Raw genomic sequence first — 121,896 nt, 5'->3', positions numbered from 1 at the left:
GATGAGACTACCTAGCATTTACAGTTCATTCACTTCTTGGGGGGGGCTGGGAGGAGGGGAATACATTTAACCAACTCTTCCTTCTTAAATAGTGAGAACTATGTTTTCATAAACAAAGCAGATCAAATCAGTAACTGTCTAAATGACAACGCCATAGTCGGTGTTAGCTGTGACCAACATCTGACTGACTCCACCTCAGCAAAAACTGAAAGACAACCAAATCTTAGCCACTATCCAAACTGTCTACGTGTGTAAAGCATAGAGAATAGTGCTTGTTGACAGGATTACTCAGCAAATAAATTTAAGGCATAACTGGAGGAACAGCAGATGAAGTCTATTCTTCCCTACGATGTAACATTAAGGCCTCTGCCAAGAGAGACTGCTTTCAAATGGGAAGTCTTCTTGCCCCTAATTAACCAAGCGTCCCGAAATTAAGGAGTAAGCTAAAGACTGAAAGCTTTTAAACAGAGAACTACCGACTTTGAAACAATCAAGCTCCACAGTGCGATTCAAAACCATCCAATGTACTCACTCCTTAGACGCTGAAATCAGTGAGGCCAAATCTGCCAGGGCCATGATATGGATAAAATGTTAAATACAGAAGATATCTGAATATGATGCATTACTTTGTTTATACATACGTCTAAATTTTAACAACAGAACCCTTTAAAAAATGAGGAACAAAAAGGTTATGTTCACGCAAAACTCTTTTTTGCGCTTAGTCTGTAAAAAGGTATCAGAACAGTTTAAAACAAATTGGTTCATTCTTTAACACTAGTTTCACTTGATTAAACTGCACAGGTCCTACGGTGTCAATGTTAGAACTGCAGAAACACAACTCCCTCCTCTGATGTCAAAGGGAAGCAGCTCACTCTCCAGAGCCTCTGCAAGGACCAGGGAGAGACACTCCGAGTTCCTCTCACAGCTCCGTCCCACCTAAGGGGGGGGGCGGGTCACTGCCCAGGTGCACTGAGACAAGGGGATGCTCGTATAAGGCCATTTAAGTGGAAACGACAAAGTAGTCTAAATAAAACAAGCCTCGGAGTTTCTTTTAAGTGGTGAAATAGGGGACAAAGGGGTTTTGACATCAATTAAATAAGACTTTAGAACAGTCAAACAAAAGAAAATTGATTTCTCAAAGTCCAATTAAAAAACCATTAGCTCATCTCTCATTTTCAGAAAGATGAATTATGGAAATTCTCTCAAATTTATGCAACAGGCTTAATTTTGAACCTTAGGAATGAAGGAAGGAGTCTCCTTCTCATTCTCTTTCTACATTTTATGTTCTTCAGTTGCTATTCTAAATTCTTTGAATAGCGAAATCAGCCATGAGCTGTGATGATCTGCCTGCATTGAGATACACCTCTACAACTAAAAGTTATGCATACGGCACAGAACTATAAACAAAAAAGGTGAAACAAACTTTATTTATTTTCAGGTAGAAACATGAACCTGATGAATTATTGCAGATTTGAGAAATCAGCACATAAAACAACTGGACAGAGCATTGCCTACAGGTGCTTTGATGTGTGTCGAGACAAAGGCTGAGCTGTTTGTCCCACGTGAGCACTGGGAGGAGGGGAAGAGAAGAGCGGAATAGCAAAAGAAGACACTGAACAAAAACTTAAAACGAGAAAAAGGGGGAAAGACTTTTTCTTTACTCCAACAGGGAATGAAAACTGCTAACTTTGCTTAAAACCGTATACATCAATTCAAAATGCTCTGGCCGTAGAATAATAAATACTGGCCAGCCCAAGCTGCAGAGTTTTTAACCTGCACAAAAGAAACGAATGAGCTCTCCTTGCCTCCATCACAGAGGCGGTGGTTGCCGGAATCACCACGTAAACAGTCCTAGTGCGTCCCTGGTACAAGGCCAGTGATACCCTACAACTCTATTAAAACTAAGCTATAAGAAATGGCTACCTAGTTACAAAGGCTGAATTATATTGACAACATATTTCAATTCCATGAATTTTAAATTATATCTTAATTTGAGAGAGAACAGGGAACAACGAAAGCCCATGGCTGACGAAGATGTACCAACTGTGGGTTTTGTATACAAAAAACCTGTGTGAGCGGCACAGACAGTACACGGATCGGGGCGGGGAAACTCAAGGGAAGTGAAAAGCACACAGAGCTCACCTACTCAACTGTATTTGTCAAATACACGGGAGCTTTAATTTCTGTACTTATGTACAAGAGTTGTCTTTGGAGGAAACAAAACTGCAGACTTAGCTAGATGGATACACACAGCCCAGAATTAAACTGCACAGCGACATTTATTGTTTCAGCCTGGAAAAACATCCCTTTTTTAAATTTCACACAGCAAAGCAAGTTAAAAACTTCACTCGTCAAATAAATGATAATTTAAACAAGAACTTGCTAAAGAAACCTCATCACAACAACGTTTTAGGGCCTGATCACTTTAAGTCCACGGGGCCATTAATGAATAGGAACCAAGTGTCTCTTTGATAATCTGCAAGCCGTTTTCCTACAACAAGAAGGCGTAACACGTTTCCTTGACTCAGGTGATACATTTAGAAGAGAAATCGGGGTGTTTCTCTTTCGCTGTGACAGGCAGACACTGCGCTTCTCGCTGGGATCAGGAGAGATGGAACGACTGCTGCCCCTCCCTCGCTGCCATCAACAGCTTTCCTCGCATGATCTCGATGCTCGAGTAGTCCGGCAACTTAAGATAGTTCACACAGGTCATTACGGAGGGAAGGAAGTCATCCGGGTTCTCTGTGGATTCGAAGGTCTTCCGGACAATTGTCAAAGGTGGATTCAAGCTCCGGAAGCCTGATGAAGAGGGAAGAAAGGAGGACAGAGGAACTTGGCAAGTTGACGGGACGCCCGCCGGCCAGCTCAGGGGAACCCGCCTCTCATCCGTGAGGAGAGTGGGTCTGGAAGCACAAGTACACGTCCCCTCTCTTATCCGCCCGCATCAGAAACACACTACACTGCTCTGCTGCACAGCGTTACCACACACGGAGGTACTCTTTCCTGCTGGGCAATGAACTCTATCCATTCAAGATATATCGAGGGTACGGAACCTGGTACGTGCTTTATTTACCATCAAAAGTCACTGTGTAACATGGAGGCAAACAGTTCTTTATGCTTCCCTTATGCTTTTAAAAGAGCGCCAATTCAACCTGTATTAGGATTCATTTCTGAAAACAACAGACTTTAGAATGCCTTTTCATCTAAGCCATCTAAGGGTTTATAATGTGCGTCTGTTTGAGAATGTGAATTTGATGTAGAGAAGCAGCACTGCATGGACATTAGGTGTCCTACTTCAGTGTGTTGAAGTCGATCCCTATGAACTGTCCTGCCAGTGATATCCCTTAACACACTGCAGAACAAATTGAAAACTTAGAAACATTATGATATTGAAATAACTAAGAGGCACTCAAGGTCAAAGAAAGAATATCCTGCTGTTGGCACTGAAGTTTTGCGTGCGTTCTCTCCCCACCCCCCTCACACACACACACACACACACACACTCACTCATAGCTACAATAAATCAACGGCTGTACCCACCTCCAACAGGCAATCTTGGGCTACCTGTCACAAACTGGAGAAATAACCTCTGCTGCTCATTATCAAAACTACTGAGAATCTCAAACAAGAACTTCACAGCCCGACTACAACAGAAATAAATACACCAAAGTTACTTCATCACATTAAAATACAGTTTTGACTCTCACAATTAGCTAGAGACCATCAAATGTAAATATGACTACATATGAATTCACACTGTAATGCACTCAAATATGTTTCTGTTGTTACAGTTGGAATTCAAGTGGAACGATTACTGTTGTAATAAATAAGACCTGTCTGGGATTGTACAGATATTTCCACTTTACTATACGTAAAAATGGGTAATGGGGTCACAGTGGGATTCCCCACCTTTCCTCCTCCCGCCCATTTTCACAGAAATACTTGGGGCAAAAAACCCAAAAAACGCTTTCGGTCCTACAGTTGCAGTCTTGAGAGAAATGAAGCCCAAATATTAGAAAGCCTCCTTTAATAAGTAAACAAATTTTAAAATGTATATATATGTGTGTGTATCTGAAAACTGGCAGAACCCAGGACTTACCTGTCATGAGTATAACCGTGATCTGGCCTGCAGCATTCCATCAGTGTCTTTGCATCCCAAGTGTCTGCTTTACTGCCACACAGGAGCTGATCCAGCTGTGTGTTTAAACACGGGCAACAGATTACTAAGGACATAGCTGTGTAACTGACTGAAAATGCACACATGTTCCGTTCTGTGGCGTGCCAATAAAAAGGTCTACAGAAGCCCAAAAACTTCAGCTTGGTACTCTTTATACAATGTGCTCTTCTAATATATTTACAGATTCAAGCTCTTCTTCAGCTGACATGAACAGGTGCCCTGCCCATCTGCATGAACTAGGTTCTAGGGAGCCTTTAATCTAAGACAAAACATACCTGAGACCAACCCTTAATTGAAGTTCTCCTAATTCTTCTCGTTTCTTAGAGGCTTTAACTCGATATCTACTTCTAACCAGGGAGATTTTATAAATCCTGGCTTTTAGAAGCACGAGGGCACACCATAACGGAAGCCAAGAGAGAGAACAGTGAGCTGGAGAGAGAAGTGGGAGAGGAGAGCTGAACTGAGACACAGCAAATGGGTAGGTTTTCCCACTTTGTGAAGAAAGGCACTTCTGTGCCATATGGTCGTCTGGGACCAAGCTAGTCATTACAGAACAGATATTAGAAAGCAAAAAATGCCTGTGTGTCCTTGGAAAATCTAACATGAGTTTCCAATTAAACCATCTCTCACCTGGTAGACTGCCCATTTGCAGGATGACTCGTACACTCAGAAAATCCATTTGGAGCATGGGAAATTTGGTATCTACTATGTGTCACTCACTGTCAGGTACTTTATGTATCTTGTTCAGTAAGAGAGAGGTTATCTCAATCTTATGAATGAGCCAGTCAGCTCAGATAGGACAACCTGGGTAAGGTCACACAGCTAAGTAGTGGGGACCAGGATCCAATTCCAAAAGGAACACTTGCTGTTTTCAATTCCAGGTGACACTTAGTGCCTAAAAGTGCCAGGTACACCACATGTTTTAATAAGTAGCAAATCAAAGTGGACATAAAAATAATAATTGAGATGAAAACGCTAAGTCATTTAAAGATTTCCAGATTCAGCCAGTAATAAAGGTGTAGTCTAAAGCTAGTACTCAAAAAAGAAACACAAAGGTTTCCAACCTGGGGGAACCAAACACCTTCCAGACCCTTTCTATGACATCTCACTATCAGTGAGTAGTTTTCTGAGATTCTTGTTGCACTTTAAGTAAAGATGGCTGGAAAAAAATTATGCACATAAACTCATTAACTCCATTCTCACAAGTGTTCTCTGGATTTGGCAACTAGATAATTTGCAACATTTCCTTAAAACTTCAAGGACTAACCTCGCTCATGAAACAATCAACATCTCAGTGAACCCAGAAAGTTTAGCTTAAAAACAACAACAAGTAACCTCCCCAGGGTCACTTTCATTACTATGGACCTATGGCTCTCCCCACCAGCCACAGGTGTACAGAAACCCAAGTCCCACTCTCCACCATGCAGCATCGAGGGTCAGCTGACAAGAATGCTATGCTTGGGACTTCCCTTGTGGCGCAGTGGTTAAGAATCCACCTGCCGATGCAGGGGACACGGGTTCGAGCCCTGGTCTGGGAAGATCCCACATGCCGCGGAGCAACTAAGCCCGTGCGCCACCACTACTGAGCCTGTGTGCCACAACTACTGAAGCCCGCGCTCTGTAACAAGAGAAGCCACTGCCATGAGAAGTCCGCACACCGCAAGGAAGAGTAGCCCCCGCTCGCCACAACTAGAGAAAACCCGTGAGCAGCAACGAAGACCCAACACAGCCAAAAAAAAAACAAAAACAGAAACAAAAAGAAAAACAGAATGCTATGCTTACTCAATCACACACGGATCCCATGCTCTATTATTTATACTATATTTAATATTTATATATGTTATACATTATACTTAATACCATTATATTTAATATTCTTCCTCACTCAGGAAATGATCTTATCTTTCCCAAACATCCACCCCACCACCACACCCAACCATCTACCTTTTTGTTTGCAACAATGGGGTCTTTGACTAAATAGCACAGAGAGACCCCACTAAGATAATTATAGGTACAGAACTAGAGATGACGATTTCTTTTACACACAAGCTACTCACTTCTTCGGGATAGAAGTACTGAAGGTGACTGAGTGGGAAGACTGATTCAAATCCATCTCTGAATGAATCAAACTGCCTGGAAACGCCTTCATTTAGTGCCCAGAATATAACCAGCTGCAAAAAGAAAACTCTTTCAAAACCTGCGACAAGATTTCAAATTTCTTTCCTATTTAATATTTGGCAAACTACAGTGAAACATCCTTCCTGATCACTTAAAAAAAAAAAAAAATGAAGTCTTTAAAATATCTCCCAGTAAATTACGTAAGTAAAAGACAAGTCAGGTCAACTTCTACTTCAGGGTCTGGCCAATAAGAAAATGTAAAAAATGCCATGTGTGTTATAAATTAATATATTTAGTGTGTTTCTAAATTCATTTATCAATACATAAAATCCCTATGAGTTATACTTTACCTTACCAGATGAGAAGCAGATGAAACTTCCGAAGAGAATAAAATGTTATTGAGAATTAAAGATGATGTTTCAAGAGTCACAATTACCAACTGTTAAGTGTTTTTAATTTTTAATGTGCAATTTTTAGTTCTAAATCCTGTTAAGTTCTTAGAGCCCAATCCTTCTGCAGTATGTGCCTCCACTTAGAAAAAGGTACACTCTGGAATGCAGTCACATGAAACTGAAGGGTCACAGAAAGCATCTGTTATTGGTCCAACATCTCCTAGTCATCAATGACTTTGGCTAACCCTTTGGGTTCAGAAATAGGGACCTACTCAGATAAAAATGAAAACAATAGCGTTTTGTTGACAGAAAAACACAAGCATTATTACAAATATTTTCAGAGAACCTAGTTTGGAGTTAACTCATCATTTGCTAGTAAGCTGAAAGATTAGTTTCCTCAAAGTAGGTAGTATGAGAACACAGCCCTACTGACTGTTAAAGGAATTACTTAGGAATCACAGAACTGTTAGGCATACTAAATAATAGAGGTCCTCTGCTATCTTCTCTCAAACTGATGAAGAAACTGGAGCTGAAATTTTTCAGACATTCTATCTAAAATCCCACAGTAAGTTAGTGGAAAAGTCAGGCCCAGGAGGTATAGGTGGTATTTTGTCTGGAAACCAATACTCTTTCCATTCAATGTCAGGAATAAACCAAAAGAAACTTTTCCAAAAGCAGTGATAATAAAGACTTACATAGGTTGAAATCTAAAACATAACTTGTATTCAGTACAAAATTGTTTTCCTTAACTTAACAAATATGGTCAAGGATCATGAAAGGCCTCACCAAACCCATAAATGTGTGCGCGCACGCACGTGTGAACAGCGGTAAAGGCTATTAGGTCAAGTTAGGTGGCTTGATAGAAAGGTAGAAATGCAGTTTAGTGACAACACAAGGGATGGCTGCTTTTCACTGATTTCTGCAAACTAAGAAAATGAGATGTTATTAGATAGTATTCAAGCTTGAAGAGAGAGAGTTCAAGGTTATAGAAGGTACTGCGAGATATGCGACATGTTCTCTCAAGAGCAAACAGAAGCAAAGGTCAGGAGAAGTGGACTTCGTGCAGTGATCCCGGGCGTCAAAGGTCTCACACCAGGCTGTGCAGCAGCTACCGGACACGCACCTGTGCTTCACTCGACCCTCCCTTCCCTCCCCCTCAAAGCAGGCCCCCCGGGCCCAGCCCCACATGGTCACAGCTGGCCTTCGCCCCAGGGGGTGCTGCGAGTACATACTCTTAGATACTCCTCCAAATTGTGGATGGTGACCGGTATATCCTTTCCTCCTTTCTTCAGTTCAATGTTGGGAAACCCTGGCAGAGTGAAATCCAATCCTAGATCTTCAACTGAGCAGCCATTCATAGTCAGGGTTTCTAATGCATACTGTAGACTCTCTTTGGTCTAAAAAAAAGGGGGCGGGGCGTCAAGCCCAGTAATTCAGTTATGTTTGTGTTTATGAAATAAAAGATATGCTAATAAATTTTATGGGTTCTCTTAGCTTATTTTTTCTTTCTTTTTTTGTCATAATCTACACAAAAATAAGTCACTGAGATCACAAAGGAAATAAACACTTCAAAATCCAATTATTTTTATATGAGAAAACAAGATTGCCTGAGCGCTCCTCCACAATGAGATGTCTGTTACTCAATTTGACCATATTCAATCAGATTTCACAGAAAGGCCATAATAATTTGAACAGTGGTCAATTTAAGAGGGTAGGCTCTATAGAGCCAGACAAACTTTTTATAAATTCTAGGCTAATCTTAATGAATCCAATACATGTATATAGCAAATACTGAGTAATACAGTGCAAGCTCTGCAAGCTCAAGTCTAAAGAATACCCAGAGATTCTTCATTTGATTACTGTAGGCCCAGCATTAACAAATTTGTATTCATACAGCAACAGTGTGATGAAAAAAGGTTCTAGCAAATCCCTAAGAAAAGTCAACTCCTACTCTGAAGACAAATGTTAAAAAGTTTGTATTATTCACTTTTTAAAATGTTTAAGATCATGAAAGGCTTATATAAAACATAATTTCTGAATCAAAGACCAACATACAAAACTGCAAATTCTATCTGAAAATGAAGGTTATCCAGTATAGGAGAAAGAAGGTAAATGACTTTCTGAATTAAAGATGCCTCCGAGTATGAAATTCCTAAAGGCTAAACAGTCAAAGTGCAGAAAGTCATTTAAACAAAAAAAAGGCTACGAAGTTCTGGTTAACACTCATTGTTTAAAGAGGAAAGTGAAAGCTGCGTAGGATTACAGATAATTCAAAACACAGAGGAGGGTTAGGGTTAAGGTAAACTACACTGTTGAGAATTTTTACTCCTCTGCAAAAATACCTGTTTACGTCTCTCTCAGTTTCGGGTACATCATTGGATGACACACAAAGAAAGACTTTTCATTTTACATTTGAAATATTCTTCAGCAAAAGGACTTATTAAACTCTCCAAACTCTCCATTTTAACGTTCTCTGATTAGAAAGCTCTCCAAAATGCTATCATTGATAGGAATCTAGAATGTACAATATGTCTTTGAGATGTTTAAAAGGAATTAGCTGTTTGTTTCTCTAGACCTTATAGGTTAAATTGAAAGCTAAGTTTTAGCCCATTTTCCATGTGCCTTTCAAGAATTTAAACTGCCCAGTGGAAACTCAGCCAGGACAACTTGCTCCATCTGAATGCTGTATAAATAATGAGGTGAGGTGTTTGAGAATACCACCAGTCCTCATGTTCCAGTTGCAAGTTTCTGGAGTGTGGTTTCTGTGCTATGGATTTTATATTTTTAAATTGGTAACATCAGGAATAATAAAGATTAGAAGAACAAATCTCAAAAGATTTGAGAAAGAGAACTGTGGCAGCACACTGCACTGGAGACAAGGGTAAGTAAGAGAGCTTGCAAAAGCTGTCAGAGTGTGGGCTCCAGAGCAGATAGCCTGGGTTTCAGTTCCAGCTCCGGTGTTCTAGGTATGTGACCTTGGGCAGGTTACTCAACCACCTGCCTTGGGTTTCTCATGTGTAAAGTAGGGGTAACAGGAATATCTAAATCTCACAGCAGATTAAATGAATGAACACACGTAAGGCTCATGGAAGAGCACCATGAGCTGTACTGTATCTGGAGCGGGTGGGGCTGTTTGTGGTGGTGTTCGCATTATTTTCCTAAGAGATGATCTTAAATAAGATGATAGTAGTTTAAAATTTAAACCTTAAAAGTTGGTAAGCATAAACCTTACTAAAAATCCCAAGACAACAGATTTTATATGGAAAAGAGGGACCTGGCTTCTTTAAACACCAAGTTCTCTTAATAAACATTTACCCCAAAATTACCATTAATAATTATCAATTAATATGGGAGATAAAATTAATTTTCTTACAAATCACCTCCTTCCCCGACAGAAAGTATTCTAAAAACCCCATCTACTATAAGCTCCTCTCCATCTTATTAAGAGATGTGACACTTTTTCTAGCTACATAATCTTAAATCTCTGTTCTTATTTTATGTAATTTATAAAATGGGAGTTGATTTAACACTGGTCCATGTTACCTGCCCCCATACAAGATGTCTGACTCTATGCCACTTTTTAAAAAATACAGCTTTGTCTTCTTCCAATGTCAGACACAGAACCACTGTCATTCTCAAATGATTTAATTTTGTTAATGTATAAAGAATATACATTAATGATTTAAAGATCAAGATTACCCATGAGATCTAACAGAGAAACCTTAACAGATGTTACCAAGAAACAGTGATACCTACCATGACCTTTAAAAATATCTTCCTGAGATCTCTCTAGAAACAGATGAACTGTTCCTAAATTAAGCCATCTTTCTGGAAAATCAATCTGCCCTGTGAATAGCCTTATTGATTCAAATGCTTACTAAAAGAACTCAGTATAATAGAGTATCTGCCCAGATACATAATGGCCATCTAAAATGTAATAAACAAGAGCCCTATGGTTTTAGTTAGGGGTGTATTTTATTTGCTGGTCAAGCTGTCTGTTCAACACCTGCTGTTATTACAGGTCATCTTACCAACTGTAAAATCATATGCTTCAGTTATTATAATAAAAATTTAAACTCTTCCAATATAAAATAATAAATGGACCAAATACAAATCACTTAACAAAGAACTCATCTTTCTACAAGAAGAAACTGATCCACTTGACTGTTTCATTTTCTAAGCCTACCTGGGATTTATCTTGTTCAAGTCTTTTCTTCTGTCTGACAATGTCTTCTAGGTGATACACTGATCTGGCTACAACTGGGTCAATGTCAAACAAATCGTGTGACGTCAGTGAAGTTTCTTGCCGTAGCATCCATTTATAAAAAGGTAAGCCCAGGGGAAGGTCCACCTGAAAGAGAAGGTGCAAACATCACAACAGTCACACCAAGCTTCTAGCACTGCCTCAATTCTTTAAGTGACACTTCAAGAAGTCATTTTAAAAGGTCAAGTAATCCCCAGGGGAAGAAAACATATTTAAAGAACTGTTTCTCTCAGTACATGAAACTGTCCCCATTTAAACTCAATTTGGGGCCGATATTGTTTAAAAAAAAAAATTAGAATACTGAAGATTCCTATTGAAACACTGGCCTTAAAAAAGAAGTTTTCAATGATGGACATACATTCTCCATAAGGACCTCAACACCAAGAGATGTTTAGAGGAGTCTTACTCAATTTTGGACCAAGTGAACTTAATTCCACTTCAGTCTGTATTATTGCATATTCGGAAGGAAGAATGTAAAAGACCAATTAGTTATAACTAAAATGAAAAAATGGAACTTCAAAAATAACTGATTAACAGCACATTCTTTCAACAACAATGAAATTGTAAGCTTGTGAATCTGACATCAGATGAAAACGTCTCACACATACTGACAAAGTATCTCAGAAACTATGAGAAGAAAAAAATGAAGAAAAGTCCAGAAACATTCAAACCTCTCTGTGAATACTAATTTTTTGGGTTATTTTCACTCCTGCACGTTAATGGAAATTTACTGCAGTTTAGCCACATGCTCATGCTTTTCCTACTGAATTAAAAATCTAATTCAAGGGCTTCCCTGGTGGCGCAGTGGTTGAGAGTCCGCCTGCCGATGCAGGGGACACGGGTTCGTGCCCCGGTCCAGGAAGATCCCACATGCCGCGGAACGGCTGGGCCCGTGAGCCATGGCCGCTGAGCCTGCGCATCCGGAGCCTGTGCTCCACAACGGGAGAGGCCACAATGGTGAGAGGCCCGCGTACAGCAAAAAAAAAAAAAAAAAAAAAAAAATCTAATTCAAACACTTAAAAATATATATAATTAAAACCACCCTTAATGTTGCCTGATTCTCTGAACCCTTGCTACTAAAGGAATGGTCCACAGACTGGCACTTGGGTATCACCTGAATGCTGGCAAGAAAATGTGGAAACCTGGGCCTGACCCATGAACTGCTGAATCAAAATTGGCTTTTTAAATAAATTCTCCAAGCAATGCATATGCACATTAAGGTTTGTAAAGCAGTGTTTTAAAATACAGCATTAAATGCAGGGGATTAAGGTACCGTCATAGAACACAGGTACAAAAAAATTGTAGGAAAAAAAGGTAATTCTATACTTACCAATCTGAAATCCATGATAGCCTTGGCCATTAATTTTCCTAAGAAGCGAAACTTCATCTTAACTTTTGCGATATGAGCTGGCTTAGCTGTCCTACCAAAGGGAAGCGCAAACAGGCCTTGGAGGTTTTGAATATACTTGGTCCCTTCTTGGCTTCCTATAAAATGAGTAAATCACCAAACTTTAGATGCTATTTCCCAAAACAAGACAGACCCGGTAATTAAGAACATTTAAGAAATTCAGTATTCTCAAAATCAGATAGCAGATCACAGAATGAAGTCCTCTAGAGCTGGAAGGGCCTCCCTTATTTGATAGATGAGAAAACAAAGGTGAAAAGAAATTAGGTCAGAGAGCCAGGCCCTCTACTATAAGTTAAACATATATAATGAATTGTAAGGGCCCTTTACCTGAACTGAATGACAAATTGACGTAGTCACAGATTGGTATTACCTTTTGGATTGCTAAGAGTTACTTCTTCCCCTCTCCAGAGACCCAAGTCAGCTCTCTGTAGTTCCTGAGATACAAGTGCATAAAACTCCAGTGTAGGCCCCAGACCTGTGCCAACCTACAGAGGAACAGAAGTAGGACAAGTTAAATTTTAGAATCTGTGCTGCCCTTTTTTTTTTAACCTGCCAACCTTTTGGCAATGGATACGAATAGCAACTGTTTACCAGAATGTATTAGAGATTATTTCCTAAACTGTCCTGATTGTCTTCCCTCAGTCCAGGTCACCTGGAACGAGAACCAGCAACCCTTTACTACTTCCTGCTTCCTGTGGCCCCAACATTTTAATTGTATGCTTCAAATTCATATACTAATAAGAGTACCCTTGCAGCTATATACCGTGCCCTCAGGGAACAGACGGCACTGTCTGGAATGGATCTCTTTCCCATTCTCTCTTTGGTGAACTGTTCCCCTGGAACCAGCTCAAAATGTCCACTCCTTAGAAGAAGCCTCTTTATCTGCCCAAGCAGTTACTTTGCTTCTTTTTCAGAACTTACATTTTGGCTACTTAAGTACTCACCACATTAGACTACCATGATTTCATTATATGCTTGCATACCTCACTTAGGGGTAACTTTAATTCATCTTGTATCCATTGTAGTGCCTGGGCAAACACCAGCCATTTAATAGAGGTTTGTTGAATAAAACACAAAAAAAGGAACGTCTGGACCCATGCCAGCACCCACAGTTATTCGTTCATGTTCTACCAAGGTCCTATCAGCTCACACCATAAATTAGATATGCAACTAAAGATAAGTTAATTCCATAGTTTATAAGCTTAATCTAACCACAGTCCCGTCAGGAAGGTTATATTTCACTTACTGATTACTTGTAAATAATGAGTATTATTTCACCATTAACACAGTTACTTTCCCCACTAGCTTAAAGGATTTGATGTAGTCCACAAAATGGTTAACTGTAACTTTCCAAACAGTGACCTCCTTGGGTCTGGTGAAGCTTTCCAGATCCAGCTCCACGTCTCTGTCAGTACTCCACGGCTGTAACTGGCATCAGCATTCACCTCCTGCTGCAACCAAAGCCTGGAGCCACCCGTGATGCTTCCCTTTCTGGCGCCTTAACAACCCATCATTAAACACTGTAAGCCCCACCTTCAGAATATGTTCCAAACTGGTCACCACAGCATCTCTTATCTGGCCCAGTGCTAGAGGCTCCTAAGTGGTCTCTGCAATGGCGCTCTCCACACCTCATGTCCTTCTCTCACAGCATGAGAGTGATCCTCATACAACCTGAGTTCACATCATTCCTCCACACCCTCCAAAGGCTCCCCATCTCGTTCAAGCAAAAGCTCAAATTCTTAGCTCGGCCTGGGTGTCCTATGTGATCCCCTGAGTCCTATTTCTAGCTACTGTCATCCTCCAACAGGCAGGGAATTCTGCCTCAGGACTTTTGCTTCACCTTTCTTTTGCTAAGAGATAGTCTTTCCCCTAGACAGTAATGACTACTGCTCAAATGTCATCTCATTCCACCCTATCCTCTCCCCATGATGCTCTATCTTCTTATTTTGCTTTAGTTCTTCAGCACACATCCTACACATACATATACATGAGTGAATGAGAGTGTGTGTGTGTATCGGCCTCCCCAAACTAAAAGCTGCATGACAGTAAGGACTTTGTGTATTTTGTTCTCCACTCACTCGTGAGCCTAGGAGGAAGTTAGGGAAAGAAGAAAAGACAAAAAACTGCAGTAACACCTGGTATCCACCAGATGGTGCTTTAAAGCCAGTCAATCCTAGCTCCTTTTAGCATAATTATCCCAGGTTAAACAGAAATCATAGATTAGATCAGCCTATTTCCTTCATCCAAATACTGTTACTGCTAACAGTAAAGCAGACTTAACTTAAAATATTAAGTGACATGGGCAAAACTGTATACACTTTCATCCCAGGAAGTCTCTGTGAGGGTGGAAGGACCAGGTCACACCTGCTCTGGCGAGTCAACCCTGCACTGGGCTGGCCAGCAATCCTGTAGGTAGAGCTGACCTTTCCAGTGATCTTCAGCCTACCCAGCCACTCCCTTAAAAAAAAAGGTAGGTACTGTGTTTTGCTTCATTTTTTTTTTTTTTTTTTTGCTTCATTTGTTTTTAAAGGAATGAGGAGATACAAAATTTGCCAGCCCAAAATGTCTCTTTGGCATGCAGATTATTTACAGCTGAAAACAATCAAGGCCCAAAAGACTCAGGAAGAAACTCTGACCTACTCTCTAACTGCCTAAAAGAATTTAGATAAAGGGCCGGTTCCCACAACAGAGCTATCACCAGAGGTATCTGCAAAGAATATGGGCTAGGGATGGTGGGAGGAAAACAGGGCCTAGGGATCAGAGTCCACTCTGTGTCCCATTGTCTCTGCCTGGTCCGGCAAATATTTGTTTACCAAACATTTGCTCCATGTGGACTGCCTTCCTCCCCCCTTTGAAGTCCCAAACCACTACCCCCAACATCCTCTTCTGTTTTTGGCTGAAGACAGTATTTAAGATGAGGGCTTTGGCCATTTTGGTGAGTTACTCAGACTTCCTGTGACCAGCCAGAAGAACCTAGAAGGGTAGAGGAAAACGTCTTCCAAAAGGAAGGAAAAGCATAAAGCTCTAGAAACACAGAAAAACAAAAAAAGTTTGACAACTTGTGTTATTTGAAACTTTCAAAGTCTTTCTCTTTCAAAAGCTAATGCTTATATACTAGCACATACCATGTGACAGACAATGTGTGTTTTACACATTTTAGCATTTAATCACTTAAACAACATAATGAGGTAGGCACAGTCATTATGCCCTTTGTCGGGTTATTACTGGGGAGTTGACATAGCTAGCCCGACTTCACACAGCTAGTAAGTGCCAGCACCAGGCTCCCCAGTCCGTGCTCCTAACCTTGCATCGTCCTGGAGGCATATGCCATGTGACATGTGATAATGGGCTTAAGTGCTTTGCTGAGCCCAGAGACTGGCTTACCAGTCATCTCTATTCAAGAATGGAGTCCATTCTGTTCTGACATTTTGGTCAGGATTCTTCTAGAGCTTGTTAGAAAGGCTTCCTAACAGCCACCAGCTGACTTGTACAGTTGAATCTGGTTGACAACCCGAGGCCCTAAGCATATATAAAGCCAGCACTCCACTCCTTCTTCCTCAATGAAGTCGGCTCACAGAATTTTTTCCAGAGTCATCAGGAAAGACCCATCAGTGAAAATCATAAAATTGTGATTTCTGTATCAGCATTTCAATCCTGACCTGTGGAACAATCAGCGTGATGCTATTCTGAACTTAAGTTTAGGTTTCATGTAAGACGCAACGTGAACAGGGGCATGAAGGATGAGAGAGTAAAGACGTTCATTCCTGACGAGAGAAAAATATGTTGGAGTAAAACAAAGTAGAAAATGCGTGTTTAAATAACCAAGCAGAACAAGCTGGCTACAGCAAAGGTCTTACAGTTTCACGAGTAAGAAATTTGGACATGTAAACATATAAGAGCTGTATCCTCTGAGCAACAGGCATGACCTGGGTAGATTCAAAAGATCCAAATTTCTTATCCCAGCCTCCATTCCATCTGCCTCCCATCCCCTCCAGAGCTACTCCCTTCTGCTATTCACCACCAAGCCTGATCCTCTGTTCAAGCTACATCCTTTGATTCCTTAACTGCCCCCCTCTCTTTCCTGAGACGGGCTCTTCATCTGAAAGGCTCATTCACTTGGTACCTATACCACTCACTTTCCACACCCATTCGCACTTTGTCCTGTGTCTCTCCAACTATGCTGTGATCCTGGGAATGCAGGAACTCTGCCATAACCTGGATCCTGGCACTCTGTATACTTAGTACTTAACTACTTACAATTTTAAATGTGGTGATTAAATATTGTCAACTATTCAAAAGTCTTAATGAGGAGGAGAAAATGCTTAAGAAAACGAGTGAAAAATCAAAGTCATGATTAAAATTACTTGGTTAACTAGATAGCTTTGTAGGTTAAACTGCTACATATACACAGTGCTCACCATGCGCCAGGCACGGTTCTAACTCTTCACCACATGAACTCAGTCACAGCTCTGAGGCTGTACTACAACCCACACTTCACAGATAAGAAAACTGGGAGGCAGAGTTGTTGGCTTTTATAAATAAATAATAAGTAAATGGAGTATTTGGAAATGTCATGTCCATAAGTTTCAGATGTCCAAAAACTTAAGTTTTGTCTTAAAAAAAAAAAAATTAAGATACTTCCCTGCTGGTCCAGCACCATTCAACCCTGAAGTATTTTATATTTTACCCAAGAGAAATGAAAACATATGTCTGCATGAAGACTTGTACACAAATGCTCACAGCAGCATTACTCATAAGAGCTAAGAAAGTGGAAACACCTCAAATGTGCATCAACAACTGATGGTTAGGTAAACATATGATGGTATGTCCTCGTAATGGACTGTTACTATTACTCAGCAATAAAAGGAAACAAACTGATACACGCAACAACATGGATTAGCATTACACTAAGTGAAAGCAGAGTAACACAAATGGCTACGTACTTTATGACTCCATTTATTATGAGACTGTACAAAGACAAAACTGGAGGGACAGAATACACATCAATGGTTGCCAGGGATTGGGGATGAAGGCTGGGGACCGACTGCAAAATGGTCTAAGAGAACTTTTTGTGGTGATGGGATTTTTTCTTTATCTTGATGTGGTTGTGGTTATAGACTGTATACATTTGTCAACACTTAGAAATGTGTATCTTAAAAGTGTGCATTTATGATATATGAGTTGTATCTCAGTAAACCTGATTTTTTAAAAAACGCAGTTCAAACATTTTGAAAGTTATGTTTAAAACCTTTCACTTTATCAACCTAAAGATTACACAAACACTTGCTCTTCTGCCAGGAAAAAAAAAACCCTGTCTTTTATTATGCAATTTAACCTCGAAAAATGGAGAACTTAGAACAAATCATTCAAGAGAAAATAGAGTACATCTCAAGTTTTGAGATAAATTTCCCAATCGTCTTTTAGAATTTCACAGGACCAAGAAACTCTAGTGACATCTTATCAAGAGCACAAGTCAACACAGCCTCATAAGCTCACCTCATTTTCATACTGAATTTCTAACATGGCCCGTGAGCTGCCGAGATCCTGCATCACAGACTCTGCTTGTTTCAGCAGCTCCTCTCTGTTCACAGTACGCTGCAAAGGAAAGTACAAATGTGAGGAAACTTTGATAAACAGGTGGCATTTCTCTCAGTGCAAAAAAAAAAAAAAAAATCAATTCAATCGTTAAAAATTATTTCTTAAAAAAGAAGCACACCTCAGAAAAGGTTTTAAGACATAGCTGCAGTGCTATAAACATCGACAGCATCCTGCTGTACATGAAGAAAAGCTAGATGTGAGTGTAGTTATTAGCTTGAGCCCATGGCAAATTCAGAAAATTCAAGTTGTTGAAGAAAGGAACTCTGTAACCTTCTCAAACATCAATGCAATTAAGAGCTGTGGCTCCCTGAAATCTCGCTGTGTACATTTATAGTTTGGTGATGGAGAAATAGGTGTGGAGGTGACAGGTGAGCTGGAAACCTACTGGCTCTAACCGGCAGAGATCCTACAAGCACCACTGCAAACATCCATTAATGAGATGCACGGGGATGAGAAAGGTCTTGATAGATTTCCAAATTCTACCTACACCTTGTTTATGGAATCCTAACGATACAAATAAAGATAGGATTTAAGAACAATGTTTTTTTGTTTTGCTTCTCATTCCTCCCACTCCCCCCTTTTTAAGCCATTACTAATGGCTTTTGTGAGACTTTTGGAGATAGAAGTTTGTAGGAAGACAGACTTGAATAAGAATCCTCAGCAAGACTTTTTCTTTTGATGAACTTTTTCAGATGAACAAAGAAGTCCTAAGTAAAAGGCAGTGCAGCGTGAGAAGTGCAGGACTAGTCTCAGATGTAAATGGCCCAGGGCAGTGTGGTTTAGAGTTATCACCATGGGGCCAGGATTAGAAGCCAAGAAGATGCAGTCAGCAGCACAAGGCTGACGGGTACAGAGACGTGAACTATGTCAAGGATTTTGTTTGTCTCTTCTAATTGGAGTGATTTGCTAAGAGAATGATGTGGATTTGATTAATTCTACCTATTGCATAAAGGGATCAATTATAAAAGGGAGATATGGTTAGAGTTCTTCATTTAGAAAGAAAAGGAAGGAGGTTTCAGTGAAAGAAGAGAAGATTCTTCCTTGGCACAAGAGTTATGGAGACTAAAAGAGAAAAACAATTGTAGAAATCATTACAGAAACCGGGGTGGGAGGGAAGGACTCTTACTGGAGAATAAAGAAGAATCCCAAGAGATCCCAAGAGACTGATAGGAAAATATGGCTAACACATACGATAAGAAGATAAGCAAAGAGATAACTGTGACTAAGATAAGCCTCTAAACCAATAGGGATAATCAGATGCATCACATTTCTAGTTTTCGCATTATCAGTATGACTTATCTTTAAATATTTTGGGAGAAACTTACTTTTTTTCTATCCAATCTAGGTGCAACTCTGCTATCTTGAGAATCAGACTGGTTGATTTCTGGGTTGGTATCAAGTAACCTTTGCATTGCTCGGTCCCGATCAAATGCAGTTACATAAAAAAGCATTTGCCGGGTATCAAAAGGGAAGAAAAACGGGCTGTAAAAAGATGCGATATAAATTTATTAACTGAATTAGAATCAGAAACCATTAAAAAAACCCTCGCTTAGAAACAACTTTTGATATGATACAGATTAATAATTATAATGTAACCAATAAAAATGGTCTACTCAACTAATTTTGAAGAATTTTCATAGTTCTTGCATGAAATTTCTAAGTGATCAAGTAATAATGCATTAAGTAGCCATTCACTATGGAATCTGAAATTCAACCATTAAAATCAAGTCCATCCAAGATCATCTTTAATCTCCCAATGACCTTCAGTAAGCATAACATGACTAGTGAAGGCGAAATTTTAAAATATAATCACCACCTCACCAGGTTGCCAACCCATCCCATTCCACATACACACAAGTAATGGTTTCACTAAGTTCATGATTTTCCTCTTGGTTTTGGCATTTGTTAAGTCACTCAAAACTGCCAAAGGCAGCTGGTTATTTTTAAAGAATGAACTCTGCAGTACCAAGGCCCTGCTGCCTCTTGACATATGATTTTGGTAGTTCTTGACACAGAACTGTCCAGAGCATTTCCTATGATTATCTAAGCATTCAGCATCTATTCTGTACAATATGGGTAGCCACGCAAGGATGTGGGTAGTGTGACTAAAAAACTCCCGTTTAAAATTTTTCATTTTAATTCACCTAAATGTAAATACAGCTCCATGTGGCTGGTGGCTCCCGTATCCATCAGTGCAGTCCTATAGTCTTCCAAGAATGTAGGTCTGGACCCAAACAGGCTCAGAGAGAGAATCAACCAAACTCCACCTTTGGTGTCCAATTTTATGATGGAAGAGGGCTGAATCCCCTCACTAAAAATCCTTGTGTACTTCCCTATTTCATATATAAAGATACTATCAAGTAGACCTAGTGCCGGCCCCAGCTCATCTAGCCTGTTTGGATGCTGAAGCTACACTATTAAGCAAGCTATGATCAAAAACCACGTTAACTAAACACATTTAAATAGGTTTGCTAAAAACTATGTTTTTGTAACAAGATATATAAAGACCAACACAATGATAACACTCCCAAGCCCACCACTACAGAAGTGATTTTCTTACCAGGTTTTTCCTAGTTCAGTAAGCCATGTTGGGATGTTTCCCGTCATGATTACTAAAGGATCCTGAAGCTGCCTATTTGCTTTTGCTGTCAACTTACTGTTAATAAATTCACTAGTTGGGATAATCTCCTTGCACACTGCGTTCTGTAAAATGTTAAAAAAAAAAGTCTATTATGTAGTAAAACATTAGGATTATATTCACTATCGTTTCCTTTATTCCCAAATGCATATGCAGAGCGCCGAGATTTCCCCTGCTGGTTTCCAACATACAGCTTCTCGTTGGTACGTCCCAACCTGAATGACAGCTTTCACAACGCACAGCTGAGACAGCCCAACCCCACGTGCCACGGACACAGCAGCGAACGCTTCATGCAGGGCCAGCTCCTTCACTCTTCCCTCCACTAGAGAAGTATCAAAGACTAGCATTCAACTTTCACTTGAATTTAATACACATCTTAAATAAATGAACTTTTAGCTAAAGGTACCTAAAGATTTTTTAATAAATTAATGTTCAATTTTTATGTGGTAGCTTAATTTTATAAATTATAGCTAGAGAATATTTACAAGTCTGCCAAGAGAACTAATCCAAGAACATAGGCCGGGGGAAAAGCCAGTGGGGGAGAAGTCCCCACTGCAGAGTATACTGCACTTCACTGGGCTAGGATCCGTGCTGTTCAGCTGAATCACTGTTTCTGTTTCTAGTACAACAGGAAACTGATCAAGCACTAGACAGAAACTAAGAAAAAACATGTAATGGACAACACATCAGGGAAAAGTTCGAAAGTAGGCAACATTACTCACATCATACAAGTAATACCAGTATCGACTGATGGCATGTAAAACTCTTAAAAGAAGAATCACATCTAACGAAGGGTCTTCAAAAGTTATATTTTCAGGTGGTGTGGGTATGAGGTAAACTTCTAAAGGATTTGATACTGACGGGCACACTCCATCTAGAGGGCAAAAGATGAAAGTCTGATCAAAGTGTTGATCAAAGTTAGAAAGGCAGAGTCAATGAACATCTCAACATGCCTAAAAACAGTAACCACGAGTGGTTAAGATTTAACGCTCGGTATCTTACTAGTAGAGTACTGATAGCTTGAACATTTTTCTTCCCTTTTTATCTTACAGATAAATCATCCAGGCTTAGGAAAATTTCACTTTCTCTCCCATACTCATATATTGTAAAGGAGAAAAACTGACTCCTTTGCATTTCTCCTTTATATCAGAAAATAACTAACAATAAAATGGCCAGAGAGGAGTAAAGAAAAGGTGTTTAAATTAAGTTCACTGTTACAGAAATTTCCTGGATTTTTTATATCCGGTTTAAAATGGCCATGTAAGATAAACAAATACTCCCAAGTTATAAATCCGATAAAAATAAGATTTGGTTATTTAATCCAAGACTTAGGACATGATAGACTGTGATAGTTTCCAAGTAGGATCCGCAATTCCTTTGTTCTTAGATCTCATAAAAGTAATAGCATTAAAAAAAAGGAGAGATTGAAACTGTTGCCATTTACTTCTACCAAGCAAATAAATTAAAAACCACAACACTACCTCTGCATAAAAGGGCAACTGTTTTAATACCAAAAACATAGAAAACAAGTATCTCAAACACCCTTTTATATAGAAAAAACTGAGTTTTATGAAAAACAAAGTTGCTACAATGCCCTTACTTCTGTGAACCAGGGAAAATTTCATCAACAACACCAGTGTTTGGAAATCCCTAATAGGGGCTGGTCCCCAAGGAACGCAGCCTATTGGTAAGGCACTGTTACCATCTTATAAAAAAGAAAGGGAGGAAATGAGCAAAGTTAGACTGGAAGGAAATACTACAAAGGAAGGTAAGTCAATTGGGAGATTTTACTACTTTCTGTAGTCATTTTATAACCTAGCAAAACTTTTTATTCCTTCTATAATTGGTGGATCACACTATTATAATGAATAACAATAAAAATTAAGGGTCAACCTGCCAATGTCCAGCCTCTTCTTTAGTGCATATGTTCTACTAATGAAATTTGTTTTTGCTTTCAAAAAAACATGAATTCTTCATGGAAAGGATGGTAAGTTTTCCCCCAAATTCTTTCAAGATAACTTTCCACTTTCTAGACATTAAAGCCAAGGGTTCAATTAAAAGCAGCCAAGCGTTTGTAGTAATTCATATTTTTATAAATTATATTAAAAGATTTTACTACTAGACATAAATCACTACGTCAAAACCTTCAAGACAGGAAGACTACTGCCCCATGGCGATCTCCTCGCCCCTCTAAATATCACTTACCGTTCCACAGCTCATCGTGCTTTTTTGCATTTCTAGGGGAAGTTTTTGTTGGAGCTGTTTGGGCTCTTCCTCTTTTACCACCAACACAATCTTTATTGCTTTCTTCATCCTCTCTCACGGGTTTGTACCTAAAGTAACAAGAGTATGTAAACCCAAAGTAGATTTTAAAATGGCAAATTATTCTGCAAGGCGAAGTGCAAGCCACAGACACCACAGAGTTACCAGAACAACTCTCTGAGGGCTATCCTCTCTCTCCCTAGTTGTGGATTTGGAGAACTGCCAGTGGGACTGCTTCCTAGAAAAGATCACCTAGGAGGGGCCACCTGAGAAACTCCAGGGGGTGGCTCTGAGAAGAATCACCCTGTTTAAATAAGTAGTAGACATTCACCAACAATGCAGGAAGCTGCATCCAAATGCCTCTAAGGGCTCAGAGATGCCAAACTTCATACTACCTAAAGGAACATCATCTTATGGAGACATTTTTGCCTTATTTAAACACTTGAAATGAAGCTACTAGAAAAGTAGGTGCAAATTATGATTTATCACCCAAACACATTTTCAAGTAGGCTTAATGAGGAAGCTAAATACACACACACACACACAAGATGGAACATTTGAAGAGGCTTTTAACAATAAAACATAGAATTTAGAGTCTCCTCTCTCCTTATGCAAGCCAGCCAGTAACAGGAATTCCAAAACACATAAACAGTATCAATGTTGATGAAAAACCAAACAAAATCATTTTCAGACTTGCCATATTGTATGAGTTTTCGTCCAAATACCAGCTCTTCCTAGAGGATTGCTCTCATCATCCGTGGATTCCCGTTCATCTTCGGCCTGTATACTGAACTGCCGTACTGCCTGATACACAGTCATGTTATATGGTAGCAAATGTTCTCCGATGTAAAACTGTAGCCTGTGTCGTACATTTCCTGAATTTAAGAATTGAGCAGCCTAAACAAAGCAAAGAAAATCCATTGAAGCTACAGGCCCTGAACTTTACACATTAAAACTTGGTAAGAACAGCACCTTACCAGAGACTCGTCTATTTCCTCATCAGAGCCATCATCGTCACTGTCTTCATCATCTTCTCTTACTCTTCCATACCCTAAGGACCCAAGAAGTCTGTTAAACTCCTAGCAGTTTCATGTGGCAAAGAAAAGCCTATATATACTGGTTAAACTAACATATTCCTAGAAAAACATGTGTATTACATTTTGATCTACAAAGCAGAAAGATTAAGAAAACTGTCAGATACAAAATGCGATTTCTATTACATTCCACCAGGATAAAGTAACTCATCACCCAATCAACCAAGTAAGTAGTCAATCCCTACAAAATTTAACATTTCTACATACTACATATAAAATAAATGATGAGTACACAAGTTCCTGATGCTAGGTTTTGACAGAAGCAGCAATAGGGAAATACTTTATATATCCCTTAATATTAATTTCAACCCAAATGTACATATAAACACACAATATACATGTACAGAAAGTACCTCTAACTACAAGGTATCTCTCGATAGCTTGCACCAAAGCCAGAGGGTCAATCTTGACAGGTCCACCCTTCCACTGCTTCACATTTGCACAGTCTGGATGTCTTTGTAACTGGCATTTTAACTGATGTGTGTTGAAAAATTTTAAAGCCTGTGATCCTCTGTTGAGAGAAAAGCTCAAGATAATTTGTGAAAAAAAAGTTATTCTATTATTTTCAAAACCAACATACACTAACTAAAATAAAAGCAAGATAATACAAACTCTGCATTTTTCTTGAGACACAAAGTAGCACTTACCAGTTATGTATATACTAAAGCCAGCAATTCCAAGTTATTGGAAAAAACTTTTTATGATAAAATAAGAAATAAAAGAGGATGTGTACGCATGCATATGAAAACGTTAAATCAACTTTCCATCTCTGTCCCACCATGAATCTATGTAAGCGGAAACACCTCACCATCGAGATTTAATTACTTCCGCAGGATAAAAATTCCTGAACCATTTGGGCATGCTCACTTCTGCAATATTTTGCCATTGCCTACTAAATCCTATTTATTTAAAAACAAACAACAAACCCTCTCATTTTTGCTTTCAAAGATTTCAGCTACAAAATTACTTTAAAAACTAACCTTTAAATTTTACTTTGCTATAGTCTTTTGAGTGCAGCAGTTTAATAGCTGTACCAGTCTAGATCTGGTAATGATATTCAACTGCTCATTTCTGAAAAGGTCTGGCAAGAGTAAGACGAGTTTAAAATGCAGTTATCTACAAGGTTCCATAACGCATGCAAACAGGGGTATGGGAAAGAATATTCCATTATATTGATACATACATATGTAAACATACATATTTTACACAAATTTAGATAAAAATGAAAAACACTACGGTTTTCTCAAATATATTTGAAAGTGTCCCTTCATTTCATACAAATCTTCCAGGACAGTTTAATAATCAAAATTAAATACCACTCTCTACATTAAATTTCAAAGCAGAAAAAAACCTAGTCCACACTGATCACTTCATTATTCAATAATGCATACTGTTTTAATTCAGTCAGCATTTTAAATGTCTTTAAAACACACCAGACTGTGTTTTGTAAAACCAAACTACTTTTTAAAATTTTCTAGGCTGCTAGTCATAATATTCCAGGAAGCATGTAACATTCTGTAAGAACACAACAATGAACTTAATGAATTCTTTCTGTAGCACCTCATGAGTCCTGTAAAACTACTATATTATGGAAAAAAATAAACTTATTTGATAAAGCCCATCAAAGTGCAAAGTTTTTGCAAAACCAATTAGATCACATATGAAATCACATTATTGCACAGAAAGTAAACATTTTATTATCCATATCTACAAACTTTTTGGAGAAAAGCTTTATATATTAAAGTACATCAATTTAAGGAAAACTAAGCCTATTACAACTTGCCAGCACAAGTTGGTTTTATATTTTCAAAACATCATGTTTAAGATACGGGGTATGACTTTAGGGATAAAAATTATTTGATTCACACTTTAGAATATTTAATTTCTGCGGTCCTTATAGATGAATGTTCTTTGAGCAGACCAAGATGTCACTAGACCTCTTGCCACCTTACCTCAACAAAATTAAGCATAAAGTCCAATGGCAAGGGCACACCTAGGCAATGATCCTTACCTGCCTCCTGTGCCATTTCCACTCGGAAAGTCATGCACTTTGACTGGAAATTGTTCCATCTGGCTGAGGCAGTTGTTCATCTTGTGAACTAATGCCAACAAAGGTGCATTACCCACTGGCTCTACTCTTCCAATGGGCTCCTCTCCAGGAAGCTGAAGTTATAAATAAACCAATAGGTTAAGCAAGGCCTCATGAAAATGGAACGCTCAGCAAGAAAATTTAATAGGTAGTTTTACAAGAGATCTAATCTATTGTACCTTTTTTGATGGATTTGGTTAGAACAGTGTTTCCAAAGAAATTATTTCAATAAAGACATTCTTTCTGTATAGGCCCACAATCCCATATTCACAATTCCTAAGTCCAAAAGGCTTGAAAACACAACTCATTTAGTGGCAAAACCTGACTCAGACAGACACAAGGCCATTTGGAGTCTTTATTCAACCTTTATTTAGTAGGAATAGTCATATGTTTTGCTACAAAAATATTTAATGTGTACAAAGTACTGTTCAGAATCCACTGGGGATGTATCAGGTAATACATGCTGTATATAATGTATGGTAGAACTCGTGAAACCCACCCAGCCCCAAGGAGTTGCAGATAAGAGATTACAGACCTGTACATAATTTTAAGCATGGTATAAAACTATATCCAATATTGCTACACATCTAATGATTCTCAAATAAACATCAATTCTGCTTTAGGTAGCCGCACAAGTTAAAATAATACAAGCAATGCCTGCAAACACTGAAAAGACGTGGTGACACAGTTTCACACAGGAGACTTGTCCTGAGCCCTATTACACAGCTGAACCAGAGAACCTTCCCTAGGGATGCCTTCTCTTAAGCCATTATGAACAAGTAGAGTGATGTTGAGTCAACAGTGTCCAGGTTACTCTCTTGCTCTCACTCACTGAGGGTGAAGGAAGTGAAGCTGCTCCGTGGCTTCTGGTCTCATAATCCACATTATAAATGGTGATTAAGTACTCTTCAATGATATTGTTAGTTCTGTGTTTTACATACAAAATAGAAATGTATTTGTCTACTCTATCTTATGTCTATAGCGACATTATGTCTACTGTATTTCCCTTAAAAAAATATACTGCAAACTGCAATATGTTTAAAAACAGATATTGAGAATAAAATACATTCACAAGTGAGAGACTACTATTAATGGCTTGCCTGACAGAAAAACAAAGACTCAAGATTCATCAACCACAGAACAGGCCCTTACTTCAAGTCACCATTTTGTTGTTTTACTATTTACCTGATGTATAAAAGACCAACGAATCCAACTGTGTATAATAAGCAAGATAAAAACTTGACCTCAATATCTTGACCAAAAACTACTCAAAATTACTACTGGGATGAAAATATACACACTAGTGAACAATGACGCTTAAAGTAAGACACACAGGCATTATTATTAGATAACTTACTGGAGAAGAAAAAAATACATGAAGGAATCTCTTTAATCTGATCTCTCTGCTCACAGCATCCTTTTCGCTTTTAGATGTCAAATAAAGCAACAGCTGCTTCACAAATCCACTATGTTGGATTTCAAATGATGAAACATCTGACTCTGAGACTATGCTACGGATTTCTACAAGGCACTCAGCTCCACCATCCACCTGAAAGAGTTGAAAACAATATATACTGATTTAGACAGCCTTTACTAAATGCACAATTCACATTTCCCCAAAAGCAACTGGATACTTTCTGAACACCTCTGAAAAAGAAGGCAGGGGCAGAGGGTGCATTCTTGGTAGAGCTTTGAAAAGTAACATCTTACCTACACACACATTCACAAAATGTTACTACTTCATGACAGAAAACCAGTACCCATACTAACATTAAAACAAAAACAAAAACCTTCATATTCAACCAATGGAGTTGTGTTAAAAAATTTAAAAAAGACAAAGGATGAGAATACGAATGGAGGAATAGAGCTACAATACCAAAATGAAAAGAGATATAACAAGAGTCCAAGGTATGGCTTTATATTAGTACATTTAAAGTATGAATGAAACAGACAATTTCTTGGAAAACATGTACTACTCATATTGCTCCAAGTATATCAGAAATGCAAACAGAGTCAGATGAAACACAAAAGGTTTAGTTATTACATCTCTACCCTCTCTGAGTACTCTCATGCCACAGGTAAAGAGGGGTTAAGGAAGGTCTTCTCAATGCTAACACCTGTAGCTGAAGAGGACTGAGAGAAGAGATGTGCTTGAGGGACATTTCTGAAGTCTCTTCATTTGTCAAGAAATAAGGGAGGTGAAGGAAAGAAAGTCAAAGACCAGATGTCTAGCCCATCTAATGATAAAATGATGCACGAAAAGTCAAGGGACAAGTTAAAGAAATGTCAGCACCAAAGGTACACGTCTGGCTAAAAAGCTAGAGTCACCAAGGAAAGGAAGAGCAGGATGGAAGAGACGCCGGAAGAGACAAAAGAGAGCCAGCCAGATGCACCAGTCACAGTACCTGGAGGTTGAGTTGTTCGGTTGCAGCACAAAGTCTCTGAAGGACATTCAATGCAGGGTTGCTTCCATCCATGTTCTCAGAACTGAAATAACGCTCTACAAATTTATGCGCCTGCTCTTTAATCCAACCTTTGATTTTTTCTCTGCCAGAAGGAAAAAGATATTAAAGTCTCAGTGTACACAGAAAGGATTTCAATTATAACTTCTGGTCAAAGGCAAATAGTTGCTACATTTAAAATCCTTTTTGGCCTATGCTTATAGACTAGTAAATTCAGATTCCACATTAACCCAATTAAGTTTCAGTTTGAAAGTGGGCTAAGATATACCTAGAGAAATGCACAGGTACTTAAAATACATTTCAGGTCATTACATGAAGACCAAAGAAACAGTTCTAACTTCTAGGGACGCTACAACCTAAGAGTTTCCTGAGTGTTCACCTGAAAGCAATTTTACATGACTGTTCTCTAAGGTACAGACATATCTGCACTGTCCTTTATTTATGTTCCCTGGAGAGCTGAAGTAAAGAACTATACACAAGCAACATCCACCTGTTAGGTGCACAATTATTTATGACAGCTGAGACCTCGCTGTTTAAATTACAAATTCTGATGGCTTCAGAAATATATTTGCTTAATTATTTTTATTAACTGAAGTTCAGAACCACCAACCAACCAAAGCAATCAACCAAACAAAAAGAACTTCCTTGTTTTCCCAATGGAATTTGATTTTTTAAAATTTCTTATTTGCAGAAGAAGTACTCCTTGCTGGTATGTTACATCCAGAGCCAAAAGACAAAACAATCCTTAGAATTTTAAAGAAATAATTTTTTAAAGCCATAAACTGGTGTGAAATAGTTTAACTGACAGAATTCTAAGTTTCCAAAAAAGGGCTCTGCTCTAAGAGCCTTACCTTCCATTGTAAAGGGTAGAGGAGGGTTATCATAAAAGAGCGCGCATGTATGTGTACAGAAAATACGCCGGCTTTCCTTTTCCAGAACAGAACTAAAGGACAGCTTCAATGGGAAACCTATTTGTTTGGCTCTGAACATACACAACTCCCAAGTAGACACGTTGAAAGGAATTTTAAAATGTGAGACTGGAACGCAGGACAAAGCCAGACACAGTGTTCAAGAATTGAGAATCGGCTCCAACCTTGAGCTATGCCACCTCTGAGCATAAATTAAAGGTCTGTGTCCATGTTTCATTTCCATATAATAAATATGCCGACCGAAAAATGGGAAGTTTTTCTGACCTGAGAACAGAGGTGACACAGAACCCCCCACCTTACCTGTTATTGGATATGGTGTCCTTTGAGGCGGCCCTGGCAAGACCACTAACTCCCGCAGCTCGGGCCGGTTCAATGTTGTTGCTGTGAGACTGTGCGCTTAACCTTCCCCACGTTTTTGGATTCAAGCTTGCCAGGAAAGAAGATTTAGGTGACTGAGTAGTGGTGGGGCTTTTAGCTATGAAAAGAGAATGATGATTAAATCGTTTCAGTGCAATCGATGAAAACCAACTGAATTTTAAGATTCCCACTCTTAATAAATTAGCTAAAAGAACTAAGAACACTGGGAATTCAGGAAACTCAGGCATGCTTCAAAGCTATCAGCAATTTTAATGAAGCATGTATCCTTAACTGCTACCACCTTTCCCTTTACTGCCTCATAGTTTCATCACAAAAATTACCTTGATTGTCTACTTTGTCATCATCTCTTGGAGGTGAATACTTTGGCCTTCTTGATCCTCGTTTTGGCAGTCGTTTTCTCTTTAGAACATCACTTAATCGACTGTCACATGGGAAAACATGGGATAAGTTTAGCACTTACCATGATTTAGTATCATCACTCATTTAAAAGCAAGCTAAAATGGCAGAATATTGTTATAACAGGGTATTTTTCATTTAGTGATTATTTAATGCCAACTCTGCACCGATGTTCTAGAAGTGTACAGACACAGAAAATGATTAGTTCAGAAAATAGCTAGCTATTTGACTATACTGAACTACTAAAAAGAAAACCAGGGACTTCCCTGGTGGTGCAGTGGTTAAGAATCCGCCTGCCAATGCAGGGGACACGGGTTTGAGCCCTAGTCCGGGAAGACCCCACATGCGTGGAGCAACTAAGCCCGTGAGCCACAACTACTGAAGCCCACGTGCCTAGAGCCCGAGCTCTGCAACAAGAGAAGCCACCGCAACGAGAAGCCCACGTGCCACACTGAAGAGTAGCCCCTGCTCGCCGCAACTAGAGAAAGCCTGCGCACAGCAACGAAGACCCAATGCAGCCAAATATAAATAAATAAATTTAATAAAAAATTAATTAAAAAAAGAAAACCAAATAGAGTATCTCATTAATCCTGTGTTAAAGTCCATTATTAAATGCAGTACATACATAAAGCACAGGAAACAAATATGCAACGCATAAACTAGAAAAGGAATATGTTAAATCTGAGTACCTTATTTCTTCCCCAACCTAAATGACAATAAGTAAAATATACATAGCATTGAGTGTTAATATTATCAAAATACTTTCCAATACTACCCAAAGGAATTTCATGGTGTGTAATGGCAATTACATCCTAAATGAATGCACTTATTAAGTACTTTTTAAAAAAATTCAAATTATCTGTAAACAAATGTGGCAAGTGATAGTATGAGTAGCCTATTTTGAATTAGAATATATGAAACAGAACGTATGTAGCCTTTGTGTACTATTTTCACTATCTTTTTTTTTTTCCAAACGAATGTCCAAATTGTAGGTTCTTTTTTTTTTTTTTTTTTTTTTTAATTTTATTTATTTATGGCTGTGTTGGGTCTTCGTTTCTGTGCGAGGGCTTTCTCTAGTTGTGGCAAGCGGGGTCCACTCTTCATTGCGGTGCGCGGGCCTCTCACCATCGCGGCCTCTCTTGTTGCGGAGCACAGGCTCCAGACGCGCAGGCTCAGTAATTGTGGCTCACGGGCCTAGTTGCTCCACGGCATGTGGGATCTTCCCAGACCAGGGCTTGAACCTGTGTCCCCTGCATTGGCAGGCAGATTCTCAACCACTGCGCCACCAGGAAAGCCCTATTTTCACTATCTTTAACAACACTAGAAATAGTTTAAAATATCATTCTTCAAATAAATAACAAAGCTACATAAAGTGGGGAAGATGAAAAACAGTTCTGCTTCAGTTGGTCTATGACCCAAGTAAGAAAAAGTTTGAAAAAAATATTTAAAGTCTTCCAACATCTGACATGTCTACTGAAAACACTTAATAGTGTGATCAATATACCTGACAATCAGGACAAGTGAAGTTTCAAAGAATAAACTTAAAATTAAACAATTCCACCTTTACAAATTTATATAAACTTCTCATTTAAAACCATATTAGAAGAGAAAGGAATCACTTAAAACTCTGCAAGTATTTTAAGAAAAAGGTCCTTTCCTCTTTCTTTAAGAGTATCAACTGTCAGAACCTATAATCATATAGGTTCTTTGCACTGCATATTTGTTTCATATACTTTATGTATGTAGCTCAGAAATACGGCATTTGTCTGAGCTGCAGCATATTTTACCAAGTGCCTGTGCTATAATATAGTATTGGGCTGGCCAGAAAGTTCGTTCGGATTTTTCCGCAACATCTGCAATGACTTAAGGTTACTGCAGCAGCTGGGGGAGGGAGCGGGGCTCGGGAGGAAGCAGAGGGGCAAGCAAGGCTGGGAAGGAAAATGGCAAGATAATGCAACTGGAAAACAGTGGAGGTGGAGGGTCTCTGGCATTCTCAAACTCCTTGGACTGTGCCCACTACATGGTACCACTTATACCCAGCAGCTTCCTAAAATTAACGGTCACTGTGCCAGAAGTCACAGAATTGCCAGAATTCATATTTAAACCAGGGTGGACAACTGCCACCAAGGGGCACCAAAAGCAGCTGGGATTCTGAGTGGGCTAGCTTCACAGGACAATGCTACCTTGCAGTTTATAAGATTAAATTTTTGGACCCCACTTATTAAGTATAATATGTTTTACCAAGATCTCTACTTTTCAGCTTACATCAAAGAAACAAAAACACTTTTAGAGTGTGACTTGTTTCAACACAACAAAATGAAAACCAACACGAGGGTTTGGTAATGTTCTCAGCAGCACAGTACAACAAAGGAATTAAAAAAGAGGTGGAAGCAGAGAACTTAGAACTCTCATTTGCCTTTATTAACAGCAAAAGTTCCCATATGCCAATTAGAGATAAATGGGAAATCAGGATCTTTTTCCTTTACAGTCTAAAAATTCCAATTTTTAATATTTTTCACTATATTTAATATCTGGATATCTTAAAGCTGGTATGTATGCTGCAATATAGTAAATAATCGCAAGATTACGGAATCAGAAATGAGGGCTCAAATCCCGCATCTGTAAAATAAGTACATGACACTATACCAGTCACTTAGCTTCTCTGAGCCTTAGTTCCCTTGTATGGAAACACCATGTATCTCTTGTGGTTCCTAAACATGGCTCAATACAACAGGTTTCTTCCCATTCCCATTAAATATCTAACACAATATACATGGAAAAACAGAAAACGTACACTCTCCATAATATTTTACCATTTACTTCCCTGTGTGAGTCTCAGGTACCAGGGCAGAGTAAAAGGCAAAGAGCACAAAAATCATTGCAAAACTCTGACTTACCCTTGAGGGCTCAGATCTAAAGAATCATCTCTGCTGTGCTGCAAGCTGGGGGACCCCAAGTCAGCTGAGGCGTTAGTGGCAGCCGTGGCTGTTCCACTGCTGACAGACGTCGTGGACCCCAAGGATCCTGACCCATTCGTACATGCCTTTGGTGGACTTGTCAACAATGATTCCGATTCTGCTAAGTGTTTTACTTGATGCATTACACCTTTACAGAGCAGAGATTAAAGAGAGTATGTGTTAATCAGGACCACCTCCCCACCATTATTATAAGATCCCTAAATGCTAACACGGATTCACAAGGAATGAATAAAAAGTACCCGGCAAATAGGAAAATAACTTTAGGTGCCAGAGTCTTCAACTTGACTCCAAAGAAAAGTAGTAGGCAAATTCAAAATTAAAGAAAACATATTTATACTGACTGTCTGCCAATACTCAAAACCCGAATGTAGGATACGTAATAGGGTCACATGTAAATTCCTACTGGAAATTTAAAATACCCTTTATAAAAACAATAAGCAATTACAGAAATGCAGTGCACCTGTGGCTTGATAGCCAGAAGGAAGAAAAAGACCTACAGTCATTAACTTCAAATACTACAATGAGATAAGATCACAGTAACACTACTGCCAAAAAAAGAGAACACCAGCTATTGAAGGATGGTGATTTTCACATCCTTGGAGGTGTATGAGGAGAAATGAACAGTAACTTATAAGGCAGGGTTTATATTTGGGGTTGGACTGTGGGAAGATGTACATGAGAGGAGGGGGGAATATAAAGGTGTGTGTCTGAATATCGGTATGTAAACTATATGCAAATCTGTGTGTCTGAATGTATGTGAGTGCATGTTCACACAATCACATTTTTCTGGGGAAGCGTTCAGAGCTTTCCATCAGATTCTTTTTATTAAAAAAAAAAAGTCTGAATGAATTCAAACTTCAGGCATTCGTTCCACAAGTATTATTTGCAGCAATCATATGCCAGACTGTGTGCTAGGCACTAAGGATATGGCCATGGCTAAGGAAAATGGATTCAGGGCACTTATTAACTGATGAGAAAGATACATTTAACCAGAAACTACAAATAAAGAGTGAACTGCTTATGAAAAAGAAAATACAGTGCTGCTGGAGCATACAGTCGGGAGATGTAACAATCTAGAAGGCAGGCTAGATCTTTAGGAGTAAGTGACATTTAAGTGGAACCTGAAAGAACAGTGAGACAAGCCAGATGCAAAGGGGTAGAACCAATCTACATCCCTCCATAAACTTCATCATGTATATGCTATATAAATATTTGGGGGTGGGAAATTCAACCTGACGGCATAGTTAATTCTACCAAAGTTTTTAAAAAAATCATTGGGAAAAAAAGACCGATTCTGGTATGCTTCCAAATCAGAGAGCACCTAAAAGCAAACAACAACAAAAACAGAATACCAAAAACAAAATACAGAATGCAAAATACAAGATAATCTAAGGCTAAAAATAAGAATACATACCAGGCATTTATGTGAGCACAGAAAACCTGATTTGTCAACCACAGTTATTATCTCTGGGAAATGGAGAGAGTTTGCCTTCTATTTCACATAAATGTGTAGTGCTGGATATTTTTTGAAAACTCACTGCTATTTGAACAGAGCTAATAAGAAACAGTGAAACCTTCTTCCCATTTGATTCAATACTATTACACTAGCATGTCTGTTACATTCTCAAGATGTAAAGAGAAATGAATCCAGCATAAGAAAAGGCGATCAAAAGAATGGAAAACAGATCATATGCATAAAGAACCAGGATTGTTTCTAAGACTGAAGATAAAGTATTACGTGAGGGGAAAACACCATCATTTTCTGCATCCTCACAAGACCAAAGTAACCTAATAGACCAAAAAGACCCATAAAGAGATTTCTGTTGATGAGAAGGAGCTTCTAATATCTTGGCAGGTTTAAAAAGAATAAAACACCCAAATGAGTGATACAGTTTCATCTTTGAGGTCTTCAAGAAAAGAATGGAAAAGTACCATGTCCCCTAGGCTGATTTTGACATTGAAATTCCTCAAATTAGAGGACTACACCAATTGCATTCTGAAGATTATTCCAAGCCTTGAAATATTCCATTATCTACACAGTGAAGTAAAAAAATAATCCCTTTTACAGCTGTTCTGATCTACTAACAGGATTCCTTGGGAAAGTGACCTCTGGCTTTTTCAAAGAATCTTTATGGGCAACTGTATGTTATCAGCATAAAAAGAAAAGTCAATGATTGCTTCTGGGCCATAAACACTCAAATCATTGAAACTTACTAAGTGTTCATCAACAGACAGTGAATCTCACACAATCTTTAACAAAAGATTTATGAAAGACACTCTATATGTATTAAAGCTGTAAGCATGCAAATCTTACATAAAAATAACAGTTTAATTTTTTTTCTATAGAGTATAACTATACTTCTACTGAAATAATGTTTAGACTAAAAGATTAACCATGAATTAACTATCATGAACGGCATTACCTTCTCTTCTGAAATAAACACTAAAAATATCAGGTAACTTCTGCATTAAGATCTCTGCCATCTGAAGTGCTCCAACTACTATCTTCAGGTCTTGGCTTGATAGCATGGAAGCAATATGACTAAAAAAAGAAAGCATTTGTATATAAAACATTTGTCTGAATTTGATAATTACTGCTGGCCATCCTACTTTAAATTTGAGAGCAAAATATTTTAAGTGTCAAACCAATCCACCAGAACAAGAATTTTTCTTAAATGCTCAACTTCTGCATTTAATTTATTCTTTATCAAAGGTGTTTGTGAATACAGAAAGACAACGAAGGGCTCAAAATACTCCAAATAAACTGTTTTGTGCATATTTTTTCTGTACTATTTCTTTAAAGATTTCTGAAGTTACTTGCAGAGACTTGGATTTCTAAAGCGTTTTCACCACTTTCATGAACACACCTTGAAACAGCATGATTTTTCAGGACATCCTTTAGAAGTTCGGCATCCGCGAAATAAATTATCCTAAGAATTGCTCTAAGGCACTTATGTCTGACTGCAGGTCCTGCTGAGGAACTATACACTTCATAAAGAACACCAAATAATGTCTTAATAAAAGACTTAGCCAGTTCCGGATCCTCTTTCATAAGCTGTGCTCGAGCATCATCCTTCTTTAACTCTGAATATCCACCTGTAATAAAAAAAACGTATAATCCTAAAGTTACAGATTTCAGAAACACGATAAAGTAAATAACATAAAGCATTCAAGCTGATGTAATTATCTGAAATGCTATAAAACCTTTTTGGTTATAAAGCAAATTAACTTATCTAATGCAATCAACTGGGGTCTATAAATGGCATTAAGACAAATTTTAGCCAGCTAAAAAACCACCGACCATTCTGGCCAGCTGAAAAGCACAAGGCACCACTACACTGTATCTCTTATTTTTACTAATATATGTTCCACAAAATATTGGAGATGTTTCAGTATTAGCCAGCTAAACCACTAGTAAGAAATAAACAGAGTTGAAAAACTGGACAGTGAGTATGTAGCAAGAAACTGGAAAAACAAGATGACCTGTCACTTTGATTAGAGGGAATAAGGTGCAGGGGAAAGGTAATGGATGAAAAGCGCTAGAACAGGGGTTGGCAAAGTATCGTCCAAAGGCCCAATCCACCCACCACCTATTTTTGTAAATAAATTTTATCGGAACACAACCACATATATTTGTTTACATATTGTATATGGCTGTTTGGGAGCTACAAGAGCAGTGCTGAATACAGAGACTGCATGACCTGCAAATATTTACTATCTGGTCCTTTTCAGAAACAGTATGCTGACCCTTGCACTCTAGCCTAGACCTGCAAAAGCAATGAACTAAATCCCTCAGGAAAGGAACAAATGACAGAAACCTGCAAAGAAAAAAAATCACGATCACCTATTCTTCATTAATTAAGAGAATTTTGGTGGGAAAGTATAAAATAAAAGGTTGGAAAGAACTAATATGATGGGGTGTGAGTGGATCCAAAGGTAAAACAGGGATAAAAGGATCGGATTTAAAAAACTGCATGGGCTGCAGAGAACAAACTGGCGGTTGCCAAAGGGGAGGGGGTGAGGGGAGAAAAGCAGTAAGTGAGGGAGATTAAGGGGAACAAACTTCCAGTTGCAGAATAAATGAGTCACGAGTAAGAAATGTACAGCATGGGGAATACAGTCACTTACTGTTGTATATAATACCTTTGGTGACAAGAGCGTAAGTAGACTTATCATGGTGATCTTTTAGAAACGTATAGAAGTACTGAATCACTATGTTGTGTAACAGGAGCTAACATAGTGTTGCAAGTTCATTATACTTCAAACCCAAACTCAAAGAGATCCGATTTGTGGTTACTGGGGTGGGAGTGGGGGTGGGGGGTGACGGGGGGTGGACTGGATGAAGGCAGTCAAAAGGTATAAGCTTTTCCAGTTACAAGGTAAATTAGTACTAGGGATGTAACGTACATGACAAATACAGTTAACACTGCGGATGTTATATATGAACGTTAAAGGGTTTCTTACCACACACAAAATTTTTTTTCTATTTCTTTAATTTCTATCTATGAGAAGGCTGGATGTTCACTCAACTTATGTGATAATCATTTCATGACATAAGTCAAGCCATTATGTTGTACACCTTAAACTTATACAGTGCTGTTTGTCAATTATCTCTCAATAAAACTGGAAGGTGGTGGTGGGGAAAGGGATGCACAGGACAATTCTGACTAGAGTCCAGGACACTGCAAATCACAGAAGTAGAAAAATCTTGGGGAAGATGCCAGTTAATATTGGCTCATTTGCCAATTAAAGCAACAACAAAAAATTAGTTACTACTATGCAACTGTCTTAAGTTTAATAATAACACTCCATAAAACAATTATTTGTTATTGCAAATACTACTCACAGACAATACAGTGCTACTTTTAACTCAAAAGATACTTACTACTGTTAGTATTGGCTAAGGGGTTAGGTTTTCTCTGAATGGCACGTGCTGTTCCCGTGTCCTCATTGATTTGCTGCATAGAATTAAAATCAATAGTATAAACTCGTCCCAGAGTGGACAAGCTTATCTCATCCTCACCGACCTGATGGGCTGCCTGAGAGCAAAGAGAGAGAAACCTTGAATATAAACATGGAGAAATTTATCAACTTAAGACACAGTGGGAACCCTCAATAAATGCTAACTTACATATTTGTTTCATCAGGTTTTAGATGGTAAAGTAACTGAATATACAAGTTTTAATAGTGTGGATGTGACAAAACTCATTCACTCAACAAACCGTTTTTAATTAAACACAAATATATGTTACAGGACCTATCAGGTCCCCTGAGACAAATACAGGTAAATTCCTGATGAAGGATCCAGTCATGTAGAATCACTGACATGAAGACGACACTATTTGTGTTAAAAAGGCCTTGAAGACATTGCTGACAGAAAAAAAAAATTGTTATCCATAAATCTTAGTATCTAATTCTTAGGTTAAAATGTTATTCACAGCATGGATTCCTAGCAGCCCTCCTCCTTTAAACAAAATGATCCTAGAAAATTATCCTTAGGAAACAAAAAAGACTTTACATTTAAATGATGCCCTAAGATCGAAAGGGACACAATTGGAACTAAAGAAAGTAATCCCCAGGGGTGGCAAGTATTACAAAGTATGTATCTCAAATGAGATAATATGATTAACATTGTTTGCTTGATTTTAGACAACCTAAAGAAATGATAAAATATTCATTCTTATGGAATTCCTTGGTTGAATGGAAGACAGGACTCTCAGGAAATATAAGACAGTTAACTAACAGTGAAAATACAATTATTGGGAAAATGCTAAGAAGAAAAATGTTTAGCGTTAGAGACCACGACCTACTTATAAACTAAGGCTAACAATGCACAAAGACCAGTCACCTTTAACTTCCTCATAACATAACAGCTAGCTCTGAATTTAGATACTTTCATAAGATCTTCCGATCTTGTAACATGTTTTTCACAAACTCATTTTTAGAAACTAACTAGGGGAAAGGACCTTAAAGAAAAAAAAGTCTATTTAAGTGTCATGTCCTAAAAAATTCTAATAACACAGGTTGAAATTAGAAAATATATTAATACTTAAAGTAACTTATATATGAAAACATTAGTAAATCATGCTTGACATCTCAAATAATGCAGTGACCCAACACTTCCTAAACTAGGATAAATATTTTCCTAACCTGAGAAATTTTTGAAATATTTCTGTGCAAACTTAATATGAAGAAGTATGGAAAAAAGAATAAAATCACACATAAAAACCTTCACAGAAAAATCACTAAAGATTTTAGTGTGCTTCTTTCCTTTGTCATTATTCCTCTTTTCTTTTGCCGAGTTCTCAAGAGTCAGTCACATAATTTTTTTGAACATTTTGTTTTCATTTATAGCATATCATATTTTAAGTCATTAAAGTTTATCCCATTAAGGTCTGGATTATATACAAACCTATGTATATTTCACAATTTACTTAATCATTCATCTAAAGCTAGATCTTTAGATTGTTTCCATATTTTTGCTCTTTAAAAATACTGAGAAGCAGCTACTTGTATGTAATCTTTGCTTTTGAGAGATTTCTTCTGGATAGGAGATAAAGGGACTTTTAGAAACATGTAGCCTAACTCCTCCCATGTTTCCTTTCAGAAATGAGGAAACTATGGAACAAAGATCTTAAATTACTTGCTCCAAGTCAATCAGGTAGTGAGCAGCAGAAGCAGGACTAGAACACCATGTTTTCTGACCTGAACAGAAATGAGGACCTTGTTCTCAGGAGACAAAATGAGAAAATCTTGAGTTAATTCAACATTGAGCACATTTAAGTACACACGTCCACCTCCCCACTCCAGCCCTAAACCCACTCTCCACCAAAATAAGACATATTTAAACGGTACGATGAAACTACTACCTCAATGATCCGGCTGTCAATCCTGTTATAGGGATGCCAAAGGCCCCGGTCATCACGCCACTGCCATATCGCACCATCTGTGTTCTGTGCATTTCCCTTCTTCAGCATGGTATCAACTGCAAAAATGCCTTCTTTTGGTAAACATGGCATAAGTTCACTGAAAACGAAAGGTGCAATTATTTTAATAAGTAGCTTCCTGAGCTGTCAGTAAATACCAGGTTTCTAAAGTAAAATACCCTCACATAAACCACAGTTATTATTGGCCCAATCTTTACCAGATCAGAGATGTCAGTTCATACAGTTCTTGAGGACTTCGTGGAACAAGATCAATCTGTTCCTGACAACTTCCATTGGAGGCACCACACAGGAGGAAGTGCAGTGTTTCTGCAATGTCTGTAAAACCAACAACAAAAAGCAAAACCCTATGAAACTACTTGTATTGCCATATTTAAAAGGCAATCACTGCCTAGGGGGGAAACAATTAGAAATATTTTCTTGTACAGCTATATACCACAGAAATAAAAGTGAAAAATCCAAATGAATTGTCATTAAAACCTTAAAGAAATTATAAAGATTTAAACAATTTCTTTCTGAGGACTTAAGTTTGAGTCCTAACCTTCCAGCAAGACACCTAATCACAAGTCCACTGCAGAGACTTCAGGGATCTTGTATTACTTTCTCTGAGGAGCACAGTGCTTTGCAAAAAAGTGTACTAAACATATTTTATCCTCGACTCAAGTATATTTGTATATTTGTCTTCAATTCAAATATACTGAAAACATGTGACCAATAGAATAAAACACAGCAGTTAAAAGCATCTGAAATTACCATATTGTGATCAGGAAAACCTTTACCTTAAATGACAGTAAGCATGCCAACTAAATTTAAAGATCATTAAAATATCCTCTAACACAAGCTTCCATCCCCAGAAGACATCATTTTATGGAAGAATTTGCATGAAAACTAGTTTAGTGTACTGACACTGACAGTGAGCGGAGGAAGCCCCCAGGCTCCAAAGGTTTTGGTCATTCTAACAGCTACAACCTAAAGACAGGTCTGTGTCTCTGTTGGTATCTATAAAATACTACACATATGCAAAATATACATAAACATTTCATTGAAATGTTCTGCCAGTAATCAGTAAGTTCTGTTGTCAAGGAAAGTATTCACCATTAATTTGGGCAGAGGGGTGTGGATAAATCTCTGACTCACTGAAATTTCACAAACAGTGATTAAAATTTTTAAAAAGTTCTTGAAAAAGTCATTTTGCCAACTTTCTTAAGAAATATGAATAGATGGCAATGGTACATTATTAACTTCTTCTTTTTTAAAGAGATCAGAGGATGACAACAAAATGGAAAGAACCAGAGAGGTTCGTGTTACCGAAGTAGAATGATTATGTGGCAAACTTCCTAAAGTATGCAGAAGAGGTGAAAACATTCATCATGCTAAAGAAAAAATTCCAAAATGTTAAAACAAACAAAAGTCAGACAGGAATTTCCCAAACCAGGATATAGGAAAATGCTGTGCCACACCACACGGTAACAAGAGATAAACCTGTGGGCAAACTTCAAGAAATGGGAAAATTCAAGGGGGCCCTAGGGATTTTAATAAGCAAAGTACATTATGACTACACAAAAAGAGTTAAACCTTTCCCAAGCTTATCTAGGCAGAGAGGACTTTGTTCATGGCATAAGCAAAACAGTGTTCTCTGGGATACTAAGTTCAGGAATGACTCAATGCTGTAAGAGGAATCTCTTTAATAAAGCACCTCAGCAACACTATTTTTCTACAAAATTCTGTGCCATGTGCTCAAATTCACAAGTAATGCGAAATATAAAACCGAGTCCCCCCCACCCCCCACCCCCAAAATCCTCTTATACCACTTAATATTCTGTTTGAAGTAGTGGGACAAAGACTGTTTTGTCAGTGAGTGCCATCACTGACTCCCAAGGTAACGCCCTCAGAGATTAGAATTATGGATATGAAATTAGCCACAATGATAGGTGCTTCATAAAAAAGTGATCAACGCTCTACCAGCAATAATCACAACATACGGATGTCTTCTGACATTAACTTGTGAAATCTAAGGTTTAAGAGAGTAATGGGCAATTGCAATAGCAGTGAGATAAAACTTGATACCCTGCACATGTAAGTTTGGGAAAAGCTTAGAAATATTAAAGTAGCAAAGATCAGAGACATTCATCTGTGTAAATAAGTTCCAACACTTTGAGGGAAGAAAGCATTCTGGGATCATAAACCGCTGGAAAATCTAATCTGGGAAAAAAGGACTACCTACAAGCAAAAGAGAAGCAGTTACTGGTAACATAAAACTCAGAATTCTCCTAATGAAGCATCATTACTTAATTGATATTGTACAGAAAGCAATGAATTTGGGTCTTTAGCCCTACACCAAGGGTAACATTTTAATATATTATATACTTTAAAAATTGTATGTAGGCAGCATTACTATATTGTCACAACACAAATTTATTACTTATTAACATTTTTCTTCCTTTACTATCCAGTGCCTGTGATATTAGCCATTTCTACTTGCTTATGTTGACTTTACTTATTAACAGAGATTAAACTCACACACACACACAAACTGTTTTTCCTGTATAAAACAGAATAATAAAATAGCACTTACTTTGCTTCATAAGTTGAACAGCTAAAGTTGGACAGTTGGAACACATCAAAGAAAACATGCGAACCACCATTATAAACATCCCAGAACTTAGAATTGGTGGAGTTACAACCAATAGTTGTTGAACATTTGTTAGCAGATCTTTGGAGGCAACCTGCTGGAGTAAATTCTTCACAAACACAAGAAAGAAAAAACTGTTACTTCGTGAGGCAGCAATTTAACAACTTCATGAAAATACCAACAAAGACTAAACGCTTACCTCCTCATGTTGAAAGTTGTCCACTAGACGTGCAAAACAAAGGCAAGTGCTTTCTACTGACTTTTTGTCCTTTTTAATAAAGGAAAATAAAGTTTGTTAATATAAAACATTTTCACTGTCGTACGTCACTCCCTTATCTTCTTCCTAACCCCAAATTCTTCAAGACTTGCTTAATTAGATATGAGCTTTGAAAATGCTGTGACCCTAATAAGCAAACAATCAGTAATGTCATGATTTCAAAGCAAAGGGAATCATACTGATAGACCCTCTCTCCTCCAAATACAGTGAAAGGGAACAACTTTTGTACTTCTATAATGTCAATACCTAAACAAAAACTATAATAAAGAAACAATAAACATCCTACCATTCTAAAAAGCCTTACAAGTAGAAATGCTTAAAACACGCATTCACTAAAAAGTTGTAAATAGTTAAGTATGTGTGTGAGCCAGAGGTTTACTGATAATAAGAAAAACTTGATATAGATTTGTTCTATCATTATGAAAACAATCTGAATACTATTAGACTGATCTTAATGAGAAAACATTTGGAATAACTCTCATAAGAACAGAAAGAACAATTTAAGGGCATATTTTGATAGACTTCAGTTTTTTCTAATTGATAAATGGGCTTCAGATGTAAAAACTAGGCTTAGGTGTGTAAAAATGAAAGTAATTCTGGTATTATAGAAGTCCTACACCTTTGCTGTCACGATTTAAGTCTAGAAAGAATGCTACAATAATAGGGCCCACTATTTAACTTCTCTGATTCTCGGGCCATACTTCCAAAATAAGGTGAACTCACACCTAACTAGAGAACATTTCTAGCCCCCATAAGGTAAAGGTTATCTCAGCCTGCTAAGTTTTTTAAAATAAATAAAAAATGAATGGCACTACTTGTGTCTTGATCATCTTAGAAGCAAAATCCTCCAGTGATTCAATAATCAATATTATTTTACTATCTTATGTAAACACCTTATTTAATATAGGTATACCTCATTTTATTGTGCTTCACTTAAGTGTACTTCACAGATACTGCATTTTTGACAAACTGAAGGTTTGTGGAAGCCCTGCACCCAGCAAGTCTGTTGGCGCTATTTGTCCAACAGCACTCCCTCACTTCCTGTCTCTGTATTACATTGTGGTAATTCTCCCAACATTTTAAACCTTCCCCCCCTCCACCAGCAAAAAGATTACGAGTCCCTGAAGGATCAAATGATGGTTAGCATTTTTTAACAATGAAGGATTCCTTAATTAAGGTATGTACATTGTTTTTTTTTTTAGACACAATGCTATTGCGCACTTAATAGACTACATCAGCGGTCCCCAACCTTTTTGGCACCAGGGACCAGTTTCATGGAAGACAATTTTTCCACAGATTTGGCAGGGGGGAGTGTTTCGGGATGATTCAAGCTTATTACACTTACTGTGCACTTTATTTCTTTCTATTATTATTACACTGTAATATATAATGAAATCATTATACAACTCACCATAATGCAGAATCAATGGGAGCCCTGAGCTTGTTTTCCTGCAACTATATGGTTCCATCTGGGGGTGATGGGACCGACTCAGCTCCACTTCAGGTCATCAGGCATTGAATTCTCATAAGGAGCTCATGATCTAGATCCCTCGCATGCGCAGTTCACAGTACAGTTCATGGTCCTATGAGAATCTAATGCCACCACTGATCTGACAGGAGGTGGAGCTCAGGCGGTACTGAGAGCGATGGGGAGCGGCTGTAAATACAGATGACGCTTCGCTCACTCGCCCGCTGCTCACCTCCTGCTGTGCAGCCCAGTTCCTAACAGGCCAGAGGCCACCGCTACCGGTCTGTCGCCTGGGGGTTGGGGCGACTATATTATAGTGTAAAAAGAACTTTCATACGCACTGGGAAACCAAAAACTTCTTGTGACTCGCTTTATTGTGATATTTCGCTTTACTACAGTTGTCAGAACTGAACCCACAGTATCTCCGAGGTATGCCTGTATATTTTATGTACCTAATTTTCCCCAAGAAGATTTTAAGCACACTTTGTAAAGGTGACTTAAAGTCAGATCTCTAAAAAGCTCTTTAGCAATAACAACACTTTGAAACATTACAAGAAAATTCAATTTCTCTAAAATCTCGAAGCTTAACTCACGAACTGTCCTCCACCAGGGGCTCTATAAGCTCTACTTCTCATACTGCAACACCAGGCCCACTGATTCCGTCTCCTAATTGCTCCTGTTCTTCTCCAACCCCAGACAGCTGCAGTCTGCATTTCTTATTTCATTTCTATCTGGCACATACATAGTCTCATCTCTCTTCTGATCTTAACCCATACCCTCCTAGTCTTGCCTCCCTAACCCAATACCTTTCAGGAAACGGTGATCTTTCTAAAAGGAAATTCTGATCATATTACACAGGAAACACTCAGTGTTTGCTGAAATGATAAATTTACCCCTAAAGTCAAAATGGTTAAAGATATCATAAACGAAGAAGTACTGTTCATTTGGGTAAATCCACTGAAATTTCATAAAATAACCTAATATACAGTACATGACTAGGTAACAGGAAAAACACAGATCAGAACATTTCCAAGTTACATATCCAGTTGGAAGATTTAAGGCCCTAGTTGAAATTAGCATTTAAAAAAAGTAATAAAAATGTTTTATGATACATAAAATAGGTTTATGTTTTACCTGGTGGGTTAGCCTTTGGGTTAGCAATGGGAGGGAATCTGCCACAAAATGAAATTCATCTGGCGTGATACTCTGGCAGCAATTGGCTGCAATTGCTAGTGCATTCCGTTGGGCATTTATGCTGAAGAACTCTAGATACAGCAAGCAGTCTGCCAAACCACCCTAAAATATAGGAAACTGTTAAAGCCAAGAAATACCCTTTTATCAGCAATTAAAAAAAAAAGCCTACTAAAAGTCTAGCACATCACTTGTAAACAGCATGCGTACCTTATAGAGACGGCAATGTAGGAACTAACACAAATGTGGATCTAAAATCCAACATTAAATGAAATATAGTCCTTCAGTAACAACACTTACCGCCTGTAGAATGGCTTTACTGTGTCTACGTGATAACATCTCCAAGGCTGTCAAGGCCTGCTCTGCCACATCAATACACTGAATAACTTGCAGCTGGGAACATATAAACAGGAAACAAGGTTATCATTCAGTTTTTTACTCGTTGCTCATCTTTGACATGAATAAACAACACTTTCTCTAATTTCCATCAATCTATACTGCCGCTAACCTGAAACCCACCATAGGAAACCAGCAATTTATGCGCTTAAGCCAAACATACTGGCAATACTTTTCTTTTCCTTCCAACTACTTTAAAGATATTGAAAAATGTTTTACATAGAGAATAAACTAAATTCAATTATATAACTTTAAATCTTCATATTTAAAATAAATGGGTTGGTTTATACAACAAATTTTAAAAATCAAGTTTTAAACTTTATACCATATTCCAAAGTTATCAGATAATGCAAATTTTACTGTGCTATGACCTTGAGCAAGGCACTTTGTCTGTCTCAGCCTTCTCAGCTGTAAAATGAGGGTATAAATAGCTATCAACCTCACTGGGATGTTTTCTAGAAATAATGAGATTATTTTTAATCAAGTGCTTTAAGTTCTTCTCTGAAAGATTTTATACTAAGGCAGTAATTCCTATTATTAAAAAATTATAATACTGGGTTGATTTTTACAAATGCTTTATTAGCATCAACTTTAAACTGCCGCTCTGCTAGACATAAAACATTTTTCTGGAACCTTGGCTAAAAAATATACTTTAGTTAGATAATGGATGCTAAAAAATGTCTTTTAATGTGGCCTCACAATTTGATATACTACTTTAGAATTCAACAGTCAAGGGTTCTCAACTTGATTCCCCTATGCTTGCTTTCGAACAAGTTGGGCAAAAGTAGGATTACCTTTTCTAAAAAGACAGGAATTGCATCTACTACAACAGCGGATGATCGAGGAAGTGCTTCCATCATGTATGTTAAGGCTCGACAAGCATGGTTCATCTAGAAAAGAAGTCATTTTTACTCAATAAAAACTCAAAGTTTAAATTTGGAATGGTTTTTAAAAACATAGTACATACTTACAATATCAAAATTATGCTCCATCTGCAGTAATGTTATCTGTTTAAAAAGATTTAACAAAGTATTAGAAGCTATATTCTTAGAAGTCCTAGAAGTATTTCTTCTACTTCAACTGAAATAGAACTGTATGATCCAAGAATTTTACCATACAAAAATAATATCAAGTTAAAACCTAGCATGCATACACAAGAAATGATTATGCTTAGGAGGGCATGACACATACACTGAAGCACTGACTTGGGATAATCATCACCAATGATCCAGGTCAAACGCACAGCCTTCCTGCTGCTTACAGCCAACCCTCCTGGTGCCTCTATTCCCCCATTCAGAAGCCCATTAACATGTCACTGAGGGCTTAACAGGTGTCAATAAGTACTATACTTAAGTAAACAGACCAGCAATGCACTGACATTTGTTAAATTAACAACTATCAGTACAGATTCAATATCATAGCTTCAACTCCTGTAAATTAGCTTCTCTAAAAGTAGAGCGAAGCACCATTTAACTCAGCTGTAAAGTACAGAGTAGTATAGGATTTAAACACGATACTGATCACATCAAAAATGAATTATGTGCTAATTAAAACTCAAAGTAATATTATTTTACAAATGCATGAGTTAGTCTAAACATCTGATTTTATTTTAGTTTTTCTTGTGGGAAAGACTTAAGCAAATTTTAACCATGTTTTTCAAAGGAGGGGATGCAAAACTACTACAGATATACACTCCATCTTCCTGAAGCAGCCAAAGCTACCAAAGAAATTTCCTACCTGGGGAAAGAGACAATCATTCACTGTCTTCTAGTTCAATGGAAATTTTAAATGCATTGAATTTAAGCTGTAAAGTACCTTTCAATTAAATGTACGTCAGATATCCTAATGCAATATTCATTTCATATGAATGTCTTCTCAGCTCTGAATTATGCTTGGTAAAATATATCTATATACCAGAGGTCCTGATAACTGTTTTTGTTAAACACACAACATAAACACACACACACATGCACAAGCGTGCACACTCTGTCTCAAATCACCTACAAATCAGTCACTTATAAAACACCTACTCTAAATTAAAGTGGTTGTTATGCTAACAGAAAGAGTAATAAGTTCTCCAATTCTTTAAGGTGGAATGAACCTTGTAATACCACATTTGGGAAGAACTGCTGTAAACAGATTCTTCACCAAAAATGACTGTTTATGGTCACACAGGTGTATGGTGATTGATGGATATATATTTATAATATTCAACTGTGATGAAAGATAAATCTGGACAATTCATTATTAATAGCATGAGCTGACTTGTGCAGGTCTGCCAAGTACTTAAATCTAATCAGTACCACCAGCAAATTAAGAAAATTGGATTATGCTAATGTTTCTGCCTAGATTTAACAACTTCTTTATTTAACCAATAAAAACTGCAGTTTAACAAAGATAAGTACATGGTAAACCTAGTCCTTTGTTACTATTTATTTTTAAATGAACAAAAACAAACAAGGAAGTTTAATTCAGGTCATAAAAGCCAGCTATTGAAGAAATCAATAATTTGAGCATGAATATAAACATAGGTAAATGTCAGAGTACAAAGGCTAATACTGCTTTCATGAAACATTAAAAAATTAATACGCAAACCTGTAGAGTGGAACTGGTAAGACTTGAGAGCTAGCCTTTGTTACCAGGAGGTCTGCATGGCACAAGGTAAAGAGACTGCTCTATCCTTTATCACTTCCTGCCAGAGCAGAGCCATCCAACAAATAAGAACAGGCCGAATAAAGACTATGTCATCTTGTATTTGACTGGTCTTCACTCAGCTCTCTCCATAATGTGATAATGTGATCAAATGAGACAATCTGATACTCCAATCACAGTTTCATTTTTGTCAACTTTACTAGATGTGTAAACAAAGACTTGAATGATATTTAGCTTCCAAGGTAAAATACACTATGAATGTGTATTCATGCTTATGTTAGTCTTTTGTTACTATTTCATTCAGACTTAATTTTAATCTTAAATTATAGCCAATTTCTTTAATCTGGCATTGAGAAAATTACCAAGCCACTCTTGAAAGATGTATTATGCTCAAGGGCCTACATTTAGTAATGGCAATTTCTCTTCCTGTTGTTTTCACATTAAAAAGCTTAAGCGATTAAGATATTAATAAATTCTAAATATCAACTCACAACTGTGTTGAAAAATCATTAAAAGATTTTAAAAACTGTTTTTCTATTGTTGAGTACTGTTTTGTTTCTTTTGTTTTTGCTTAATATAAAACCTTTTTTTTTAGCTGGAGGATCCATGTGGTGTTCTGGCTTGACTGCTCTGCCATGCACACTGCTATCAAGCATGAAACCTTGATGACCCACAAAGAGAACCCACAAGTGAGCTGCTTGTTATTGTCCTGTGAATCACCAGTTTAAAAGAAAAAAGCATGTAAGTTTTGCATAGTACGTCAAGGTATCACCTGATGGGGCTAACAACTTAAAATTTAAAACCACGTAGCCATTCAAGTATCAAAGATAGCATAACTATTCATCAAGAAATGGTTTAGGGCTTCCCTGGTGGCACAGTGGTTAAGAATCCGCCTAACAATGCAGGGGACACAGGTTCGAGTACTGGTCCGGGAAGATCCCACATGCTGCGGAGCAACTGAGCCCGTGTGCCACAACTACTGAAGCCTGCACACCTAGAGCCCATGCTCTGCAACAGGAGAAGCCACCGCAAGGAGAAGCCCGTGCACTGCAACGAAGAGCAGCCTCTGCTCACCGCAACTAGAGAAAGCCTGCGCACAGCAACGAAGACCCAACGCAGCCAAAAATAAAATTAAAATAAAAAATTTATTAAAAAAATGATTTAGAAACTTTACTCATTCATCATTAACAGTCACGCACAATCTCTATAAAGCATGAAATAAAAGCACTAAGCCACACTCTACTATCTCTTAGTTCTATCCTATTTTAAAATTCTTAACGACAATAATCATGTTATTTAGTAAAAAAAAAAAAGCTGGCAGCATTCAGAGGATGACTGGGATAAAACGAGGGGAAAACTCTCTTACCAAAGCTGGAACAACACTCTTGACAGGAAACCCTCCCAGTGTCTCCTCATTTCCCATGACCAATAATTGACACATCTCAATAACTGCCTGGAGTTGCTGGCTTTCATCGCTTGCTTGTAGTCCTTGCAGAAGCTGCTGGGCCTTAGAACCTTCACATGGAAAAAAAAATCATTATTTTTAAACACTTAATATTATTACTAGGTGTTAAGTGTGACTTTACATGCTGGCTGCTTTTCTTCTTTGGATCCTAATTAAAGGCTAGGTCTAGGACTTCCCTGGTGGCGCAGTGGTTGAGAGTCCGCCTGCCGATGCAGGGGACACAGGTTCATGTCCCGGTCCGGGAAGATCCCACATGCCGCGGAGCGGCTGGGCCCGTGAGCCACGGCTGTTGAGCCTGCGCGTCCGGAGCCTGTGCTCCGCAATGGGAGAGGCCCCAACAGTGAGAAGCCCGCGTACCGCAAAAAAAAAAAAAAAAAAAAAGGCTAGGTCTATACCAGTGTTAAGACAGGCTGCTGATTATTCAAGACGTAATTAAATTAGCTGGATTTACTCTGCCATAAAGTAATGTCACAGTTATTTATATTTTTCTCTTTTAAGTTTTATCTTTTTAAATGAGAAGTTGATTGGTATTTAACAGCTGAAACAAAAATTAATATCCATAAGACTAACATGAACTGCTACCTTTAACGTACATGCTTTCAAAAATATGTATATCTAGTAAGCAGAAAGCCTTCTGCAATAATAAAAACCTGGCAAACAATGATGCCTAGGCATCAAAGGAAATGTTATATACCTCTAAATACCTCCATCAGAATAAATGGAATCCAAGTAACAGCGAAAGGGCAAGGAAATAAAGACAAACAGAACAATGCATCTAACAAAAGGGAATGAAAAGAATGAAATATTTTCTAAAAACAGCAGAAGACTGGCCTTTTCACCTCCTCTCATTTCATGTGCAGATGCTGCTATCACAGTGCTTTAGAGTACTTCTACTTTTAAGGGTCAATTCCATCGCCCAAACATTTGAAAAATGTTAAGGCTCAACTACCACAATAAATAAGTTGTCAATAAACCGAGTAAGACACTCAAAAATAAAGTCTACAAATGTGTTTCAAATTTTCCTGGACACCCTCCTTCTTGTAACCATGATCAACTCCATTAATGCTTATAAACTTATACCTGAGGTTACTTTCAAGTCCTTTCCCTTCTGAGACCTTTTCAGTTTATTGTTTGTATATTTTCCAATAAGTACTGAAATGCTTAGAAATGATAGATGTTAGGAAACTGTCAATGAATGTGGAATTCATATGAACATCAAAAAATTTTTTTCCCAATTAAGCATCAATGATCTTCTGGGAGGGCATAAACCTTTCAAAGGGATACACAATAATCCCGACAATGTCTGTTTTCTCTATTATTTAAGGCTGTGGCTAATGAACTGCATAACTATCACTGCCTAACTCCCTTGACCATAATTAAGAGTCTGTCCAAAGATACACTGCAAGACATTCAAGTTCAAAGGGACAGCATCTTTAAAGTTTTCAAACTAAATACTATCAGTTCCAGTTAGGGCAGGCTTAACATTTTTGTGTTGAAATAATGTGGAAGGAAGAACAAAATGAAGGGAAAGTAACTATGAAAACAAAAGAATCTTCAGCTGCTTCTAGATTTGTTTTTAAAGAATGATATAGTTCAAACAGAGTATACCCTAATAACAACCACCAAAAATAGGAAAAACTGATGCAAGTCGTTGGATGCTCTATCAACACTGAGGCTGGCAGGTCTAAGCACATGGATCATTTCAGCATGCTCAAACAAATCATCATGAATACCACTGGACTTCTGGGATGTTCCTAAAAGGACCTTAGGCCAAATGACAACAAAAAGTCACTGCCATTAATTTCCTCTGACATGTGAAGAGAAACCACCTCATACAGATCAGTCAGTTTTGGTTTTAAGGGTAATTTTATACTCCTGAAAATTACCGAGACCCCTTGTGTGTGGTTTAGATCTACTGTTATTTATAAAATGTGCCTGGTACTAAAAGAGAAACATTTTGAAATACCTGGTTAATTCATTACATATTAATATAAACAAAAACTTGTGAAAAAGATCACAATTTTCCAAAACAACAGCAACAAAATACAGTGGCGAGTAGCACTGTTTTGCTGCTGTTGTTGCAAACGGCCTGAGCGCCAGGCTGAATGAGAGAGCTGCGCGCTCACCCCTGCTCCCTCTTCCAAGCCGAGAAACTAGCTTACCAGAGACGAGTGTGGAAAAACGGGCCTACTCTGCCACAAAGACTATTTAAAAGACATGGACGCGTTAGTAAAGACAAAATTAATGACTTTGTTTTGGAAGCGCATCCTTATGTAAACATGGAGTTTTTTACTAGGATCATGTGACAAGGAAAAATAAAATACCTGCCAGTAGTCTGGTGCCACTGCCTTGACTCTAGTTAAGGCACCAGCAGTTTTACACCCACATAGCTTTTGCACTTTTAGTTCAAACATGAACAAAGTAGAAAAGGAAAGACCTTAGTAGTTATTATCAGTCTTGGCCTTATGAATTCAATGTAAGGATCTCAGGAACTAGCTTGGAATTTACAGGCCACACTCTGAAAACCACTATCATACATCAGGGGTTGGTAGGCAAACATCTTCTATAAAGAGCCAGAGAGTAAATATTTTGGGTTCTGCAGACCACAAGGTCACTGCTGCCACTACTTGAACGACACTGGCACTGTGGCACAAAAGCACACACAGCCAATACATAACCTGAGCATGGCTATATTCCAATTAAACTTCATTTTCAGACACTGAAATTTGAATTTCATTTAATTTTCAAGTCACAAAACAATAATTTTTAAATTTTTTCAGCCATTTAAAAACACTTTTAGTTCACAGGCTATATCAAAATAAAGAGAAGGCCGATTTGGCCCTTGGGCAGTAGTTTGCCAACTGCTGATACAGAGAGAAAGTGAACCCACAGCCTTTCAGGGAATCACAGGAGGCTGATGTGTTCAATTGAATCGACCCCACTGGACATTTGCTGAGTTCTGAAGCTGTGAAGAGGGCTGGGGGTTGAGTCAGAAGCTTTGGTAAGACACAATGAAAACTCCCGCAGTCTCAGGGTGCTCAGAGGACAAAGTCCCCACAGAGGGAGGAGGCCTGACTCATACACAGCCAGTGCCCTACCTTCAAGACATCTGCCACATTGTGAAACTGCATGAAGAACAGAAAGTCTAAGTAGACAGACTTGCAAGGTTCTCAATCAAAAAAAAACCCTGGGAGACAGAGTTCCCTGGTGGTCCAGTGGTTAGGACTCTAAGCTTCCTCTGCCGAGGGCCTGGGTTCAATCCCTGGCTGGGGAACTAAGATCCCACAAGCCGCACAGTGCAGCCAAATTAAAAAAAACAAAACAAACACACAGAAAAACCCTGGTAGGGTTACAACAGAGAAACAGGGATGAGCTAGAGATGAAATGAGTCATAAAAAAATTATAACTCGGTCAAAACAAGCTAAAGCCCTGACTAGAGCAAAGTGATCAGCTTCTGACCCTTTAACACAGAAAAAGAGGAAACACTCACTGGAAACATCCCTTGGGGTCTCTTCAGTTCACATAATCAATTACCAGACATACGGCGAGGCAGAGGAATATGTGACTAACAATCAAAAGGGGAAAAAAGACAACAGAAGCAGACTAACACCCCCAGAATTATAAAGTAAGTGTTCTATAACTATGATTAATAGATTGAAAATATAAGCATGGATGGACAAAATGGGTAAGAATGTAAGGAATTTCAACAGTGGGACTTCCCTGGTGGTGCAAGGTTAAGAATCTACCTGCCAGTGCAGGGGACACAGGTTCAATCCCTGGTCCGGGAAGATCCCACATGCCGCGGAGCAACTAGGCCCGTGCACCACAACTGCTGAGCCTGTGTTCTAGAGAACGCAAGCCACAACTACTGAGCCCACGTGCCACAACTACTGAGCCCGCGCTCCACAACAAGAGAAGCCACCTCAATGAGAAGCCCGTGCACTGCAACAAAGAGTAGCCCCTGCTCACGGCAACTAGAGAAAGCCCGCGTGCAGCAACAAAGACCCAATGCAGCTATAAATGAATGAACGAATGAATGAATGAACGAATGAATGAATAAATAGAAAAAAAAGAATTTCAACAGAGAATTGGAATCTATTTTTTAAAATCAAAGAACTGTCTAGAACTAGAAAACACAGTATCTGAAATTTAAAATTCATTGATGAGTTTAACCAAATACTGAAGAAGACAGCAGAAAAAAGAATTAGTGAATTTGAAATACAGTCAACAGAAAGTTTTCAAACTGGGGGGAAAAGAAATACCTGGGAAAAACAAAAACAAAAATAGAGCTAGAGAGACATGGTAGATCAAATCCAAAGTCTGAACATGTACAATCTTGATACTCCCAGAAGAAAAGGAAGGAGAATATTTGAAGAGATAATGAGATAAGTGAAACAATATATGAAGACATAATGGTCAACAATCTTCCAAAGCTGATGAAAGTTATCAACTCAGAGATTCAAAGGCTCGGTGAAAGCCAAGCAAATTAAAAATGAAAGAAAATGTCACACAGGCCTAATATAGTCAAATTATTAAAAATTAATAATGGTTTGAAAAAGCAAATCTTAAAAGAAGCTGGGAGAAAAGAACTTCCTTGAAAGGGTAACAGTAAGACTTTTAAACAGAAACTATGGAAACCAGAAGAGCATTACAAAGTGCTAATACGAGATTTTACACCTGGGGAAATTACCTTTTAAAAATTAAGGCATAACACATATATATGGAATCTTAAAAAAAAAAATGGTTCTGAAGAACCTAGGGGCAGAACAGAAACAAAGACGCAGACGTAGAGAATGGACTTGGGAGGAAGTGAGAGAGTAGCACTGACATATACACACTACCAAATGTAAAACAGCTAGCTAGTGGGAAGCAGCCGCATAGCACAGGAACATAAGCTCACAGGGACATCAGCTCGGTGCTTTGTGACCACCTAGAGGGGTGGGATAGGGAGGGTGGGAGGGAGGTGCAAGAGGGAGGGGATATGGGGATATATGTATACGCATAGCTGATTCACTCTGTTATATAGCAGAAACTAACGCAACACTGTAAAGCAATTACACTCCAATAAAAATGTTAAAAAAATTTAAGGCAAATCAAGGATTTCTCCAACAAAAGCAGAGAGAAATCATTACTAGCAGTCACTCACTATATAAAAAAAGTTCTTTAGGCTGAAGGGAAACAATCCTGATAGAAGAAAGGGACTTCAGGAAAGAATTAAGAATACTGGAAATGGTATATATGTGGGCAAAAATAAAAGAATATGGATGTTCTAAAACAACAATTGTCTTATTGTGTTTATAGCACATGTGTAAGTAAAACTAAACAACAGCATAAAGGATGGCAGGAGAAAAAGAGTTAAACTGCTGTAAGGTGGTTGCACTGTTTGAGATATGATAACGTATTACTATATGGTAGGCTATATATAATAAGCCAAGGATATGCATTATAATCTCCAAAAGAGGCTGATTTACAACATCTGCCAAAATGTTGTATGCATTTACCCTTTACACAGCAATCTCCCTTCTAAAAATCTATCCTGAAGATAACACAGGTAAAAACAGGAAAGCTGTATTTCACTGCAACACGACGAAGACTGGAAATAACCCAAATGTCCAACAGGAGACTGGCAAAATAAACTGTACATCCACACACTGCAGCACTGTGGCAGCTTTACAAAAGGAATGGGGAATCTCTCTTTCTCTCTCTCTCTCTCTGCGCATGTGCCTGACACGCACAGCAGCTATGAAAAGTGAACACCAAAACATACTGTTAAAAGCAAGGCAAAGTATGTAAAATTTACTGCTCTTATCTAAGAAAGTCAGTGTGTGTGAAGTAGATAATACGGATTTGTTTTTGTTTTCTTAAGTAAATAACAAAAGGACAGGCCACAAACTTACGAAGGTTATTTGTGTGGGAGGAGGAAACAGGCTAAAGGGATAGCAAAAGATAAGACTTTTAAAAATTTGTAGATTTGACTTCAGGAACCATGTAAATATAACAAATTATAAAAGCAAGACTACATTTTAAAGTCAATCCCTAAAAATTAAAAGCAAAATAAAGCAAATGCGCCAAACCAGCCTGGCGGCATGAGTGTAAAGAATTATTTCAAGTGACTCTAAAATACAAAAAAATGACCACAAAGTGAGATATATCCCAAGAACAAAAAAAGAACTGTTACAAAATTAAAACTTTCTCAGTAATACTATTTTTGGTGTTAGGCTGGAATTTTGTACTGTAGGATAAAGCAAATAAATGACTGTGTTATCACTGGGAACTGAAACTCTTGGCACGAGGGAAAGATACAAGATAAATAAAACCCCTGCAGCCCTGAATGTGAATTGGCAGTGTCAGTATGAACTCATGATTTTTAATCTTAAAAGATTAAATACAATTATTTCCTACTTTTTTCCATTAAAAGTGTCTAACAACAATTATCAACCCAGTAGCAAATATGCCAACAGCCCAGACTGTGGAATCTAAATACCATTTCCTATAAAGAAAACCAGGGCTCTCTGAGGCAATGCCTGATTTCAGGTGGGGGCGGGGGGGTAGGGGGTGTTCAACTTGGCTCATCAGAAAGCAAAGAGGGCATCAAAAACTACTGAGATCACATCGGAAAGATCAGATGATGACTAGACAATTTCATCATCAATGAAAATCAATGAAATGGCTAAAACACATCTCAACCCAACTGACAATGATACTTAAAACAAAAACAATAGCACTTTGAAGGATGCAAAACTGGTAAATAAAGGGTAGGAAATATTTTTCCTATACCAACTATTCTCCTGGATAACCAAATAGAAGGGAGAGATATTCTTTATATATTTCAACTAAATTACTTCTTTTACTTCTAATAAATGAAGACTGATCATTAGATATGAAATACTTTCATTTGTAATCCCTGTTGTCTAGACTTTGTGGGCTTCCTAATATTAGAAAACACTACCACTTTTGCATAGTCTTTCCTCACCAGAGGAAGAAAATAAAGAACCAAACTTGAACCTGAAAAAGCCTCTAGATCCAACTACCAGTTTAACAAGAAGTATACTTTTTTTTTTTTTTTAACTTTTCCATTTGAGACAATGGAAATCTGACTGAATGGGTATCTATCAATAAGGATTTACTGGTTTCCTTTTCAGATATAATAATAGTAATGTGGATGTATGCATGCATGTATATGTGTGTTTTAAGGGACATTATCTTGAGCTACATGATGAAATGTTTATAGATAAAATTACATAATGTCTGGGATTCATTTCAAATTAATACACGAGGAGGGATGTTGGTGGATGTAAAGACAGACTGGCCATGAAGCAGGCATTGCTGAAGCTGGGTCATGGGCATGGGGGGGTGTCACTGTTTTCTACTCTGGTTCTAGTCTATCGTTTATATTCATTTCATGTGCAATAGTCAAGCGTTAATGTGGATTTCTGATGTTTAATGCTAATACTCTTGGGTAGCTCTGCAACAATTTTTCTTCCCAGCCTTCCCCCCCAAAATAAATGAAGTGGAAAAATAAATGAAATCAAGTTTCTCTTAAAAAATAAAAAAGCACACACATTAAAAATATGATCTAGAGTTCCAGCAGAGAGCGCGGTGAGAAGAGGATCGCGGCCTTCTAGCCCGGGGCCCTCCAGGCCCTCCGGCCTCGGGTCGGCACGTGAACTGGGGGGCCCCCGGGACAGGCTCAGGCTGTGTCTTGCCGAGCCCCAGAGCCCTCGCAGCAGCCGCCCACTGGCAGGGCCCGAGCCTGGAAGCAGCAACGAACTGCTCCTCCACCCCCACCTCCGCGACCTAATGGCGGCGGCCCCTCGGAGCCCAGATCCCACCCACCGCCGGGTCTCTTGACTCCACGCTGCAGGGGTTAGGCGAAGCCTCCGGCAGGCCACCAGGACGTTGGGCCTTTGGGCATCGGGCGTGGCAGGACGAGAAGAATGGCGGCCACTGGAACGCCGCGGAGGGCCTGGGAAGGGGTGGGGGGGTCTATATGGACGCCAGCTCAGCCACCCTTAGGCCTTGAAGCCCACGCGGATCCGGGACCTGAGGTGACCTCTCTGCCCCAGTTGGACGAGACCTCACCTCGTCCGGACAACGACGGACAAAGGTCTTAACGAGCCTGGAAAGTGAGCGGAACCCCGGTCGACGATGGGTGGAACATTAGCGGATCATTGGGCGGCTGGTCTTCGTTCTACCAAGACCTCGATGTCGGAAGATAGAAATGGTAGAATCACGTACCACATGCGGCCAATAGGAAGTGCCCGCCACCCTTTGGGAAGATTTACTAGCCGTTTATAGAAGGCCTGTGTATATAATATGAAAAAGCTGCTCTCAACTTTCCCCCCAACCTTTCGAAAGAAAACTTTTCGCTACATATAGGCCTTCTGGATGTGAAGAGGTTGCCGACGTATGACAGAGTTAAAGTCCCATGTCTTGTAAATGCCCATTTGTTTCTTTAAAAAAACCGTAGAAAAGAAATGTCTTCTGGAAATGACTTTTCGAAATGGAGTTGTTTGACCACCTCTAGAGGCGACATCAGGAGCCACAGAGGTCCACGTTTGTTCAGTGGGTTAGAGGACATGGAATGGAAGACGTTGAGGAGGAAGAAAAGAAGGTTCTGTGCCAGCCTGGTCACAGTTAGAAGACATGTGCGTATTAGAACCATTGTTTTGTGTGTGCATTTTACTCCTTACTACTGTGTATGTAGTTGACAATAAGTACTTTTTTGAAATATCTAGTCTTTCTAGATGTTCTAAAGTGCCTGATATATGTTCAAAGTAGAGGTAGTAAAAAGACATTTTGTAAATATCTTTTTGTTAAAATTCGTATTTGTTGTTTTGGCGGGGGAGGGGTGGCCAAACCACCTTTTTGAACAGTACGCAGTATGCACTGTGTTTGTTTGTGCACTGGTTCAAGGTTGGGGGGAGGAGAAGGAAGTGCAAAGAGCTCTGTGCCCGTGTGTTTATAGTGAAGCAAGATTAACCATTGTCTTTTTTATGTTCCTGCATTTTGTTTCACTTTGCTGTGTATATAGTGTATACAATGGACAAATGAGTCCTAATTTACAACACCTAGTCTTTCTCGATGTTAAAGAGGTTGCCAGTGTATGACAAAAATAGAGTTAGTAATAATACATTTTGTACATTTTGTGTTAAAAAAATATATGATCTATACTTTGCCATCAGTTAAATCAAAGTTTTTAAAATGTATTTATGTGAGGACTGGAACATTTGAATTCTGGATACTTAGTAAGGATTTTCTTAATATAAACTTTTTTAGACAGTACTGTAGTTATGTCCTTATTTTTACAGATATAAATTTAAATATATGCAAATGGAAAAAGTTAAAAAAATAAACTTGGGAGTGGGGAGAACAACTGAGGATATAAATGAAACAATGGTCAGGTCACGTGGATCGATAATTATTGATGGGTTCATAGTTGTTATTATACTATACTAATACTCTCAACTTTTGTGTATGTTTGATCTTTTTCATAATACAGATAAATCCTGATTACCCTTAGTTTAAATCCCACACTTGCTGCTGGCCTGCAAAGGTCCAACATGACCTGGCAAGCACCTACACCTCTCAGATTTCATCTTCTACCACTCTCCTTTCACTTTCCATAGGCCCCTCCTGCTGTCTCATGAGCATGACAAACTCATTTCCACCTGTGGCCTTGCACTTCCTCTTTCCCTCAGATCCCTGCAGAGCTGGTTTTCTCACTCCATTTTGTTCTCCACAAAATCACCTCAGAAAAGGTTTCTTTAACCAGCCTATCATCACACCAACAAACGTCTTCCTAACTCTGCTTTGTTTTCCTTCACTGCATTGACACGACCTGAAATTTTACTTATAGTAATTGTCTTGTTAATTATTTCCAGGGTCACTCTCTAACAGGGAAGCTTCCACGTGGGAAACAACTCTGCTTATTATCCTATTCATGACTCTGTACAATTCCAGTGCCTAATAAACAACACTGAATAAAAATCCATGCTCAAGGGTTCTCGAGAACTTTGCAGGAGGCTATGTTATTTGAGAGATGAGTATCAGGGCAGCAAAAGCAAAGCAAAACAAAAGAAAAAAAAAATACCAGCTGCCTCAGAATGGGAGAAAATATTTGCAAACGAATCAACGGACAAAGGATTAATCTCCAAAAATATAAACAGCTCATGCAGCTCAATATTAAAAAAAACAAACAACCCAATCCAAAAATGGGCAGAAGACCTAAATAGCCATTTCTCCAAAGAAGACATACAGATGGCCAAGAAGCACATGAAAAGCTGCTCAACATCGCTAATTATTAGAGAAATGCAAATCAAAACTACAATGAGGTATCACCTCACACAGTCAGAATGGGCATCATCAGAAAATCTACAAACAACAAATGCTGGAGAGGGTGTGGAGAAAAGGGAACCCTCTTGCACTGTTGGTGGGAATGTAAATTGATACAGCCACTATGGAGAACAGTATGGAGGTTCCTTAAAAAACGAAAAATAGGGCTTCCCTGGTGGCACAGTGGTTGAGAGTCCGCCTGCCAATGCAGGGGACAAGGGTTCGTGCCTCCGTCCAGGAAGATTCCACATGCCGCGGAGCGGCTGGGCCCGTGAGCCATGGCCGCTGAGCCTGTACGTCCGGAGCCTGTGCTCCGCAGCGGGAGAGGCCACAACAGTGAGAGGCCCGCGTACCACAACAAAAACAAAAACAAAAACGAAAAATAGAATTACCATATGACCCAGTGATCCCACTACTGGGCATATACCCAGAGAAAACCATAATTCAAAGAAACACATGCACCCCGATGTTCACTGCAGCACTATTTACAATAGCCAGGTCATGGAAGCAACCTAAATGCCCATCGACAGACAAATGGATAAAGAAGATGTGGTACATATATACAATGGAATATTACTCAGCCATAAAAAGGAACGAAATTGGGTCATTTGTAGAGACGTGAATGGATCTAGAGACTGTCATACAGAGTGAAGTAAGTCAGAAAGAGAAAAACAAATATCGTGTATTAACGCATATATATGGAACCTAGAAAAATGGTACAGGTACAGATGAACCGGTTTGCAGGGCAGAAATAGAGATACAGATGTAGAGAACAAACGTATGGACACCAAGGTGGGGAAGTGGCGGGGGGGTGGGGGTGGGATGGATTGGGAGATTGGGATTGACGTGTATATACTAATATGTATAGAATGGATAACTAATAAGAACCTGCTGTATAAAAAAACAATCAAATTCAAAAATTAAAAAGAAAATACCAGCTGCTTCTTAAAATCCTCAAGTACAAATACACATAATATGAGTACATGTATACACATTGCATTTTTTTTTTTTTTTTTTTTTTGCGGTACGTGAGCCTCTCACTGTCGTGGCCTCTCCCGTTGCGGAGCACAGTCTCCAGACATGCAGGCTCAGCGGCCATGGCTCACGGGCCTAGCCACTCCGCGGCATGTGGGATCTTCCCGGACCGGGGCACGAACCCGTGTCCCCTGCATCGGCAGACGGACTCTCAACCACTGCGCCACCAGGAAAGCCCCATTGCATTTTTTTTAAACTTAGAATATTTGATGGAAAATTATACAAGTACAAATTTATTTGTAAGGTCAGAGTTAACAACCTTCAGTAACACTTCAGAAATTTAGAAATTAATCAAGACTGAAGTCTGCAAATAGCCTACTGATTCTATGGAAATATTATCGATGAAATAAAAAAGAATGTGTGTGTGTGTATATATATAAAACTGAGTCACTTTGCTGTACAGCAGAAATTAACACAACATTGTAAATCAACTGTACTTCAATTTTTAAAAATGCTTAAATGTAAATTTTATTGCTTAAGGAAGCTAAAGGTAATATTCTATACCAGACAGAATTTAACTGAATTTGTGATTATGCAAAATCATATTCTTAGTTACAAACTGAGACTTAAACAATCACTCTCATATCTACCATATATGATAAGATCTCTGGGTTATATTAATTTGATTAAATGAGTCTAGTTACTGGTAATTCTGCTGAGAAATCTTTCCTCTCAGGCTCATTTTATAATCAACTGCCTAATGGGTTAAATTTTATTACACCATAAAAAACTCAAGACACAAATCTGTGCAAAGCATGCAATCAGATGCTATAATAATATAATCACCTGAGATCCTGTGCTCTTTCTATAGTTCAAAAAAAAACAAAATGAAGGGTCAATCTTGTTGTAAACTTTGGATGGTTTTCTAATGGTTCCAATTCAGTAATCAAAAATAAAAGGAGAAAATCTTGAAGAGTTGCTATTATTTAAGGCAAGAACGTGCAGAAGCTCTGTTTTTTAAAACAGGTTAAAGTTCATGAAAACTTCCTTATGTGAAAACTCTCTTACATGAATAGGTAAACAGTAAAAACAGCACTCAACTAATTACTAAGAGTTTTGAGGGGAGGACAAATTTAAAAGTATTCACTTACTAGCTCCGCTTCCAATTGTTCTATGGAAAAGTTGTGACATCCGAGGACCAAGAGGACCAAACAGGTGCGGAGGAAGACCCCTGGCCTCTAACAGAGCTAAGGAAAAAAGAAGGGCAGGAGGAGTAGTCGAAGTGTTAATACAACTGATCTTATCTAGAAGTTCCGAACAACTGATTCATCACATAATTGATTTAAACAATTACTTTCCATTTTGAACTTTAAGTTACATTAAACTTTTCAAGACCACTTGTATATACTAATGTAATTAATATAAGTTACAACACCCATGTGTCTACTCCAGGGCATCTTAAGGTTTTATGGAGATATTAAATATCCATACCAGCAGGGACTATGTAAATGGTCCAAGAAAAAACCAAAGTAAACATTTATTTTGAAGAAGTTATGTTAAGCACCTTAGCTATTTCACTCTACTATTTCCCAGTCAGATATTGATCATAAGATCCTCTAAAAACATAGGAAAAAAATCATTTTTACCAGTTCCCAAAAGTGAGAAAAACTGTGTTCTAGTCAAAAAGTGACTGCTCTAAGTTCCTTCAGGAACTTAAAAGCAATCTGAAACTGATTCATTAATGTTTCTTGTAAGCCTCACATTGGGGATCTATTCTATAAATCAGCTGTCTGAAGATAATAAAAATACATATCCATGTACTTGTAAATCATGTATACATAATATAAAGCTGCTTTTTAAACGCACTTACAACATTATAATACCTCGAGTTTATGTATACAATCTACATTCATTTTCAAACAGTTGATCAAGAACACAAAAGATCACAGCAAAGAAGCATCCTACTAGATGCAATATGTTATTAGGTACCAGAGCACAATATATTAAGCTACCCCTTGTTCAATATCTTCCTTAATGCATTACTAGCTATACATGCAACCGTAATGAAAAAAAATTTTTAACATAAAAAATAAATGTACTATATAAGATTTTTATCTAGTTAAACAGTAAAGATGAAGAGCCAAACGGATGATCTTCCAATTCCAAATCATCAAATCACTACCACATACAAAGCTTTTTTTGGAGGTATGGGCACTGCTACATTATACTTTTATGAGCTCATCCGAATTAACTTCAACAAAGAACGGTAGTAACAGGCAGCCCATGACAAGAGTTTCTTGTAAGCTCAGTAACTCTCTTTACCTTGCAATCGTCCCATCTCGGAATCATCCGATTCACTCTCCCCAGAAGTGGTCATGCCCACAGCCCCTGCAACAGAACTAGAGGCTTCGAAGAGGGGGGGAAAGGTGACGGTTAGGAGAGGAACATTTAAATTCATTATGTCTGGTTTATCTTAAAAAAGAAAAAGCAGAGTTTTACAGACAACAATGAATAAAGGCAAACGTGCCTGCCCATTGCACACCAGCTGTTATTCTAGACTTCATCATGTAGCTTTTATGGAAAAAAGATGGCTCAACTACATTAGAAACAAGCATAATATACAAGCTTTGCATTTCACTCATACATGGTTTTCACAGTTTCCTCCTGTCTTTGAAACTGTCCCTGAATTGAGTCTTATCCTGAACTCCTCTACCAAAAGTCCATAAAGATAACACTGCTAAAAAACCATTGTGATATTTAATAGATGGGCAATTAGTCACAAACAAAAAGCAAAACTGACATTTGGGGAAAATGTTCCATGTAGATGTGTGCCTTCTTCAGTCCGCTTTATTCCTGGACTGTAGTCTGCATATGATCGTTTGCCGTGTTTTCTTTCATTTCAAGACTGTGCAAAGATTACGCTCTCTGATTTCCAGGACAAAACATTGAAGATACACATTACAACTGACAGAAGACTGCAAAACACTGAAGTACAAAAGAGAGGGCAACTAACATGTCGAAACAAACGCAGAGTGAAGAGTTCAGATTCAGAAGGATTCTACTACCCCAAATGCTAACCTGATCGATCATTCCGTCTAAGTAAATAGTGGCTGATTCTACAATATTATCAATCTGACCAGGAGATGGAAATATATTCCTATAAAACGAGCAGTTTTACTGTCCCCTCCTCTCAGTGTCTGTTGAGTCCTAAAGCATTTTTTGTACATAGACGATTCATCTGTGTATGACCACATCATCCACAATACCTTAAGTCCTGTCCACTTGACAGATGGTGACAGAATGCAAGGCAGGAAGAATATTTTTGTCATTATTAAAAGAGGCACATGGATCACACATGTGAATGTAAAGAGTTTTTCTGAAGAAAGAGATGTAAATACACCAGCCACCAACTCTGTTTTCTTAATACTTTTCTTCACCCCTCATTTAAGTATTCTAACATTTCACCGGGATTTTTTAAAAAGTTGTATTAAAATGTATGGTTTAGAACAGGAATCAGCAAACTGTGGCCCACAGGCCAAATCCAGTCCAGCACACCACTTTGCAAATAAAATTTGGTTAAAACATAAGTAAACTCATTCACTGACATACCTGTGGCTGCTTTTGTGCTACAACCACAGAGTTGTTCCAACAGAGCCTGCATAAAGCCTAAAACATCAATTATCTGGCCCTTCACAGAAAACGTTGGCAACCCCATGGTTTAGAGTTACAGGCTAAGTAGAAATGCTAATATTAAGGAGTAATGGAGTTTAGCAAAATCCACACTTCTGATGGAGAAAAAGGAAATAATAACTGTACTTATATATATATATATATATATAAGGCTACTTGTAGGTAGCACTCATTAAATGCGGACTGTATGGAGAACGTGTCCATGTGTTTGCTCTCAACCATACAGAGGAGTATTACAAGCTCTACCATGCACATGAGGAAACCAAGGCTTTGTGTCTTTGAGTGCTTGCCCAAGGTCGGACAACTGACCACAGGCATGAGACGTGAGCCCAGGCAGTCTGACTTCGCAGGCCGCACTCGTAGGAGCTGCACGCTACCAGCGCCTCGCACTTACCCTCCAGCACTCATTCCTGATTTCAGTGCCGCTGCTTCTTCGCGTTATACAGAAACCACGCCAACCAGCCCTGCTACCGGGTCCCAATTAAGACTGAACTTAGTCAAGTGGCTCTTAAACTTACTTTGAAACTTTTACAAAATGTGGAAAGCAAATACTAAGTTTTGGCAAACAAAATTGTTGGTTTTTCTTTCTTTCCTGCTCCCCCCTCAAAGGCACACTCTGGAACCACACATTTTTTAAGAAAAAAACATCACAAGTTCACTTAAGGTAATGCTGGGTTTTTTTTAAAGCTTATCAGAGGTTCTACTAGTTTTACTTTAAACCAGTCTACAAATCTACAACTTATGATTTTAAAGGTTTAACCTTAAGTGACTTCTTAAACATATTATTCTAAGAACTGACATACTGAATAATAAATACCTCAAATTGCCCTGCCACAAAGACATTAACCAAGACATAAAACTTGTAAAAGCACAGAATTAAAAGAGCTGTGAAGACTATTATAGGGAGGTCCCAACCTTAAGGGAGCCACAGACCCACTACAAGGAGGAGCAGGGATATTCTGGTTTTTAATCAAGTCAAGGGCCTATTTTGACAGAAATCAGTTACTGGACCCAAGGAAAAAGATCCTTTCCAGCTGCCATCCCTTTGATGGCAAGTATTAATAAGCATTTGCTTACCGTAGGTCCCTTTTTTCTAAGTTTTACAAAACTAGATAAACCAAACTAGCTTAGCCTGTGAGTGGCTGTTTGTAAAGTCATGCAGGTAAGGAAATGTAACCCATTAATAGCAGTCAGCGAGAAAGTTGCTTCAATCAAGGCATCAGACCTTGGGCAACACACACAAAATCCATCCCGACACTAATATAAAAGCAAGGCTATCAAACAGAGAAAATCCAATGCCAGATTTTAAGAGGTGTCAATCTTTTTTGTTTGTTTGTTTAAACTGGTATCTCTCCCATCTAGTCTAAGCATATCTTCACAGCACCATGTAAGGCAGTTTCCAACACACAGTTAAAGCTGACAGAATTCACTTTTACTTGACAGGAACTGCTAAGAGTTTACCAAATACCTAAGTATAGGAGGCAACGGGAAGACATTTTTAGTGTCACGAAAACTTTTGAGCTAGGCCAGAAGAATGGTTGTTTGGAATATAATTACACCTTATATGGGCCTTGGCATCAGGTGATATGGTAGCAATCTAATTTTTTTAGTGGTACTAACCAAAAATAATTAGGGAGAGAAAAATTTACAAAACTGAGTTGCTTTCTTTTTACAATCTGACCCTGTTCATTTCTTGTGAAATTAAGACTCCCAATGCAAAATGTAGGTGTCAGAACATTTTTCCTTATGTTGATTGATTTCCAGGTATAAAGAAGACTGCCTGATTCCCCACCTTAGTATCGCTAAGATTTGCAAGACTTTGTCAACAAGACTTTATCAGCACTATAAAGGGGTGCTCAGTTCTAATGAAGTCTAAAACTAAACCCTTCAGCTCTTGGGACAATGTGGGGAACACTTAACTTTCAACTTCAAGAGCTGACATTTCTTCTATGAAGAGCTAGAGGGGTTGCACTCCACATCACAGTAAACTTCAGAGTGACCCAAAGGGACACCATTATCAACAAACTTTCCTAAATGTCAACAACACTGGCAAAGTCACGGTGATATAAGCAAGTATTCCAAAGATGGAGCAATGCTTTAATATCTACATGTGAAAAAAGAAATACACTTATATCAACGAGGCCACTGAAATAAGTCAGGAAGAAATGATCTCTAAAAATAAAGAAACACTGAAAAATGAATATATACATAAGACTGAAGAGATTAATCTCTTTAAATTAGTAAAAACATTATTTCAAAATAAATGTTTCAAATGAAGTGAGTCTTATACCAACTGTGTAAGAACTGTCTGAGAATGGACACTTGCCATAAGATGCTCTAAGTTACCACCATCAGTTTGTACTCTACACGAACTTAGAGGGTTTTATTTTTCTTTAAATTCCAGTTTTACATAATGAGAAACGAAAGCACATTACACTGAAGAACTTAATATAAAGCTAGTAATAAGTAATTTGCCTCTTTCCCCAGAAGCACTTTAGTGAGCTGGCAGAGGAACCCCTGTAGTACGTACAAGGGATCCAGCCTCCAAAAGGTAATAAAGTTAGTGCTGCTCTAATACCAGTGAACGTGCACATGTATCTTTTACAGAAACTCAGAAAGCACCTAGATCACAATGGGATTTGAAATACGGATGACAATGAAACACAGGTGAGCCTTTCGGAGGGCAATCGCATGAACCTAATCCCTTGAAGCTTTATCCTCTTCGGCAAATATACCAGGAAACAGAATTTTACCCACCACCCCCTCATTCTGGCCTCCAATTACACCCCTATGGATTAAACAAACTCGAGTAACCACGGAAGCAGAACACCACAGCTGTTGTAACTGTGCACTTCTTTTCTCTAAGACCTGAATTTGAGAGTCACACATCCTAGTCTGTAACCCTGGCAAGCTTAACCATCATGCATCTCAGTTTTTCTCATTTATAAAATGAGGATAACAGCACCTCACACCTCAGCAGGTTGTTCTGAATATTAAATGAGAATATGTGTAAAGTGCTTAATAGTGTGTCTGCAATGGAGTGTACACTCTGTAAATGTTAGCTATTGTAATTACCATAATGAGTCCACTTGAACAACACACTCAGCACCTCCCTCTCAAAGTGTCATCCATATGGGAATTGCTCCACTTCCATATTCAGACTTGGAATAAACATTAAAACACTGGGAAGCATAGGCTGTGTGTCCTACAGAGCTTCAGTGAGTTGCATGTGCAAGGCACTGTATGTTTCCAAAAATCTACCATTTAACCCTTCAGAAAAACTATTCTGGGAAACAGGCACCACCAGAAGAGATGCCGTAAGTTCGCCATGTAATCTATCATACAAAACCAGGAAAGATAAGTTGGTAAAGATGTTAAGCTGGACAGAAAGCTGAGACAAGAGGCACAGAACATGGACAGCAGTGGGCAAACCAGAACCTTCCTGGTACATGAGGATATACAATCAACCATAGGCATTAAAGAAAACTGGCACCTATTCTGATACTAACAGTAATACATGAAAGAACTCTGTTCAAAAGTAAGAACATGCCTACGCCTAAAGCTATGCATATCATCCAGATTTAAGGGACTCAGACCCATATGTTCATAATGATGACTTATAATATTTTTGTATCTGTTCTTAGTAAGAAATGCTTATAACAAGCTACTATTTAAACCCGTTAGCCACAATCAAGCCGTGGAGTGTCAGCCGCCTTCTGGCACTGGAAATGGGTACATACTTGGGGTGGGGCGGGGGGCCTAATTTTTGCTGGGCTAAGACATCTAGGAGAATAAAGAAACCCGGAAGAAAAGGAATACTAGTCTTAAAGCTGCTTGGATTCAAACTGAATACTAGTTATTTTTTAGGGACTACAACATTCTAAATTAAAATTTAGACTTGTATGAAACAATTTAAGCCACATCTTTACGTTTTTACTATGAATTTAAAGTTTTACAAACAATCAGTAGGCAACTATTATATGTACAGATCAATGTTTAAGAAGCTTAAACAGAAAGGACTTACTGCTTCTTAAAAGGCCTTTGAATGTAATTAGTACAAATTTGGATTTGAAAAAAGATTAAACAACAACAACAACAAATGAATACAAATAATCAAAACACCAAATCTATAAAGCGGAACAAAAGCAAGCAACAAGTGTGATGGCTAACATCTTAAGATGTATCTGTCTCCTCTCTTCCATTATATTTGGTGTACCTAAAAAGTAATTTATCTCCAAATAAATCTGGAAGATACATAAATGCTTTTTAGGCTTAAGAAGTGCCAATCTACCTGCCGCTCCTTGGGGAGTTTCGTCCGTCCGTGCAGCTGAAGAATTCACTGTCTCCTGGTTGCCTTCAGGGTCTGCCATCTTCTCCTGTCGACGAGCTTCAGCTGCTCCTCTTTTGCCCAGGCCAGAGCCTCGCCGACTACAACAGAAAAATGCCAGCATAGGCAGCACTCCCAGTGACCAGGAGCAATGTCCACACAGCACAAAGCTCCAATGCATGGAACACAGAGCTAGTTTCTTCTTTTTACATAAAACTTGTTGTAGAAAATCACTATGGGTAACAACCAAGACTTTGTATATTTAAAACTCATCCAAGCTATATCACATTGACAATACAAGCTTTTGTGTTGCTATGAGCTGTTGTCATCCTTACAAACAGAAGTGATTTTTAAACACTTCAACTACATGGAAAAGTGATTCCTTCTGCAGAGACAATTCAATTCATTTAAAATAGATCCCTAATTCCTGGGTAAACAGTGGACCACTATATGGACTTTCAGACTGATACTTGAAAATGGGGGCAGGACAGGGGGAGAGAAGAAGATGGGAAAAATTCCCATCACCTAAGTCCCAGATTACTTAAATCATCAAAAAATTACTATCCTAATAATGGACAATAGCTCTAGCCTTTAAAATAAAAGAAATGAGTATTTAATATTTATAAATAAATACAGATGACATCTGGGAAGACACTTGTTTCTGATCGAGGCATAGTGTAAGATATGGAAAAAGGAATCATCAGTCATTTATCATGAAGCAGACTATATTTTATTGATGACTTTCTATTTTAATAGCGAAATCAGTAAGCAAATCAGGTAGAGACAGAAGACTTCGAAAATTATAACAACTTAATACTGTTTAAAGGCAGCTCCCCAAATGACCTCAGAAAGTGCAAAAACCTACTACTGAAGAAATGTTTTAGACTAAAGTAAACTACAGTGAAATTAGATGTTGCCTGGTAAAGAACAAGAAGGAACCAGGCATAAGTGACATGTAAATGAAAGCTCTGAATCACCAATGAGTTCTAGAAGAGTTTATTCTCTCAATTATTAAAACTCCTCCTTAAGCAGGGATTTACTTTGCCAACCTTTCATTCACAGGGGAAAAAAGCTCATTCCAAACCCCAATTACCAAGCTACAAATTAGTGGGATTCAAATTAAGTCATTTATTTAACATTTAATTTGCATCAACCATGTGACATACTCTGTGCTGAACATTTGGTTGCTGCCTTCAAGGTGTGTTAGTCTAAAGAGACCAAGCCGCAGCTGTGATCGACTATGAAAGCACTAAGAGGAATCTCAACTAATTCAGAAAAGTTTGAGATGAAGAGCACTGCAGGCAGGCGGCTAGACAGCTTGTGTGTAGCATGTAAGTAACTTCTTGTTCATCAAGACAGTGGGCCTGAGGAGAAGGAGAGAATGCTGCAGAGAAAGATAGGATGCTAGATTACCTGACGCCACATACAGCTTAAAATTAATTTTCAACTACAGTGAATTTGGCTTATATCTAAGGTTATAAACCTTGGGTAAACTGGCTTCAAAGTTTGGCCCAAAACAGGACAAAAGCTCTAAAGAACTAAGAAATTTTCTCAGAGGTCCTCATAAAAGTACTGCCAAAAAACTTCAAAGGCAAATAGGTGTACTAACTCCAGATATTTTAAACAATCCTGACAGAACTAGGAAATAAGTGGAGAAGTAGAGATTAAAGTGGTAAGAGTCCATTTCTTATGACTTATTAGGTAACAAGTCATACTGTTTCCTTGTGTACTGTACTGTACCCACGGCCAAGAGTATAAAGTCGATTACCTCAGAGAAGAACAAAAAGAGGTGCTTAAAGCCTTTCTACTGACCTAAGTTAGAGTAGGGAAAAGGTAAACTAAAATCAGTCACCTGCATCACTGGTTTCTGGCACATTTAGTAGGGAGAACGAAGTACATATAAGAGCAAACTACATATAAAGGATGGAGAAGTCCCATACGGCTGTGATTACCAGCACAAGACCAAAACTGACCAAGCCTGAAAATCTGAGATGAAATTGCAACAAAAAGATTTTTAACTTTAACCTAAGATTCTGAGTCAGTTAATAAAGTATATGAAATAATACACTGTATCATATATCAAAGGTAGATAATTTTCTGAATAAGGGCTCCAAAATAGCAACCGGGAGAAATGGGAATTGGAGATGTGAGAGAACACAAACAAAACCTACATTTTTCTGTGAGGATAGGTATTGGAACACAAAATGAAAATTAAGTACATCTCTCACCCTCACCCATTAAACTCAATAACTTGAGCCAACACTTTTAGAAACTAATTAGGCAATATTACAGCCATTACAACAGGCATCCCTTCTGATCCATTAATCACACTACTGGGAAATTTAGCTACCATTAAAAATAACCCAAATCTGCATAAAGATGCTCATTAGAGATTTCTTTGGCAGACTAGAACTCTGAAAACAACCAGACGTCCAACTATTGGCAATAACTCTGTGCAAATGATGTAACAGCAGAGGAAAAGGTAGAAGACAAAGGTGTTGTCCAAAAAAGGCATGATTAAAACTTAGCAAAAAAAAGGTAAATAAATATCGGGGAAGAATTCACAAAAATATACAACAATACTAGCTATATTAGAATAAATTTCTTTGCTCAACATTCAAGAGAAAATTTTAATAATTTTTTAAAACTTATAAAATTAAGGATTTTGCTAAAAGCTGAACACAGACAACGAACTAATCATAAACTGGCAAAGTCCAGATTATTACCTGGCACTAGCACAGGAGCCCGTGGTCTTTTGGCGTGTGCTCCGCCTCAAACTGGGGAGCTCAGCAGGTGGGGATTCGCTGCGCTTCTTAGTAGATTTTCTTAAACCTATACGTGTGAAATGTAAAAGTAAAATTTTTAAAAGAGCAGTTACCTTAAATTTAAAATGACATAATTCTTCAGATCATCATCCAGTCAAAAGTCCATGGACTCTTCCATGGCCTCTCTAGCGGTCTCCAGGTTTACTTCCATAGTTTGCTTTTACTGCGCCTGCTCATACTGGGGAAGTTCATGTGGTGCTTGGCATCCCTGTTCAGGAGAAATCTTCTCACTCTGGCCTAACCTTGACACAAGCTATCCAACACCATGAATGACAGTCCCTCTCCTCTCAAACCATCCTCTTGAAAAGTTCCTATCACAACTCTACTCTTCCACTACTCTTCTCTACTAACTAAAGCCAAGAGATTTTTTTTTTTGTATATACTATGTATTTCAGGACTTTACTGTATTTTATTTAGCACTTTACTGCATTCTCTTTGCACTGTCCTATTTCACCTAGTTTATATGAGGCTCATCAATAAGGCCATGAGAGAACAAAATGTTTTCTTTCACCAACTCATTGGCAAGAAATATACATTTGAACTGAAGGTTATTCGAATGTCCAATTTACAGAATACTGTATAATTAGGGGGAGAAAGTCAATCAAGCACACTTTACATGTTATTCTGGAATCTAACTAATACCTTTATAGGGATAACAGATTCTGAAAAGGTACAGCAACTGAGAAAAATTTATTGCTATTTTATGAACAATGGGGAAGCCATCAGAGCATCGTCTACTGCCCCCCCCAAAACAACACTGTTACTCTACACCGTACATGACATGACAACATACTGGGTGGTGAGCTCTATCTAAACAAAGACCCCCAGCATTGAGAGGTCTCCAAAGTCAACAGAGCATACTTCCACTGGAACTTTTGGCATCATCTTAAATAGATGTTAACTTTCTCAGAGACCAACTGTATAATAACAGTTCTCCAGATCATTTGTTTCTTCTCAAATTTTAATTTTTTTCCACTTCACTGCTTTAAAAAGTGTAAAGATAAGAAATTCCTTACTCTTGATTTTGTTAAAAACACCACTAAAGGTTCTGGGAAAGAGGTGGTAAAAAGGATTCTAGACATCTTCTTGATCTTTTAGACTCTTCATTTAAAAACTTCAGTTCATCCAACTTGCACTTAAACTATACATGATGAAAGCTGCTAGGTGAAAAGCAAGCTATTAAAAACTCTTTAAACACAAAGCAGAAATTATAAGGACAAAAATCTATGTTCAGACAGGCATTACCATTTAGAAATCTAAACCAGACCTTTTGGGCCCTTCTCCCCCCACCTCTCACCCCAAATAACTTCTGTGAAAGATTATCTGGACTCTTCAAACCAGCATAAAAGGATCAAAGAGTGAAACTTAAAGTGACAAAAGAAGACTGGCCTAAGCGTTTCTTAAATTTCAGTTTTATTTTAAGGTTGATTTTCTATATAGCTGTCACCAGAATTATTTGATGTGATCACAAAGCTATATCTGACATCCTATATACTATTTTATCTTTGCCTAGCTGGATACACACCCCAGACACCTGAAAGATGGACATGGCATGTAGACGGATTATGGAGCTAGCTTAATATATTCAGCTAATAACATCACTATTTTTTAATATTTAAAAAATTTAGAAATTTTCTAATATTTCAGGAAATATTAAATTACACTTACCTATCTGAATTATGTGACTAAGTTGGACTAAAAAATGTACAATTAAGAGGGAAAAAGCCATCAGTGCACATTACATTAAAACTGCAAAAAACATGGGCTTCCCTGGTGGTGCAGTGGTTGAGAGTCCGCCTGCCGATGCAGGGGACACGGGTTCGTGCCCCGGTCCGGGAGGATCCCACATGCCGTGGAGCGGCTGGGCCCGTGAGCCATGGCCGCTGAGCCTGCGTGTCCGGAGCCTGTGCTCCGCAACGGGAGAGGCCACAACAGTGAGAGGCCCGCGTACCGCAAAAAAAAAAAAAAAAAAAACAAAAAAAAAAAAAAAAAAAAAACTGCAAAAAACATAAGGTACTTTCACTTATAAGGCACTTTAAAAACCTCTGTATTATTGTCACTAATATTACTTAGTTCATGTAATACTAAAGTATCTATAAATACCATGATACAGTAATAGAGACACGAGTACAAATTTTCACATCTATTTAGTGACATTCAAAATAATAGTCAACAATGTATTGTGGGCTACTGCTTTATTGCTAATCTGCGGTGACAGTATACTTTTTGACACTTTCACTACTCATGCCCTATTTTAGACTTTGGTGTTCAACTCTCTCTTAAACAACTTCATTCAAATGTAATTTCCATATGATAAAATGTACTCATTTTAAGTGCACGGGGTTCAATGAGTTTGACAAACTTATTCACACATACAACCAACATCACAATCAAGACATAGAACATTTCCATCACTTTAAAAAGTTCCTTTATGGCCCTTGCAATTAATTCCCCCCCCTACACACACTTCAGGTCCCTGGCAATCACTGGTCTTCTTTTCTGCTGCTATTGTCTACTTTGGAGTTTCATATAAATGGAATCATACAGTGTCGTGGGGATGAACTCATGGTGTTGCACGTATTGGTCCATTCCTTTTGACTGCAAAGTGGTATTCCTTTGTGTGGATGTGCTACAATCTCTCTATCCATTCTTGGTGTTAGACTTTAAAAGAACTGTACTAAGTTACAGAGAAGTAGGGCAGAGAAAAACCAAAACAAGAGTGAATAGAAAGCTATTTATAACTGATATCACAATACCATAATGCAAAATGACTGTCAGGCTAATTGACACTAACTCCATCCAGCCTGATAAAGTAAGAGAACCCCCAACATTTTGTTCTCTAAACTTCCTTAGAGGAGAACCACATAAATTCTTCCAAAAGTCTAAAACATGTTTAGAAGATAGAAAGGTCATAAATTCTGGGACAAAGGAAAGCTGAAGCACAAACTTCAGCTTGGTAGATAAAGTATTTCCTAGAAAACCAGGACAGCTTAACCTTCTTTTGGCCATTCAGCAAACTGACAATGCTAGCACATACTATCTTCACAATTTTATTTATTTATTCTTTAATATTTATTTATTTATTTGGCTGCTCTGGGTCTTAGCTGCAGCACGTGGGATCTAGTTCCCTGACCAGGGATCGAACCCAGGCCCCCTGCATCGACAGCACGGAGTCTTAACCACTGGACCACCAGCGAAGTCCCTATTTCACAATTTTAGATCGGCTATGGAGATTTTCAAAAGCACTTTCAGATATAAAGTTGTAATAATTTTCATTTTTCAGACACAAAAATATTAACTGACTTGCTTAAAAGTGCATAACCCAAACAACTACACAATTCTAAGCTCATTTTAAAGCAGAACAGAGAGTACTACATCTTCAATATACTTGTGGCAAGGTGTTAAAATTTTGTTTTACTGGTTCGTTTAGAAAACTTTAAACTCTCTGTATAAAAATAGAGTATTTTTTTTTTGCGGTACTCGGACCTCTCACTGTTGTGGCCTCTCCCATTGCGGAGCACAGGCTCCGGACACGCAGGCTCAGCAGCCATGGCTCACGGGCCCAGCCGCTCCGCGGCATGTGGGATCTTCCCAGACCAGGGCACGAACCCATGTCCCCTGCATCGGCAGGCGGACTCTCAACCACTGCACCACCAGGGAAGCCCCTAAAAATAGAGTATTTTTGTAGAACTGAAATGCTTCCTATCATTCTACTGGTCAAATATGGAGTATTTTAATAAATGGTGGAAACATGGAAAAGTGTAAACCTACAACCTAGTGAAAACCAATTAAAACACATGTGCATGGGAACACACATACCACAAACACATCTCTCTGTCCCAGGCTCTGTAATGCAGCAAAACTGCACTTATCATTTATTTTTATGATGCTACTTTGAGAAGCAACCAGAATATCACTGATCAAATTAATATATTCTTCTCCACAAAGCCTTTGTGTAATAAAGTTAGGTATAAATCTTGTATCAAAGCTCTTATTACAGTTGACCTTTGAACAATGCAGGGTCCACTTATACTCAGATATTTTTCAGTAAACCGTAAATACTACAGTACTACAAGGTCTGTGGTTGGCTGAATCCAAGGATGTGGAGGAACCATGGATAAGGACAGCCAGCTATTAGTTACATGCAGACTAACCCCTCATTGTTCAAGGATCAACTGTATTATCGGTATAAGAATATGTGCACTTGTTCCTACAAATATATTCCTATAATCTTTATTCCTTTGGATAAAGGTGAAACTAGCAGTTAGTATTCTCTTAAAATTCCTAATTGATTTGTCTTCTACAATATAGGTATGTCTTACTCTTTTTTTTTTCTTTCTTTGAAAAAGTATTCCTAAGCAAAACTGATTTACACAAAGTCCAGGGCTTCACCCTTAAAAAAACAAAGAGTCCTTTTTTTAAAGTGTGACATTTTTAAAGTGTGACATTTGAAATGTGAAATAATTAAACCTCTTATATATCCAACTGTAAGCCTGGATTTTTAAAAATATAACAACATTTTAAAAGAATCAACAAATTAAGAGCCTTAGACATTTTACTTTCTGGACCCTTACTAATGTAAAAATAGTTAAGATGTTCGTGGGTACCTTCTACTTATGATATTCTTTTCAACTTGAAATATTAAAACTATTTCTCATTACATTAACATCTCAGTACAAGAGTATTTCTCTTGGAAAAGGTATGGTTTTCACTCTTAACTGTGTCAAATTACTTTAAGAGTAGCAATAGACAACTGGGCAATACATATTCACTATCAGCTTTCATTCTATTTTTAATTCTCACATGATCTGTTACAGGTATGCTAATCTTTGACATGATATACACATATAATCGAACCTACTACACAGTTCTATAGTGAAAATATAGCACTCCTCTCAATAATAAAATATTCTAGCAATGCAATAATTAAACTTTCCAATTTCCTGAAAGATTCCTTCTGCTGTACAAGAATAAACATGAATGTCAATGTATTTCATAAGGTTGTTTGAAAATCAAGCAGAGGAGGAGGGGGAGACTGACCTAACATCTTTATTCAGTGAATAATGACTCCATTCAAATAAATGAACACTTTTATTCTGCAACTTATATAATCATTTTAAAGTGACAGTAAAAGATGATCAAACAGACATCTACTGTATATTATCTAGCAGCCCTTTTTCTGAGCACCTGCCTCTTTTTTTTCTTTCTTTTTAAAAAATTCTCTGCAGAGCTATCTCCTAACCCTTCTCCATGTGGTACTGATGGAACTGTCATCCACAATACACTCCCACTATATGAGTGAGACTCAAACTGTTGTATTTTCATCATCTACAATTACAACTCCTCCACCACTATCCCCTCCCCTTTACCACACTAATTCATTTAAGGACAGGCATATGACCCGAGGAGGTAAGAGACTTTCGTATAGAAATATAAATGATTGGACAGTGTTTTGGGGAAAGAGGGGGAATGAGGGTGTCATAAGTCACAGACTTGGGACTGACAGGACCATCTTCATTTGAGCTCCTGGATCCAGCCAAGCCTGAAGCTAGACAATCTCTTGGCTTTACCAATCATGTGAGCTGATTTCCATTTAATTTTAACTGAATATGCTTCACATATAATCCCAAATCTTCTGATTATGTCATTACTGTATTATAGTTTGTAGTCTAGAGTAGGTATGGACTAAATCCTGCTGGTAGCCTGTTTCTGTACAGCCCACTAGCTAAGAATGCTTTTTATATTTTTAGAGTTGTAATAAAATAATAATATGTGACAAAGACTGTATGTGGTCAGTAGACCCTAAAATATTTACTATATGGGTCTTTACAGAAAATGTTTATTAACCTGGACTTTGAGGAGAAAAAGGAAGGAAAGTATAAGGACTTGCCTGAAGTTTAGGGGAAAAAAACAGTCCCTCTCCAACGCACCCCCCCACCAAAAAAAAACCTCTCCAAAACAAAATCTCTTTGTTTGGAAAAAGAAAAAGAAAAACCAAAAACCAAACAAGACCTAAGCTAAACAATATCTTAGTAATAAAAAAAGTTTCAGGGCTTCCCTGGTGGTGCAGTGGTTGAGAATCTGCCTGCTGATGCAGGGGACACAGGTTCAAGCCCTGGTCTGGGAAGATCCCACATGCCGCGGAGCAACTAGGCCCGTGAGCCACACTACTGGGCCTGCGCTCTGCAACAAGAGAGGCCACGATAGTGAGAGGCCCGCACACCAAGATGAAGAGTGGCCCCCACTTGCCGCAACTGGAGAAAGCCCTCACACAGAAAAGGGGACACAACACAGCTAAAAATAAATAAATAAACAAACCAATGAACCGATATTTAAAAAAAAAACTTTCAGTACTAACTTTTCTAGAATATTACATATCTTGATTTTTTTTTCCTTACTTACAGTTTTTGGCATATTCCTATAGAGAGTAAATACATTCCGTTTTAAAATGGAGTAGACAAACTGTTATGAATAAGAAACACAAACCAGTACCTTAAACAAGGGTAGATATCTAGAAAAGTCGCTACAATTCATTTACATTTACAGATATCAAAAGATGACTATACTGATCTTTTAAACACAAATCCCCTATTTGTTTAATATTAAAAAGATCGGATTTCCCTGGCGGCGCAGTGGTTAAGAATCCGCCTGCCAATGAAGGGGACATGGGTTCGAGCCCTGGTCCAGGAAGATCCCACATGCTGCGGAGCAACTAAGCCCATGCGCCACAACTACTGACCCTGTGCTCTAAAGCTTGAGGGCTGCAACTACTGAGCCCGCGGGCCACAACAACTGAAGCCCGCACGCCTAGAGCCTGTGCTCCGCAACAAGAGAAGCCACCGCAGTGAGAATCCCACGCACTGCAACGAAGAGCAGCCCCCACTCGCCGCAACTAGAGAAAGCCCGCATGCAGCAACGAAGACCTAAAGCAGCCAAAAAGTAAATTAATTAATTTTTTTAAAATGTTAAAAATAAAAAGAGCCTTCGAGTAACTACTTTAAAGGTCCATTTACATATCAAATCTGTTTCAATCGGTTTTCAGAACCACTCCTTTTTCCTGCATAAAAGAAAAAAAAGCACCAAATAACAGGACTATTATACCACATATGAGGAGTTCAATTTAGAATCATGTAATCGGATCATTTTGCTACAGGAAAAATTGGACCCAATAAAGAGAATTAATTAATGATGGGTATATATATATATATACATATATATATGTATATATGTATATATATATGTTTGTTTGTTTGTTTTTTTGCGGTACGCGGGCCTCTCCCTGTTGTGGCCTCTCCCGTTGCGGAGCACAGGCTCCGGACGCGCAGGCTCAGTGGCCATGGCTCACAGGGCCAGCAGCTCCGCAGCATGTGGGATCTTCCCGGACTGGGGCACGAACCGGTGTCCCCTGCATCGGCAGGCGGACTCTCAACCATTGCGCCACCAGGGCAGCCCAATGATGGGTATAATTTCAGTGGCTAACTCAATTCCTTCAGCCACTGCAGAATCATGAGAACCTGGAATACCTTGATATTGCTGTGTATCTATGTTCAAGTACATACATCTCTATCAAAGGCTACTTTTCTAAAATAAATTCACAAAATGAAGAGTAACCTATCATATAAAAGGTATCACAGATGTTTATTTTAAAATCAGTAACAATAAAAGATACGTTGTGCAGATGACAGTGAGCTAAAATCCAAATGGAATTCCCTAAGCCAAATTTTTATTTCCTAGTGAACGCACAGCAATTTTGTTCATTGATTTGGCAATATGAATTAAAAACTTAGAAATGTGCAAATATATTCATCTAACCACTATAATAATGAGAAACTGGAAAAGAGCTAAATGTCCAATAATAAGGAATGGTTGAATAAACATCAGTATGGTGATAAAAACTGGAGGAACACAGTGTTAGTTAATGAGGATGTGAACAAATTGGCATTTTTAAATTTTTTATTTATTTATTTATTTTTGGCTGCATTGGGTCTTTGTTGCTGCGCACGGGCTTTCTCTACCTGCAGCGAGCAGGAGCTACTCTTCATTCCGGTGCACGGGCTTTAGGCGTGCAGGCTTCAGTAGTTGTGGCTCGCAGGCTCTAGAGCGCAGGCTCAGCAGTCGCGGCGCAACTCTCAGTTGGCAATGGGGTAAGAGGTACATCCATATACAGTTATTAAAAAGACATGATTGGACTTCCCTGGTGGCGCAGTGGTTAAGAACCCGCCTGCGAATGCAGGGGACACGAGTTTGATCCCTGGTCTGGGAAGATTCCACATGCCGCAGAGCAACTAAGCCCGTGCGCCACAACTACTGAGCCTGCACTCTAGAGCCCGTGAGCCACACCTACTGAGCCCGCGTGCCACAACTACTGAAGCCCGTGCACCTGGAGCCCGCGCTCCACAACATGAGAAGCCACCGCAATGAGAGACCCACGCACTGCAACAAAGAGTAGCCCCTGCTCCCTGCAACTAGAGAAAGCCCACGCACAGCAATGAAGACCCAACACAGCCATAAAAAAAAAATGACATGATTTATAGCTTATTTTTTGAAAGGAAAAATGTCAGTTAAAATCATTTAGGCAGATAAAGCACTTTGGTTTCTTCATACCTAAAACATGGATACTACCTCATTCTGTGATCATCATGAAATTTAATGTATGTCAACTGTCTAGTATGGAGCCTGGCTTATAATAGGCACTCAAAAAGCAACACCTACTGTCATGCAGAGTGAGCTCCTACTTTTGAAAAAAATATGTGCATATACATAGAAAAGTGTCTGCCTCTGTGTAAAGACAAAAGAATGACCCACATGCATTCACTCTGTCCTCTAGTGAAACTCCACTAAAATAGCATTAAAAGAATCTGAGGCATAAATTCACAAGGATGGGAAGAATGGAAGAGACAACCATTACAACACAACAGAATTTTAGAAGATGAAAAAGCAGGAATTCCAGTGCTAAATACACTGGGAAGACCAGAAGGCTGAAGGTAGAAAACCGAGATAAATTACCAATTAGACTGACACTCAGAATCCCACAAAGGTTTAGGAATTGATGACACCAGGTACTTCTGGGACGACCTCAGAGTTTAAACTGAGGATTGCCTCATAGGCTATTTATGAAGCAGTCAGATCCCCAGATTCCCTCCCCAACTTGTACAGCTGGGTGAATGTCCCTCTCCTGGGGCAGGTAAACATAAAACCTTTATTCCTTAGAAAGTACAAAATAAAGAAATTCTCCATTAAAGTGCACAGTTACAAACAGGCGCATCATGCCAAAAAAGAGAGGGGGGAAGATCAAATATATACAGACAAACTGGATGACATATGGCCTCTTTCCTAGGCCTCTCCTCCCACTTAGTCCCCAGGACTCTGGCAGTTAGGCTTTCACCTCCAGGCAGGAGTCTGAAAGAATCTTCCTTGTGGAATTTTACCAGCCAAAGAAAAAAGATCTGAAAATGATCATCGCCCAATTAGTTCATTAGATAGTGAATCTCAGTCAAGTCTCATCCATGGGCTCAGAGCTTGCAAGTTAGATTTTTTTTTTTTTTTTTTTTTTTTTTTTGCGGTATGTGGGCCTCTCACTGTTGTGGCCTCTCCCGTTGTGGAGCACAGGCTCTGGACGTGCAGGCTCAGTGGCCATGGCTCACAGGCCCAGCCGCTCCGCGGCATGTGGGATCTTTCTGGGCCAGGGCATGAACCCGTGTCCCCTGCATCGGCAGGCGGACTCCCAACCACTGCGCCACCAGGGAAGCCCTTTTTTTTTTTTTTTTTTTTTGCGGTACGCGGGCCTCTCACTGTTGTGGCCTCTCCCGTTGTGGAGCACAGGCTCCGGACGCGCAGTCTCAGCGGCCATGGCTCACAGGCCCAGCTGCTCCGCGGCACGTGGGATCTTCCCGGACCGGGGCACGAACCCGTGTCCCCTGCATCGGCAGGCGGACTCTCAACCACTGCGCCACCAGGGAAGCCCGCAAGTTAGATTTTTGGTTCCCCTACTCGAGTATGAGGAGACACCCAGGAATTACCTGAATTTGAGGAAAGTTCCTAGTATGAAAGTCAAAACCAGAGTAAACACCCCCTCCAAAAAAATTACATAAGAGGACTCTGCAAGAAAAGAAAACTCGCTCTTAATGGGGGGGGGGCGGGATATGCATCTATAATTAAAAACAATATTCATGGCAGGACTATTCACAATAGCCAAGACATGGAAGCAACCCAAGTGCCTGGCAATAAATGACTAGATTAAGATGTGGTGTGTGTGCGTGTATAATTAATAGACACACACACACACTGGAATATTACTTAGCCATAAAAAAAGAATGAACTATTGACATTTGCAGAAACATGGATGGACCTAGAGAATATTATGCTTAGTGACAAAAGTCAGATAGAGAAAGACAAATACAATATTATCACTTATATGTAGAACTAAAAAATAACACAAATGAATGTACATACAAAACAGAAACAGACTCACAGACATAAAAAAACAAACTTGTGGTTACAGTGGCGGGGGGGCAAATTACAGATTACGGGAATGAGATTGACAGATATAGACTACTACATATAAAATACATAAGCAACAAGGATTTACTGCATAGCACAGGGAATTATATCCAATACCGTGTAATAACCCATAATGTAATATAACCTGCAAAAAAAGGGAATCACTATGCTGTACACCTGAAACTAACACAATATTTTAATTCAACTATACTTCAATTAAAGAAAGAAAAAGAGAAGGGGGGAGGAAACCTTTGTTAAAAAAAAAAAAGGAAATGAGAACAAAATAACCTCTTGAAAAGAAAAACAAGATAGCGAACATGAAATAAAAAATCAGTACAAAGGTTGGAAGAAGCTGCAGAAATCTATCAGAAAGTAGAACAAAAAAGGAAAGCAAGAACAAAAAGATAAGACCAGAACCTTCCAAAAGGACAATTACCCAAAATAATAGGTGATCCAGAAAGAGAAAAGAAGCAAAGATCGGGTGACCAACTGTCCTGGTCTGCATGGGATTCTCGTAGTTTTAAGGCTAAAAGTTGGTCTTGGGGAATGCCCCAGATCCAAGGGAAACCAGTACTTCAGATCACCCTAACAAGGAATGAAACAAATGAACAGCTATGCCTATATCACGACATTTCTAAATAACTGAGGCAAAGATCTGTTTTCCAGAAAAACAGGTTATATATACAGATAAGGAATCAGAATGCTTGCAGTACTGAAATCTAAATAACATAATTCTTCAAAATTCTGATGGAGAATAATTTCCAACCCAGAACTGTATTTTCAATCAGTCTGTCAAATAAGTATCAAGGTTGTAGATTTTCACATTCAAAATCTGAAAAAACAAAAAAACTTAAAAAAATCTCATATGTACTTTTTCTTAGAAAGCAAGTGGAAGACATGTTCACCAAAACAAAACAGTAAATCAAGAAAGAAGATGCAGGATCTAGAAGCAGGAAACTAAACAGAAGACTAAAGAAATACCTGAAGCTAAAAGCAATGTAACCAGGCATAAAAGGGCAGCCATCCAGAGGCCTCGTTTCTTCAGGAAAATGAAACAAATCTATGTAGACAGTTTGCAAAAAGATTTAGACAATGCATAACGAGTTTGGAGTTGAGTGATGGAGTCAAAGAAAAGGAAAACAACAAAATAATTATTAAACTCAGTAAAAAAAAAAAAGATTGTAAGAAAAGAAAAGTTCCTACAGACTCAGTGTTAACTGAGCAACGATCATGACTGGGAAAATGTGAAGCATGTACAGTATGCATTTGGTGGGTGAATAGGTGTGGTAAATCTCCCATATAGGCCACACAATAGTGCTCAAAGTGAAAAAATTCAACAAATAGACATATGAACACATATGTCTCACATTTATAGATACGGAAGTGAATACCAAAATGACTGGCTATGCGGAAAGGCAATGTGGCAGGAAGCCTGCTATTTTTTAATAATAAATCTTATATCACTTGACTTTAAACTACACATTAAGTATTGATTAACACGAAGGAAAATTTTTAGCAGGATACACACAGGAAGACAGAGACAGCCCTTAGGGATGGGATTAAGTAATTATTTTTTCTTCTTTGTATGTTTTAACATTTTCTGGATTTTTCATTTTTGATAACACTTTATAATCAGAAGTATCAAAATATTATAGAATACAGAAGCATGAATAAGAAAAAGCAATTTTCATTTAACTGAAATATAAGTTTAGTAAAATGTAATTTGGCTGAATTAATTCTTACTCTGACCTGGTATACAAAAATACATACCATGGTTGTTTAAAATTCACAGCATAAAACAAAGCAAAGCCTTAAAGAGGTCAATAATATTTGTTTCCATTTAATATTCCTTTTTAAAAAATCTGGCAACTCATTTTTGTTAAATTACTATTGGTAATATGTGGTTACAGATTAGTACTATTAAAGTTTTAAGTACTAAATTATTTTAACAGCTGCTTTATAATACAGAAAACTCTTAACACTCAATTCTTTTTCCTTTAAGCTCCTCACCCAATACATCACCAGGCTAAAAGATAATTCAATTTGTAAAAACTCAGTGGGTATGGCCCTCTAAGACCCAACTAGGTAAAACCAAGAGTTTACTTTAAAATTATTCTGTCCTGCTTGACTCATTCTTCTTTCCTCTCTCCGTGCTAGAGGCACAAAGTACCATGTCTCTTAGCAGAATTACCTTTCCAGAATTCGGCATCTGTCTGGTTCTTTTCTAGTTCTAATAATGGCTACAGGCTGCATGCAAGTCACAGAAGAGTATGAAACTCAAGCTGAAAATAAGCTGGTAACTACTGCTGACTATGTTATTAATAATGTGCACATGATGTCTACTTTAAATAATGGAAAGGGAACTGGACCTACAAATAGACATATCGAACTGGAAATACAACACCTTTAAATTTTTCTATAAATACATTCCATAATTAATCGCAGATTCTGATCACAAACTGTTTCTTACATGTCTATGCCATCCATCACCTTCTACCATTAAAACAGTACATACTTTGAAATAGTCAAATTACTTCAAAATTAGCCTAAAGATAGATAGATTAGCAGAACATTATAAGAATATTTTAAAATATTACATCAAAATATCACTGAATATTTTTAAAAATCATTTGTATCATTACCCTGCCCCACTGGTTTTACATTTATGCTACATAAATTTGTTAAGACTGTTTGCTAAGGTTAAACAACGCAAAGCAAGAATAATTTCCTAATGCAGATTAAAAATTGTCACATAACACTATCCTTTCTGGGGTATTCTCAAAACCCAGTTGGGCTTCCCTGGTGGCGCAGTGGTTAAGAATCCGCCTGCCAATGCAGGGGGACATGGGTTTGAGCCCTGGTACGGGAAGATCCCACATGCCGCGGAGCAACTAAGCCCGTGTGCCACAACTACTGAGCCTGCGCTCTAGAGTCCGCGAGCCACAACTACTGAGCCCAAGTGCCACAACTACTGAAGCCAGCGCACCTAGAGCCCCTGCTCTGCAACGAGAGAAGCCACCACAATGAGAAGCCCATGCACTGCAATGAAGAGTAGCCCCTGCTCACTGCAACTAGAGAAAGCCCGCGCACAGCAATGAAGACCCAATGCAGCAAAAAATTTATAAACTTCTACCAATGGACACAAGGTGACCTTTGTCCCACAGCTCTCTTGACCAGCTGCAGTTGGCAAGCCACAGGCTTCAGGTAGCCCATCACAAAGCAGCTGTTTCTCTAGTTCTCCTGCCAGCCCTAGTTCCTCACCAGAAACTTTTTCAACAGATGCCAAATCAGCACACCAGGAAAGGTCTTCCTGCTTCAGTGACCCGATTAAATGTATCATTTCCCAAAGTGTGTTCCATGGACCACTGCTGTCTCCCAAGGTAACAGGTGGTCAAACAGATTTATAAAATAATGGGTTAAACAGAAGTGACCGTAAGAATTCTCACAGCTTTCAATATACTAAAGCATATCCTGAATCTCCTTGAGGGATATCTGACCATGGGGAAATGGGTTTTCACAAAGCATCATGTAAGTACTGTTATTCCTACAATTTGAAAAAAATTTCCTTTACCAGGAAGTTTTACTGACCAATCGTATCTTAGAATGAGCCTATACCTGAGGAAACATATCACCTTCTAATTAACAGGTTCACTGAGTCCTAAAAGTTGAAGAAAACAACCTACTCAATTTGGAATGCTTTCTATCTCACAAAATGTCCACTCCATTTTTTAGTTAACTGACATATTTTTTTTACCCAGAGTTGCTAATCCATTGAATGGATTGTAACCGCTGAATCTAATTCTGCCCCCGGATTAATGTTAAATTAAAAAAAAAATCAAACTAATTCCTAATGCATACAAAAGCTCTTCAAATCTATCACAACAGTTCTCAATTCACATTTTATGTTTATATGGTATTTTAATTTTACAAAGTTGTTTTCACATACATTCTTTCATTTATGCTTCACAAGAATGAATATTATCATTCTGCAAAGATCAGGGATTAGGCTGCTATCATAACTGTAGTTCAATGATTTGCCCAACCCCACAAAACTATCAGAAGACAACAGAACTTTAAATCAGGCTCTTCCAAATCTAAAGACAGCTATACCTTAAACTGATCAATAGCTAGGATTTATATCAATCCTTCATTTTCAAAACGATGCTCCTGAATGCTTTGTCTTAAGATACTCAATTTCAGTTGTGCACCCTAAATTTAGAGATGCATCCTATGTACTATTAGCACGATGCTAGGGCTCCTCACATATTTATTCATTCCTCAAATAGCTACTGTGCCCATTTTACAATGGAAAGGTTGCCAACTTTCTCGTATTCACTAGCAGATAAAATGGCAGAACTAGGATTCCAATCTAGGATTTTTAGCTCTATATTAAGAGCTCTCTCTCCCCAAAATACCACTACTTGAAGCCCAGGGATTCCTCTAAGATACTTCATTTTGCCTCTGTATTCTTAAATAAAATTACCAAGTACTGCCAATCCTCTTGCAGTACTCCTTCTTACATAAACTCTTTCCTAAAGTGACCTATTCAAGCATACCTAAAATTCACCCTGCCCTGTGTGACTCCAGGAAGCCTGCCTGGATTTAGCTCACCCAATCTACTCAATCCTCTGCACCCTATTATCACAACTAATTTCTAGAATCACAGGGCCTGGGTTTGACTCTTGGCGCTATCACCTCTTAGTTCTGTGACCTTGGACAGGTAACCTGACCTCACTGACCCTGAGTTTCTTTACCTGTAAGAAGCGAATAACAGTACCTGCCACACAGGGCTGATGAGGAGTAAATGAGATGATCCATGTCAACTATTTACAAGTTGTCAGGCACTTGTAAGCACTTTAAGTATTTGCTATTATTTTGTTTTGAAATGTTTTTCACTTATTTGTAAAGAAGCAAACACACAGTTAATGGTATAATATGAACCCCTGGGTTCACACAGTATTCACCCCTCAAGATGAATCAATACCAGTAAAGAAGGATCAAATAAAAGTTGATCTCCTCTGGGGTCTTAACATCTCTTAATGACCCAAATAGACTGCAACAGTAAAACACAAACAACTAACATGGATGAAAAATAAGTGACATAGCAAAGAAAACAAAGGCTTCAAAGTCACACATACCCACCCCATCTTCAAATCCTAACTCTGTCACTTATGAGATATGTTACTCTGGCAAGTTATTTCACCTCCTTGGAATAAATTTCCTTAATAACTATCATCAAGCACCAATTTTTTGGAAAAGTAAATGTGACTGCATATGTAAAATACCTGGCACTTTTAGATGTGAAACAAATGCTGGTTCCCTTCTCTTGTTTCAACAGCTTAGGCTATAATTAGAGCTTAGAACTAGGGTAGTGGCAATGAAAATGGTAAAGTGATATTAGTGACCACAGAACACACAGATTTTGTGAAAGGAAGAAAAGCAACTACGAAGTGAGTTTTAAACTAAGTCAGTTTGTGACCATGTGCAGAGTGAGTATGACAGCGTATCTGGACTGGTTTTATTATGGCAGCATCAAAACCCTCGGGGCTTCCTGTTTGAGAGCAACCTCACAACGAAGAAAACCCCACTGATCAGCCACTGGTAGGGTCAGGTTTTCTTTTAAAGATTGCACTAACTGACATGTACAAAAAAAAAGCTGGTCTCTGAGAAGAGTTAAGGACACTCGAGAACACTCAAGAACAATCTGCTCAGGGCTTCCCTGGTGGCACAGTGGTTAACAGTCTGCCTGCCAAAGCAGGGGACACAGGTTCAAGCCCTGGTCCGGGAAGATCCCACATGCTGCGGAGCAACTAAGCCCGTGTGCCACAACTACTGAGCCTGCGCTCTAGAGCCCGCATGCCACAACTACTGAAGCCCGCGTGCCTAGAGCCCGTGCTCCACAATAAGAGAGACCACCGCGATGAGAAGCCCGCACACCACAACAAAGAGTAGCTCCCACTCACCGCAACTAGAGAAAGCCCGTGCACAGGAACAAAGACCCAATGCAGCCAAAAATAAGTAAATAAGACACATAAGGGGCTTCCCTGGTGGCGCAGTGGTTGAGAGTCCGCCTGCCGATGCAGGGGAAACGGGTTCGTGCCCCGGTCTGGGAAGATTCCACATGCCGCGGAGCGGCTGGGCCCGTGAGCCATGGCCGCTGGGCCTGTGCGTCCGGAGCCTGTGCTCCGCAACGGGAGAGGCCGCAACAGTGAGAGGCCCACATACCGCAAAAAAAAAAAAAAAAAAAAAAAAAAAAAGACACATAAATTAAAAAAAAAAAAGAGCAATCTGCTCTCACCTGTGCCAGGACCCTCCTAGAAATAAGAATTGAAAGAGATGAGCTCTTCAAATGAGGTAGCCTCGAGGGGTTAGAGTGAATCCCACGGCCCGTGCTGTAAACTCAACCTGGGCCACTGACTGTGGAGATCACACAGCTGCTACACACAATGGAGACACACAAGCACGCAAATACAGATGCACACATGCTTCTACTTCACTTAAAAGTAGACAGAGGAAGAGGTATAAAAGCAGAGATAAATAATTCCAATTGTCAAAAAAACCTTGTCTGGACCAATGGACAAACAGCTGTCCCTTTTTACCCAACCTTTTATTTCCTTTTGACTTCAGGATACCAATCTTAATCTTCATCCGATATTTATATTCAAATTCAAAAGATTTTATACAGATACTGCATATTTAAAGTAACAAACAGAACAAATTTTGTAATTTAAGAGAAAGAGATGTTACCCTCACAATAACCCTATGATACAGGTTAAACATAAAATTTTACAATAATGTCTACTAGTATTCTTGTCAAAATGTTGCTAATATTGAATCAACTGAAAATAGTTTATAGATTGTAGAATTAAACAAAACAGAGCTAACAGCTCTGATTCAACACTAGGTTAGGCTGGTTCAATATTAAACTTTCACAAGAATACTAGTAGACACTATATAAAATCTTCCAATGACCAAAAAACATTCTAGCCCTATCAAAATGTGGACCTGAAATTTTCTTTGAGGGCTCAAAAGGAGAAAAGATGGTCAAAAACAAGCTTCTCAGTTAAATATTACAAAAATTAAATGCTTTGAAAACCATAGGAAGTGCTGTTTTGTTCTCTGTATTTGCATCGTTTAGATTTCTCAAAGTAGAAAAAAATAAAAGCACTTCATCATTACAGTAATCATGTAATTGAAGAGGGTCACCACGATTTCTAATCAGTTCTAATGAAGTTAACATTTGGCTTCCTGAAGAAGTCTTTTTTGGAAAAAAGAGAAAAGTGCCTCAGGATGCCTTTCTCTTATCTATTGCGTGTTTCTTTGCTTGAATGTATTATTCTCAAACATTAGTTCTTCCTGCTCCGCTATACACTTCAAGGCAATTTCTTTCCCTTTTACCTAGGACCCAGAGCCCAGCACAATGAACGTAAGAGGTATTCATCTTTAGTCTAAGCTCCTTAAAGGCCATAAAATATTACATGTGAATAAAGTTTAATTAATACTAGGGTACATTTATTCTAATAACTTAGCTCAGGGTTTCCACACATCAAGAATGTGTGGAACAGTGGTCTCACACACAGTGTTAGAATTCCTGGTGGCAAAGTGGTTAAGAATCCGCCTGCCAATGCAGGGGACACGGGTTTGAGCCCTGGTCTGGGAAGATCCCACGTGCCACGGAGCAACTAAGCCCGTGGGCCACAATTACTGAGCCTGCGTTCTAGAGCCAGCGAACCACAACTACTGAGACCACGTGCTACAACTACTGAAGCCCGCACGCCTAGAGCTTGTGCTCCGTAACAAGAGAAGCCACTGCAATGAGAAACCTGCGCACCACAACGAAGAGTAGCCCCCACTCGCTGCAACTAGAGAAAGCCCGCGCGCAGCAATGAAGAGACCCAAAGCAGCCCAAAATAAACAAATAAATAAATTTATTAAAAGAGCATTTGATCTCCAACTGTGGTCATGACCAACTCACAACTAGAACACTTTTGTTTCTGGTTATAGGAGAAAAACCAACTTGCTGTCCTACTCTGACGTTAGAAAATAAGTAGCGGGCTTCCCTGGTGGCGCGGTGGTTGAGAGTCCGCCTGCCGATGCAGGGGACGCGGGTTCGTGCCCCGGTCCAGGAAGATCCCACATACCGCGGAGCGGCTGGCCCCGTGAGCCATGGCTGATGAGCCTGCGCGTCCGGAGCCTGTGCTCTGCAACGGGAGAGGCCGCAACAGTGAGAGGCCCGTGTACCGCAAAAAAAAAAAAAAAAAAAAAAAAAGAAAGAAAGTAGCAAATGCTGCAAAGATAAAGATACTAAAACATGACAATTTAGTAATAAGGCGGGAGCATTCCTTATCCATCTCCATAAAACTAAATGTGGTGTATCAATTATTATACACTTTGTGTACAGATACAGGTACAGTAATAAATCTAAAACTGCCTCAGACTGACTACCTTGAAACCTGATCCCTCTTGACAAACCCAGAGAAATTTTCTTTAATTTAAAATTAAAAAAAGATCTTTCGAGTAAACTTACTTGCTAATTTGGCCTGTAATCCAGAAGGTCCAGGTTTTGATGTCTCTGACTTAGAAGACCCTGGAAGAGACAGTTTTGTTTTAGGAAGGCTAACTTTAGGGCTGAAACGAGCAGCCCAATCAAATTTTGAAGAGCCACCAGTTTTACTCTGTTCCTTTTCCCTGCTACTTCTTCTTGGACTGGGACTGGATGCTGAACGGGAACGTCTGGCCTTGTTCTGGTCTTTTCCTTGTTTCACCCTGGCACCTGGTGGAACAGTAGAGGAGGCCGAGGCTACAGCAGAAGACGAGGAGGAAGTAGAGGCAGCAGAAGAAGAATCGGTGATGGTGCTACACCCAGCTTTGGCTGAGGCGGCTGATTTTGAAGCCAGCTTGGTAGGTTTTGCAGATCTCTCTTCGGCACCAGTTGCTTCCGACACAGAACCACTCTTTATACAAGAACTCTCTGTCCTCTTTCTTTTCTGACTCCGTGAACTAGTAGTGGCCCCACTCTTCCTGGTATGAGCCTTGCTTGTTGATGGAGACTGTGCAGATTTCAGTTGTTGCTCCTGGTCTAAATGTCTCTTCTTTGACTTACTGTGTGGCTTACTTGTTTCTGAGGGAGATTCAGTATGCTGAAGTGCTTTGGGTTTTTTTGCAGAGTTAGGAGAATTGGTCCTGTTGTAGTCTGGACTAGCACTGCGTTTCACTCCTCGAGAACTGTCTTTCTTAGGCACCTGCCCCGTTTTCTGCCTTTCTGAAGTATTGGCTCTGTCTGGATCCTCTGGTTGTGGGACTATGACAGCAGATGATGAACTGCAGCTTCTAAGAGGTTAGATAAGACAAGAGTTAATATCAGCCTGCCATCGTTAAACCTGTCGTATAATACTTATTTATTAACTTCTCAAATCTGTGGAAATAAGATTTTTTTTTAAGTGCAAAAGTTTTCCTGGTAAGTCCAGTAACTAAATAAACATAGGCTCGCAAACGGTTCAAAATTGAGGGAAGGGGCCTCCCTGGTGGCGCAGTGGTTGAGAGTCCGCCTGCCGATGCAGGGGATACGGGTTCGTGCCCCGGTCTGGGAGGATCCCATATGCCGCGGAGTGGCTGGGCCCGTGAGCCATGGCTGCTGAGCCTGCGCATCCGGAGCCTGTGCTCCGCAACGGGAGAGGCCACAACAGTGAGAGGCCCGCATACCACAAAAAAAAAAAAAAAAAAAAAAAAAAAAAAAAAAAAAAATTGAGGGAAAAAAAAGGGGGTGGGGCGAGGGCGACACTTTGGATGGTAAAATATTAGAAGATCAGGCTAATTCTTTAGCTCAAAGATTACTGACACTAACTCCCCTAATCATAAAACAGGAATTAGGATTACAAGAAAAAGAATGCTTACTTAATAGTTCAGAACCAGTTGAAACTAGAATACCGATACTCTATTTACAAACACAACTTATTTGTCAAAGCTTAAAATAAATAAGCATTAACATATACACTTTCAAAATGAAGGTTAGAAGGTTTTATATTGTAGTATCAAATATTTACAGTCACATTCCGTTCCAAAGACTCCTATCAATTAGATCTTAAGACATACTGATCTGTGGCTCTGACAATAAAAAAAACTAAGAAAAACTGGATTTAAAATGGCATTTCAGATGCCTATAATGGTTTGTTAGGCAAAAGGAGAAACTCGCAGCTCTCTAATCAAGGAGAATAAAGCCCTATCTGGGGTATGTTGCACTGACATCACTGCAGAGGTGATTCACTATTAATCCTAAAAGTTATACCCGGATAATAATGAAAACATGTATCGTAACATTTTGGCGTAACCTGGTACGTTTTAATATTATGCAATGATTCAAATGCAAATAATTCTGCCTTGAAAAATGTATAAGCAATGTGAAGATTTACCTTTTAGAAAGGTGTCCCCTTGACAGTTCAGAAGTAGTATTAGACTGCACTTTGGGTGCCTTAGAATTAGATTTTCTACTCTCAGGAGGGCTATATCCCTTATGTTTTGCCTGCCCTAAATGTGACCTGTCAGCAGAAAACCAAAACAGAAATCTATCAGGAAAATGAGATGCAAATACAACACTGAAAGTGAAATCTTTTTTCATTAAGAAAAAAAAAAAGCTTCCCAATTCTTCATTATTGACTCTACCCTTTTCCCAAATATTTCTATAATTAAATTATTATTCTATCAAATAATCTGGCCAAAGAAATTACCTTTTAGAACCAACCCCCTCAATACCCAAGAGTTAAGATTTTTTTTATAACCAGCTGAAGTACACCAAAAAACCAAGTCCTAGATAAAAAGGTAAAGAATTTACCACAAAATATTCCAAACACATTCAAAACAATTGCACCGTTGATACATGGTTGGGTTATATTTATAATAAATCAAATCCTTATGCCAGCATTGTTTTAAGAGCAAGTTTGAGGGACATGAAGAAACTGTTTTCAGTTGTTAGATGTTTAACCTCTGGCAAAGGTCACATGAGATTTACACAAGCAAAGGAAGCATGCACGAATATATACTCAGAAAAGTTGGTGTTCCAGAGGTGAGATATTAACAGAACAGATGCAATATAAGTAATTCACGGCCAACATCCATCCTTCATGTAAATAACATAAAAGAGCATATTCTAATAAGAATAATAAAGTTTCATTAATACCAAAGCTGTTTACTTTGTTTAAAAAAATTTTTTTAAAGGCCTTCAATCTGAAAATGATCTCAAAGGAATTTAGAAATGAGTCACTGAACGCCTTACACGATAACTCTAACTGAACATATAAGGATGCCGTACAGTTCTTAACATATCATACGTGTTCCACCATCTCTTCAAAAAGATGATCTAAGGTCTCAGTATCTTTATTGTTTTCTTTCATTATTGCAGAAGAACTCAACACTGGATTCTTGAAAGAAGATATGGCATTAGCTTCTTAATGAAAGTAAATATTTCTTGGGTCCATACTATCATTTTCATTTTTAAGGTTTTAATCCATAAAAGAATAGTACTTTCTAAAGATTTAACTAGATCAACTACTAAAAAACTATAGTAACCTACAGTCTTTTGTGTGTCGTAGTCTTTGCTTTAGTAATGATTTTTCCCCCCACGGTATATGTTATATTTTCTCTGGGTGTATCCAAGCTTAACCTTATAAGAGTTTTATATACTGTGATTTAGTTTTTATTTTTCCTAGATATTCTTACACTGGCAGACTGAAATTTTGCTTTATCCCATGAGTTTCTTGTTTGAGAGATTTAGTTTCTAGGACTTGCTTTTGTTTTCGTTACATTTCTAGTAACAGATATGAGAGTTCTACTTTTTTAAAAAAAAAAGGAATAAGATTGAGTAAATTTGCAAATCATTTCATAGTTATTTTTTAAAAAGGGAGGTAAAATGTTGTTTTCAGGTATACAATTTAATATCCACGGAATAATATTTACAAATTACATCATTCAGGTTCTCTACATGCTTATTTTTGTAAAGTTTGCCACAGATTAATCTTTTAATTGAATCACAATTTCTACTTCATTTCATAATAAAATTTAAAATATTCCTTGCTGTATTCCTTTAAAATTTAAAAGTCATATTAAAAGAAAACTTTATCCATTCAAAGCTAGACAACTTTGTGATAACGTTCAAGTAGTTAAGTAGTTAAATGTCAACCCTTAAAAAAAAACAAAAACAAAAACAGGAAAACAAAGAAAACCACCATAACATATTCCTAAGCCTCTTTGTCGACAGAAATTGACCAACACTAACCTAATGCTGATCCCACTGCAGAGGCAGCACTCCTCCTCTGCTCGACCCAAATAAATTGTCCTCTGGTTTTAAAATACATCTAACTTTGTAGCCACCCAAACCCACTCCTGCATTTTTCATGTCCTTACTAACACTTTCAAGGAACTAAAGAATTTAGCAGGTAAAGTCTCAATATGTATGAAAGGGGGAGGGGAGGGGAGGAAAAAGAACAGAAAGAAAACAGTATCCAGTCATCTGAGAAGGTGAGGCTCACAAAACTGGCTTAAATCCCATACTTATCTGATTCTACCTTTCCTAAAATTATTTTTAAGTGTGATATTCTGAGGCCTTGTCAAAAAATTTTTTTAAATATTATGAAACACTGACCATTTATGTCCTTCTGACTATTGTTTAGCATGATCTTAATATTGATACATTTTCTGTAGAGGGTAGTAAAATACTTCCAGCTTTGTGGGCGGTACTATGTGTCACAAAAGCAGGTATAAACAACACATAAACAAATGGGCACGGCTATGTTCCAACCAAATTTTTATTTACAAAAGCAGGCAGTAGGCTGGATTTGACCCATGGGTTTTCCAACCCAACTTACCACAAGAGGAGTAAGCAACCACATGGTTACCATAAGTAACTATGGGCCCTCCCAAAGTGGGACTCTATTTTATCATGCCCATTTATAAATTATTAATGCTCAGATACTGTAAGGAAATCTCCATAAAATAATAATGCCCAATTAGAACAGCCAATTAGAGTATAACAGCATTCAGCACTAAACGAGTCTTGATGCCTTTTAGCTCATTTTACCAACTCCCTCATTTATCAAACCTTATTGTTTAACATTAATTTTTATTAAAAAACATAATCTCTTTAAGACACGTAAAAGTTATATCCACTGTAAATCAAATTTGCAAGAACAAGACAATAAAATTCACGACAAACTCTTAAGTAGCACCAGAATGAGCCCATTTAGTGAATTACAGCCCAAGACAGTTGGGTGGGTGGATGGAGCGGGGGCACAAGTATATTCAGGAACTTCTACATCAACCTATGGATGTTGCTGGAAAAAAAAGAATCTCATGCTCTGCAAAATCACCCACTAAAAATAACTGGACTAATGGTGAAAATAAGCAGTGAGAGTCCTAACAAAAACGTCATCAATTTTAATAAAAGATTAAACCTTCACTAACATTTGCACCAATAATCCCAGTTGGTCTACTCATTAGAGTCTTATTTTTGTACTTTCTCCTTTAAGTGTAAATTTTTCAAGACATTTTCTTTCAGGACCAGCTTCGACAAAATTAAAAATACAATTCTGGGGGAGACTTCCCTTTTTGTCATTTTCTTTCTTTATAAATACAGAAGTAAATGGTTTTGAGCTTCCTGGGAGTGTTACCAGTGCAAAGTGTGGTGGTTCTGGAAGCCACTGAACTAGCTATTTCTTGCACTAAATGATTTCTTTAACCCATTTCTGCACTATTTCCAGGTCTTTCGTAAGACTTCATAGATTAGCAGTTCATATATTAACACTACAGGAAAAGCTGCCTATGACCTGACATTACTTCCACATCATATTGCCATCATTTTCCTATTTACCAAGTACCTGCAGGCCAACTCACGTTAAAGAAACCCAGGGTGCAACAGAGCATACTATGATCAACTCTGGGTTATAGGCTTTCAACATTAACTTGAAAGCAAGTCTCAAACGCCTCTTGCTGACTTTTAGGCAAATTGTAGTGACTGTCCCTTCTAGATACTTAATTTGGTAGTCTTAAAGATTAGACTTGGTAGTCTTAAAGACTAGAAACCATCTCTAGGCCAGAGGACATCTAAAAGAGGCCAAAACCTTGTAGCAAAAAGTATTCTTATTCTAATCTTAGACAAAATGAGGAAGGTGGCTAGTTACAAGGAGCTAGTTAATTCCCTGTATTACAGTGTCTGGATTTTCTTTGAAATTAATATCTATGCCAGACATACAACTCAAATATATGTATATATTACCAAATATAAATGATTTGGTACTGCATGTGTATACAGACGTACATTTTTATGCTCTTGCATTTTATATACAGAATTATAACATTATAGTTTTGTGTTCCAAAAATTAAATGCTTTATTTATAATGCTATAAAATGCATATTATAAAGAAGCCCCTGATTTTCAATAATCAAAGTGGAAAGTTCACTTAAACCACTTTAAACAAAAAACTCACTAATGCTCTCTGTAAAATGTACTAGTTTCTATTTCAGTCACAAGACAGAAGCTGAGTAGTCTGACCAATGTTCCTATGTTCAATTATGGAGAAATGCTAGCCCAAATAATTCTGTAATTTAGAACTCCTGATTTATCTTAAAAAGCAGTGGTTTCAAAAAAAAAAAACAGTAGTGGTTCCTCCTCTGGGGAGTATTTTGAAACAGTATGTTGGGGAACAGTAGTGCTCTTGGCATTTTTAGCAGGTAAGGACTAGAGGTAGAAGATGTCATGCAATACACAGAACCCATGAGACACAGTGAAAAACTGTCTCATCACCCATATATTTCACATAGCCTTGTTAATATATGAAGACCTTACAAAAAAAACTTAAAACATGGCCATGACATAGGGGAAAAACAGGTTTATAATTTCTCAGTTTAGAGCTGTTTTGCATGGTTCTCTATATACTTAAATTCTGCAGGAATGCATGGGAATCCACAAAAGATTCTATCTGTTTTTTGCAGCTTGACCAAGAGTCATGCATCATTTTGGAAAAGTTTATAATGAAAATGCTGCTTACAGCATTTAAGTCTGTTGTTGCAGCTGTCACATTCAATAAATTCAAATATAGATGCAAGCATCTGAATATAGTGTCATCTTCTGTCAAGTACCCGCATTTACCTACTGAAATAATCTTATTTTGTTATCAACTGTTTTCCTTTTACTTGTTTATTTTCACCTTTGTAAAATGCTTGTACATTACATTCATGTTTCTAAACTGTGGAGGGAGGCTTTTTATATACTTCTTAATTCAAGATACTAAAGGAGCATCAAAATAAAGATGTTTACATTATATGAGACACATTGTAGAGTGGGAGCACTGGACCGAATAGAGTTGAGAACTACTGTACCAAGCTACTCAGTTCACACTTGCACATACTTGGTTTCCCAACTCAAGTATATGCAAGTCACGAAAGGGCACATAAATACTGACAACACACTACACTGTGTCCCGTCCTCAAAGAGGTTAGAATTCATAAAACAAAGAGATCTACCAAGTGCTATAAAGTTCACAACAAAGGGAGAAATTACTCTTAGCGAGAAAATACAGGTTTTATAGACCACGTGGCATTTAAACCACAGCCTGAAGAATGAAAAGCTGAGGAAAAAGAGCGTTCCACTTAAAAGCAGCATAAAAAAGGGCAGAGAGGCGGCAAATTTTAAAACCCACCTGGCACCTGGCAAATGATATGAATTTCCCTAAGCACAGAGACACATTAGGAAACAAGGTTGGAAGGTCAGGCTAGGGCTTAAATGCCTTTTGGAAGGATTTTGTTCTTAATCGTAGCTTGGAGTAAGAGACTAACAACAGGGTTGGAAACATGCAAAGGCCAAACTTTTATATGTTCAACAATCTGGGTATACTGAGAATGGGTGAGTAAACTACAATAACTTTAAGTTACTGTGCAAAGAAAAAGAGGCAGAGGGACTGAAAATCAAAACCATATATATACACTAATATGTATAAAATAGATAACTAATAAGAACCTGCTGTATTTTTTTAATAAATAAAATTCATATTTAAACAAACAAACAAACAAAAACCATGGGAAAAGATGCCCACCCCCCCAAAGGGAATCTCACAGCTCAATTTACTTTTGCCCCCACCTTTCACAAATAAATTAGTTGGGTGAGGGGTATAAACACTGAGATAATAAAAGAAAATTAGTGATTAGTGATAGATTAGTGATACAATACTATCTCATGAACTACACTGGCTTTTACAAATACCTGGATAAAAATGTATTAAGATGACCACAGAGGACTTCCCTGGTGGCGCAGTGGTTAAGAATCCGCCTGCAAATGCAGGGGACACAGGTTCAACCCCTGATCCGGGAAGATCCCACAGGCTGTGAAGCAACTAAGCCTGTGTGCCACAACTACTGAAGCCCACGAGCCCTGGAGCCCACGTGCCGCAACTACTGAGCCCATGTGCTGCAACTGAGCCCACGCGCCACAACTACTGAGCCCATGCACCGCAACTACTGAAGCCCGCACGCTCTAGGGCCTGCATGCCACAACTACTGAGTGCATGTGCTGCAACCACTGAAGCCCACGTGCCTAGAGCCCACGCTCCACAACAAGAGAAGCCACTGCAATGAGAAGCCCGCACACTGCAACAAAGAGTAGCCCCTGATCGCCACAACTAGAGAAAGCCCGTGTGCAGCAACAAAGATCCAACGCAGCCAAAAAAAAGAGTAAAAAAATTAAAAAAAATCCAAAAAAACCCAAAACACAGAATAATTTTAAAGGTGTGATTATGTGATAAGCTTTATACTGATTCTTTAAAGACATTATCTAGCTTAATCCTCAAATGACACCAGAGGCAGGTATATTTCCATTTTAAAGATGTAAGAATGGAGGCTTGCCCAAAATCACCCAGCCCTTGGGCAGGAAAGGTGAGACTGAGCCCAGGTATTCCAAATCCCTAAATTTGAAACCCCACAGTTACATCTAGGGGCTTAGTGGTGAAAGTAAAAGGCCAGCATCTAGTTATTAAATTTTTCCTACCCATGCTGGTATTTCTGTTCCTGATTGTATATGTCAAAATAAACGGCTTAAGGCTTTGGAGATGCTATATGAGAAAAATAGAAGAAAATCACGTTTTCCCTCCTGCTTCAAACGTAAAAGCCTTCCATATATGATATTGAAACTTGCTGTTCAATTACTGAAGAAGCATTTGCATATATTTATTTTTTTAGTCACACTGATACTCCAGGAAAGCATTCTGAGACTGAGAAGGCATTTGTAAAAAGTGGTGTGGAACATCAGATTCCTTCAATACTGAGGGACAGGAGAATCAGAGCAAATCGTCAGGTAAGATATGAAATAATCTATGGCAGCTGATGCCTTATAGGTTTCCAATATGTTTATGAAGTGACTTATGGACAATATTTCACATTTGATGATTAAAGAAAGAAATATATAATGCAGAGAAAATTACACAATATATAAAATATTACTTTGTTGGTCCAAGAAATAATTTAACATGGATACTATTAAGAATCCAATGCACATAACTTCTACCCAGAAAAAAGTAGCCTCTGTTCCTCTTTAGATCAAGACAACCATGCCACTGTTGAACGTAACACTGTCAATCCTGCCTCCCAGCACAAGGCCTGATGGGACAGACCAGCCTTCTGAGCATTACCAAAGCAGCCCAAAAAGTGGAAAAGCATGTGCACACGTGGTTCTTTGGGTGAAAATCAAAGTACCTAATTATGCAGTAAGATTCGCCATTACTGAAATGAGCAAGTGACCAGTTACTGAGCCAACTCCAGTATAAATTGTTTTTTAAAGTGGTTTCAATTTAGTCCTAAGAAACAATGAAGTCATTGTCACATCACACTGTCTCCCCTTAACATTCATTCTCCTCCCAAAGATGAGGAAGCTTGTGCTTCCATCTGACTGGGCAAAGGTCAGGATTAAAAAAGAGACGGAAGGAACACCAAAAAAGGAATATTTGAAAAGGCAGGGCTTCCCTGGTGGTTCAGTGGTTAAGAATCCGCCTGCCAATGCAGGGGACACGAGTTCGAGCCCTGGTCCGGGAAGATCCCACATGCCGCAGAGCAACTAAGCCCGTGTGCCACAACTACTGAGCCTGTGCTCTAGAGCTCATGAGCCACAACTACCGAAGCCCACGCACCTAGAGCCCGTGCTCCACAACAAGAAGCCGCCGCAATGAGAAACCCGCGCACCGCAACGAAGAGTAGCCCCCGCTCACCACAACTAGAGAAAAACCAAACGCAGCAACAAAGACCCAACGCAGCCAAAAATAAATAAATAAATAAAATTTAAAGATCAAAATTACAAGGCACTCATACTGGTTAATTAAGTAGGAGAATGAAGAGAACAACACACAACTGCATGGCCATGCTGCCCTAAGTAGAATTTAGGGAAATAAACGGTTTGTTGCAGACATGGGAGCAAGAACAAAAATTTAAAAATGGTGTTAAAGAGCCTGCGATAGCTACCAGGTGCTTTTTGCAAACATTCCATTTCTCTTCTTTCCAGACACACAGTAGGATGATACCTGCCAAACCACCTGGAAGTTATGGGCAGCCATGTAAGTTGTTCTGGTCAAGGAACATGAGTGGAAATGGATCACTTCTGAGGGAAGCCTTGGACAGCCAGAGAGCAAGTCAGCATATTCTCTTGCCACCACAGCAGTGACACCTGAATACCTGACTGTGCAGACACGGAGCAGAGCCTGCAGGTAGCGCAGGATGGACATGTTTCCTAGTGGTTAGATTGTTAATACTGATATTTAGGAGCTGTTTGTTACTGTAGCACAATCCAGGCACCTTGTCGCATAGCCCATTTAAACCAGGCCCTATTTCAACTGGCCTTCACTCCAGTCAATGACCTTTTCATGACCATTTCAATAAAAGGAAGTCACAGATCTGTGCCTAAAAATGCCAAGGAAGTAAATCTCCTGATTTCAACACTAGTATTTGCTGAATACCTACTACTTGTGAGCAAGGTAACAAGAGACACAGAAAAATGAGAAATCAAATCCACTCTGGAAGTAACTAATGACTCCACATCTCAAGTAGAGACAAATATGGCTGACATGTACCATTTTACAACTGCTTCTTCAGCCTTCAAAGCCCCATCAATGAGGTCATCACTAGAAATGTTTCTCACTTGACTTTAATAACCACTTACATGCCCATTTCCCCTACTGAACTGGAAACTGCTTGTGACAAAGGCTATTCTACTCTAATTTTTATAATTACCATCTAGCATGGTGCTTACTAGCATGGTGTTCTACAAATGGATGAATACAATCTTTTTTTTTTTTTTTTTTTTTTTTTTGCGGTACGCGGGCCTCTCACTGTTGTGGCCCCTCCCGTTGCGGAGCACAAGCTCCGGACGTGCAGGCTCAGCGGCCATGGCTCACGGGCCCAGCCGCTCCGCGGCATGTGGGATCCTCCCAGACCGGGGCACAAACCCATGTCCCCTGCATCGGCAGGCAGACTCTCAACCACTGTGCCACCAGGGAAGCCCCATGAATAAAATCTTGTACTGAGTTTGTACTCCAAGTACATCAAGGCAGGACTCTTTAGCTCTAAAGCCAAAAACAGAGGCTTTATTAAAATAAGGCACACATACCTCCAGAATCCAAAGAGTTAAATAAGCAAGTCTAGAGAAAAGAGTCAGCACAGCTCTGAAGAACTAAGGAATTGAAACTAGTCAGAATTTTAATCACACGTGATTTCTAATATATTTGCTTTTCTCTGACTGTCCATCATCTTCCATAAGGCAGGAGACATGCAGTTGGCAACTTCAGATTCACATCTTCCCTGTGCTACCAGAAAGGGAAAAGCTTTCAGTTTTTTCCAGCATGGATCATAGGACCACCTCAGTCCCATCACTGAGCTCAGAATAAATGAAGACTGCAGATTCTCCCAGCTTTGGCAAAAGGCAATGGGGAGCCAGGAGCAGAGTAAGATCACGGCGGAAAAAATTAACTACCACTCAAAATACGTGGGTGAAGAACTGAGGGAAATCATTACACAAGAAGAGGGGCTAATCTCAGCTGAACAAATTAGAGGTTCAGTTCTCCTGTATCGTGGTTCAAAGGAAGGTTAATAACATGAAAACTTATTAGTACATTTACATCAAGAAGTATTCTCACTCAGATCTCACTCCTTAAACCTATTTTTCTAATGTTTAACATCTCATTACTATAGAAACACCAATAAAATGAAATCAATGCAATTTTTCCAGATCAAATTAGCAGGAAAACGCAAAATGGAGATAACACAAATAGAATGATGAGAAAAAGCACTCTTTTTCCTGACGGTGATAAGTAAATTGGAGAAAAAAATTTATGTGAAATAAGTTGACCATAAAAAACTCGCTTTGACCAAGCAATTTCACTTCTGGGAACATATCTCTTAAGAGATGCCAAAATTGCAAACATTTAAGCGTAAGCGAAAACTTTTCCCACTGCAACCATCTAACTATCCAAAAAATGAAAATTAATAGTGGAAAATGTTGCGTACTGATTCAGCAAATCATGTGACCATCTGTAAACAATTACCAAAAAATCATAATGTAAGAGAAAATGTTTGTTAGGATACTGAGTGAAAAAAGTAGGATCCAAAAGTATTTACAGTGTAATCAGCTACATGCTAAATTGTATTTTGAAGACAGACAGGGACTTCCCTGCAGGGGGCACAGGTTCAATCACTGGTCAGGGAACTCAGATCCTCCCCCCTCCCAAAAAATAACAGATAAAGACAGATAAAAATCAAAATATTAACACAGACAATCTCTGGATGATATTTATTTTCCTTCTGTGTTTTTCTGTATCCCATCCCTTTGAAATAGTTTTTTAAGCAAAACACAAATCTATTTCTTCCTTAGTATAATTAATGCTGGCTTAAAAAATCCCTGCTTTGACAATGGTAACAGAAAGCTATAACTTTTAGATCTCATAAAATTTTATTACTCAGTAATAAATAATTATCAAAACTTTGCAGACAAATTTTGTACTGGGGGTGAGAAGGTGGGGTGGATTGGATTCAAGCATTTCCTCACACCATTAAAAAAACACTGATGGATTACAATAAAATGTAAAAATGGAACCATAACCGAACTGAGAAGAAAATTTTATTCTGGGTATGGAGAAGGCAAAGGAAGAAAAGAAACAAAGAGCTGACAGACTTGACTATCTAATTTAAAATCTACTATAAATTAAAACAAACCAGAACAAGTAATAAAACTAGCAAAAAATACTTGCCCGTGTCAGTAGGTTGATACCCTTCCCATAAAGGGTTCTAATAAAAGAGCAAGCATCTCCAAAATTAAAACAAAGGACACGAATAGACAACTCATAAAATAAATAAAAATGGCCAATATGTGGGGAAGATCTTCACTCTAAAGTAACCAAAGAAATGGTAACTTTAACCAAAGGAACACTTTTTTCCACAAACTCTGATTAAAAATGGTGTGCTGGGGCTTCCCTGGTGGCGCAGTGGTTGAGAGTCCGCCTGCCAATGCAGGGGACAAGGGTTCATGCCCCAGTCCGGGAAGATCCCACATGCTGTGGAGCGGCTGGGCCCGTGAGCCATGGCCGCTGAGCCTGCGCGTCCGGAGCCTGTGCTCTGCAACGGGAGAGGCCACAACAGTGAGAGGCCCATGTACCGCAAAAAAAAAAAATGTTGTGCTGTACTGACTAGGATTTGGCGAAATAGGCATTCTCACAAAGTATTAGTAGGAGTATAAATTGGTTTAATCAAAAAAGGAAAAAAGATAAAGTGGTTCAATCTTTCTGAAACACAATTTAGCATTCTGTTAAGTCTTCAAAATATTCATATCCTTAGGTCCTATGAACCCATTTCAGGAATTTGACTTGATAAAATCAGAATAATACTCAAATGTGACAGGCACAGCAGCAACATATTTTACAGAAAAAAACTGGGGTGGAGGGGGAGAATGGGACTAGAGGCCCTAATTTATATCATGGGCTTTCATATCACGGAAAATCATGGAGTAGAAATACTAACCATCATTATCTTTCGTGGATGGATTGAATTTATCCTAATTCTTTTATTTTCCTGAAGCATCCCAATTTTCTTTTCTCAATATGCTGTGTTTTTATAACAAAAACAATGTAGAAGAAACCTTCACTACAGCAATCTCAACCAAAGTTGCTATAAAATTGAATTCAATCCCACCGCTGACATTTGAGAAAAACAAGAAAAAGCACATGATATAATGAAAATGCTACTGCATGGCAAAGAGGGAGGGAGAGCCTACAAATACCTGTGCTAGAAGTGGGAAAGACTAGATAGCATCCCTGAGAGCAAGCCCACAGAGAAGCAATGGAGGTGAGTGATTTCCTAAAGAAGAAAAAGAGATCAAAAAAGAGGAACAGAGCAACAATAGCCCAAAAAATTATGGAAGAAAGGAAAAGAGAAAAACAATAGAAGAGGAGGAAGATAATCTAGCTCAATTATGGACAGAGATGAAGGATGGGTGAAAAAGAACAGAGGGAATAATAAGGAAAAAATAAATATATCCCAAATATCCAACTTTCTTTTATCTTAAGGGTGAACTAAAACTTTTCTTCTTAAAAAAAAAAAAAAAAAGGGCTTCCCTGGTGGCGCAGTGGTTGAGAGTCCGCCTGCCGATGCAGGGGACACGGGTTCGTGCCCCGGTCCAGGAGGATCCCACATGCCGCGGAGCGGCTGGGCCCGTGAGCCATGGCCACTGAGCCTGCAGGTCGGGAGCCTGTGCTCCACAACGGGAGAGGCCACAACAGTGAGAGGTCCGCGTACCGCAAAAAAAAAAAGAAAAAAAAAGTAAGTGAGCTTGATTTAGGAAAAGGGCAGGAGTGGTCACAGGAAGGAAGCTACACATAGAAGACAACTTAATGCAAGTTTGGGAGGAAACAGTGAATCAAAAATGAATGAATTAAAAAATTCTAGGAGGGGAAAACTGCTCCTTAAATTCTAAACTGAATGAGTTAATACTCTTCAATTGTAAGTACTTCATACCCTCCTCTAAGTCCTTCTTCATCATTTGGATCAAGTGGTTTGTGCAGTAAAAACAGTTTGGCACAATGAAAGGAATCACTGACTTGCAAGTGAAGAGGTCAGGAATCAGGTCCTGACTCTACATACCAGGCATGTAAAGCTGAGCAAACTACCACATTTAGAAAACAGGGGTTACATACTTAGCACACAGAGTTTCTGTGAGTCTCAAATTGAAAGAATATGTATAAAAAATGGCTTAACTAAAAATACTCCACCAGTGCTGTTGTAGTAGGTGCTGTTATTTATTAGCACTGTTTGAATCACTGTATCACTATGAATACATTCACAAGACCAAAGCCACTATTTTTTGGAAACAAAAGCCACAGTAACAGCGCTTTACTTATAGGAAAGCTAAGCAACAGAAGTTAGATTAAAAGAATAAAAATACAGTTGTAATTGCTCTCTCCCAATTAACCCCAATCCACTCACTCCCCAAAATGACTGGGGAGGTTTCTCAGAGGTTAGATAATTGTTAGCATAGCACACTCTCCTGGGGCTTCAAAAATCAGTCTGGGGTTTGATGAAAAGGTCCCTTCCAGCTCTGAGACTGTTATCACAAACAAAAGAATCAAGCTGTTTAAAATGGCAAAATGAAATTCAGATGTGCAAATATCTTCTAATTTGCATTCTTAGCCAAACTGATAAGACTTTTTGGCTAAAGTTCTAAATTTCTATGCCCTGATCATAATTATACTTATCCACATAAAAATAGGGAAAATCTATATATTCAAAGTTATTACAAATTATGGTATTAACCACACACAACTGAACATGAAGACTTTAAAAGTCCTGTTTTTAAACAATTTTTAAAGACACAGGAAACAACACATATGATACTAGGTTTTTAAAAAGTGAATAGGCCCTCTTTTCTGTACTACTTTTGTGGGGAAATGTTTTTTAAAGACATGTAAAAGTTGGAATCATGAGAGCTGAAATGGGGCCACATGACCGAAAAGTAGGAGAGATTAAAGCTATAAAAACCCTAATTATACCTTGCTTTATATTCTTTGGCGTGTTTCTCCATTCAAAACACGCTTTGAAATTTTATTATTTTCCTTCACAATTGAGCATATCATCAATTGTCTTAAAGCACATGAACTTCAGGGAAACATCTGCCATTCTACAAATCTGATTGAGTTCCATCCTGATTACAACTTTTAAGCCAATGCATTTTAATAACTAGTATTAACCATGTCCATCTGTTTTCCACTCATATTTTAAAATACATAATATAATAAAACATTTAAATAATTTTACAACATTATCACTAATGTGTAGAAAAGATAATGGTGCTGAAACGTCACTGTGGATTTAGAAGTAATATACTGTGTGACAGTGCAAAATGTCTGTCGATCATATGCAAGGGTCTAAATATAACCTGAGGATTAATATGTACAAAACTGTAATTGTTCGAAAGGTGTGAGTAACTTAGGTGCACATGCGTGCACATGTATACACACATACATGCCTTAAAAAAAAAGAGCAACTAAGGAGGAATAGGCCAATGTTAACAGTGACTACAAGTGGACTGTGAAACTGTGATGTTTTTCTTCATACTTTTCTGTATTTTCCAAATTCTGTAAAATATGTAACATTTTTATAATGGGGGAGTGATTTCTCTAATCAACAGCATAAATAAAGTTAAGTGTGGCTGTTCCCAAAGAACAATCTAAATGTACAAAAGCAAAAAAATTTAGAACAGAACTCTGTACTAAGCACTGCTCTCAGAGTTTAACATGTTAACAATACTGAAGTTAACTAGCAACCCTATGAAACAGATACCCCCACTGTGTGGACTAAAAAATGGAGGTTTCCTGAATGATATAACAAAGGACACATAGCTATTTAAAGGCAGAGGCAGAAATTGCACACAAAGCTGTCCTAGTCCAAAGTCCAAATGTTTAACCAATTAAATCACCTGACATGAACAAGATGTATTTCAGTATCTTCTTTACATTTGACATTTACCATTTTTTTTATAATTTAGTAGACAATATACATGGTAATATCTCAAAATGTTGCATCAGATAATCTTAGAGTTTAGCCATAATCTATTATAATCTAACCATGATTAGTCCATGGACTGAAAATTAGGCTCAAGTAATTCTGGGTTATTTTATGCATAAAATGACAGTTCTTAGCTAAATCAGACACGAAATCTTGCATTCAAGAGAATGTATCGATTCTTCACAGTACCTCCTATACAACGACTCCAACTAAAAAGATCAGCTCAACACCACACGCTGAGAATCGATGCGCTAACACAAGCCAGACGGCCTTGCCAGTCTGTCAGTGTGCATGTGTTGTCAAAAAGTAAGACGGGAAAAAACTCAAAAAGCTAGCTATCAAAACTCAAGATCTTAAAACAAAGAAGCTTCCTTTCAATAAGGTAAATAAATCAAGTCACAATATACATAAAGGAAGGGATCACAAATGGTTGAAATTACCATTTAAATTACCATTAAATACATACCTTCCTCCTGTCGAGTCGTCTTGTGGTTGGGCCCCGGCAGTGTTCCTCTGTGAACGTCGCAGTGACCCCCCTGGATTGTTATTAGGCCGGTTGGACATTGGCACCTCTCTCTTGAAGGGACATACCCTTTCTAGACACTACCATTCACTAAAAGGGGGAAAAAAAGGAGAAAAAATAAAATGTCAACTATACATAGTACAACACCAAAAACAAATGAGGGGCACCAAAGATGAAGGGGAAATGTTATGTAAACAATTTGATTGTACAGCCTTCACCAATGCTGCAGTGTCTTATTAAAGTGTGAAGTCTGGCTGATTAATGTGTTATAAAGTGTCAGGAATATATCAAATTCAAGACATGAGGTCCAGAATCCCGCACACAGAATTAACTTAGATTTCTCATGGAACGCCCAAGAAATCCCCAATTCAAAAAAAACAGAGCACAAGTAGAAATCTGTTTCCACATCTAGTACTACATGGTAAAGGGCATTGCACCTAAAGTCAGAACACCTTGGCTCAAGTCCTGTGATAGAACGGGTAACTAAAGGAGTCTGCCTTTGTACAAACCATAACCTCTAGCCTCAGATTCCTCAGGCACAGAATAAAAGCAACATATACCATGCTTACTTCACAGCACTGCTGTGAACAAATGAAATCATGAATACAAAGGAAATGGTAAAACTATAATATCTTAATGGAGAAACAAGGAAAAAGCAGCTCAAGTACAGTAAATTGAGAAATGGTCCTAGATCTCCTGGATTTCAACATCAGCTGCGCTGGCTGTGACTCTGGACAAGAAACTTGACTTCTAGATTTTGTTTACCTCTTCTGTAAAATCAGTATAATATCTACCTCATGGAGATGTTAGCAACAAGAAATTGTGAATACAGTTCATAAGCTTAACAATTTAGTTCAAAACACAGTTATTAATTAATTTGAACTTTTAATCTTTCTATAAGAAATTGTTATACAGGAAAAAATGCTGACACTCAAAGGAAATGAGTTTAACTGACAAAACAGGCCAATATTACTATCACAGAAAGAAAGAATTGCAATTTTTATAAATCAAATCTGACACAATTTTTCTTAAGCCTCCAGTCAAATTCCAGGTAGAGTTCTTTAATTACTTCTATAGATTGGGGAGGGAACAGAAGGAACGATCATATGACATTACAGAAACTTGTGCCAAAAAGAATGTAAATTAACCATAACTAAATCTATTACTGGATTTTAAGAGATTCCATGCAATGTAACAGGAAACTGGGTTTTCTTTTGAGTTACATGTTGACCCAATTCAGTAGAAAAGGACTGTTTCTTTCTGTCACACATGCCCACATCACCAATTAATATACCAAATAAACTTCAGTCAGAAAGTTCAAATTACTAATATAATTACTCTCAATTTTAGGAAGAAAAAAGAGGAAATACTATGTAAAAATTAAAAGAGAAAGAGGAAGGTTCAGTTTACATGTACTGATGGAAAGAAAGAAAGATCTCTCCAAGATATGCTTGGGGAAAAACAGTATAATTCCCACCTATGTGTACATATATATTTAAAAGGTTTGCACATGTATGTTTATATAGTATTTGCTCATTAAAAATTGGTGGCAATAAATTCATACAACAGACACTGTTAACAACCCGCCCCCCACACCGGCCTTATCACCAGTTTCGCTTTCCATGGTTTCAGTTACCTACCTGATCAACCCTGGTACAAAAATATTAAATTGAAAATTCCAAAAATAAATAATTCATAAGTTTTAAATTGTACAACATTCCAAGTAGCTGGTGAAATCTCATGCCATCCCTCTCTGTCCCGCTCAGGATGTGAATCATCCCTCTGCCCAATGTATCTACTATATATGCTCCCCACCAATTAGTATATGAAAAAACATAGTATATACAGGATTTGGCTTTATCCATGGTTTCAGGCATCACTGGGAGCTTGAAACGTATCCCCTGCAGATGGTACTGACTAACTTTGAGAAAGAGGACTGGGGGTCTGAAGTCTGAAACGAAAGGAGTCATTTTTGCTACTTATCCTTTGAAAGCAATAAGGTAGGTCACTGGATTACAAATGCTGGGCTCTGGAGTTAAATGGCCTCTCACTGAGTTCAAATCTTAACTCCAGTACCAACAAAATGTATGACCTTGTACATAAAGTCCTCTGTGCTTCAGTCTATCGAATGGGGATAAAGAACTTATCCTATAGAGTAGCTGTGAGCATTAAATGAGAAGATCCACACAAACCACTTAACACAGTGACTATCACATAGCAAGGGCTCAGTACACACCAACTATTATTATTACTATAAACATTTATTCAGAATTAAAAAAATACTTGTGATAAAATTATATTGGCAGAAACTGCCATAAAACCCACGGGTCAACATGAGTCTTAAACTTCTAGCACTATCGTTTCAAAAGTGAATTCTGGGGCTTCCCTGGTGGCGCAGTGGTTGAGAGTCCGCCTGCCGATGCAGGGGACACGGGTTCGTGCCCAGGTCCGGGAAGATCCCACATGCCGCGGAGCGGCTGGGCCCGTGAGCCATGGCCGCTGAGCCTGCACGTCCGGAGCCTGTGCTCCGCAACGGGAGAGGCCACAACAGTGAGAGGCCCGTGTACCGCAAAGAAAAAAAAAAAAGTACCAGGGGCAGTATTAAACAACTCTACAATGAAATGGAATGGAAGTCACCCTTGCTTATAACAGAAGTCATTCTTGCTTAAGTAAAAATGGCAAGGACTTCAAACACGACTGTCTTTAAAACGGGAATGAATATCCTTTAAGCTTCCCTAAGAGCAAGGGATTGAGATATAGAGGCAAATAAAACAATCCCTGATCACAAGGAGCTTACTGCTCTGTATCCCCACACTAGACTAAATCCTGGCTCTGCTACTTAATAAAAATGAGACATATACAATAGTTTACACCTTCATCTCTGTTTCTTTCTCCATTAAACTAGAGATAACACTATTAATTTAGGGTTTGGGTACTACAGACAACATATATTAAGGCTCTTGGAACGGTGCCTGACACATACAGCAGCCATTTAATGAGTGCCTATTAGCACAATTAAATGACTGGTGAATCTGGGGAAGAAGGGGGGTGGTCATCAAGTCTACATCAAGTCCAACATCTTGAATAAGAAAGGAATTAGAGAGGAAAAAATGACCCCCAAAATTCTATAAAACCATTTAGGACAGTTTATATTTCACTTTGATTTAGGAAGGAGGTTAAAAAAACAAACAAAAACACTAGTTAGCATGTATAGTATAGTTACAAGTCAAATGTCAAACTCTTAGTAGTTGTATCTGCTATACAACAGTGCAACCTGGTTCATGAACCTTTAATGAACAAAACATTAGTTTAGAAAGCTAAACATTAGTCTGCATTAGGGAAATGGACAGAAATGTATTGTCTTTCTTCCAGTTAATCAGAAAGTTCTGAAGAGAAAAAATAAGAGTAAGAGCCACTGAGTATAGGGAAAAGAGCTAGGTTATCTGAGAATGGGGTCCCAAGCATTTAATTCAATTTAGGGGAATTGAAACCATTCCAATGTCACGTTGGGATGTTGTGCAACATGTAAAAATAGTATTTCCAAATTATATTTTCCAAATTATATTTTTTGTAACACTAGAAAAGAAAATTTACTGGCAAAAATACAGGTTTTAAAGTGAATATTAAAATAAAAATGATTATGGGTAATGTTTATTTTGTGCTTACCACATCCCTGGCAAAGTGCCTCTTCATTTAATTTTCACAACCTTACAAAATTGGTAGGACAAGAAATAACCTTCCTTTAGAGAAACTGTGGCACACAGTAGGTTGTAATAACCCTAAGGCTGCAAAGCTAATATGTTATAAGGCCAGCACTCAAACACAGGTTTGACCTAAAGTCCACGCTCTTTATGACTATACTATATGACTGAACAAATGAAGAAAAAATAATTCTACGTTTCCCTTTTTTAAAAAGTCAAAACATTAAGAGATTGCAAGCTAGGACGGATATCTAGAAGGTCCTAATCCTTTTACATTTCCTTGAGATAATCAGTTTAACTGAACAATCCTTAAATGAGTAATAATCATAAAACATGCTAAATGATATGAGAAGTAATATTAAAGGTAATACTGTAAATAAAAACAACAAAAAACGGGTAACTTAATTTCACCCTCAGCAGGTTGAAAAAGTCCAGTTTAAAAGGTTAGAGGACTTCCCTGGTGGCACAGTGGTTAAGAATCTGCCTGCCAATGCAGGGGACACAAGTTCGAGCCCTGGTCTGGGAAGATCCCACATGCTGCGGAGCAACTAAGCCACATGGAGCAACTAAGCCCATGCGCCACAACTACTGAGCCTGCGCTCTAAAGCCCGCGAGCCACAACTACTGAGCCCGCATGCTGCAACTACTGAAGCCCACGTGCCTACAGCCCGTGCTCTGCAACAAGAGAAGCCACCACAATGAGAAGCCTGCGCACCGCAACGAAGAGTAGCCCCTGCTCGCTGTACCTAGAGAAAGCCCGCACCTGTGAAGACCCAATGCAGCCAAAAATAAATAAATAAATTTATTAAAAAAAAAAAATCTGGGAAGAACATGGACCTAAGAAATAAGTCTGAACTGTATCATGAAGGGCCTAAAGCTAAAAACTTGGGGTTTAAGACCTACAGATAAGCAGATCAACTATTAAGTTACCAAACAGACTTAAGGGTGGATGAGGGTCCGATAACAATGGAAAGTGAATGAAGAGATAGGAATCAGGAAACATTTAGACAATAAAATCTATACCACGAGGAGAAAAAGAAATGTCTAGGATTGTGTTTATCAAACTTCAGCATATATATGAATGGGGACATTAAAATGTCTCTCAAGTTTCTTACTCTGGTGACAAGGGTTAAGAAAAGTTATTTAAAACATATAAAGAAAGAAGATGACTGCATACCCTTTCAATGCCATATGAAATACTATTTAACAGGGTCAGCTAGGAACTATTTAATTTTTCTAGAAGACAGAAGCATTAATTTGCTATTTCCTATTAATTAGGGTTTCAGACAATGAATTTACATGTTATCTTGCAGATGTGTATGTAGAAGAAATACAAACAACGGTACCAGTAGACGTAATCCCAAAGACTGCAGTTTGCTGCCCAATAGGATTTACCATCTAAAGTTCTTTATTAAATTGCCTATAAATATCCAGTTCCTCAAATGCTATATGAACCAGCTTATCCTAACAGGTTCCCTTAATTAATTAGTGAGTTGAATAAATCTTTACTATGTTTTTCCTCCATAGTTCTAAGTTATGCTTTTAACTTTAGAAAATTTTAAAGAACAGATGGTAGTAACGTTACCAAATGGTACACATGGGGTAGAAAAATACAGTGTTAAACATGTCAAATGAGTTTGTAGGCTTTGTAGATAAAGAGTTCCACTATGCAGATGCAAATAAAGATCTAGAATTAAGTAGGTAACTGAACATGCAGATGGAAGAAATTATCAGCAGGCAAGAGACAAATGAAACCAAGATAATCAACGGGATTTCATTTTCTCTAGGACAAGCATGCAGCATAAGGAGAAGAACAAGCTCAGGGTGGACCTTTGGGAAAGACTAAAATCTAAGGAAAACAGAAAAGAAAGAATCTAGTTGAGGAGAATCAGGGACTCATCAAAAGTACGGGGAATAGGGGCTTCCCTGGTGGCGCAGGGGTTGAGAGTCCGCCTGCCGATGCAGGGGACATGGGTTCATGCCCCGGTCCAGGAAGATCCCACATGCTGTGGAGCGGCTGGGCCCGTGAGCCATGGCCGCTGAGCCTGCGCATCCAGAGCCTGTGCTCCGCAATAGGAGAGGCCACAACAGTGAGAGGCCCGCTTACCGCAAAAAAAAAAAAAAAAAAAAGAAGAAGTACAGGGAATAAATGATGAAGGTGTACAAAAAAACAAAACAAAAAGTATGAGGGAAAAATCAGGATGGTAGTATTGAAGACACGAATGAATAAAAAAATGGATAGGCAGAGTTCAAATGTCACAGAAAGGGCAGACACACGAAACTGAAATATGTCCATCAGATTGAGAAATCTGTGAGAGTTGCTCCTAGAAATGGTGGGGGAGGAGAGGGTGTGGTTAAGTTAGGTAGACAGTAAAGACTAACTTTCTCGAGCAAAGGCTAGGCTACAAAGAAGACACAGAAGAGAAAATAGCCAACGAGGTAAGAGGAAGCAGGACTGACGAAGGCTGTGTGCGCAGGACTGTTCGTGATTTTCCTATTTTTCCTTTTTTAAAAAAATAAGTCTTGGGCATATTTATATATGTAAAGAAAATTACTGAAAGAAAAAGGCTGGGAATAAGGTATAGTTTACTAACGAGATCCTACAGGAGAAAAAGAAAGAATTAAGAGCATAAGCCTTAGATCAGAGGAAAAGCACATCACATCAATCTCAAAGGCACGAGATGACAAACGGCAGCAAGCACGTGCATGCCTAGCTTAACAGAACCTGTGATTTTAAGGTATGAGACCAGTAAGGGAGAATGGAGATTTCAGAGAGTTACCTAATACAGAACAGGGAAAGGAGCGGACTATGGGCAAAGAGGACTACAAAGCAGCATGAAGAACCTACTGAGAGTAGAAACCATTAACATAAGTGGCAGCCCACACCTGATGTAATTTTCTCGTTTATGTAAGAGGAAATTCTCATCCAGAGTGAACTGCAGCAGAGCATACATCTATTTAGGGACACACCTAACAGCCGAATCCAGCTCTCCAGAATGCCAGTGCAAGGTATACTTTCCATTATGCCATTCTAAACATGAATTTAACCACTTTCTGTTTACTGATTTGTTGACAGCTAATCCATTTAGAGAGATGGAAATTGAACACAATTGACCCTCCAGAGTCCAAACTCAATAATTTCTATACTATGCCTTCATTTATAAAGTGCAAATAACTAAAGTGCTTGCAGCAAACACTTGAAAAACTTGAAAGATCAAGTATCACCCAACACTGAACAACAAAATTCAACACTGGGCACACAAACTGATGCCAGCATCCACATTTTATGATTGTAATAGGCCTTGAGAATCTACCTTACTGTCATCTGGCAAGAGTCAATGAGATTAATTTTGGCATCATTTTCACAAAGAATACTATTTTTTGAGTATTAAGCCATACAATTCATGCTATAGCTCTCTTAGAAATGTCCATTTTCTTGTTCAGCAGAAATTAAGGTTCACAATTGTCTCTGTTAATACATTAATTACACATAATAGACTCCAATACTCCTTGAGTCTAAGCACACTCGATTCAAAAGATTTTAAAATTTAACCCAGATATTATTGCAAGAATAGAAATAGGAGACAGCAGGGTAATGGCTCTTTTTCTTGATTTCCTCCCTGAAATAAAGAAAAATGAATAAATGCATTAAAAATTCAGAAGAAATCTCCACTTGTAATGAAACTAGAGAAAAGTTGGCTACACCCTAACTCATAGAAGAAAATTTGCCAGATACAATAAAAATCTGTGCCAAAAACAGGGAAGAGGTAAAGACCAGAGTTTAAAAAATAAAAAAAAATAAAAGGTAAGAAGATGATCTTAAAGGTTCCTATCAATGATCCTTTCTTTGAAAAAACTAAACTGTGGAGCAAGGGCAACAAGAGATCAAAAGTACCCCGTCCTGGGAGCCAGCTTCCCAGGCCAGAACGGCAAGGGAGGTGAGGCACCTAAAAAAGGAGGCAGGCGCACGTTTGTATTGAACAGCGCCCTGGTTAACCAAGACAAAGAACAGCCTAAACTGGAGGAGAGAAGCAGGGAAGAGAAAGAGCAACTCCAAAATTAAGATCAGCTGGGCAAACAATCACTAAGCCACCAAGCAAAAGGTACTGCAATGGCTCTCCACCAAAATGATCTGCTCTGATCAAAGGGAGAAAATAATCAAATTCAAAACTGAGAATTAACTACCAGGCAGAGGAAGCAATTTGAATGGTGGAAAGATGTTCTGAAACAAAACAACTTGAAGGGTACTAAAAGGGAGGCCATGGTTAATAAAAGAAACAGAAGAAAAAAATAATACTATTGCATAATTGTAAAAGTAAGTTATAAAACAGGAAGAAGACAACTTTAAGAGTTGTTTATCTCTGCCACAATTAGAAGGAAAATGCTGTATACACTAAAAATGGAACTATTGTCAAGGTTTTGTTAAGCAAAACAGCAGGCACAGAATACTGGGCACAGAATATGATATGTCAACATATATATTACTATATTTGTAATAATCATTGGCATAAATATTATCAATAGAGAATACATTAAAAAAAAACTATTTAGGGCTTCCCTGGTGGCGCAGTGGTTAAGAGTCCACCTGCCGATGCGGGGGACACGAGTTCGTGCCCCGGACCGGGAAGATCCCACATGCTGCGGAGCGGCTGGGGCCGTGAGCCATGGCCGCTGAGCCTGCGCGTCTGGAGCCTGTGCTCCGCAACGGGAGAGGCCACAACAGTGAGAGGCCCATGTATCGCAAAACAAACAAACAAACCAAAAAAAAAACACAAACTATTTAAATCAGCTACCTTGTTAGAATAGGACCCTATAAGGCCTTTTACATTTTGAATCATGTGCTATTTCCCTACACAATAAATTCTTTAAACAATTATGTATGTTGTAATTTTAACTCTATAGATGATACTTAGTAGGTAAAAGTAACCAGAAAAAATAACTCAAAATATTAGCCATTTTTAGAACATTCTTTTCTCATTTTCATTTTTTTAAATTATGTGCTCTCATTACTAAAAACGGGAGAAACACTAAGATTATTTTCACAGGTTTCTATACCCCGGGCACATGTTCATCTTCAAAAAAAAAAAAAATAAAGGCTTTCAGTCGAAGCGCAGGGAGAGGACTGGGGCTGGCGGCAGGAAGAGAGCCTGAGGGGGTTAGTGCACCACAGCTAGCCCGGAGGGAGTCCGGGGAAAGGGTCTGGAGCTGCCGAAGAGGCAAGAAGCTTTTTCTTCCCTTTTGTTTCCTGGTGTGCGAGGAGAGGGCATTAAGAGGGCTGCTTTGGGAAGCGACGGAGACGGGCGTGAGCCGCGGTTAAAGGCGCGGACCCAGGAGACGGGCGTGGGACGCTGGGGCTGCTGCTGCTGCCGCCGCCGCGGGGCCTGTGTGCGAGCGCGGGTCACTGTCCGCCCCGCCTTCCGGGGGGCCTGTGCACCCCGCCACTGCCGGGGACCCGGAACCCGGGGACGGCTTTCCCGGGAAAGCGCACGGAGCGCCTCGGTCTGGTGCAACGTCACGCCGGCCTCTGCCGCCGCAGGCCCGCCCCACTCTGCGCGCCCCTCCCTCCCCTCTGCCTGAGTGAGCCAGAGCCCCCACATCAGCGGCTCCTTTAAACCCGTCCTGTCTGAGCGAAGAACGGACGCCCTCCGGCGACCTATGCGCAGAGGCGGGGCCGGTCCAAGACTGAGACCCGGGAGCTGTGAGAGCAGAGACAGGGAAATCTCTCTGTGCAGCCTCGGAGGCAGCGGATTAAAGCTCCACGGTCCACTTGATGTGCCCTGCGTCTGTGGAGTGCATGAATGGACAGCGAATCATCCCAAATTGAGGAAGTGGACTTTGAGGACAGGATTTAAGACTTTCCCCCCTTTTCCTCTTTTTACAACGAATTATCCCAAATTAAGGAGGTGAACTTAGCAAGATTTCAGACTTCTCGCCCTTTTCCTCTTTTTACAACGAAGTATCCCAAATTGAGGAGGCGGACTTGGAGAGTAAGATTTTTGATTTTTCCCCCTGCTCTCTTTTTGTGAATGTGTATGTGTATTCTTCTGTGTAAGATTCTCTCTGTATAGCTTTGCTTCCACCATATGTCCCACGGTTCTATCGGTCCGTGTTTTTTTTCAATAATTACTTTTTAATTTTAATAACGCTATTATATTTCATACTTTATTCTATTTTACTTTACCTGCTCTTTCTTTTTTTCCTACCTTCCCTTCCTCCCTCCCTCCCTCCGCTCCTCCTTTCCTTCTTTCTTTTTCTTTCCTCCCCCCTCCCTCCCACCCTTCTTCTTTCCACTTTCTTTTTCTTTCCTTCCTCCCTCCCTCCTTTCTTTCTTTCTTTCCTTCCTCCCTCCCTCCCTTCTTCCATTCACTCTTCCTTTTGCTTTCATTCTTCCCTCCCTCCCTCCTTTCTTTCTTTCTTTCCATCCTTCCTTCCTCCCTCCCTCCTTTCTTCCTTTCTTCCTTCCTTCCTTTCTTTCCTTCTTCCTTTCTTTCTCTCTCTCTTTCTTTCTTCTACTAATTCTTTCTTTCTACTTTTTCTCCCTTTTATTCTGAGCCGGGTAGATGAAAGGCTCTTGGTGCTGCAGCCAGGAGTCAGTGCTGTGCCTCTGAAGTGGGAGAGCCAACTTCAGGACACGGGTCCACAAGAGACCTCCCAGCTCCACATAATATCAAGCAGCGAAAATCTCCCAGAGATCTCCATCTCAACACCAGCACCCAGCTTCAGTCAACGACCAGCAAACTACAGTGCTGATCACCCTATGCCAAGCAACTAGCAAGGCAGGAACACAACCCCACCCATTAACAGAGAGGCTGACTAAAAACATAATAAGGCCACAGGCACCCCAAAACACACCACCAGACGTGGACCTGTCCACCAGAAAGACAAGATCGAGCCTCAACCACCAGAACACAGGCTCTAGCCCCCCCCACCAGGAAGCGTACACAACCTACTGAAACAACCTTGGCCACTGGGGACAGACACCAAAAACAACAGGAACTACGAATCTGCAGCCTGCAAAAAGGAGACCCCAAACACAGTAACATAAGCAAAATGAGAAGACAGAAAAACACACAGCAGGTGAAGGAGCAAGATAAAATCCTACCAGACCTAACAAATGAAGAGGTAATAGGCAGTCTGCCTGAAAAAGAATTCAGAATAATGATAGTAAAGATGATCCAAGATTCTATTTCCAAGATCCAAAATCTTGGAAATAGAATAGACAAAATGCAAGAAACAGTTAACAAGGACCTAGAAGAATTAAAGATGAATCAAGCATCGATTAAAAACACAATAAATGAAATGAAAAATACTCTAGATGGGATCAATAGCAGAATAACTGAGGCAGAAGAACGGATAAGTGAGGTGGAAGATAAAATAGTGGAAATACCTGCTGCAGAGCAAAATAAAGAAAAGAGAATGAAAAGAACAGAGGACAGTCTCAGAGACCTCTGGGACAACATTAAACACACCAACATTCGAATTATAGGTGTTCCAGAAGAAGAGAAAAAGAAAGGGACTGAGAAAATATTTGAAGAGATTATAGTTGAAAACTTCCCTAATATGGGAAAGGAAATAGTTAATCAAGTCCAGGAGGCACAGAGAGTCCCATACAGAATAAATCCAAGGAGAAATACGCCAAGACACATATTAATCAAACTGTCAAAAATTAAACACAAAGAAATCATATTAAAAGCAGCAAGGGAAAAACAACAAATAACACACAAGGGAATCCCCATCAGGTTAACAGCTGATCTCTCAGCAGAAACTCTACAAGCCAGAAGGGAGTGGCAGGACATAATTAAAGTGATGAAGGAGAGAAACCTGCAACCAAGATTACTCTACCCAGCAAGGATCTCATTCAGATTTGATGGAGAAATTAAAACGTTTACACACAAGCAAAAGCTGAGAGAGTTCAGCACCACCAAACCAGCTTTACAACAAATGCTAAAGGAACTTCTCTAGGCAAGAAACACAACAGAAGGAATATACCTACGATAACGAACCCAAAGCAATTAAGGAAATGGGAATAGGAACATACATATCAATAATTACCTTAAAAGTAAATGGACTAAATGCTCCCACCAAAAGACACAGAGTGGCTGAATGGATACAAAAACAAGACCCATATATATGCTGTCTACAAGAGACCCACTTCAGACCTAGAGACACATACAGATTGAAAGTAAGGGGATGGAAAAAGATATTCCATGCAAATGGAAATCAAAAGAAAGCTGGAGTAGCAATTCTTATATCAGACAAAACAGACTTTAAAATAAAGACTATTAGAAGAGACAAAGAAGGACACTACATAATGATAAAGGGATCGATCCAAGAAGAAGATATAACAATTGTAAATATTTATGCACCCAACATAGGAGCACCTCAATACATAAGGCGAATACTAACAGCCATAAAAGGGGAAATCGACAGTAACACACTCATAGTAGGGGACTTTAACACCCCACTTTCACCAATGGACAGATCATCCAAAATGAAAATAAATAAGGAAACACAAGCTTTAAATGATACATTAAACAAGATGGACTTAATTGATATTTATAGGACATTCCATCCAAAAACAACAGAATACACATTTTTCTCAAGTGCTCAAGGAACATTCTCCAGGATAGATCATATCTTGGGTCACAAATCAAGCCTTGGTAAATTTAAGAAAATTAAAATTGTATCAAGTATCTTTTCCGACCACGATGCTATGAGACTAGACATCAATTAAAGGAAAAGATCTGTAAAAAATACAAACACATGGAGGCTAAACAATACACTACTCAATAACGAAGTGATCACTGAAGAAATCAAAGAGGAAATTAAAAAATACCTAGAAACAAATGACAATGGAGACACGACGACCCAAAACCTATGGGACGCAGCAAAAGCAGTTCTAAGGGGGAAGTTTATAGCAATACAATCCCACCTTAAGAAACAGGAAACATCTCGAGCAAACAACCTGACCCTGCACCTAAAGCAATTAGAGAAAGAAGAACAAAAAACCCCTAAAGCTAGCAGAAGGAAAGAAATCATAAAGATCAGATCAGAAATAAATGAAAAAGAAATGAAGGAAACGATAGCAAAGATCAATAAAACTAAAAGCTGGTTCTTTGAGAAGATAAACAAAATAGACAAACCATTAGCCAGACTCATCAAGAAAAAAAGGGAGAAGACTCAAATCAACAGAATTAGAAATGAAAAAGGAAAAGTAACAACTGACACTGCAGAAATACAAAAGATCATGAGAGATTACTACAAGCAACTCTATGCCAATAAAATGGACAACCTGGAAGAAATGGACAAATTCTTAGAAATGCACAACCTGCCAAGACTGAATCAGGAAGAAATAGAAAATATGAATAGACCAATCACAAGCACTGAAATTGAAACTGTGATTAAAAATCTTCCATCAAACAAAAGCCCAGGACCAGATGGCTTCACAGGGGAATTCTATCAAACATTTAGAGAAGAGCTAACACCCATCCTTCTCAAACTCTTCCAAACAATTTCAGAGGAAGGAACACTCCCAAACTCATTCTATGAGGCCACCATCACCTTGATACCAAAACCAGGCAAGGAGGTCACAAAGAAAGAAAACTACAGGCCAATATCACCGATGAACATAGATGCAAAAATCCTCAACAAAATACTAGCAAACAGAATCCAACAGCACATTAAAAGGATCATACACCATGATCAAGTGGGGTTTATTCCAGGAATGCAAGGATTCTTCAA

At 38.6% G+C, this 121,896-nt stretch overlaps 1 protein-coding gene across 12 annotated transcripts; it reads right to left on the bottom strand.

Annotated features, from left to right (window-relative positions):
* Positions 1 to 2,260: 2,260 nt before the first annotated feature.
* TRIP12 (thyroid hormone receptor interactor 12) lies at positions 2,261 to 108,495 on the bottom strand (the record flags this gene model as incomplete). Of its 12 annotated transcripts, XM_079710458.1 has the most annotated exons (42): positions 2,261 to 2,799; positions 3,541 to 3,644; positions 4,100 to 4,194; positions 6,235 to 6,348; positions 7,920 to 8,084; positions 10,874 to 11,038; positions 12,282 to 12,436; positions 12,730 to 12,844; positions 17,856 to 17,954; positions 19,283 to 19,439; positions 20,518 to 20,660; positions 21,318 to 21,469; positions 22,801 to 22,928; positions 23,555 to 23,754; positions 23,835 to 23,908; positions 24,305 to 24,462; positions 25,963 to 26,114; positions 27,398 to 27,589; positions 28,446 to 28,587; positions 29,732 to 29,906; positions 30,130 to 30,230; positions 33,103 to 33,310; positions 35,607 to 35,725; positions 36,051 to 36,279; positions 38,069 to 38,222; positions 40,053 to 40,209; positions 40,328 to 40,445; positions 42,703 to 42,868; positions 42,959 to 43,027; positions 45,639 to 45,800; positions 45,996 to 46,088; positions 46,886 to 46,981; positions 47,063 to 47,098; positions 50,110 to 50,258; positions 62,670 to 62,765; positions 63,841 to 63,924; positions 69,500 to 69,636; positions 72,262 to 72,367; positions 91,388 to 91,447; positions 91,535 to 92,190; positions 93,270 to 93,395; positions 108,398 to 108,495. In XM_079710458.1, 42 exons carry the CDS (start codon positions 108,493 to 108,495, stop codon positions 2,603 to 2,605), a joined length of 6,102 nt encoding a protein of 2,033 aa, XP_079566584.1. In that variant the 3' UTR covers positions 2,261 to 2,602. The 12 variants fall into 12 exon arrangements, with proteins under 12 accessions (XP_079566584.1, XP_079566573.1, XP_079566578.1 ...); XM_079710447.1 differs by having other exon boundaries at positions 24,305 to 24,477; positions 40,050 to 40,209; positions 91,388 to 92,190; XM_079710452.1 differs by having other exon boundaries at positions 40,050 to 40,209; positions 91,388 to 92,190.
* Between the last annotated feature and the right edge of the window lie 13,401 nt (positions 108,496 to 121,896).

This window comes from Hyperoodon ampullatus (assembly GCF_949752795.1).
Source record: "Hyperoodon ampullatus genome assembly, chromosome: 8".
NCBI classification, from domain to species: domain Eukaryota; kingdom Metazoa; phylum Chordata; class Mammalia; order Artiodactyla; family Ziphiidae; genus Hyperoodon; species Hyperoodon ampullatus.
Note: the sequence above shows the minus strand (reverse complement) of the source record. Positions and strands in the feature narration are given on the sequence as shown.